The sequence below is a fragment of the Staurois parvus genome, unplaced genomic scaffold (genome assembly GCF_062004578.1).
Source record: "Staurois parvus isolate SC_StPar_1 unplaced genomic scaffold, SC_StPar_1.0 ptg001051l, whole genome shotgun sequence".
In the NCBI taxonomy this organism is placed as follows: Eukaryota; Metazoa; Chordata; class Amphibia; order Anura; family Ranidae; genus Staurois; species Staurois parvus.
Genome location: NW_028318847.1, coordinates 1,813,537 through 1,930,000, shown reverse-complemented (window position 1 = coordinate 1,930,000; position 116,464 = coordinate 1,813,537). Strand labels below are relative to the sequence as shown.

General features: G+C 44.3%; 2 protein-coding genes and 1 pseudogene across 3 annotated transcripts; 2 read left to right on the top strand and 1 right to left on the bottom strand.

Annotated features, from left to right (window-relative positions):
• Nucleotides 1-6,381: 6,381 nt before the first annotated feature.
• LOC149440819 (uncharacterized) lies at nucleotides 6,382-8,119 on the top strand (annotated as a pseudogene).
• A 110-nt stretch (nucleotides 8,120-8,229) lies between these two features.
• LOC149440818 (uncharacterized) lies at nucleotides 8,230-9,045 on the top strand. Its single transcript, XM_089658112.1, has 2 exons — nucleotides 8,230-8,308; nucleotides 8,462-9,045. The coding sequence occupies exons 1-2, from the start codon at nucleotides 8,230-8,232 to the stop codon at nucleotides 9,043-9,045; spliced, it is 663 nt and encodes a 220-aa protein (XP_089514238.1).
• A 34,058-nt stretch (nucleotides 9,046-43,103) lies between these two features.
• LOC149440817 (transmembrane protein 272-like) lies at nucleotides 43,104-106,779 on the bottom strand. 2 transcript variants are annotated; one of them, XM_089658036.1, is made up of 7 exons: nucleotides 106,706-106,779; nucleotides 93,009-93,059; nucleotides 91,255-91,302; nucleotides 51,793-51,852; nucleotides 51,513-51,689; nucleotides 49,299-49,453; nucleotides 43,104-44,310 (listed from the first exon to the last, which is right to left on the bottom strand). In XM_089658036.1, the coding sequence occupies exons 3-7, from the start codon at nucleotides 91,289-91,291 to the stop codon at nucleotides 44,266-44,268; spliced, it is 474 nt and encodes a 157-aa protein (XP_089514162.1). In that variant the 5' UTR covers nucleotides 91,292-91,302; nucleotides 93,009-93,059; nucleotides 106,706-106,779; the 3' UTR covers nucleotides 43,104-44,265. The 2 variants fall into 2 exon arrangements, with proteins under 2 accessions (XP_089514162.1, XP_089514163.1); XM_089658037.1 differs by lacking the exon at nucleotides 93,009-93,059 and having other exon boundaries at nucleotides 106,706-106,748.
• Between the last annotated feature and the right edge of the window lie 9,685 nt (nucleotides 106,780-116,464).

Genomic DNA, 116,464 nt, shown 5'->3' with positions numbered 1-116,464 from the left:
ATTACTAGGTTTTTCATGTCTGTGGCATGTGGGCTGTGGCTTAGTGGGTCTAGCTTCATCAGAGATTTCACTGAAAACAACTTGTGTCAAAATAATGACTTAAAGGATAGGAAGGACAGCAGTTTTTTGAAAGTGTTCATATTAACCAACCTTACCTGAAATGTTTATAGCTTTCCACTTATTCCATGCTTCACTGAAAACATTTGGCGTTTCTTCCATTTTCTGTGTGTCTGAAATACAAAAAAACCATGTAATAATACATCTTGTATAGTTTACAGAAAGAAATAAAAAAAAAAAAAAAAAAAGAGAGAAGGACTTTTGCTTGATTTAACTGAAGGAAAAAATTACAGTATTTTTTAGTAGTTGTAGTTTTCATTAAAAACACAATATTCTGTCAAAAATGTTTTAAAAAGGCCAAGTTCACCTTTTGGGACATGTTAATCTGGGTACACAATATAAAAAAAAAAATCTTAAGAAAAATTCTATACGACCAGAGGAATAATCAATTATCTGTTGTTCATGCCGATTCTGCCGAAAAAAAACAAGAAAAAAGGTGCAAGCTAGAAAATTATCGTTTGTGAACACTGTCAAATTTTCGCTCACTGTGTACAGTAATTGCATGGAAAATCGAATAGGAAAAAAATATGCCTTATTAGAAGCAAAGAACAGCCCAGAATAAGGTGGTAACGAACATGTAAATCTTACAAAAGAATACTGTTTGGGCTGAGCTGCATCATTCATTCATAATACAAGTACCATGAGCCACCGTGATTGACAGCAGTTCTGAATGAACTACAAGGGGGCTGATGAATGCTCTCATAGTACATTCAAAGCCCTGCAGTTTTCAACAGTAGAACCATATGAAGGTACAGTCAGAAAGCTGCAGGGCTTGTCTGCAGAAACCCGACATTGCACACTGATCATGGGTGCAATGTTTTCTGGGCTTCTGCAGGAAAAAGTAATAAATGCACATTTTTTTCCTGCAAAAATATGTGCATTTATTATTTTTTCTGCAATGGTGACCTTAACCTTTAAGGGACCACAGATGACAGCTTAAAATTGGCCAGCAACAGGACAACTATAAATAGCAAGGCTAAGCCCAAATTGAGGAGAGATAAAGATCACAGGCTAGGGCTTTACTACAAGAATTTGAATACTGTGGAGAATACAGCAGTGTGAAATTGGCCGGTAGGACAGTTTAATCAAGGATATTAGGTCAAAGTGCACCCGAAAACAGACACATGTTCTACTACTAGAATTCAGGTTTCAGAATGAACACAATTTGGGTATTGAAAATCTTGCATTGTTTTGCCAATGCTAGAATAACTAAGCCACACAGGACTGTTGAGTCGTACCCACTTATAGTGTAGCAGCATTCTACGAACTCAGCTTGAAGTTGAGATCTTTGTGAGATGCTTCTGGCCTATTTCTTAGCTGCTTTGCATTTTCATTGACTTTTCTGGAGAAGGGAAAAAAAAAAAAAAATAGTTCTGATGCAAGAAATTGTGTTTATAAACTGGTCATTTCCAAAAAAATATAATTCCAGTTAAACTGCCATATCATCTGAACTGGAAAGATGATATGATATCACAATTAGAATCAAACAAACAATGATGATTGAAACTGGGTTTGTTCAAACCTGGATTCACAGAATATCTTTGTCCAGAGAGATAGGACATTCCTTGCAGGCCTTCCTGCTGGGCCAACCAATCTGCTGGTAAAACGATACCAGAGTCCTTTGGACCCCTTATCATTTTTCTGCCTAGTCGTATCAGTAGTCCCCCAGCAAGCGAATGAATGGGCAGTAGAGAAGAATGTCCACCGAAAACAGACTACAGCTTGTTCAGCATAAGACACATTCAATTAGCCCATTCATTGGGGATGGGGATGGGGGAAGGGATATGTGTTCATCCTGCAGTTGTCAAAAGTGCACTTGTTAGCCATGGGATATCAATCAATTGTAAGCAGTCCAAAGAAATGCAGGGCTCCTTACTTGCTATAGGTTAAAGGATATGTTCACTTTTCCAGAAGCAAATGCACAGTTATTTGCTGAAAAATGTGCATTATTTTTTTCCTGTACAAGCCAGGAAAGCATTGCACCCGTGATCAATGGTGCAGTGTCAAGCTTCTGCAGGCAAGCCCTGCATCTTTCTGCCCATACCTTCATACAGGCTGTTTGATAAATGCGAGGATTGTAAATGAACTATGAGAGTGCTCATCAGTGCCTTTGCAGTTCATTCAGAACTACAAGTTGTCAACTGCTCTGGCTGACGATGCTTTTAGTTCATTCGGGATAGAGAAAGAAGGTTATGTGCCGCTCCAGCTGAACTATCAAACTTCCTTGCTGCAAGATTCAAATGAGGGTGCATGAACAGCCCGTCTGCGAGAGCATGCAAAGAACAAACAGCAGAATTTGTTGCACTCCTCAATTGCTTTATTGTAGTATCAAAGTTACAGCTTTGTTACAACTGTTACAATTACAGCCGTTGTAGCTTTGATACTACAATAAAGCAATCGAGGAGTGCAAGAAATTCCAGACTTTGTTCTTTGCACCTGCAGTTCATTAACCACTTCAATACCGGGCACTTTTACCCCCTTCCTGCCCAGGCCATTTTTCAGGTTTCAGCGCTTTCACACTTTGAATGACAATTGCACAGTCATACAACATTGTACCCAAACTAAAATTTTATCATTTTCTTCACAGAACTAGAGCTTTCTTTTGGTGGTATTTAATCACCACTGGGGTTTTTATTTTTTGCTAAATTAACAAAAAAAAACAAAAAAACTGAAAATTTTGAAAAAAAAAACCAAAACACGTTTTTCTTTGTTTCTGTTATAAAAGTTTGCAAATAAATAATTGTTCTTCATAAATTTAAGCCAAGATGTATTCTGCTACATGTCTTTGGTGACAATAACCCAAATTAGGATGTATTTTTTTAAGTTTGTAGGAAAGTTATAGAGTTCAAACTATGGGATATATCTGAATATTGATTAATCCTGAAGTACTAACAGGCAATCTAATTTGAGGTCCAAGAATGTCAGAACAGTACAGATATCCCCCAAATGACCCCTTTTTGCAAAGTAGACAGTCCGACGTACTTCATAAGAGGCATGGTGAGTTTTTTGAAGTTGTATTTTTTTGTCATAATTTTTCGGAAAATGAAAAAACATTATTTTCACTATTTTTTTTTTATTTTTTTTTTTTACATACTGTCACCAGTGCAGTACAGCATCATCATATAACTGGCATGGCGGTCATCAGGGACACTGACTGGTGATAGTATGAAGAAAAAAAAAAAAAGTATATTTATTTTTAATTTTTTTTTTTTTTTTTTTTTTAAGATTTGTTCTTCATATTTCACTATAACCAAGTAGTACAATGTTACCATAGTAACATTGTACTACTTTGGGGAAGTGATCAGTATTTTTTTTAACACAAATTGCTTATAGCAAAAAATTACTTTGCTATATTAAGCAAGCATTTACCTGAATGACATCGATTCATTCAGGGTTTTTTTTGTGCTTAGCTGTGATTTGGCCACGGCTAATCACATGACACAGTTGGGCTGTGATTGGCCCAGCTTGTGCATGTGATCGTTGTGACCATTCACAGCTAGACACACTAGTATACAATGGATGGCATGAATGAAGCCATCCATTGTATACAACTGTCATGTGACCTGCTGTGATTGGTCACAGCAGGTCACATGGTACCGGCAATGGGGCCGGTACTCAGATCTGTCATCGGCCATGTCCGAGGTACACGGCCGGTGACAGATCGTGCCGCTGCGCGGCTCTGCAGGCACGCAAACTGAGCATGCCCAAAAGGACGCCATATGGCGTCCACCCGGAAAGGTGAGGGTTCTTGCCAGCCGCCATAGGCCGGGCAGGAAGAGGTTAATTCAAAGGAAATTGGTCAAAAAAGAAGCGGCTATGTGAGCACAGCACAGCACAACTAAGCTCTTTTCAAAAAGTGAAAGGGGGTGCAGGGAGAAAATCTTCTACCCACTGTCACACGTTTGGCCAAATCTCCCTCAATAAAATATCCTGCTGTAGGTGAATGTTACACTGCTATATTATCTACAGTCTCCTAATTCCTAAAGAGACTTTGATAGAAATTGGCCAGTGGCGAGGCATCAGCACATAAATCGCCAGCCACTGCAAACTACTGGTCAGTATCTGCCAGTCAAACCTTTTTCTCCCTACGTCTTCCAGGACAGCCATCTGAGACCTTGGGCTCCTCCCTCCGGATCAGGAAACACACCATCCCCCATGCCTTTAAAAGGCGGGCCTCCGGGCCTCACATCCAGTTTTTTGGGTTTCCTGAGCCGGAAGGATGCACACCGTAGGAGCCAGGGTGATCCTCGCACCCTCAGGAAGGCTGGCCTGGAAGGGTGTGGTGCGGTCTGTACCTCCGTCCCCAGTGCCTTCCACGTGGTGGGGCTGGCATCTGGTGGTGTCCTTCAGGCCCAGGTGGGTAACCGGCGCTGCCGCATGTCACTGGGGCTTGCCCCGATTGTTGCCTCTCCTCTGACCCGGCATTCAGTTGAATGTGCAGGGGAGAGGCGGGACTTCCGGCTGGGCGCAGCCTTGCGTTCCAGGAACCGGAAGTAGCAGGGCGGATGCGCTCCACAGGCCGGAAGTCCACCAGTGACGTCAGCGCCGGGGACGCGGCTCCGATCTCCAAGGTGCAGGCACCACCAGGGGAATTCAAAGCCGATGGGCGTGCAGAGCGGCGGCGCTGTCTCCACGCCAGGGGGACAATGGAAGCAGGTCCTTCTCAGGCTGACCCCGGTACCAGCTCCTCCCAGGTAAGCTTGGGGAGGCTCCCCTTTATGCTATATTCCTGGGGAAGGGGGGGGGGGTTTAGGAGGTCCCTTAAGTCCCCAAGGTTGTGGGTGTTAGGGCACGCTGCAATTTTTTCCCCATCTCTGGGTGCAGTGGGGGTCCTGGGATATTGTTCCTCTCAGGTGCCTAGTTCTGGTTTTTTGTCATTTCTTCTTTAGACTAAAACACAGGACAGGCCCCAAAGAGGAGATGTGCAGTGTGTGCGGCCAAGTTAGGCGCAGGATATGAGAAGCCTTTATGCCGCAACTGCATTGATAGTCTTGTTCGAGACTAATCTTTTACAACATGCCATAAAGTTTTGTCCTCTATTAAGGAGGATATGTCAGCAACTTTTCAGGCGTTTCGGTCCCTTCTTGATCGGGTTCATTCACCTTTGGAGATTGGTTCGCAGTCTGCATTGGGGATAGTACCTTCCCGGCAGGTAGTTCCAGAAGAGGAGACAGAGGAAGATGTTCCTCGATCTCGGGCGTCCTCCCAGTTAGGTTCAGGGTCCGAGGATGAGGAAGCCCCCACCGCTTCAGGCTCTAAGTATAGATTGGCCCTAGAGGAGGTGGATGAGCTTTTGAAAGCAATTTATGAGACTCTGCAGATAGGAGGAGGAAGAAGTGACCTTGTCGAAGCATGATCTCATGTATCAGGGGCTTCATGCAAAGAAAGCCAGAGTTTTTCTGGCCCATAGTTCCTTGGTTGAGACTATCAGACAGGAGTGGGAAAGCCCGGAGAGGAGGCCCCTCTTTTCCGGTGCCCTAAAGAGGAGATTCCCCTTTGATGAGGATCCCTCGCAACCCTGGAATAAGGTTCCAAAGTTGGACGCCCCTTTGTCCAGGATTTCAAAAAGGACGGATCTGGCCTTTGAGGACATGCGTAGCCAGAAATTTGGAGTGCTGGTTAGCCCAACTACAAAATCACCTAGCGGCAGGAACCTCGAGGCAGCAGATCCTAAAGTCACTACCGTTGCTTCTGAAAGCAGCAGGGTTTTTGGCGGACGCCTCGGCAGAATCAGTCAAGCTCGCGGCCAGGTCCTCAGCCCTGGTTAACTCCGCTAGGCGAGCTTTGTGGTTAAAAACCTGGACAGGAGATTCAGCATCCAAGTTGCGTTTATGCGCATTGCCATTTTTGGGGGATAACCTTTTTGGCCCAGGCCTGGAGGAGGCTCTTGAGCGTACGGCAGATAGGAAAAAGGCCTTCCCAGAGAGTAGAAAAAAGGTCTTTCCTAGGAAAACCTGTCGGCCTAGAACCCAAGTGCTTCCGAATAGGGAGGTTCAGCCAAAAAAGCATTGGACAGGGCATAAAAACAGAGGCCTGGGAGGGATATTATTCAATCCTCCTCAGGGATCCTCCAAGCCCCAATGACTTGGACGGCCCGGTAGGGGGAAGGTTGGGGTCCTTCCTCCCTCAGTGGGCTTCTATATCCCCGAGCCCCTTCATTTGGAGCCTGATTCAGGGAGGTTACAGGATAGAGTTCGAGGACTGCCCTCCAAGCAGGTTCTTGGTTACCGATCTTCCCAGGGACCGCAGGAAGTCTCAGGCGTTATGCGGTCTTATAGGGGAATTGGTGGACCAGAGAGTTCTGGTTCAGGTGCCTCAGAACGAGCGGGGTTCAGGGTGTTACTCACACGTCTTTGTGGTGGGAAAGCCTTCAGGAAAATTCAGGTTAATCCTGAATCTACGCTCCCTAAATCAGGCCCTAAAATACAAACGCTTCAGAATGGAATCGATTTATTCGGTAAAGAATATCCTGTTCCGGGGGTGCTTCATGACCACAGTGGACTTGAGAGATGCCTACTTTCACATTCCCATCCATCAGAGAAGTCAGAAGTTCCTGAGGTTGGCCTTAAGGATAGGGTCGCAGACTTTCCATTGGCAGTTTCGGGCCTTGCCCTTCAGTCTAGCATCGGCCCAGGATCTTTACAAAGGTTTTAGCAGAAGCTCTGGTTCCCCTGAGGCTAAGATCAATCTTGGTGGTTCCTTACCTGGACGACTTGCTTTTGGTGGCCGGGTCTCGGCAACAGCTGCTCGAGCACCTGGGAGTTGCCCAGAATCTCCTGCAGGGTCTGGGCTGGCTTATCAACAGGGAAAAGTCGTCTCTGGTACCCGCACAGAGGGTGGTTTACCTAGGGTACGAGATTTCTTCTGTAGAGGAAAAAATTTTTCTGCCACGAGAAAAGATCGAGAAGATGAATCGGGTGTTGTTAGGGTTGCAGTGCAACCTGCCTGTTTCGGTGAGGGAAGTCGCAGGGGTAGTGGGTCTTATGACATCCTGCTTTCCGGCGGTTCCATGGGCGAGATTTCACCAGAGGCCGCTCCAGGCCTTCTTGTTAAAGAAATGGGACGGAAATGTCTCAGAGCTGGAGCGGCTGGTCCGGCTTCCGTCCAGAGTCAAGAGATCTGTGGTGGTGGCGAAAGGAGAGAAACTTGTCCAGGGGTCTGGATTGGCGGCCATTGGATCCACTCATTGTGACCACAGACGCCAGCAGTTTTGGTTGGGGAGCTCATCTGCAAGGGAGAACGGCCCAGGGGAGGTGGTCCCGGGAGGACTCCTTAAAGCCCTCAAACCAATGGGAGCTGTTGGCAGTTTGGAGAGCCTTGGAGGTTTTTCAGGCAGGCTTGAAAGGCCTTCATGTGCAGGTTCGTTCAGACAACATGGCAACAGTAGCCTATGTGAACAAACAGGGGGACAAGGATTCCTTCGCTGCAGAGGATCGCAGGCGATATTCTGACCTGGGCAGAACAGAATATGCGATCAATTTTGGCGGTACACTTGAAGGGTTCTCAAAATTCGCTTGCGGATTTCCTGAGCCGACGACCACTCTCCCACGATGATTGGTCACTCAACCAAGAGGTATTTCAGGAGTTGGTGTCCAGGTGGGGGAGACCGGAGGTGGATCTTTTTGCGTCACGGGAGAACAGGAGGGTCAACCAGTTCTTTTCCCTAAACTCGCGAGAGCAGAGCTTGGGGATAGACGCTCTGTCGACCGCTTGGGATTTCAAGCTGGCCTATGCGTTCCCTCCAATCAGGCTGATTCCGGCGGTCCTGCAAAAATTTTTAGGGGAAAGGTCGGATCTACTCTTGATCGCGCCTTTTTGGCCGAGAAGGCCATGGTTTTCCCTACTGAACAGGCTGGCTTCAGCTTGCCCGTATCCCTTGCCGGAAAGGGCAGATCTGATTGCGCAGGGTCCACTTTTGCATCCGCAAGTCAAGACGTTACGGTTGACGGCCTGCTTCTTGAGGAACAGATCCTCAGAGCCAGGGGGTTCTCTGATCAGGTAGTAAAGACTTTGGTGAGCTGTCGCAAGCCGGTAACCAGAGCCATTTATTCTAAGGTCTGGAAAAGATTTACCTCGTGGTGTTCGGACCGACCAGGGCCCCTGGATAGTCCGATGGTTTGGGATTTTTTTCAGGAGGGGGCAGATAGGGGACTCTCGATCAGCACCTTGAAAGTACAGGCTTCTGCTTTGAGTATTTTTTTGCAGTGCTCTTTGCAACAAAATCCCTTCGTAGTTGTCCGAGTTGGGATCTGTCTCTGGTCCTAAGGGCTTTGGTCCGAGAACCTTTTGAGCCTTTAGGAGTCAGCTTTCAAGTTTTTAACCTTAAAAATAGTTTTTTTGGTAGCAATCACATCGGCCCGTAGGGTGAGTGAGCTACAGGCGCTCTCTATTAGGGAGTCTTACTTGACCATTCTTAGGGACAGGGTTGTGCTTAGGACTGATCCGGGATTCCTTCCTAAAGTAGCCTCCTCTTTTCACAGGTCGCAGGATATTGTTCTGCCGACCTTTTATTCTTCCTCTGAAGGTAAAGAGGAAGAAAAGCTAGGTTTGCTGGATGTAAAGAGGAGTCTTATAATTTATTTAGACAGGTCCAGGGAATTTAGGAAGTCGGATTCCCTTTTTGTTTTGTTTTCAGGGCAGAGAAGGGGGTTGGCAGCATCTAAAGCCACGATAGGCAGGTGGATTAGGCTGGCAATTGGGGAATCTTACAAGGTCTTGGGGATTTTGCCTCCTTTTGTTAAGGCCCACTCAACTAGATCCTTGGCAGCGTCCTGGGCGGAGAGAGCCGGGGCTTCGCCGGAGGAAATCTGTAAGGCAGCCACTTGGTCGAGGTTTTCTACCTTCGTGAAGCACTATCGCTTGGATGTCCTGTCAGATAAGGAACAGGCGTTCGGACGCAAGGTCCTCCAGGCGGTGGACCCACCCTAAGGGGGTAAGTTCTCGTTTATCGTCTCAGATGGCTGTCCTGGAAAACTGCATTTAAACTATTGTTAGTTTGCATAATAGGCCTGGGTTTAGCAGCATGGACAGGGCATGTGGTAGAGTCTCTCTCATGTGACATTGCACTTATTTGGCCATTAAATTGAATTTTTTTTTTCTGCTTTTACATTTCATTTGCCTACATGCAGCAGCAGACCAATACGATTCATTTCATTTTGAAGAAAAAAACCAGAGTTAGACTTACCGGTAACTCCTTTTCTTTGAGTCTTCCAGGACAGCCGGTAATTCCCACCCTTCTAATGTACAACCGAGAGAGTTAAGGTTGACTGCATGAAAATGTATTTACCTATATTTGTGTCTTTCAGTGGCTTCCGCTAGTTCTCTTTTAATAACTGGATGTGAGGCCCGGAGGCCCGCCGTTTGAAGGCATGGGGGATGGTGTGTTTCCTGATCCGGAGGGAGGAGCCCAAGGTCTCAGATGGCTGTCCTGGAAGACTCGTAGAAAAGGAGTTACCGGTAAGTCTAACTCTGGTTTTTTCTTCAAAATGAAATGAATCATATTGGTCTGCTGCTGCATGTAGGCAAATGAAATGTAAAAGCAGAAAAAAAAATTCAATTTAAAGGCCAAATAAGTGCAATGTCACATGAGAAAGACTCTACCACATGCCCTGTCCATGCTGCTAAACCCAGGCCTATTATGCAAACTAACAATAGTTTAAATGCAGTTGCCCATAGCTTCCGTCCTATTGTTATCTCACATCCACAGTGCCAGATAGCTATCTCTGTGCTACTCTCTATGTGTAGTGGTCATCTTGCAGTATATTAATAATAGGTGAACCTGTTTATTGCAAGAGTTTATATACAGCTCGATAGTTTAGTTTGCCCTGTCCTTTCTGACCTGGGACTTTATGGCTAGTCTTAGCTAAAAGGTCATAGCTAGTGCCAGGTTAGGCATCTGATGACCCCTTCTGGTAGTTAGAGGCCTGGTTGCATGTCAGATTAGAAACTAAAGCACAGAGTAGATAGGCGGACTAGCAGTTCCAGTGCCACAACACGATTTCTGTGTATGAGAAGCTGCATTCCAGGCTGATTGGACAACGGCTGAAGGGTCTCCACATCACCACAGATATGGTCTTCAGGACTCCGATGCTGCATTGCAAGCATCCTCCGGGGTCCCTGACACTGAACCTTGCTGCAACATGCATCTGAAGGTATCTTTATTAATAATTATATATACGCACTCGTGTATATATGTGCATAAATTCCACCAGGACTCCTTTTGGGCCCTTTGCTGATAATATTCGTTTGTACATTGGATGCATCTTCTATTTTTCTTATCTAAAGCTTGTATTGTTTTCATACTGATTTGAATCCAATGTATATACTTCAGTACCCGCTCCCACTTCCGCCTAGGTGATTGGAAACGGAAGTTGTCCTCCTACCCTCCCTCCCTGAAGTCTTGTGGGACACGGGACAGGTCCCAGAAGACGACGGGGCCATTCAGGAAGCACAGCTCGCACATGCGCAGTGGGCACCCGGCTGTGAAGCTGCAGGCTGTCACAGACGGGTGCCCACACTGAAGATGCTGGCCTCCTGGAATAGCTGCGGGGGAGCAATGTGGGATCATGGGACAGGTGAATGGCTGTTTTTTAAAAGTCAGCAGCTACAGTTTTTGTAGCTGCTGACGTATTTTCTTACAAAGTGAATGGAACTCCACTTTAAGTGCAATATCCTGTTAGGGGAGTGCCATTTCTCATAGCCTAGCCAAAAGAGGGCTGCATGTAGCACCCTCCTAAGTTGCTAGAGTAGGTAAATTTGGGGGAGAGATCTATGGCCAGAATCAGCCTACAAAGTAGAAAAGGCCTGTGCAACAGCCCTCTTGATCCACTTAAATAGACTGAGTGAGCACATACCAACCAGAACACTAAAAGCCACAGAGCGAACAGTGTAGTGCAATACCACACGTTTGGGACCTAACAGACAGCTAGAATGCAGTGCAAGACAGCTAGGTGCACCTCCAATTTCTGTATCTTGGGTCAAGAACAGCTAGGTGCTATGCAATACAGCTTTTGGTCATTTTTCACGCTGTGCCATAATTCCCGTTGGTGCACAGCTCATTTTAAAAGGAGGCTACAGCAGCCACAGACTTTAGCAGGTCCTCAAACACTTGTAAATAGTTGGCAACATTTCTTCAGTTGAGTCATCCCATGTGCCTCTAATCCATTTGGAGTGTGGAAAATTCCTGTTTCCTGGCTGTGGGTGCTGCATGTGAAAAAATGGCTGAAACCCAGCAGCTCTTTTGAAGGTAGCACTACATGTGAGGTTCTCGTCCAAGATCGCCCCCCAACTTGCACAGCCGTTGTCCATTACAACAGGGAGCAAGTAAAGTGTTTTTGAGGACTGCTACTCTGGCGCAAAGAGGAATTATTAGAATACTGGTTGCCTACTTTAGCAAAGCTTAAGAACTGTATCTGCCCTTTTTACAAGATTGTAACGGCCATTACCTGCAGCAGCCAAGTGCAAAACAGGGAGCTGGAAGGCCAGAATGTATCTCTACTAGTCTGGGCCAAAGAGCAATTATTCCCAATGCTCAGAGGCCGTGTTTCTGCCAGCTTACACTGTCATCACCTATAGTAACCGTCCATAGACAAAGCTATTGTGGGACTAAAGTGCACTTGAGTGGGATAGAAGCCATGAATGTACTGTTACCAAGGGACTATGCCTGTTGAGTGTAGGCTGTGGTCAAAGCATGGGGGAAGGGCAGGCACTGGTAAGATCCACTCATGGAACTGAGACCCAGCAGTCTAGCACCTGTCACACATAAAGTAAAACTTACACACAGGCTTTTGTGAGCAGGTGTCTGATGTATATCAGGCAGCTGGAGGGCCACAGGAAGAACACAGCCAGGCTGAGTCTGTAAAGCAAGGACCGACTAGCAGAGGTTTGCGGGAGCTCACTCACGGCCAAGGCAGGAGGCCCACCGCTATCTATGGTATCCAAGAAATACCAGGCAAGCCGATAGCAACCAGTAGAGCTACCACACCAGAGCAGGACAAGCCAGCTGCAACTGTCCACCTAGTCGCCCCCACTCAGACGGAACTGTTGTCGGATGAGTCATCAGGTGAGCCAGTGGGAAGTGATAGTGGTGGGGCAATAGACTTTGTGTTCCCCAGGATAAATGCATATTTTGGGTTCCTGGAGGCACATGCAGATGATTGGGATTCGGCAAGCTCATTTGGTACTGAATGGAACTGGGGTGGAATGCCTTAGCCAAAGAGGAAACTGTTTGCAGGATCTCATGAACTATCCAGTGTTTCTGATCCAGCAGAATCTGAGGCTGTAGTGGAGCAGCTACTACAAAGTGCTAAAGGACTAAATTTGGACAGGGCCTACATTCAGCAAGTGTGCCAAAGCCCTGCAAAGGACCTCATCCTCCTAATGTCCGGACCTGCTTCCAGGATATCAAGGAGTGGAGGTAAAAATCAGGACAGTCACCTCACTACTACTTCACTACTTGACCCCCTCCTTTTTACTACTGTCACATGGGGTGCCCGCTTTGCTTGTGCTCTTACTGTAAGGAGATGATGCTGGAAATACCAAAAATGTTTGTGGACTTTGTGTTCTTCTGCTAAAAGGGTCAAACCCTCTTACGCAGGGAACCCCTGGAGAGGAGAGAGAATAGAATTCCAGGACATCATTCAGTCAGTCATAGTCCCTGCTAGGCTTATCTGGGGTTTCCAAGTCAGATCAGCCTGTACAGCAGAAAGGCCCATGCAGCAGTTCCCTGGATCCAAGGAGCCACTTAAAAAAGGGACTGACTGCGTACATACCAGCCATCACACCCAAATCCACAGAGGACAGTGTAGGGCAATACTGCACCTTTCTGGGACCTAGGGAACAGCTGGATTGCTGTGCAAGACAGCCAGGAACACCCCCAATATCTGTATCTTGGGTTGAGAGCAGCCAGGTGCTGCTTATACAGCTTTGACTTTTTGGATTTTTTTTTTATTTTACACACCGAGTCATCATTCCTGTTGATGGGCAGCCAGGGCTACTGTGTGGGAAGTGTTTTTGGATCAGGCTGCACTGTAATTGCGCCACACATCCATCCACCATACTTTCTATTGTAATACATGCATTGTTTTTATCTGTGAGGTTGAAGATCTGATAAGCTTAATACTTACCTCTGGATGATGGGTGTCCCATATGCATGGTTTTTAGATCCAGGATTTAGAGGTCACATGGTATTTCACCCTTTATATATTGGTGGATGGGTTGCTGCACCCTAATGAACAGATTTATGGATGTTTTTATATTTAATTTATGACACAATTTTTTTAATGTTTATTAAGTACTGTTAGATTAAATATTTATTACTTTTGTAAATACAGCAAACTCTACCTAATTGCAGGGCAGAACAGTGACTTAGTTGTTAGCATTCCTGCCTTACAGCACTGGATCTTCAGTACAAGTCCTGTCCAGGTCGCTATCTGCATGGAATTTGCATGGATGTTCTCTCTGTGCTTTCATGGACACTCTTGGTACTTCAGAATCCTCCCACACTTCAAAAAATGTGTGTGTATACACCGATCAGCCATAACACTATGATGAACCACCTAATTTTGGGTAAGTCAGCACTCTGGCCCCTTAAACAGCCCTGACCCAGCATGGATAACACTAGACCGCTGAAGGCATGCTGTGGTATCTGGAACCAAGCCATCAGTAGCAGATCCTTTAAAGTCCTCCAAGTTGTGAGGCGAGTTCTCTATGGATCTGACTTGTTTTTCAAGCACATCCCACAGATGCTTGGTGGATTGAGGTATGAAGAATATGAAGGCCAAGTCAAAACCTCAAACTCATGGTTTTGTCCCTCAAACCATTTTTGAATAATTTTTGCAATGCTGCTGGGCACATTATCCTCTTGAAATAGTTAATTGCCATCAGGGAATAAGATTTCTATGAAGGGGTGTACTTGGTCTGTAACAATGTTTAGGTAGGTGGAACATGCCAAGTAGTGTCCACATGAATGGCAGGACCAAGGTTTCCAGAAGAACATTGCCCAAATCATCACACTGCCTCTGTCTGCTTGCCTTCGTCCCATACTGGTGCCATCTTTTCTCCAGGTAAGTGAAAAACGTGCATCCTGCCATCCACATGATGTAAAAGATATTGTGATCCACCAGACCAGATTACCTTCTTCTATTGCTCCATGGTCCAGTGCTGATGCTCATGTGCCCATTGTAGGCACTTTTGGCTGTGCACAACCTGACTGGCCTGTTGCTATGCAACCTCGTATACATCAAACCCCAATTCTCATTTTTTTCTGCTTTCAACCCATCAGCTTTATGGGCAACAGGTTTACTTACTATTTAATATATCCCAGTGACTTTCAGATGTCATTGTAACAAAATAATCAATGTTATTCACTTTACCTGTCAGTGATCTTAATGTTATGATTAATTGGTGCTAATGTACAGTATGTGAAGTGCTGCCCAAATTCTCGGCACTATATAAACGCATCTAATAAATAAATATCTTCTCACACTGCCTTATATCAATAAACCTTCTGGTGATTTATTTTTATTTTATTACAGATACTTATATAGGCTGTCAATTTACACAGCGCTTTAAATATATATATTGTACATTCACACCAGTCCCTGACCCTCAAGGAGCATATAATCTAAGGTCCCTAATGCAGGCCATAGATGGGGAGAAAAACGGCCGATTTTTCGTCCGAAAATAAAACCGGCCGATTATCTTATCGTTAGTGGACGATTTTGTCGGCCATTTTTCGTGTATTTTGGACTTTCAGATTATCGGTGATGTTGGAAAATTTTCGAAAAACGCCCGACTTTATCCTCATTGATGGTCAAAAACGAACGATCGTTTTCCGAAAAAGGATCACAAAGGCCACAAAATGACATCATTTCCCGTTATAGGTTACTCATTAATCGGCCGATTTTCGTAATAATTGGTGGTCAGGTAAGTTTTTTAGACCGACCGATAGTTCGTTAATCGGCCGAAAATCTGCCGTTTTTCTCCCCATCTATGGCCTGCATAACTCACATTCATACATGCTAGAGTTAATTTAGACAGGAGGCAATTAACCTAGCAGCATGTCTTTGGAGTGTAGGAGAACATGCAAACTCCAGACAGGTGGTGCCTAGTGCTGCCAGGCAGAAGTCCTAACCATTTAGCCACTGTGCTGCCCTGTGAATAAATCCAGTTCTGTTCATCGACTTCCAAATCCACAATTCTGCAAACTCCCCAATTTAGGACTTAAACCCTTAAAAGGATTTTAACAAAAAAAAAAATGCTATTTTTTTTGCAGGTAAAAAAAATAAATGAAATAAAAATGTGCATTTACAATTTTTTTGTTGCAGGAGTCTGTCAGTGTAAGCTGTTTGCCAGTATATTACACGAGCAGGCAATTTTACACTGACAGGAAAGATCAATGAACTACCACAGTGCCATGGTAGTTCATTGAGAGCTACAAGTTGACAGCCACAAAGGCTGTTGATACTTGTAGTTCATTGATACACAGGGATTGGGGGAGAGGAGTCTGATGCTGAACATATTAGACTCTAAATATGGATGTAACACATTCAAAAAGAATCGTTTCAGCATAAACAACCAATCACAGCAAAAACATGCAAGCAAAAGAACATTTTAAACAAGCAATTAAGTCAATATGACAGCAGATTATCTTTAGATTACAATGATGCAGTTAAAGTAGAACTAAAGGCAACCCCCCATTTTGGATAGAGTAAGGGAGGGTTATAACCCGTCAGATTTTCTTTTCACCCTGTGTCCCATTGGGAAGATTTCCCTTCACTTCCTGTCCCATAGCCAGAACAGGTAGTGAAAGGAAATCCCCCCCCCCAAAAGTGAAGGAATCTCTGGGTGTCACCAGATATAGTGTCTCTATTGGAAGATTTCCTCTATTCCTGTTCTAGGGACAACCCAAAATTATGGATTTTCTTTCAATTTCCGTGATAACCGTAACAGGATAAATAGAGAGGGTGAATCTCTCTAATGGGGGCACAGAAAGCAATGAAAACTTGACAGGTTCTAAACCATCTCCACTTAAAAAAAAAAAAAAAAAAAAATATATATATATATATATATATATATATAAATAATCACAAAATTACTTTTTAAACTTTCACAGCACAACCAAAAGTACACTTTTATGGAAAGGTAAAAATGGGAGTTGTTTTGCATCTACCATAAGAATGACAATCACAATGCATTATATAAATGACCTGACAAACCTGATTTTAGAAGAATGGATGACCACAAATATGTGCGTGCTTTTCACAAGACACAAACTTTCCAGTGGAGGAAAGCAGCTAACACACAAAACTATATAGTGCCAAATTGTTGAAAGTGCTCATCCTGACATTTCTATGAGGGGATAGTGATCCTCTTCCATCCCAGTGCTCAGCTAATGCAACACATCAGAATAGATAAACACAGCGATTTAAGCACTGCATGTCAGATTTCCACATTCCAATACTCAACTTGATATTTAACAATTGAAACACTGCATATTGAGCACGGTCTTTTTTTTTTTTTTTCTAACCAACGATCAAAGATATAGGAATAAAAATTAACAAAGCTAGCAGCTATGTTTAGCTTCATTTTGATGCCCCTACCTTCCATCCTGTATAATGGACTTTAAGTTGGAGTAAAAATTGAGGGTGAAAAGTGCAAACCAGTTTCTGAATTATTTATGAAGTGTGGCAATTCTACAATGTGCTATGTACATTAGGGCATCTCCAACCTCTTCTTAGGCCTCTCCAATCATGAATAGTTCTCTGATCTCCTAAAAGCACAGGGAAATGAAGCCACTTAGTTTAATCCCAGATTAAAATCACCTGTGCTCCTGGGAGGAATTTCACATATTAGGCATCACTGATGAGATTTAAGAGCACATTCTTTAAATTAGTACTTTTTAAAATACGTGAACTAATTTGCAGCCACTTTAAATAAAAACACAATTTTCTCTTAAAATGATGCTTCTAAATACCTTAAATAGGAGTTTTATTCAGCAGTCACATGACCAATATACAACTGTCTTTTGATGTACATACTTAGTTGTGTGTGGGCGGAGCTTAAGGTGACCTAGTGGAGACGCTGTAGAACTGCAATCCCTAATGCCTGAGTCATGGGCAGAAGCTGCAGTCAATGTGACATCAACATTAAAGCAGAACGGAAGACTTAGAAGCTAGCAGTACACTAGCACAGAAAAAGTGGTTGTAAACCTCAGATATGAACAAACATATCCCTCTATTGCATGTACTCGTCTCACTTAAGAGAACTAAGTATAATTTCTGTCTGCTGCTTTTGTTCCTCTGCTATTTGCACGAAACACTTCTGACAAGTTTACCTGACTCCAGGAGAAAAAAAGGTGACAGGGGAGGGATCTCTAGCACACAGCTTGTGATTGACAACTTCAGCTCTATTCCTGTGTGTTGTGTGAAGGGGGTGTGTCACTTCCCTCTAATCAGCTCTCAGAGCTCTCCTTACTGAGCTCTGCAGTATTTCAGCTCTGCATCTGTTTTCTTAAAGCTTAGATGAGCTTTAAAATTCTGGACTTTGAACAGATGTAGAGAAAAGAAGACTTCAGGTAAACAGGTACAACTTATGTAGGAGGATTTGTTTAATCTCGTGTCACCGGAAGCTAGTCACTTCACTGGGTATATGTAAGGGTTTACAATCACTTTAACTTCTTGAAATCTGTGGCCATATGTCTTACACTGTTGACACTAAGCACTTCGGACACACTTCTGTTTAGAGAACACCACTTCTTAGCTGTGCAGCATTTCTGAGCAAATACCACAGAACATGTACTGCTCTTCACCAGCTCAGCAGTCCCATTATCTCACTCTCAGTGACAATGGGCACAATTCACTAAGCGGTATCTTACTGCATCCGAGTATGCGGTGGAATACCACACAGCATTTAAAAAAAAAACATTTGAATTCACTAAAAAACGCTACTAAAATACTGCATGAGTTATTTTATCAATGTGTTAATGTTTCAGCTGTCAGTGGGGTTCCCCACTGACAGCTGAATCTAAAAGAAAGAATTGGCGGAAATTAAAAATGGCTTGGGGTCCCCCCTCCATCCATACCAAGCCCTTTAGGTCTGGTATGGATTTTGAGGGGAACCCCACGCTAACATTTTTTAAAAAATAGTTTGGGCCCCCCCCTCCATCCAAACCAGACCCTTATCTGAGCATGCAGTCGGCAGGTCAGGAAAAAGGGGGGACGATGAGCGACCCCCCCCAAACCATACCAGGCCACATGCCCTCAACATGGGGGGGTGCTTTGGGGAAGAATTGCCCCTTGTCCCCATATTGTCCCCCAGATCCTGGGCCCCCTCCCATGTGAATGAGTATGGGGTACATAGTACCACTGGGCATTCACAAAAAAACTGTAGTGTGAAAAAAGACAGGAGACAGTCTTTGACAAGTCCTTTAAAAAAGAAAAAGGCTCTGCTCTCGAGGCTGGCTCCCGCCATCTGAATGCTCCGCTGGCTTGATAGTCCTTTAATATGTAAGGAACAGGGCCACCCGGTGACATCACATGTGTGACCCCACCCCCCATGTGACTTCATTGAACTGTCAAGCCAGTGGAGCAGGTTTCGGGTAGCGGCGGCGGTGTGTATCGTGGTAGACGTCGGATCTACTGCAGGGGACATTCTTTTATTTTCCTCCATTTATTAAAGGACTTGTCAAAGACTGTCTCCTGTCTTTTTTTCACACTATAGTTTTTTGCACCCCATACTGATTCACATGGGGGGGGGGCTGGTATCTGGGGGCCCCCTTGCTAAAGGGGGCTTACAGATTCCAATAATCCCCCTGCCTGCAGATCCCCACAACCACAGCCAAGGGTTGTGGGGAAGAGGCCCCCATGTTGAGGGCATGTGACCTGGTATGATTCAAGAGGGGGGCTGCTTGCTCATACTCCCCTTACCTGATTTGCTGGGTGGCATGCTCAGATAAGAGTCTGGTATGGATTTTGGGGGTATCCTACACCATTTTAAAAAAGATTTTGGCATGGGGATTCCCCTCAAAATCCAAGCCAGACTTGAAGGGCTTGGTATGGATGGAGGAGGGACCCCACATCATTTTAAAAAATGTTTTGTTAATTGCCGGCAATTTATTTTTTTTTTTTACATTCAGCTGTCAGTGGGGAATCCCGCTGACAGCTGATGACTCATAAATTGTTAAGGACTCAGCGGTCTCCATTCCTTAACAACCCATGACAATACTGACAGATACAGTCCTAACCACACGCCTCGACGGCTTCTGCCATCTGAAGATTTGTCAGAATTAATTCATATTGATAGCAAAGGAATAAAGTAGCAGAAAGAAATGGCACTTAGGGCTCGTTCACACTTGACTGTTTTACCAACGCTTGCCAAACGCCCCTATAGCATTTGGCAAGCGTTGGTCTGGAGTTTGTGGAGCGCGGTTTAGTGGCGGTTGCTAGGCATTTGCCGAGCGTTAAAAACGCTCCGCAAACGCCTATAATGAAGTTTAAATGGTGTTACCACTCCGCAAACGCCTCGCAACCGCGTCGCAAACGCCGGTCGGGCATTTGCGGAGCGGCACCATAGACTAGAATAGGAGGCTTCAATGCCTCCTGACTCGACCAAAGGTGTCCGTTTTTCCGCGACGCTAACACTCCCGTTAGAAAAGCACCATGTGCTGCAATGTGCAGAATTGTCAGAGGCGTTTGGGAAGAGGTAAAAACGCTTCCCAAACGCCTCTCTGCCGCCTGCACACAACGCTAGTGTGAACGTAGCCTTAGTGCTGTTACTTGAGACAAGTGCACACTATAGAGCAGGGGTCCTCAAACTATGGCCCGTGGGGCAGCCGGAAAAAGAAAAAAAAATTGTGGAAAAAAACGGTCCTCGGCCGCAAAGACCCAGAGAGCAGCAGCCTGGAAATGTGGAGGGCTGCACCACTGAGAATTATCTACTCATTTGAACTCCCTGGCCTCTTCCTGGCATTCACCCCCCCCCTTTTGAGGCACTGGAGAAACAGTGCTTGGCAGCCTGGAAGTCCCTGATTTCACCTGCTGCAGCCAGGGGAACAACAGGAGAGGAGAAGAGTACACCAGGCACCAGGTACAGTGTATTGCAGTGTCCAGTGTGTCAGTGTACAGTGCATTTGGTGTCCAGTGCATTGCAGTGTACAGTGCATTTGGTGTCCAATGCATTACAGTGTACAATGCATTTGGTGTCCACTGCGTTAGTGTACAGTGCATTTGGTGTCCAGTGCATTACAAAGTACAGTGCATTGCAGTGTCCAGTGCGTTACAGTGTACAGTGCATTGCGGCTTTGCGATATCCAGTGCATTACGGGTTACAGTGCATTGTGGTGTCCAGTGCATTACAGTGTACAGTGCATTGCAGTGTCCGTGTATTACAGTTTACAGTGCATTTGGTGTCCAGTGCGTTATGGAGTACAGTGTACAGTGCATTGCAGTGTCTGAGAGTTACAGAGTACAGTGCATTGCGGTGCCCAGTGCATTACAGTGTACAGTGCATGGCAGTGTCCAGTGCGTTACAGTGTCCAGTGCGTTACAATGTACAATGCATTTCGGTGTCAGTGCGTTACAATTTACAATGCATTGTGGTGTCCAGTGCATTAAAAGTACAGTGCACTTTGGTGTCCAGTGCGTTACAGTGTACAGTGCATTGCGGTGCAAAATGCGTTACAGAGTACAGAGCATTGCGGTGTCAAGTGCGTTACAGAGTACGGAGCATTTGGGTGTCCAGTGCGTTACAGTGTACAGTGCATTGCGATGTCCATGCATTACACTGTACAGTGCATTTGGTGTCCAGTGTGTTACAGAGTACAGTGCATTGCAGTGTCCGTGCATTGCAGTGTACAGTGCATTTGGTGTCTAGTGCGTTACAGAGTACAGTGCATTGCGGTGTCCAGTGCGTTACAGTGTACAGTGCATTCGGTGTCCAGTGCGTTACAATGTACAGTGCATTTGGTGTCTAGTGCATTACAGAGTACAGTGCATTGTGGTGTCCAGTGCTTTACAAAGTACAGTGCACTTTGGTGTCCAGTGTGTTACAGAGTACAGTGCATTGCGGTGTTCGTGCGTTACAGTATACAGTGCATTCGGTGTACAGTGCGTTACAGAGTACAGTGCATTGCGGTGTTCGTGCGTTACAGTATACAGTGCATTCGGTGTACAGTGCGTTACAGTGTACAGTGCATTTTAAATACTGTACTGACGCCAAGCCGCCCAATCACGGAGGTCCGGCGGCCATTACAACTCTGGGACTGGTTAGTAACATTGCCACCACAGGCTATTGTTTGCATTGTTTTATCTTCATGAGATCATCTTTTAACTACATGTGTGTACCTTTTGATACAATGTTATAACTCTAATAAATCAGTTTGATACTACACTATGAGATTCCCCCCATTCTTTGGCTCCACCATGAGCACTTATCCCCCAGGATCCAGGTTCTACTCTTATCAGAGGATGAGGTTTGCTATGTGACCAGACCTATCTGTTAGACCCTGGAGAGGGACCTCTGATAGACGTCACCCCCCATTACGAATAGAGGTGGACGACTTCTAGAACAGACCAGGTTCCATCTGATGGGAGTCCCTTAAGCCGGATTACATTGATTAATGCGCATTACATTAGCGCTTCTGGTGAGTTTGCAATCTCGCTATACTATCGCGCACCACTGGATGTTTATACTTTCCTAGCTAATCACCTACTCCCGGATTAATCACCCTCTGGCACCTTATCTAGTTCGAAGTGACTGTCCTATTCACTCATTGAGACTTTTACTGGGCTATTATGGTTTAATAATTTTATGATTTCTATACATGTTTGTTTATATGCGCTGCACTACAGTATATATATATATGTATACCTTTAGGACTTTAGGAATTCATACCACTCTTTAGGTGCGGATATCGTAGCCCTTCAGGAGACACATTTTCCCCGTTCTTTTACCTGACAATATGTCCACAAAGATTATCTTCTTTGTTATTTTGCTAATGCCACGGAGAAGAAATGAGGGGTAGCCCTTTGTTTGTCCCGCTGTTTGTCATTTACTGAATCTAAAATTATTAGGGATTGGGAGGGATGCTATTTTCTGGTGAAAGGTCACTTGGGCGGAAACTTGCTCACTTTTTTGGTATACTATGGTCCAAATATCAATCCGGTGGAGTTCTTTCATTCTTTATTGAGCTCTTTCGCCTCAGAGCTTGAGTGCGATGTTATTTTGGCTGGTGACTCTAACCTAGCATTAGATCAGCTACTGGATCGATCCCATACCGTCATGCTTAAAACCCCTTCTAGACAGAGCAGTAAGTTTGCTCAGCTCTTATATCGCTATGATCACGTCAATGCCTGGAGAGAAGCTAATCCAACTCCTCGAGACTACTTTCATTTTTCTAGGGCTCATAACTTTTATTCTCACATTGATCATATACTCCTCCATACGCGTTCACTTTCTAGATTGATTACAGTTAAAATTCTTTCTACACCTTGGTCCGACCATGACCCCGTTCTTTTAATGCTTTTGTCTTGGACACATGGGAGGACTGCTCCTCATTGGCGCCTTAATGAATCTCTTCTAGGTAACGCTTCTTATTGTCTTGATATCTCCACACGTCTGAAATTGTACTTTGAAATGAATAAGGCGGATGACACGACTCCGGCTATTATTTGGGCGGCCCATAAGGCCTCAGTCAGGGGTTTTCTTATTCAACTGTCTTTACAACTTAAAAAGGCTTGAAACAAATTGATTTTGACTAAATCTCAAGTGTATACTGATCTTGTTGACCAACATAAACAGACACCTGATCCTACTCTATTGGTTAAACTTGATCAGGCCCGATTGAAACTTAATTTGTGCCTTATTACTACGGCAGAGAAGCAGTTACGTTGGGTCAATCACAAATTTTTCACTTGGAGGGACAGACCAGGCACCTTATTAGCACGCAAGCTGTCTCCTAAACATTCTCATGTGGCTCTTCCTAAAATCAAACTGACTACCGGTGCTTTATCTCAAGATCCCAGTAAGATCCTCCAAGAGTTTAATTCCTTTTATACTGAACTTTACCGTTCACCTCGAGGGGACATCTCCTTATCTACCAACAATTTCCTGAGTTCTGTGACTCTTCCTTCTTTTCAGGAGGTCCATAGAGAATTAATGGAACTTGCAAGGAGATTCAGAACACCTTAAAAACCTTAGCTCCACATAAATCCCCAGGACCAGGCAGCCTTCCTCATGCTTATTATAATCAACCTGGGATTTCCTGACCTTCTGATTCCACATATGGCCCATTATTTTAAATATTTACGAGACGGGGGAGTGGTGCCTTCTGAAGAAAATAAAGCATTTATGTCCTGAACCTGAACAAGATTCACTTAGAAGGCAGGATAGTCTTCTTTGGCTCAAGGATAAAATCTTTGTACCCCAAGAAGTGAGGTCTCAAGTTTTCAGGGCTTTCCATGACCATCAACTGGCTGGACACTTTGGAGCCCATAAGACAATGGAACTAATCCAGCAATCCTTCTGGTGGCCCAACTTGAATCATGACTGTAGAGCCTATGTGAAGTTGTGCACAGTGACCCTGATTCACTATTGGGCGTGGGCGCATATTCATGGGCTTAAGCCCAATTTTCATGGGCGTCCGTCTATTTTTTACCCTGCAACCTAATTCACTATTGACCAGAGCCCATAAGCAGATTCCCAATCTAATTCACAAAAAGACACACGCCCGGAATCAGACTCACAAAGCAGACTTGCTAAGAAGCAAGTCTAACACCATGGAAAATCACTGCAGAGACATGTTCACTTAAAAATTTGCTTTGCCAAATATCAGGACTTCACTTTAAACAATATCTGCTATTTCAAAAAAAATTAAGAATGTGTTAAAAATCGTTTTTTTCAAGGAAATCAACACAGTAAAAATCTAGACGCCCGTGCAGTGTCTTTGGCAGATACAACTGAGCATGTGCAGAACACATTTTAGACTTCTGCCATGGGCGTTTGCTTTTTAGCCACTGACTAATAGTGAATCTTACTGTGGATTCCTCTGACAGCCGGCACTCGGTCGTGACTATTGTGTTTAATAAACAGCACTAAGCATATCTTCATGTAATCTAACTAGATTTCCTTAGTTCTAGTGATTCTATTTTTGTTTCTTATACTTTATAATTATTTCTGTAATGATTTTACTTATTTCAAAGGTCTAGATAATATTTATTTTGACAGCTGAATGTAAAAATAAAGGTCCGCAATAAAAAAAAAAAAAAAAAAAAAAAACAGCGTGGGTCCCCCCTCTCATCTGTACCAAGCCCTTCAGGTCTGGTATGGATATTAAGGGGGAACTCCACGCTGAAATTTAAAAAAAAAACAGCTTGGGTCCCCCTCAATATCCATACCAGACCCTTATCCGAGCATGCAGCCCGGCAGGTCAGAAAAGGGGGGGACGAGAGAGCGCCCCCCCCTCCTGAACCATACCAGGCCACATGCCCTCAACATGGGGGGGTGCTTTGGGGCAGGAGGGCTCCCCCCCCCAAAGCACCTTGTCCCCATGTTGATGAGGACAAGGGCCTCTTCCCCACAACCCTGGTCGGTGGTTGTGGGGGTCTGTGGGTGGGGGGCTTATCAGAATCTGGAAGCCCCCTTTAACAAGGGGGCCCCCAGATCCCGCCCCCCCCTACGTGAAGGAGTCTGCGGTACATGCTCCCGCAGACTCCTTCACAAAAAAATAAAGTGTGGTGTAAAAAAAACACAGTACAGGGTCTTTGACAAGTCCTTTATTAAAACAATGTCCCCCGAAGTAGATCCAACGTCAATCGCGGCGGCAGCAGGGACCCGAAAAAAAAAAAAAAGTTCCGCTCCTGTCCGAGGCTTCCAGCCTTGTGAAGAAAAGGCTAGTTGACATTTCTTATATAGGTATGGGGCGGGGCCAGCCGGGGACATCATCCGAGTGACCCGCCCCATGTCACATGCTTGCTGTTCCCGGCTGGCCCCGCCCCATACCTATATAAGAAATGTCAGCTAGGCTTTTCTTCACAAGGCTGGAAGCCTCGGACGGGAGTGGAACCTTTTTTTTTTTTTCGGGTCCCTGCCGCCGCGATTGACGTTGGATCTACTTCGGGGGACATTGTTTTAATAAAGGACTTGTCAAAGACCCTGTACTGTGTTTTTTTTACACCACACTTTTTTTTTTTGTGAAGGAGTCTGCGGGAGCATGTACCGCAGACTCCTTCACGTGGGGGGGGGCGGGATCTGGGGGCCCCCTTGTTAAAGGGGGCTTCCAGATTCTGATAAGCCCCCCGCCCGCAGACCCCCACAACCACCGGCCAGGGTTGTGGGGAAGAGGCCCTTGTCCTCATCAACATGGGGACAAGGTGCTTTGGGGGGGGAGCCCCCCTGCCCCAAAGCACCCCCCCATGTTGAGGGCATGTGGCCTGGTATGGTTCAGGAGGGGTGGCGCTCGCTCGTCCCCCCCCTTTTCTGACCTGCCGGGCTGCATGCTCGGATAAGGGTCTGGTATGGATATTGAGGGGGACCCACGCTGTTTTTTTTTAAATTTCAGCGTGGAGTTCCCCCTTAATATCCATACCAGATCCGAAGGGCTTGGTACAGATGGGAGGGGGGACCCCACGCTTTTTTTTTATTCTTTCTGCAATAAAGGGAATTATTTTACATTCAGCTGTCAGTGGGGAACCCCGCTGACAGCTGAAACATTAACACATGGCTGTCGCTCCTACAATCCCGCATGATATGTTATCAACTCATGCGGCGTTTTAGTAGTGAAAACCAATGCAGCGCTCATGTTTCAGCTGTCGGTGGAGTTCCCCACTGACAGTTGAATGTCAAAGTATTGCAGGGATTTATAAACAGTGGTTTAAATAACCGGCGTGGGGTCCTCCCTCCCATCCATACTAAGCCCTTCGGGTCTCGTATGGATGTTAAGGGGTAACTCCACGCTGAAATTAAATAAAAAACAGCATGGGGTACCCCCCAAAATCCATAACACATACTTATCCGAGCATGCAGCCCGGCAGGTCAGGAAAGGGGGGGGGTGAGCGAGCGCCCCCCCCCCCCCCTCCTGAACCATACCAGGCCACATGCCCATACCAAATTATTCAAACATTTGTAAACAGAACAATGAACTGAAATGGTTTGGCATTTGTACCCCAAATATGACGTTCCCTGAGGCACTGGTAAACCGAGGTACGCCTGTATTAGTATTGCAATCCTTTGTATTGGGATACATAAAACCAACATACATCTGAATTGGCAACATAGCACAACATTTGTGTCCATTGGAGATATCTGGTAGTTACACTGACCTTGCCCAGGGATTTAGGGTTGATTCACAGCACAGAAATACAGGCAGGATTAGCAATGTAGCTCCGTGGATTAGTGGTTAGCACTACTGCCTCACAACTCTAGGGTTGTCGGTTTGAATCCCAACCACGGCAAGGAAGTAGCATGATCTCCGTGTGTGGCTGTCTTCAAATAGATGTTCTGGCAACATCTTTGCTTTCTGTCTAAATGATCCCTAAAATGTGAATTAGAATGAGGCCTTGTCTGTTGAAACACCTTCAAAGCTGCACCTTATGTGAATGTCATACAATGGGATAAGGTAAGGGCCTGGAGCACTAATAGATTTGATAATGATGGTTTACACTCCACCCACTTTTGTGAAGGATTTGGCAAGCAAAGAGCTGACAGAGAGAGAGAAGAGCGAGCCAGTGAGACGAAGAAGAGTGAGCGAGATATACATACTGAAGAGTGATAAAGAGAGACATTCAGAAGAGTGAGCGAGAGAGAAAAGACTTGGTTGGTGAATCCACACATCAAACTTGTCACAAATCCTGGTGTGCATTTTTCCCCCAAATGCATAGCAGACCCTTATCCCAGCAGGCAGGTACCGCACGCCTTCAAAGATTTATTTCCTTTGTTGATTTTCCTGCTTCGTTCACACTATATGCAATTGAAAATTACTCTTTAAGTTGCCAATTTTACTGTGTTTTCTAGAGAATTACTAACTAGTTGTGTTTTCAATTGTGTGTAGCATTGCGATTTCTATTTGAGTCTAGATGTTAAATTGCTAATAAATGGCCACAATTCTCAAATACCTTTGAACTCTCGCTGCAACAAATGGCGTATGTTAATACACTCACATTCACATTCATTATATCCAATATCAGGTACGATGTCAATGCACAAATCGCACCTGAAATTGCACACCCTGGATGTGACTTGTCATGTGATTGGCATGGCCAGCAGCTTGCCCTTTGCATGGCAAATTGCACACAATGTTATGTTACTGGGGGCCAACACCACTGTCACATCTAATCCGATGCGGCAATTGCCCAACTTACAGTGAAGTTGCACGAGTTCACAATCCAATTGGATGTGAACAGAGCCTACAGTGGCCAATAGGGTGCGACTTGGTCTACGATTTGCAAGTCGCCTGTCATGCCAATTGCATGGCAATCCCAAACAATGTTACTGGGGGCCACCCGGTCACATTAAAGCAGATTTCTAAGTGGTGTTATTGACACCACAGTCACATCATGTGACTTGCATAGAAGTTGCATGATTTCAAAGTCGGGGTACATGGTGATTTCAAGTGCAATTTGCAAGACATCCGACACCGATCTCTCAGCAAATTGCATGAAAAGTAGTGTATTCATTACTCTATTATTACTTGCGGCTCCAACCAAGTTTGAACCACAACAATATGAACGCTACAATAGCGTGCACATTGAGTGGGTCTTGGCATGTGATTTGCACAACATGCAAGTTGTAAATCGTCTCCAAAGTCGCACCCTATTGTCTGCTATTAGAGCAGTGTTTCTCAACTCCAGTCCTCATGGACCCCCAACAGGTCATGTTTTCAGGATTTCCATTATTTTGCACAGGTGATTTGATCAGTTTCACTGCCTTAGTAATTACCACAGCTGTTTCATCTGAGGGAAATCCTGAAAACATGACCTGTTGGGGGTCCATGAGGACTGGAGTTGAGAAACACTGTATTAGAGCGACCATATGGGTGTGTTTCAAACACTGATTTCTTAAGTAGTACATGTTCTACTTTAGTGGCAATTTGCATAGAGATCTGTGTCAGATGTCTTTGAAAATTGCATTGAAATGGTCAACATTACTGTAAGTCGCATGATTTGTAAATCCGCTTTGCCCAGAGTGTAATGTTTGGTGATGTTTGATTTCTGGAGTGTTTCGCCAATTGATGGGAAATTCACCATACTAGTCAAATTGATTTGTCATTTTCAGTATTGCATACAAGATGTGGTCATGTGACTGTCTTAACTCATGCGAGAATCTGGAGGGAGCTGTGACCATAGTAGCAATAAAGGTTCCAATTGGGGTTCCCTTTCACATCCCTGCTCAATGTTCTGTTGTATGCTGCACACGTACATTTCACTGTATATATCTTTCTGATTTGTGGGGCCTGTATACCAAGGGTTAATGCAGGTAGGAAGCGAATTCATCAGGTGAAAACACTTTCACTGACCAAATTAAGGTCAGTGGTGGGTGTGGCTTCATTGGGTGTGAGGCCTTGTTTGGCACGCTCCAAATACAACCTAGCTTATATAAAGATGTGCAGTAGGGAGTGATTTGGCCTGTTACTAGGCCGTGTGGTTTGTGACTAAGTCCTTGCAAGGTGTGGTTTGGGGGAAGAAGAGATTTTGTGCTGAATTGCCCCAGACACCACTCAGGCTGTGTTTGGAAGTGGGCTGGAAATGTTTGCATATTTTTGGCCTTGTAAAGTGTTTGTGTGTTATTGCACAATGATTGTTTTTTCTCTTTGCATTGAAAGCCTCACACATGTCAATCGTTTTGTTTAAAATCTGCTCTTGTTTTAATTTTGCTTGCTTATTTAGACTCCAATGCATTTTTCTGACAAACCTGCTGACAAATGTATGTGTAGGGGGTTTGTAGAGGTGGGAGGGGATTTGTAGAGGTGGGAGGGTTTTTTTGCACATGCTTTGTTTTCTTTATATTTTGATGTGTAGACTTTTTTTGTGAATGGATCTTCATACTAAGTGATTGTGTAAGTAAATCTTATGTGCATGAAAATGTTACTTGATTCATCTTCCCCTTTGTTTCCTGCTATAACCTGTGCACACACAGTTCACTAGAAGTATCTTTAGATTGTAAGCTCTTATGAGCAGGAGTGTTTTATTTTCGCCACATCAATGCTATTCTTTTTGTGACTCACCAAGATATTGACTATACCTACTTGTTCCTGCTGACCAAATAAATGAAGATATATTTGATTATTAAATGTTGGACTGTTGTTTTTGTGTTTATTTTATGTTCAATATATGACCAACCTTAATAGTTACTTTGTATACTTACAAGCTACATTTGAGTAGATTATATAAGAGTGTGAATATGCAAGTGGGTGCAAACTGGCTTTTTCAAAAACAAAACAAAAAAAAAACCAGTTTGCACCACAATATTATGTACCAATGAATACGTCACATTCACTGTGCAGCCAGCTACAGGTGTTCTACAATTCGATTTACAGTTATAAAATAGTGCACACTGTGTTGATTTTTGGCCTTTGGAAACCAATATATATTAGCCAAGGTTAAACAAATCACTAAGTAACACACATTCACGAAAGCTATCATAGCCGCGCATAAAAATGCGCGATAGGGTACAAAATTGCGCAATCGCATACGAATAAGCGCCAAACAGGTGTACCCATGGCGCACGAGCGGCTGTCCTCCCAGAAATCCGTCATCACGTGCGCGCGCACCCGGAAGTGGTTGTGGGGAGTGTCAGTGGATGAGGAGTGGTTGGCGGTTTGCTGTGTCGTATATTTTGAGAACTCTAGTGGCATTTGGACATGGCGAGAGCACAGTTCTCAACTGAGGAGATGATCCTTATATGTAAAGTAAGTGTGGCCATTGCAAATATGTTAATAACATGTGAGGGACAGGTAATTGCAATTTTTTGGGTGGGGCCTAGCAGAATCTCACTTGGTGCACATGCTACTTATCTGTACATTAGCTCCTGGGTATTGATGGGTCAATTATATTAACCACTTGCCTACTGGGTACTCATACCCCCTTCCTGTCCTGGCCAATTTTCATCTTTCTGCACTGTTACCCTTTGAATGACAATTGTGCGGTCATGCCACATTGTACCCATCTTAAATTTAGATCATTTTTTTCACACAAATAGAGCTTTCTTTGGGTGGTATTGACTTGCTGCTGTGTGTTTTACTTTTTGCTCGATAAACAACAAAATAGCTCATAATGAATAAAAGTCTGTTTATATTATAACATTTGGTAAACCGGTAATTTAGCAACACTGATGTGCATTGATGAGGCAGCACTGGTGGGTGGCACTGCTGGCCACAGGTGGGCGGAACTGTTGGGTGGCACTGATCATCAGGGCACGGATCATCGGTGCTGACCCCTGCTCTGATAACTGCTGGTTCTCGGCAGTACTTTCCAAACATTCTGACAGCGTGAGGAAAGTGCAGCCAAGACCCGGCAAATGCATTTCCCAGTGATCAGCGTGTCATTGGACATTGCTGATCACATGGTAAAAAGCCGCTGTGATTGGCTTTTACCATATGACGTGATCAGCTGTGTCCTTAGGACACAGCAATCACGGAGAGTGCGTTCTGCCAGGATGTCATATGACGCCCTCCCAGAGCTGCCTGGATGCAGTGTAGCGTTATTCGGCTATCTGCGGTCGCCAAATAGGAAACCAGCTAGGCCTTCATGGCTAATCTTTGAATATCTGGACATGTATACTGCGTATAATGCATTACATTCTACAATGTGTTGGTGTACACGGTATTACAGTGTGCAATGCGTTGCTGGATTCTGCATGACAGTGGACAGTGCATCACAGTCTACAATGTGTGGGTGTACACGGTATCACAGTGTGCAATGCGTAGCTCTATCCTGCATGACAGTGTACAGTGCATTACAGTCCACAATGTGTGGGTGTACACGCTATCACAGTGTGCAATGCGTTGCTCTATCCTGCATGACAGTGTACAGTGCATCACAGTCTACAATGTGTGGGTGTACACGGTATCACAGTGTGCAATGCGTTGCTCTATCCTGCATGACAGTGTACAGTGCATTACAGTCTACAAGGTGTGGGTGTACACGGTATTACATTGTACAGTGTATTACAGTGTGCAATGCGTTGTACACTGCAGTGTGCACTAAAGCATTTTACACTCATGCACTGTACACACTAAGGCATTTGACATTTCTAGTGTGCAATGCGTTAGTGTGCAATGCCTTGGACAGTACAATGCATTTGCAGTATTGGTGTATGTTTATTAAGCACAGATAATTAATCTGATTTTAGTTATCAAGGAGAAGTCTTCTCTGTCCCCCTGTTTATGAGGTGGAGGACAATTGTTTTCCGAAGAAGAGAGGATATTTTTTTTCAAGGAGATCTGTATAGATTTCCAGAGATATGTGTAGATGGTTGAGGGGCTGCATGTGATCTCCGGAGATAATTGTGATTAACGATCACCTGAGTTAAACCAGTGAATGAAAAGTGTAAAAAAAACATGGATTGAAAATAATCTGCACTGACCACTGTGCTTTGTCAAGCCACATATTGGCACATTCTGGTGTCACATAGATGCGATGTGAAATTTGCAGTGTTTTCTGTGCAAGCGCTGCACCGCATCACAACCGCAACCCCTTCATGCCACCTGCTGCGGCTTTCTAGGTGAAGTTACCAACACACCAAAATTGGTACACAAAGCGTATTGCGATTTGCCAAATTGGATCGCATGCCTATTCACACCCATGTGCATACCCTGAAAAAGGGTCCTGCACATTTTTGGCCCGGATGCGGTGCAATTTGAGGTGTGCAAAATGTTTGTCTCTAATTGCAACGCACACAAATTGCATGTGATTTGCCCAGGAGTGCGGTGTTAGACCACAATGCATGTATGTGAAGCCAGAATAAAAGGATGTGGATTTTGTCTACTTTTACTTGCGCATGTTAACATTATGTAAGTGCGTTATTCTTCTGTTTAACATGCTATAGAAATGCAACATGCATTTGGATGTAGTGTTTTTGTATGTGCATTTTGGAAGTATTCTAAACACACATTGACCCTAGGGCTACACCATATCTTATGCAGGCCATAGATAGGTCGAAAATCGGCCGATTTTTCGGCGGAAAATAAAATCGGCCGATTTTCGGATCGTTAGTGGGCTATTTGTTCGGCCGTTTTTCGGTATTTTGGCAGATTTTTTTTTTCGGTAAAGTTGGGGAAAAAAACGGTCGAATTTGCCGATCGGCCAATTTTCGCGGCAATGATGGGCAAATCGGCCGATTTTTTACTGATAAAAAATCTGCACATGAGCAGTGACCTGCAAGAGGAAGACAAAAAGAAGAAAAAGAAGAAGAGGATGAAGAAGAAGAAGAAGAAGAGGATGATGAAGAAGAAGAAGAAGAAGAGGATGATGATGAAGAAGAAGAAGAGGATGATGAAGAAGAAGAAGAAGAGGAGGATGATGGTGAAGAAGAAGATGAGGATGATGAAGAAGAAGAGGATGATGATGATGAAAAAGAGGATGATGATGAAGAGGATGATGATGATGATGAAGATGATGATGAAGAAGAAGAGGATGATGATGAAGAAGAAGAAGAGGATGATGATGAAGAGGATGATGATGAAGAAGAAGAGGATGATGAAGAAGAGGATGATGATGAAGAAGAGAATGATGATGAAGAAGAAGAGGATGATGAAGAAGAGGATGATGATGATGAAGAAGAAGAAGAGGAAGAAGAAGGATGAAAAATGAGAGGAATTCCAGTATGGCAAAAAGTGTCCCTGCAGAGAGCTCCGCTATTTCTTTGACAGTTCTTTGACATTTACAGCGGTTGCAACATTGTATCTATTTGTTTCCGAATAAAAACATCTGTATCCTAAATGGATACAAATACATTGTTGCAACCGCTATAAATGTCAAAGAACTGTCAAAGAAATAGCGGAGCTCTCTGCAGGGACACTTTTTGCTGGCTGTAGACGGGATGAAAATCAGCCGATTTTTTTTTACCATTGCTGGTAACGTCGGCCGCTTGAACAACCGATTTTCATTTTTTAAAAGAAAAATCGGCCGTTTTTCTCCCCGTCTATGGCCTGCATAAGCATTAGTGTGCCTGGGGGAGGGGGGGACCTTTGGCCTTTCCAAACACAGTAGATGCTCCAAGAATGTTTCCTTGAACTCTTGAAATGGTTAAAAAGGAAAGACACTCTAGATAGCCTGCACTGAGAATTGACTGTCATGATGACGTGTCAATGATTATTTGCTCTCATTTTTCAGGAGTGGTACTGCTTGCGGTTGAAGCTGGTAGAAATCCACCTTCACATCCTCCACTCACCTTCACTTGTGGCCAGTGGATATTTTGTGGCCGCAGGCAAGAATTAGCATCGAGGACCTGCATAATGACCCTGGCATGCCTGAGGTGGTTTGGAAGCAGCACAGCAATTTGACCATCCCTTTCCTCTATGTTGGTTTTAGGGGTGCAGAATTGCTTCTCGTTCGTGAACGGACTGTCGCCGGATATCAGAGTCCCCATATTTTCAAGATATGTTTTAGCCATGTTGGCTTATTTTTATGTTATTTTCCAAGTGTGTCGCACCTAACCGCACAGTAGTGTGGTGCCATGCGTATTTGTGGCTGTGAATGGGGCTGTTTTTAATAGACTTGTGTAGGTGCAACAACGTTTTCATCATGGTACCTGCGCACATCTACATAGGGCATTGCATTTCTTTGCTGTGCTGGAAAATGTGTGTTCTTGCATGCGTTTCTGCACCACCAATGGTGTGAACAAGTCCTAAGGGCCGGTTCACACTATAGAAACAGTCTAGATGTGTTCCTGATGGGTTTTTTTCATGCCCTTTTGGCATGCATGTTTAGTGTGTTGCAGTACATTTTGGATGCGTTTTGGACATGTTTACATTGCATTTTTGTATCCCTTCCACTTATTTTTTTCTATTTTTTTTGTATTCAATGTAGTTAGGGACATGTGCGTTTTAGTACATTCAAGGAGGTTTCAATGTGTTCCAGTACAGTTCTGTGCAGAAACAATGCAGCGTGGTCAGCTTTGTTTACAGCACCTGCAATGCACTGAAAATGCAAGCGCATTTCATCATGTCATAGTTCACATGATGTGAACTATGACATTGACAACCACATAACCTTCTTTCTGTGCGTTTGTGATGCCGAAAAAGCAACTGAAACACATGTAGTGTGAACTGGCCCTAAAGGTTATTAGAGGTCAGGGAACGGGACTGACCAGGAATTGTGAATTCAATCAGACTAGTGGTGAGATACAATCAGCAATCGTATAATAATTTGAGATCTGAGCTGTAGTTGATAGAAAATGAGACACATTCACTTGATCAGTAAATAGATAGTTAAAGAGTGGGGCGGTGATCCATAGATTTGCATATGGGACAGGTGATGACGGGGTGGGGGAGGGGGTCAAGTTGTATAAGGAGACAGATTTAAAAGAGAAAAATGTTACAATGAAATATACACAACATGAAACTTGCACATTTCCTAACTGGCAGAAGAACAGTACATAGGTAACATTCATCCACTTTCTAGTCATTAGGCAAAATCATAATTGATCAATATTCCTGGCACTGACACAACCCAGAAAATTGATCTCCATTTTTTAGGATGTAGCCATGACTGGGATTAGAACCCATGACCCAAGTGCTGTAAGTTCTGAGCTCTAACCACTAAACCACTGTGGGAGACACAGTTTGAGCTATAATGTAGAATAGTTACATTGTTTAAAAATGATAGAGCGAGCTGGTCGCTGATATAGACTAGTAAAATGGTATTACACAAGATAAATATAACCACGAACAGTAGTGCATGAACTCGTGAAAGGTCATCCACCCCTGTGACAGTGTACTACACTATTGAGCACCTTTCTGGCTCCTGTGGCTGAGCTAATTCCTCCCCAGGACCATTTGGGCACCCACCCTGATGGATGGATGGAGCTGGATGGCTAACCCATAGCTGCCAGCATACCGCTGCACCCCCAGATGTGTGATGTGTATAACCCATGCACATTAATACTTTTGTTCTGGTGAGTGTAGACCAGTTCCAAGGGTGGTTTACCTTTCACGAGTTCATGCACTACTGTCCGTCACAGAGAGACCACACGTGCTATTCATAGGCACTCTCCGAGTTGGTACTCTCACACGAAGGACATTCCATTATTCAGGAATGATTCTATGAACTTATTTTAGCACCATTTACAATATTACATCATTGTTGCAATTCTTTGCACTTTTTGGTTTTTTCATGCGTTCATTATTGATCACATGCATTTATAGCGCTGCACTTGTCTTTAACATAGAATAGTTACGTGATTAAAGAGAATGAAGATATATAATTATATTGGGAAATTAGAAGTATATCAATTATTTGAGATATAAGTGTGAAAATGTTTAACATTTGAATACAGAATGTATGACATTCATTAGTAAATGCATTAGTTTCCTGATCATTTTGGAGACACAGCAAAAAAAAAGAAATAGAAGAAAATAGAAAATTCTAATACAGGTGTACTATTTATTACATTCTAAGGATTCTCTTTTGCCATCATAAAAACGCCAATATTAATAAAGCCCGCGCTTGTGCGCCATCTATGCGAACATATCCGGTATTGCACCTAAAAATGTGCCAGACGGGATACCACATTTAGTAATAGCAAAGTAGTCAGTAGACGCTCGTTAATGAGCTTGCTAGACGCTGGTCAGACGACTGATTGATTGACCGGAGTCTGCCTGAATGGTCAGACTCTGCTAGTAGACTCACATCTTAGTGAATCAGGGCCAGTGTGTCTGCGGAACAAGGCAGACAAAGTCAAGGCCATTCCTGATCATCCCTGGGAGATGGTCGCAATGGACTTCATTGTGGATTTGCCGCCCTCGGAGTGGTTTACTACCATTCTGGTAGTAGTGGATCGGCTATCCAAGATGCCCCACTTTTTACCAATGGTGTGTACTCCATCCGCACCAGAGACTGCACTAACCTTCAACAAAGAGATTGTCAGGTTACATGGTCTGCCCAGTAATATCATCTCAGACCGAGGGGTGCAGTTTACGTCCAGGTTCTGGAGAGTCCTCTGCAAGGCCCTGAAGGTGAAACTCTGCTTATCGCCTACCATCCCCAGAGTAACGGGCAAACGGAGCGAACAAACCAGACTTTGGAGCAATATTTACAGTGCTTCTCTGCTTTTTCTCAGGATGATTGGGCATCCCTGCTCCCATTGGCAGAATTTGCCTACAACAATTCAGTCCACTCTGCTACAAACCAGTTGCCATTTTGGGCCAATTATGGATTCCACTCTTCCTTCATACCTGACACCATTCCTGAAGCTTCGGTACCCTCAGTACAGGACAGACTCTCCATGCTACAGAACTGAAAAGTCCTCCGAGAGTCTATACTGAAATCCCAGGTTGATTATAAAAAACACTATGACAGGAAATGGAGAGGAAACCCTCCTCTGAAGATTGGAGACAAAGTTTGGCTATCAACTGCCAATCTAAAACTCCCGTGTCCGTCACATAAGTTGGGTCCAAGGTACATTGGCCCTTTCCGGATCAAATCAATCCAATGGTGTTTGAGCTGTTCCTTCTGGAATCATACAAGATCCACCCAGTTTTTCACGTCTCCCTACTTAAGCCAGCTGTTCCTGATCCTTTTCCAGGGAGAGTAGAACCACCTCCTCCGCCGATAACAGTTGGGAAGGAGACGGAATACGAGGTTGAAGCAATCATGGACTGCAGAAGGTGGGGAAGACAAATCCAGTACCTGGTCAGATGGAAGGGGTAGCCACCTGAAGAAAGTTCCTGGGAACCAAAAGGCAATGTACATGCCCCCAGGCTTCTCCAAGAATTTCATTCTAAGTATCCTGAAAAGATGGACCAGGTGGGCATCAGGAGGCTGCCCTTTAGGAGGGGTCACTGTCAGGGTCCTGTCCACGGCAGAAGTTCTGGAAGATTTGGCATTTCTGCCAGTACTCTGCATGGCCGCAGAAGCACACATCAGCCTCAAGTTTCAGCCTCAAGTTTCTGGATGATCTCTAGCTCCTTGTGCCGTTACTGTTTCCTGTGATTTTGACTTGTGATTTCCTGTTACCGACTGGGCTTGCTCCTGGACCTGTCTACTCTGCTTTACCCCTGATCTGACCTTGGCTTTGCTTCCAGATACTCTCTCGCTTGCTCCTCTGTGTATGACCTTGGCTATCCCATCTGACTACATCTGCTTTGATTCCAACCTGGTACCTGACCTTGGCTTGAACAGACTACCCAGTAAACATCTAAATCCTGGAAGGGCTTGCATACCACGCACAGGCGCCTCCTGTCTGCAGACCTATCTCCGTGCACCAGCTGTGCTTCTGAGTGGACCACCAACCAACACTTCTACAGGCGACCTGTGTAACTTTGGGCCTGACTCCCGCTGTCCCACTCTCAGGGGAGTCCGGAACTTAGCCACAAGGGAAGCCCTCTTTTTATTAGCCTCCATCACCAGGTACATGATACTGTCTTGGGACTATTTATTTCAGATGTTAGGTGCATTTGGGTTTGGCTCCTCCTTTTTTACTTTATTGCGGGCACTATATTGTAATCCCTCAGCCCAGTCTCTATTCATGGATACAAATCTGCTCCTCTGTCTATTGGGAGAGGTACTAGACAGGGTTGCCCCCTTTCCCCTTTACTTTTTTCATTAGCAATCGAACCACTTGCTATTGCTATTCGTTCTGAACCTGCTATCTCTGGTATCTACTATGGCAAATGAGATCATAAATGTGCCTTATTTGCTGATGATGTCCTTATGTATGTGTCTACTCCTTGAGTGGACCACCAACCAAACAAGAGGAGTAATCTAAGAATCCGTGGGATCCCAGAAACAGTTACAGATTTAATGCCAGCTGCCATTAAACTATTCAAATCACTATTACCTGACCAGGAATCTACTACCTTCCCATGTGATCGCCTACACAGGGCTCTACGCCCTAAACTGCCACCTTATAAACCACTGAGGGATCTGGTTCTTTGTATGAAGAACTTCCTAATTAAAGAAGATATACTTAGAGCGACCAGGAACACTCAAAACATCCTTAGATGGCACAAAGATTCAAATTTTCCCTGACATCTCGCCAGCAACATTAGAGAGATGCCATACAATGAAAGAAGTGTCACAATGCTTGCTCCAGCTAAGATTCATTATAGATGGGGATTTCAATTCAAACTCATTATCCCTCATAACAGTACCACATTTGTAGCCCAGACCACCAAATACTCCTCGTCCTACACCAATCTGGTTCACTCCAGCTTCTAGGTGTGATAGATGTCGAGTTCGCCATGAGGTTTGATGAAAAGACAATCACGATGTGTTGCCATCTTGATGCAGCTAACCTTGAAGAAGAATGTAAGGGGGGAAGAGATAGGCGAAAAAGGAGAGAATTTTTTTCTCCATCTCTTTCTCTGCCATATAGTAAATGCCATCTATCCCCTCGGACTAAGCTCATTTGATTAAAACCTTGATGGTTATTAACCTCTCTGACGGTATTCCTGAGTATAGCTCGGGGTTAAGTTTCAGTACCAGAAGCGGTAACCCCAAGCTACACTTGGGATTACGCTGCAGTGTTGCTCTGGGATCCCTCGAGCACTTACCTTGTCCTGCGGTCCCGTGATGTCCCCCCTGCAGCTTCCCCGGCCATGTCCTCCGGCCGATGCCGGCATCCATATTCCGGGTTCCGTTCCCTGCAAGCGTCGGGATGTACGGGGGACCGAACCGGCGGGAATTTAAAAAATTTAAAAATGTTACATTCACTCAATACACTAAAATCTGATAGTATTACATTACTGTATCAAACCATTTCACATACATTTTGTCCCTAGTGCTCTGTCCTGTGCCCTGCCTGCATTTTTACCATTCTTTCTGCCTGGAAACTGAGAAACGTCCATGGAGTCCAAAAAGCATCCCTTTAGGTCAAAAGTGGTTTTAGACCAGCTAGAGAACAGCGATATTAAATTAGAATCACTTGCAGAATTGAGTGATGATTTGTGGGGAAATTCGTTATCAGACACTGAAAACGATTTTGCAATTTTGTTCAGTGATGTGCGAACTTGGTGCTCCATTTCAAATTTCAGTGTTTTTGGTTTGATTACATTATTGAATTAAATTTATTATTATTATATTATTTTTTATGATTATTTATTATATTATAATTTATGATTTCGTGTTTCAAATTTTATCATACCCGGGATGTTTACTAGACTCTTGTTCAGACAGATTTCAGTGAGTTATTCCTAAGAATTACAGGCCTACAATAAAAAAACAACATATTTCCATTGAAAACAATGTACCGCTTTGAGCACAGAAATACTGACATAATCAGACCACTAGGGAGGTTAACATGTCCTTTTTCTGCAAATCTATGTTGTTTCATTTTACTGAGTATTGGATTCTACTTAAGGCATTGCACCAATATGTTTTATAACAATTTTTTTTCCCTGGCACTGCCCATCTATTCCATCGCAGTGCAACTCTATTCAAAGTCAGCATATTCTCTTTCTAGAGTCCTGCCAAATTTGAATTTGGGACTCAATAGTCCCACAAGTAATAGATTATCAGGTGTTGATGTGCTCCCTGATCCGTTATTATTTTTGTATACTGCTGGTTTTTCTTTGATTGGCAGCTGTTTCTTGCTAGCTATTTGTATAAAATGTGCAAGTTAATTTACATAATATTGAGAGTTCTGGATATTGGACATGACATAGGTTTCAAGATCACTATTTCATACACTATTTTTTCTAATCAACTTAAGAAAATATACGTTTATAATTCAAGATTTTTGGGTGTTATATCAATGAATAATATGAGAGGAATCCCAAGACTCTTACACTTGTACAACATAAATTTTTTGTCTTATAGTCTCTTAAATATCACATTATGGTGATTAAAATAATTTCACACAATGTACAAGGGTTTAATTCCCCTTCCAAACGTAGAAAAGCCTTTATGCAATATAAAAAAATTGGTGCTAAAATCATTATGATTCAGGAGACACATTTTCAAATTGATAAGCATCCAAAGTATTTCCATAAAACATTCTCTCATGCATTCTATACAACACGTTCTTCTAAAACTAGGTAGAGGTGTTTCTATTTTTATACACAATTCTCTGGTATTTGATGCCCAACAAGTGTATAGAGATCCTGAAAGCAGATTTTTAATTGGTAAAGACTCTATAGTGGGTAGGGATTTTACTATCACAAATGTTTATGCCCTAATGAAGCCAACACAGTATTGTTTAGGGACTTTTTGATAATTTAGAGGGCTGTCACTCTTTTCATATGTTGGTGGGCGGAGACTTTAATCTAGTGTCTCAGCCTTCCCTTGATAGAAGTAACCCAACCACCAATTTAAAAGCATTCCCTAAAACTCGTCTAAAACTCCTCAATAATAATCAATTAATTGACTCTTGGAGAGCCCATAACACTGGGGAGAAATAATTTTCCTTCTTTTCACACCCTCATCAAACTCAAGCTAGACTTGACTATATTTTTTGTACCCCAGTTATTTTGGCTAATTCTCTTTCAGCTGATATACACCTATGTGCTTGGTCAGACCATCATATGATCTTACTAGCTATTTCATATACTGGACTGCCCGATACTCCATACTCATGGCATCTGAATGATACATTACTTCTGACCTTACTATAAAAGTTGAAATCACTTCTGCTCTGGAGGAGCATTTTACTTTACATTCTACACCCAAATCATCTATCCCTATTGTATGGGCTGCTCATAAAGTAGTTCAACGTGGCTGGTTATTCAGTATTTCTTATTATAAACATTTTGCCACAATTTTAGCCCCTAAATTGTCATCTCTCTTGAATTTTATTTTCCAAGGAAATAATTTCCCAGAAGAAATGTTATTGGCAAACATGTCATTATTACCTAAAAAGGATCATCTTTACCCACAAAACTATAGGCCGCTTTAGGTGATAAATAATGTCCTAAAAATATTTAGCAGAATTCTGGCTGACAGATTAGCCTCCATTATTTCATCTATTATTTCCCCAGATCAGTCAGGATTCATTCCAAACAGGTTAATTACAGACAATATAATGCTGCTAATGTTATACAGGATGCAAATCTACAATCTAAGGAAGATGTTATGTTACATTTAGACATACACAAAGCTTTTGATATTGTGACGTGGCCCTATCTCAACATTCTATTCCATCGTTTTGGAATAGATGGAAAATACAAGCATGGTATTCAAGCATTATACCACTCACTCAAAACAAGAATTAAAATCCCAGGCCATAACTTGGAATTCTTTTCAGTTGGTAAAGGCATTCATCAGGGCTGTCCCCTTTCACCGCTAATTTTTGCTTTAGCGATGAAGCCCCTTGCTAAAGCGATCAATAAGCATCCTGACATTGTTGGATACTCTAATGGTTTTCAAGAATTTAAACTTTGTTTGTATGCAGATGATGTCCTACTATTTATCACTAAACCAACCTTCTTTCTACTCTTAATACATTTTCCTCCCTCTCAGGTTTACAAGTCATTCTTTCTAAATGTAATGCTTTACCAATTAACCCACCTAACACAGATAAACTACCATACATGCTAAAATAGGAACAGGAATGCGGGATCCAATACTCTTTAGAAGACTGGTCTAGTATGATACTGAACCTCCCGTAAATGTACTCATTCCCTCCCTGTTAGGGAAACAGCCATGAAAGTAATAACTCGATGGTATTATACTCCCTCTAGAATTCCCAATATGTTTGTAGATTCTTCAGAGAATTGTTTCAGAGGTTGTGCAATGGAGGGATCTTTCCTTTATATGTTTTGGAACTGTGAAATATTGAAACAAGTATGGCTTAAAATATCATCCTTTGCATCTCAAATTGCAGCTAGACTTATTAACCTTTCTCCTTCAATGTGTTTACTATTTGCCCCAATTCCTGGCCTGTCTTCCCTTACTGTACAATTAATTCATACTATCTGTGTGACCGCACAGTGGTCTATTGCCTTTAACTGGAAAAATCCTTCTGTTCCCCTTTCACACATCATGCATAGAATGGACTGTATTATGTTGACTGAAATAATTTTCCATATGATCTTTGAAACCATGCACATTTTTAAAGCAAAATGGGACCCATGGCTCTCCATAAAAAAATCTCTAAATACCTAGAACCTCAAATTGTTCATTACTTCACTTTAATAAAGTTCATTATGGCATAATCAGTAGTGTGATTTTGATGAGCTTAAGATCTAATAATGGCCATATACTGCAGGTAATGATAAATGATCAACCCAACATAGGTTTGAATGATCCTTTTCTTGAAATGTATTGTTTGACACAAGAAAAAAACAAAACATTTTTGTGGAATCTGATTGAATTTCCACTATGGCTGATCACTCATTTTTGATGGAAACACAGTTGTTTACTGTCCCAGCTTCTCAATGAGAGAAGCCAATTATATTTTAACAAAAATATGATTTTTCACCAAAACAAATTTTATTGTATGTACCTATACAACATAGTTGCATGTGTGAACAGGGTTAAAAATATCATGACTTGTATGTTGAAAAGTAACACTTGTTATGAATTTGCCCTTCCCTGCACATCATTCACACGTTTAGTATTTTGCCACTTGTTATGTTATGATATTTTTAACCTTGGTCACACATGCAACTATGTTGTATAGGTACAATATTGAGGACTGGTCCTATACAAGTTCATTTTTAAACTTTCTATTTATCATAGATTTGAATCAGCAGATTTTGTAGATTCCACCAGTGTTTACGCAGGTTCATTTCTAATCCACATCCTTTAGTAACCAGGTATATTTAGTAAATGCTGGACCTGCAAACTGCCCACCTACTCACATATTGTTACTGCTGCTGTAAATGCTGGAAAAACGTATTCACATATTCATGATATTTATTTCAGTTCAAAAGCAGTATTTTTTTTCCATGAGCTAGACTTTTTTAAAACATGAATCAAAATGTTAGAACTGTTCTTTCCTGTTCAAGGGCCTGTTCACACTATAGAAACGCAGTCCAGATGCGTTTCTGCATGTGCATTTTTGGTACGTTCTGGTGCATTTCAGTTCGTTTTTTATTCGTTTTTGATGCTTTCCAGTGTGTTTTTATGCATTCCAGTTCATTTTTCCCGCTCTCTTTTTCTTCAATTTAAATAGGGACATGTTCTTTCCAGTGCATTTTTAGTGCATTCCAGTGTGTTTTTTATGATTTTTACTGCGTTGCAGTACAGTTCTGTGCAGGAAAAATGCAGCCTGTTCTACTTTTTTTTCTTCAACCAGAATGCACTGGAACTGCAAGCACTGATGTGAACTATGACATTGACAACCATATGACCTACTTTCTGTGTGTTTTGGATGCGGAAAAAAAGCAACTGAAACGCATGTAGTGTGAACTGGCCCTAAGGGTTAGTTCACACTAGATACAGTTCAGTGCACTTTTTGTCTGCATCAAGAATGCATGCACAGTGTTTTCCATGTATTCCAATGGCCCTGGTTCACACTAGTGCAGTCAGTTCCAGTCAGTTTCCGCTGCAAAAAAAAAGTAAACATGCTGCATTTTTTCTGCACAGAACCATACTGAGACATAGCAAACTGCATCAAAACTGCACCAGAACTGCATGTGGTGTGAACTTGAAGCAAAAATATATCCGGGATGTATCAGGAGCAGGGGCGGACTACCATTTGGAAACTCGGGCACTGCCCGAGGGCCCGGGGTCAGTAGGGGGCCCCATGAGATGCCCCTGGTACCTTTTTCATAGGCTTTTTTTGAGTTTGGGCAAGGACACAGGGGCCCCATGATCCCCTATTGCCCAAGGGCCCCATGAGTTGTCAGTGCGCCCCTGATCAGGAGTGCATTTTTGTAGTGTGAACTGGCCCTAACACTTTATACAGTACTTAAAGCAATAGCCACCATGATGCATAATATCATCTCTCTATAATTCAAGAAACATAAATGTGTGTATACATGGGTTTTATTTTCATCCTATGAATCCACCAGTTCGGTTCACAAACAGTTGATTTGTCAGCGATTCTTCCTTTGAATTAACTTGGGCTGAGATGTTCTGCTTCAGGGCGATTTCTTGCTGACTGAAATATAAAAGCACAAGACAACTTAAAGCTATACTACCTAAACATCTGTACCCCATGAATCATACAGGAATCTTTCTTTGCTGTTAGAGTGATAATCTTTACTGTTAGAGAGATAAGGATGCAGAACTCCCTTTAACAGTTGGTGGTGTCAGATAAGATCAGAGTGTAGATAAATGAAAAAAATCTTTTTTTTAGTGCACGCAATGTACAAGGTTATGAAAAATAATATTCACACACTCACACTAGATGTATTGGTGTCTTTATTCAAACTTCAGCTATGTAACTATGTAAGAGGAAAGCCAAACAGACTTGAGGGTTAAATACATTTGCAAGAAAAAGTATGTGAACCCCTTGGGATTACGTGGAGTTTTGCATGAATTGGGCATAAAATGTGCTCTGAACGTCATCTAAGTCACAACAATAGAAGAACACAGTCTGCTGAACATAATACTACACAAACATTAGATGTTGCCATGGTTTAATTGCACATAACATGTAAACATTCACAGTGCAGGGAGGAAAAAGTATGTGAACCTTTGGACTTAATAACTGGTTGACCCTCCTTTGGCAGCAATAACCTCAACCAAATGTTTCCTATAGTTGCAGATCAGACCTGCACAACAATCTAGAGTAATTTTGGACCACTCCTCTTCACAAAACTGTTTCAGTGTAGCAATATTATTGGGATGTCTGGTGTCAATCGCTCTCTTAAGGTCATGCCACAGCATTTCAATCGGGTTGAGGTCAGGACTCTGACTGGGCCACTCCAGAAGTCGTATTCTGTGCTGTTGCAGCCATTGTTTTGTTGAATTACTTGTATGCTTTGGGTCATTGTCCTGTTGCATCACCCATCCTCTGCAGAGCTTCAGTTGGCGGACAGATGGTCGTACGTTTTCCTGCAAAATGTCTTGATAAACTCTGGATTTCATTTTCCCATCAATGACAACAATCCGTCCAGGCCCTGGGGCAGGAAAGCAGCCCCAAACCATGATGCTCCCTCCGCCATGTTTTACAGTGGGGATGAGGTTTTGATGTTGGTGTGCTGTGCCTTTTTTTCTCCACACATAGTGTTGTGTGTTCTTCCCAAACAACTCAATCTTGGTTTCATCTGTCCACAGTATATTTTGCCAGTAGTGCTGTGGAACATCCAGGTGCTCTTTTGCAAACTTCAAACGTGCTGCAATATTCTTTTTGGACAGCAATGGCATCCTCAGTGGTGTCCTCCCATGTACTCCATTCTTGTTTAATGTTTTCCTTATTGTAGATGTATCAACAAAAATGTTAGCATGTGCCAGAGATTTCTGTAGGTCTTTAGCTGACACTCTGGGATTCTTCTTTACCTCATGCAGCATTCTGCGCTGTGCTCTTGCAGTCATTTTTACAGGACGACCACGCCTACGGAGAGTAGCAACAGTGCTAAACTTTCTCCATTTGTAGACAGTCTGTCTTACCGTGGACACATGAACATCAAGGCTTTTGGAGATACTTTTGTAACCCTTTCCAGCTTCATGCGAGTCAACAATTCTTGATCGTAGGTCTTCTGAGAGCTCTTTTCTGCGAGGCATGGTTCACATCAAACAGTACTTCTTGAAACCAGTAAACCCAAAACAGGTGTGTGTTTTTTAAGGGCAGGACAGCTGTCAGCAACACATCCAATATCATCACACTGACTGGAGTCAAGGTTGGCTCACTCCTGGCTCCAATTAGCTCTGGGAGAAGTCATTAAGCTAGGGCCTCACATACTTTTTCCTCCCTGCACTGTGAATGTTTACATGTTATGTGCAATTAAACCATGGCAACATCTAATGTGTGTGTAGTATTATGTTCAGCAGACTGTGTTCTTCTATTGTTGTGACTTAGATGACGTTCAGAGCACATTTTATGCCCAATTCATGCAAAACTCCACGTAATCCCAAGGGGTTCACATACTTTTTCTTACGACTGTATATAAAGTAGAATCAAACTCAAAAACAAACATTTATTATACTGCAGCTTACTAATTCTTAGATTTGATGGCTGCATTAGTTTTCTTTTTTTAGACTTTCTTACTTTTTATTTTCACCTAGTAATCTAGCTGGTATTTTTTTTACATAACAAGCTGTCTTGAAGATATAGCAGTTAGGAGGTTGAAACAAAACCATATACAACTGACAGGGGTTCTTACAATGATCAGCATTGTTTTTCATCATGTGGGTTTTGTTGTATCGGGCTTGATTATGTACAATTTTATGACTGTTTAAATAACATTATACACTTTTATTAGACTGTGTGTACGTTATGATTTTTTCCAGTACCATTAAAGTACCTTACTTTTTTCCTTTCCTATTTATTGCTTGTATTTGGGATGTTGGTACCATTATACATATTTAACAGTTCAAGGTCTTTATGGTAATAAATGTATAAAAGCACATGGGACAGAACATGCAAAAGAAAGCTCACTCTTACAGGTATTGAGACATGCTTTGTCAGAATAATGCAAGCGACAAAAAGTGATCTCTTGACATTGTGTTAGTCATACTTCGCAATTGTCCTGGATTCTGTGGGACTGTCCTGGGATATCAACAAAATGCCAGTATCCCAGAGATCTGGACCATGTCATGCACTCCCACCGGGTGTAAATGTTTGGTCCAGGCAAAGGCAGAAGATGTATCAAATTTCCTCTTGTGCCATGCTGCAGAGGGCGCATCTGGTGTGGGAACATCTGCGGCCTCTGAATTGTCCAGCTGTCAAGGTGCAGAAGAGACTTCTCTGATCTGCCGTTACTTCATCCTTTTCCCTCCCTCCTAGTTTGCTTTTCTACCTTGTCCTGTGGGTGGAGAGGCTGGAGAGACTGTGCAGGGACTAAGCTCTGACAGTGGATCCCAACAGTAAGGAAAGGCTTGTGGCAATTTCTTGTGTAATTACTTGTGTTTACAAACAGTGCTGTACTTTCATGCTCCCATTCCTGCAGAACATCTCTCCTGTCACCCATCAGGAATGAGAGACAGGGAAGAGGGGTTACAGGAGTGATGTTTTGCAAGAATGGGAGAGGGGTGTCTGAAGTTATATTCTATAGGACTGGGAGAGGGGTGACATGAGAAATGTTCAGCAGGTCTGGGAAAGGGGGTGACAGGAGAAATGTTCTGCAGGGCTGGCACAGGGATGACAGGAGAGATGTTCTACAGTGATAGGAGGGGATGAAAGGAGTGATGTTCTGCAGGGCTGGGAGAATGAGGTGACAGGATAGATGTTCTGCCAGGCTGGGAAAGATATAACAAGAGTAATGTTCTGCAGTGATGGAAAAGGGTTGTCAAGAGAGACATTCTGCAAGGATGGGAAAGGGGTGACAGGAGTGATGTTCTGCAGGGTTGGGGTGGGGACAGGAGTGATGTTCTGCAGGGCTTGGAGAATGGGATGACAGGAGAGATGTTCTGCAGGGCTTGGAGAATGGGATGACAGGAGAGATGTTCTGCAGGGCTAACAGCAAGGTAAAAGGAGTGATGTTCTGCAGGAATGGGAATGCCTTGCTTCTAGCAATCGCCCTTAACCTCTCAGTGTGTGCAGGGGGAAACTGTACATGGGGGAAGGCTTTACACAGAGGGGATCAATGTGTTTGGGGTGGGGGCTTATGTGCAGGGGCTGAGGTGAGGGGGCAGGGTGGATGCAGGGTGTGAACAGAGGGGGAGCAGTGTGTAGACAGAGTCAGTGTGTACACTGGGATGGAGGGAGGAATGTGTGCAGGGAAAATGGGAACAGTGGGGTTTATTTACTAAAACTGGAGCAGCTCTGCATAGAAACCAATCAAAGTAAAGTAAAGTTTCAAGGTCTTTTACCTTCATGCATTCTATGCATGAAAGTAAAAAAAACTTTCTGTGTGCAGCAGTGCCCCCAGACCTCTCAATACTTACCCAAGCCCCATTGAGATCCAGCGATGGGCATGACAACCTCTGCTGTCCTGGGTCTCTGCCTCTTCATTGGCTGAGACAGCAAGCAGTAGCCATTGGCTGTCAATCACAGCCAGTCAGCCAATGAGGAGAGAGAGGAGGCGGGACCAAGCCACGTCTCCGTATGTGAATGGACACATGGGGCAGCGGGTACCCCCCACAGCAATAACAGAAAACAGGAGCCAGTAGAGCCTGCGGGTGACGTGAGAAGAGGAGGATCCATGCTGCTCTGTGCAAGACCACTGCACACAGCAGGTAAATATAACATGTTCGTTATTTAAAAATAAAATAAAAAAAAAAAGAACTTTAAAATCACTTTAAGGCTACTTTCACACTGATCCGCCACAAAAACACAGCAAAAGCGCATAGCCATTTTTACCACGCTTTCTGAGCGGTTTTAAACGACACGTGACTTAACTGCACCAAAAGTGCTTCTGAGAGGCATTTTTCAGCTGTTTTCCATTGATTTCAATAGGAAAAGGCGTTTTTGGGGCTTTTTTATAACTCACCTAACATGTCCCAAAGATGCTGTAAACAGAAGTTTTTACACCACACCGCAAGCGCAATGCCTCAGTATGAAGACATACATAAATATAAATTCACATACATAGGGAAGCATTTTTGTTGAGCTTTTCGGGTGCTTCTTTTTAACACAAAAGTGCTTCTTTTTAACACAAAAATGCTTCAAAAACTCCTCTGTGTGAAAGTAGCCTAAATGAACAAGCTGAGGTTAGAAGCTGATTGGTTTCTATGCAGAATTGAGCCTGAAAATCCAGCTTTTGTAAATAAGCCAAAGTGTGTACAGTTGGTAATTTTAATTTTCACTAAATCTCAGGTTTCTTTATTATTTCTGATCAGAATCTATTAAGCCACTGCCCATTATCCGTTTAATTTAACCAAGCCCACTATTTTGGCATTGCAGGTCGGAGTCTCTGTAAAGTGTGCCTTATTCTCAAGTTTTATAGTTGGGAGGTATGGTGTTAGTTAAGACAACACATTTAATAATGCTACTATGTCCGAATATATATGCATTTTTGTGTGGGTTGTTTATAAAATACTTACACTGAGACCTATGCAGCAAGTACACAGGCAGATCAGGAATACAACAAGACATATAAAGATGTATTCAAAGATCAAGATTCCAAATGCGAATTTATAAACTGTATTATCGCAGTCTCTAGGGTTGACCTGGTAGATTCTAAACACCCAGACACTTCCTAGAATGAGAAGAAGATATTAGATCCGTTCACACCTTGCTTTCATAAATGGAAACATTTGTACTGTACAATAGGATTCTCAGACCAAAACACAGCCAACAAAAAAACATAAAGGACCAATGCCATGATTGTAATACAGACAAAAGAATTAAAGTGTTACTATACCCAGGACCCTGCATTCACTATATCTGGTCCCCCACAGTACACAGAACATGGAAATGCAATTAGTTTAGTAAACATAAACTGCTAAATACCTTTTCTCATCAGCAGTTAGAGCAGTCTTGTGACTTCAGCTGAGCACTGGTTAAAGCTTGTATGAGGAGTTTTTTTCCTGCTTTAGGAGGAAGCAAAACCCCTGCCCTCTGTCTAGACAGTGCTGATTGGCCCTGTGCTGGTCACATACACTCCCCCACGGATAAAAAAAAACAACTTTCTAGCAATACACACTAAACTGAGCATGTGCAGAAGGGCTATGGGTTCAGTCTGTTTTATCAGCGTGGACGTTTGAACAATAGGAGGGGCAGAGAAGTCAGGATCAAACAGCCCTTTTACACAATGCGGAGGATTAACCCCTTAGGTTCCACAGCGAGTATAACAAGCATGCTTTACTACATATACAGACTGATTTTACTGTTGTGGGTTTAGTAACACTTTAAGATCTTCCAGTTCAAAAGGAAACAGACAGATCCGTCTCACTTGGGTACCGTGAATAAGTTTGAATAAAAACCCCCAGTACTATTCCTGAGCGTGTATGGGAACCAGCACTCTCTGGGCAACAAATCTCTGTACCACCTGGAACTGAGTTGTAGATCTCTGCTGTGAAAGAGGAAGATTTAAAGCAGAAAACATGTCAAGGAGGGGATATAAACTATGTCTTGTATGCTATGGATAATATATCTCTCAGCCATCCATTAGAAAACAAATCTCCGCTGTGATGTTACGTATGGACCTGGAGATCGACACTAGGGAAAGTGCCAGTTAATGAAGAAAGTTCAGCTGGCAACTTCTGTTCCAAGAAGTGGTCTCTCCCTCTCAGGCGGGAGAGGTAAGTATTTACTGTCTTCTCTACAGGCACATCCTTTCTCAGAAATTGGTGACAGGGTCACATTCAAACATAAGAGGATTCTAAATTTCAACTATAATAAATACTAAAAACTTTGTGTATAATAATACAAAAGACTATCCCACCATTCTGAGACTTTAGGATAGTTTGTTGCCCACTGTGGTTCCTCCTGCAGAATGCTACATCACTACAGGATGCAGTAGTGGTTTAGCAGCTGCTAGGAGATACCACAATTCCCAATGGGAACATGCTATGTGGTGAACCTCAAAATGTTGAAGATGCTTGTAATACTTCAGGTCAGCGAATATTTGAATTACTGCCCACTAGAATGCTGTAACAGCTTGAAAAACAGGGTAGCTGTGCTTGCATTTTGTTATCCTAGCAACGGGATTATAGTAAAGCAGAATTTCACTCTCTCAATCAACATTGACTTATTTTAATCCTTATGCTGCTAGCATTAGTAACTAAAAAGTGATTCCTTAGCAAGATAAAGCATGGAGACATGGATGGATGGGCAAGTTTGCTTTGAACATTTAAAATGAATTATGTAGCATTTTCAGTTTGCAGTGCTCAGATGCAGTGTAGTTCCACTTTAAAAACAAGGCATATACATTTCTATAATATGTGAAAATATGTATCAATTCCACTTTTTACTTGAAGTTGAACTGCAGCTGAAATTGTGAGAAATAGACACACAGCTAAAAACAAAATATGATTTTAGTGGAGTGGGAAAGGTTAGTCTGTGCCTTCCCGTTTTGGTGAAAACCTCCCTGGGACAGGAAGTGAAGAAAAGTCTCCCCAATGGGGTAACAAACAGAAAAACCTTTGAAGAATGTTTAGTTCTTCCCCGCTCTATCCAAGGCTAATAATCATAGCTGAAGTTAGGCTTTAAGGGGAAGTAGAAGTTATGTTAGTGTTCAAGGAATTTGGCACCTTCTGTACTTCTAGTTATGCTCCTCCATAGGATATAGCACAATATATATTTTATACACATACCTGCAATGAACCAGCACAGTGAAAAGAGACCCAGAATCCCCTCTATGGCATACGTTAACTTCTCAAAGATCAACTTCAATGGTATGAGTACAAATCCAACTAAATGAATTGAACCAGCCACTATAAGGAAGATGGGGATCTTGGGCTCAATGTTGCAATTATCGATGTTTAAGGCCCCTGTTGGTAGGAGAGAATACATTAATCACACACATTGTACTATAAAACTAGAACAATAATTGATTCTTTATGTACTTAGAAACAAATCGTATGTTGTAATTACCTATGACAATCATGGCTATGCTGAGTGCTGTCCAGATTACCACAGTGCATATCTGTGAACCTGAAATTGTATCAAATGGCATGTTAATTGTGGACAGTTATATCACAAAGCTATTAAAATGATGAAACAAAAAAATGACAGCATCACAATTGTCAACAGCAAAATCAGTAACAACACTGATAACTAATAGCAACCGTATTTAGCTTATTTAAATGTTTGTAGTTGTCTATGTTTTGCCAAAGAGAAATGGTGCACAGCCATACTCCTTCCTGCTTCCATGAGGCTCACATCCTTGCTTTTCTTGTTTGTCATCCCAGCATTCTGATCACTTAGAGAGAGGACCTGGAGCCCATTAAGCAGACACCGCTAAAAATATTGATTCAGTTGTCCTGCTTCTTCTCAGTGATGTATTTAGGTTTTGTGCTGCCCTAGGCAACACAAAAATCATCTGCCCCCACAGACACCAACCAACCCCCCCTTTCCCCCTCCCGTGGAGAGAGACTGACATCAACCAACAACGCCCCTGCCCCCGACCCAGGAGAGCCTTTCACTACTCCATCCCCCCCCCCCCCCATACACACACACTCATTTTCACAGCTCTGGACATCCTCGGGAACAAGAGTCAGGCTCTACATACACCATCAAGCAGCCCGCAGCTTCTCTTGGATCTCACCTGGTTCCCATGGCATGTGTCCCTTCTTTCATCCCTTCTTCTGGGGGAAGGTGCTGCCCCCCTGAGAAATGCCACCCTAGGCAAGTGTCTTGTTTGCCTTTTGGTACATACACCCCTGCTTCTTCTAGGTCATGGCTGTTTACCTGGTAGCCAGTGGGCTACATGCGGCCCACAGGACCTTGTGTTGCAGCCCAGGAGGAATAAGTAGCTGTGCCCTTGCACTGTGCAAGACTGAGGTGTCATACGAACAGTTCAGTCCTGCAGATAACATAAGGACTACATATGTCCCTGTGGAATCCTAGGTACTCAGCTGTCAGTGACAGCTGCTTGCTTTGCATCAGAATAAATAGAGGGAAGGACTGTAATGGTTCTGACTTCTTCCTCTGGTATTACATTAAAATGAATAATGAACATAATTTTTTACAAGGCTTTAAGTAGATAAATTCTCCTCTCTGATGTGTACTACTCACAGTAAACATTTAAAACAAGTGATAGACATTTCATACATTGGTGGACACTTTGTTAGCTAAAGTTCACCTTTCGTAACATATTACACCCTTATTTAAGGTGTAACATGTACTGTAACATGTTGCTAAAGAGCACCTGCCTGCACCCCCTGGCCCCCCATTACAGCAGGCAGGGGTTCCTCTTCCCACACCCACTGTTACAATTTACAAACAGAGTGGCTGCACAGGGCTATGCCTATACAGCTGCATCATTCATTCACCGACCTGATACCCAAATACCACCCTACCCGTGCCCTTCTCTCCTCACAGCACCTCCTACTCTCTAGCTCCCTGGTCTCCTTCTCTCATGCCCGATTGCAGAACTTCTCTAGGACTTCCCCCATCCTCTGGAACTCCCTACCCTAATCCATCAGACTGTCACCTACCCTCCTCACCTTCAGGCGCACCCTGAAAATCCACCTCTTCAGGGAAGCCTACCCCACCCTCACCTAACAACTGACCTCCTCCACTCCTCCCACCACTCCATCCCCTACAGCCATTTCCTCCTGTACCACTTTCACCTCCCTCCTAGATTGTAAGCTCAAAAGAGTAGGGCCCTCGAACCCCTCATATATTGTAATGTTACTGTCTTGTCTCTTGTTTTGTCCCCCTTGCTATTGTACAGCGCTGAGCAAAACCTTTGGCGCTATATAAATACTGTATAATAATAATAATAATAATCTCTGAATTAATAAACTACAAGTCCCATTCAACACTGCAGCAGACTGCTGGTAGTTGTCAATGAACTGCGAAGGCACTGGTGAGCACTTTCATAGTTCATTGACACTTCCAAGAGCTTTCAAACAGAAAGCCTGTACAGAGACTGAAAGCTGTAGGCGGCATTTTCAGGTGCCTGCCATTGCACTCACGATCTTCTGATCATAGGTACAATGGTTTGCAGGTCCTGAAAAAAATATTAAATGCACATTTTTTTCCTTGCGAAAATATGTGCATTTATTTATTTATTTTTATAAATGGTGAACTTAGCCTTTAACACCTTCCCACCCGGCCTATAGCAGATTGATGGCTGGGCAGGACACTTGCCATTGCGACTGGGAGTCATATGACGTCCTTTCAAAACAAGCCGCTCACGCAGCCGTGGGGCAGCAAAGCGGCACAATCTGTCCCCGGTTGTGTCCACGGGACACAGCCAATGACATATCACTACACCGCCTTGTTGCCAGTGTCATGTGATAGCTGTGACTAATCACACCAGATCCTGTCAGGCCATCCATTGTATACAATTATGTTGTTAGCTGTGACTGGTCAAGGTAGTCACATGATACAAACAAGGTCAGTCACAGCCCATCTGTATCATGTGATCAGCTTTGCCCAATCACAGCTAATCACAACAAAAGACTGAATTAATCAGTTTCATTCAGTAACAATCATTGCAAATATCAATGAAATACATTGGTATTAGCAATCATAATGTGGTAAACAAAAAAAATCCTGATCACTTGCCCAGGGTAGATCAATGTTACTATGGTAACATTGTATTGCTTTGGTCACAGTGTGCTGAAATAAAATAGTAAAAAAAAGAAAAAAATGTAATCAAAAACAAAAAAAATAATAGAAACAATTAAAAAGAAAAATACATATTCAATTAGTATTATTATTATTATTTTCACCAAAGAAATGTAGCAGAATACATTTTGACCAAACTTTATGAAGAAATGTAATTTATTTGCAAAATACGAAGAAAAGTGTGGGTTTTTTTTTTCAAAAGTTTCAGGTTTTTTTTTTGTTTTATTTAGCAAAAAATAAAAAAAACTCAGTGGTGATTAAATACCACTAAAAGAAAGCTCTATTTGCATGAAAAAATGATAAAAATGTCATATGGGTACAGTGTTGCCTGACCGTGTAATTGTCATTCAAAGTGCAACAGGCTGAAAGCTGAAAATTGGCCTGGGCAGGAAGGGGGTATAAGTGCCCAGTATTGAAGTGGTTAAACTACATGTTTTAGGATCTGTTGTGTGTAAAGGCAACAAGATGTTTGTAGAAACAGAGCTTAGAGGAAGTTGTCACATATATACATTACATATTATATAAGAGGAACCCTGGGGGGAGCCTAGACAGTACCCTGGTTGAGAAACGCTGATCTAACATAACAAGTGAAAGTCTGAAAATTATAGCAAACCATTTTAATACCCCTTTAAAACTTAAACACATAAATACAATAAATAAATTAAACATATATACTGAATATATAGTTTTAGCAACGCTCCCCCTTTGTTTGCCAACATGCAATCTTCATATCACCATCTCTGTTTTAATGTAGGGTAACAAAGAAACATAAACAGCATCACAATAGAGATAAAGTGTTTGTTTCAAGAATTGCCCAATATAGCAGACTCCTGCACAGGATATTTGTAATCTTTCATGATCATTTAACACAGGGCACATATATTTCACAAAGGTCTTAGTTATAACTGAGCGGATTCTTCTGCATTCAGCTTTGAATATTTCTGTCCATTGAATTTATTGTCACATTATCCATTCATACAAGTATCTTCATAGAAATATATATAAAGCTGCTTTCATATATTTATTTTTGTTAATGCATGTATATGCATGGTACTTCATTGATCAGATATGTTTTCCCTGTACATATTTTGTACCATATAAATGTTCAAACTCTCCCATCAATGTCTTCAACAGGTTACATTAGGAAGTTCTTTATAGGAGATCATACTAAGTTCTGCTCACATGGATTGCCAGCTAATGCCCAGATGAATGTTTACTTTACTGTACTGTACACTGTGCACATTATGTATTGACATGGTGATGTAATTTGTGGTCAGTTAGTTCAGTTACTAACAATAACAGTACGCATCCTTCTGTTAGTGTGAGGATAGAGGCTGTTCCTTAACCACTTGCCCTCCAGAGGATTTACCTCCCTTCCTGACCAGGCCATTTTTTGTGATACGCATGGCCGGACTGACCATTTGGAAACTCGGGCACTGCCTGAGGGCCTGGGGTCAGTAGGGGGTCCCATGAGATGCCCCTGGTACCTTTTTCATAGGCTTTTTTTGAGTTTGGGCAAGGACACAGAGGCGCAATGATCCCCTATTGCCCGGGGGCCCCATGAGTTGTCAGTCCGCCCCTGGTGGTACTGCGCTGCGGTACTTTAACTGACAATTGCACATCATGCAATGCTGCACCCAAATGAAGTTTATGTTCTTTTATCCCACAAATAGAACTGTCTTTCGGTGGTATTTGATTACCTCTGCGTTTTTATTTTTTGTGCTATAAAAAATAAAAGACCAACAATCTTGAAAAAAAAAAGTGGGTAAAGTGTTTATTAGAACTAATCCTTTGGAATTTCCTCCTGCAGCAGCTCTACACTGGTGGGAGGGCGAGCAGGAGATGCTAGCTTTCAGCTGCTCCAGGAGGACAATAAATGAGATCGTTGGAGGCAGGTATTTTAAAACTCTGAATTCCCAGCAAGTGGCTGGGTACTGGGATTTTTCTGCCCCCCCAACCTGATGTCCTAAGGTGGCCGCTTAAGCAGCTGTATGCTAGGTGCCAGCACCAGGCCCGATAGGGGGGTAGAAAATTCCAATCCCACCCACTTGCTGGGAATTCAGAGTTTTAAAATACCTGTCCATGAGAGGGAAGGGGGGGGGGAGTCACTGCTGGTGCTGGTGGGAGGAAGGGGGGGGGGGCTAGAGGTCCTGCTATGGGGTAAAGAGGGAGCAGAGGACCCACCTAGCAACCAATCACCTGCGGGTTAATATGAAAAGTTCATTTGGCCAGCTCCTCCTCTCACCCTGCGTCCAGAGCTGTGCTCACTTCTGCTTTCCGCTGAACACTGAGAATGACAGAAGCGGAGGAGGCTGGGGGAAGGGGGGAGATGGACCAGCAACTAAAAGGCGGGGATTGGCGTCGCAGAGACCTGATCGCGGTCTACCTGTCACCTGCCTGCAGTCAACAGGTACACCATGGATGACGGGTTGCCGACCTTCGCTCTATCTGGTCTCCCAGAGTACACAGAACATGGAAATGCAATTATTTTAGTAAATATAAACTGCTAAATACATTTTCTCATCAGCAGTCAGAGCAGTCTTGTGACTTCTATCAGTGTCCAGCCAAGTACTGGTTAAAGCTTATAGGAGGAGTTTTCATTTTGCTCTAGTAGGATACAGAGCCCCTGACCTCTGTCTGACCAGTGCTGATTGGCCCTGTGCTGATCATATGCACTCTCCCAAGAAAAAAAAACCTCTCTAGCAATACACACCAAAGTGAGCATGTGCAGAGTGTCTCCACACGATAGGTCTTATCAGGAGATAGGAGGGGGACATTGGAAGAAGGGGAGGATCAGAGAAGACAGGATCAAACAGTGGTTTTACACAATGCCGGGGATTAACCCCTTAGCTTCCATAGTGAGTATAACAAGCATGCTTTACTGCATATACAGACTGATTTTATTGTTGTGGGTTTAGTAACTCTTTAAACTGCACATTTGTGATTAGGGAGCTCTTTTAGACCACTTGGTATTGCCATCTACAACTGCAAAGCCAACCAACCTCATGTAACAAAGTATTAGTTTTCTTTTCTTAAGTTTTTTTACTCGGTGATCCGGTCAGTAACACACCTCCTGTATTAGAGTGTTGGATGGACTAGCACATTTAAATACACTAGCAAATTCAAGCCAAACTCCAGCTCACACTGTATAAGCAGTTACAGCAAGAATTTTTGGGGGGATAAAGATTTTATGTAAATAAATACTAATCACTATTAGGCTACTTTCACACTGATCCGCTGCAAAAACTCATAGGTGTCTTTACCACGCTTTTGCCGTGCTTTCTGAGCGTTTTTAATGGACATGTGACTTAAAAACTGCACCAAAAACGCTTCTCAGGGTCATTTTTGAGGCGCTTTTCAGGAGTTTTCCATTAATTTTAATGGGAAGAAGCGTTTTTGGGGCGTTTTTTTTTTTACTCACCAAACATGCCCCAAAGATGCTGCAAGCAGGAGTTTTTACACGGCACTGCAAGCGCAATGCCTCAGTGTGAAAACATACATAGATATACGGTCACATACATAGGGAAGTGTTTTTCTTGAGCTTTTCAAATGCTTTTTTAACACAAAAACGCTTCAAAAACTTCTCAGTGTGAAAGTAGCCTAAGCACCACTGTCAGTGTTAAATGGGTTGTCTCATTCCTGTAACTGCTACATCTGAAGGAGAGCTTGCTGTTTTGAAAAAAAAAAAAAAAACAACTTACTGGCCAAATGACCAAGTTAAAATAAAAGAAAGCCTAATAAAGAAAACAAATGCAGCCATCACATCTAAGAATCAGTAAACTGCTATATGAAAAATGTTTGCTTTTAGATTTAATGTCGTTCAGTCCTACAGATCTTGAGCAACTATCACATGTCTCTGACAGTTATGCTATCAGAGTCTTTCAATGTCTAATAGTACTTGTTTTGCAACAGTTGGAGGGTCAAAGTTTGCAGAACCCTAGACTAGGGACTCCACACACTATTCATCATAGTGTAAGCTCACATTATCTTGTCTCTTTGACCTGTTTGCTTTCTTGGTGAGTTTCCACATTGTTTTTATTCAACATAGGTATGCTTCCTCCTTCTACTGCTACCCAATTCCTGCAACTACTGCAAGGCTTCCTCTCTGTAGGACAACATGTGCTGCAATGACACACTTTAGCATTGAAACCAAGAATTATGGAGGAGCAAAACAAAAAACAAAAAAAAAAACTTTAGAGTCCATGCACACTGGCTTAAGAAAACAATGCTTCTACAGGGGTTTTGCATTTTGCCTGTAGTATAGGGTTGTCACCTCATCCCTTTAAAACCAAGCCCATATTAAAGCGGAGTTCCAGCTGTTTTTGTGCTTATTAAGTCAGAAGCTACATGAACTGTAGCTGCTGATTTTTAATAAACACACACTTACCTGTCCCAGGGTCCAGCAACGTTCTCACCCGCACCGTCCGTTCTCCCCTTCACTCCTCCAGGGCGCCAGCATCTCAACTGTGGGCACCAGACTGAGACAGGTTGCGGCTTCACAGCCTGGTGCCCACTGCGCAAATCGCGCTGCACCTCTTAACCACTTGCCTACCGGGCACTTATGCCCCCTTCCTTACCAGGCCAATTTTCAGCTTTCAGCGCTGTCGCAGTTTGAATGAAAATTGCGTGGTCATGCAAGGATGTACCCATATGAAATTTTTATCATTTTTTTTATAGAGCTTTCTTTTGGTGGTATTTAATCGCCTCTGAGTGTTTTACTTTTTGCACTATAAACAAAAAAATGCAAAAAATTTGAAAAAAAAAATTTCTTTATTTCTATTATAAAATTTTGCAAACTGGTAATTTTTCTCCTTCACTGATGTGCATTGATGAGGCAGCACTGATGGGCACTGTGTAGATGGCACTGATGGGCACTGGTAGATGGCACTGATGGGCACTGATAGGCAGCACTGATAGGCAGCACTGATGGGCACTGATAGGCAGCACTGATGGGGACTGATAGGCGGCACTGATAGGCAGCACTAATGAGGTGGCACAATTAGGAGGCACTGATAGGCGTCACTGACTGGCGTCACTGCTGGGCATTGACTGGCGTAACTGCTGGGCACTGACTGGCACAACTGCTGGGCACTAACTGGTGGCACTGACTGACAGCACTGCTGGGCTGCACTGATGGACACTGGTGGGTGGCACTGCTGGGCACAGGTGTGTGGCACAGGTGGGTGGCACTGCTGGGCACTGGTGGGTGGCATAGGTGGGTGGCACTGATGGGCACTGGTGGGTGGCATAGGTGGGTGGCACTGATGGGTGGCACTGCTGGGCACAGGTGGGCGGATCTGGTGGGTGGCACTGCTGGGCACCGATCATCAGGGCACTGATCATCAGTGCCCTGATGATCGGTGCCGATTCCTGCTCTGACAACTGCCGGTTCTCGGCAGTACTTTCCTCACAATCTGACAGCGTGAGGAAAGTGCAGCCGAGAACCGGCAATTTCATTTCCCTGTGATCAGCGTGTCATTGGACACGGCTGATCACGTGGTAAAAGGCCTCTGTGATTGGCCTTTTACCACATCACGTGATCAGCTGTGTCCATAGGACACAACGATCACAGAGATCGCCGGGGGCACACAGGAGAGCGTGTTCTGGGATATGATGCCCTCCCAGAACTGGCCGGCCGCAGTGCAGCCGTCATTCGGCTATCTGCGGTTGGCAACTAGTTAATTGGTCCAGCAGTCTCCTGGGACCTATGAAAGTTCCCAGGAGACTGCAGGAGGGGGCTGAAAGTCCAGCTCACTTTGCCACGGTGAACTGAGCCAGAAGTGGGAGCAGGTACCTGTCAAAAGGTGCCAAATATGGCAGTGGAGGGGGGGAGGCAAATAAGCAGAATTTCTGCTTTTGAGTGGAACTCCGCTTTAATGACACAGCTTCTGAGGCAATTTTAATTCAGATAAGACACTGAGTTTAATTACCACCTTATTCAGCCACAGAACCTGTATAATTAACATGTGTTTGGTTTTAAAGGGATGAGGTGGCAACCCTACTGAAGAAGCAGCTCCTATCTTATGTGAATAATAGAAAAAACCTTCTGCGCTGGTATAGGTATAGATATGACTATTGAATAAAGCTGCAAACACCTAGACCTAGACACCACTAGCACAAGGAAACAAAACAAATAAAATGGTGTTGCGCTAATATCAATAGTGCTAAGGACACAATAACTGGAAGAGTAGGGAGACACTACTGAAATCATTACGGTTATACGGTGAGGAAGGCCATATGCCTGTGATCGGTGTGATTCTATCATTATCATTAAGGGCCCTGGGAGTGTGAGGCCTGAAAGTTGTGTGTCCCTTTGGGGTCTTGGCATGGAGGTGAGTGACGTAATACGAGCGACAGAGGTCAGAGGGACAGGAAGAGCAGAGTGAAGAGACAGGACAGTCCCCACTTGCAGAATCTGCTCTAAAAGGGGACCCCGGATGGTGACATGCCTGAGACACGTATATGAAATTTGAAGTATTTAACCCAAGTTGCGATTGGAAGGTGTATGACCCTGTCCCTATCTTGGCAATTGATGACCGCTATCCGATACTACAGGATAAATCTTACATGCGTTTTTTTTACGCACTTCTGGTGAGTGCGCAATTTTTACCCCAGATTCACCGTGTGATACACAGAATCTTATCCCACGCACCTAATAGGATCTATTGGATCCCCACGTTTGACCTTATTTTGGGACTTTTCATCTCACTCAATTTCACCGCAGTGTGATTTGACATTTGCACTTTATTTATAATATGTTATGTATGCCATTTTTGCTATTATAGCGCTGCACCTTATATATGTTTTTTATATATATATTTATATGTTTAGAGATATATTTTAAGTTTAGTGGCAGAAAAAACCCTTCTGGTTTGGTTTTTTTGAGAGCAGCTTTCTGGCAGAAAAAAACGCTGAATGGTCCTAAGGTCCTGAATTCTCCTAAAAGCTCCTAAACACAAAAATGCTCTATATCAGTGTTTTTTTGTTTGTTTACCTGCTTTTTGCTAAGGGAATTAGAGTTCCTTCAAGCCCAGTGTGCTTGGACCCTTATTGGCTGTTTTCTAGCAAGGCCTGTTGGAACAAATTATGAGTGACTTATTCTGTGAATTGTTGGCCTGATTCCAGGTTCCCGTGTTCACCTATCTGCTCTTCCAATTAGGACTTTGCTTGTTTTTTTGGTACCTGATTTCCATCTGTCATTTTCCAGCCCTGACTCTGCTTGTGCTGAAATGGGTCTCAACTCTGATGGCCCTGACTTCAGGCTAAGGCTGGCCATACATTATACAATTTTCTTGAAAATTTTGCTTTCGATTTATCAAAAACTATATAATATGAGGTCAAACCTAAACAAAACTTTGAATTGTACCCAATTAGGCAGGCCCTTGCACTACATAGTTGAAGGTAAATCTAAAGGAAATTGGACAGAAATTGAACAGAAAATTGAAAGAAAATTGTATAGTGTATGGTCAGCCTTAGGCTAGGTTCAAACCTATGCAGTCTGCGTTTGATCCGTTTTCGCAGTGCGTTTTTGCCACCTTTTTTTTTTCTTTTTTCAGCTTGTTGCTGGAAGGAATAAAACGCATCAAAAACACATAAAAAACGCACTACATGCTTTTCTGCAGCGTCTCCATTGAAGTCTATAGAACCAAAAACACAACGTTTTGTGTTTAAAAAAGTCCTTGACCTCTTTCCAAAAAAATGCACCAGTTGTAAAAGAAGAGATGTGAGCCTGTCCCACAGGAAATTATGTTAAATGGACTTTAGTGCGTTTCTGGAAAACGCATAGTTGTGAACCTAGACTTAAAGTGGAGTTGCAGCCATTTAATTATATTTTTTCGAAAGGCACCCACGTGAGAGTGGCAGCTTAGGCAGTGCAAGTTGAGATCACCTGTACTTGTAATCCTTTGCTTTCTTTATAAAAAATACATTTATTTACTGCACCCTCATGTTATGAACGCTGTCATCTTAAGTGTGGGCACCTGAAGCTCGCTCAGACATTCTTCCGGGAAATTGTGCAGCTGGCTTCCTGTTTTCGCTCCTGTGCAGTGTGAAGAAGGAGCGATCTCGCACCTGCGCAGTGTGAAGAAATCCCTGCGATCGTGTCACTTCGAGTCTTATAATAACATGAGATTTTGGTATCAGCAGTTCCCTAGGACTGCTAGGATAGATGACTTCGATATCCCAGAAGCTCTAGGGAATGCCTGATGATGTAATCGCCTTGGCAGCCGGGACCGGCGTGGAAACAGAAAATAACAATAAAAGGAATTTAGGAAAAAAAATCTACATATATATATTGCCAAAATAGACTGTGAAGAAGGAGACCATTGTATTTCAAGGGAGAAAAAAAATGCTGGAACTCCGCTTTAAGCAGGCCATACATGGGTCACATTCCAAACAAATTTTCTTTAGAAAATGGGAACTTTCATGCATCTTGTAATCTGATGGTGCCACCATTGATTTCAAAATTCAACCAACTATGCCTTTAATTTCATGTCATGTTGCTACAGAAAAACATTTTCGTGGCCAAGAATTTTCTTTTCTTTCCAGTTCACAGCTCATGCTTATTTCTTTTTCAATTATATTTCTTGCACGATTCTCCCATCATTGATTAGAAATTTGTTTGTTTTTCAAAATATTTCCAACATGCCCGATCACTCAAATTCAATGGTCGCTCAAAAATTGTCCATTCTTGTGACCCACTAATGGTGCGAAATTCGAACGAAAATTCTTAGAAAAGATTTTCGAAAGAAAATTCTTTCGGAATTCAACCCACGTGGCCCACGTGGCTTTACTTGACATTCCTTCAGAACCTGACAAACTGGTATTTCACACCAGGACTTCAAAAAGGGCAATCACCACACACTGATGTCAGTGAAACTAAATACATTAATTGCCTGAATCCACAAAATGTTGTGTTTTACTCTAATGCAGGGCAAAATCGTAGAGGTCTCTCCATGCAAGTGTTTGGGTTCAGATTGAGAAGCGCTTTGGTGGTCTAGTGTAATAGATCTATTTCACCAAAATTGATGTGACTGTTTTTGTATTACTGTTGGAAAGCAGAGGCAAGTTCATTAGTAGGGCTGACTCCCATGACTAAGAGGGGTGAGCCAGGAAAGATCTTTGCAGAAGAGCAGTGTTATCTGAACTCTGATTTTTATCACTTCAGTTGTGTGTTTTCCCGTCAGCTTCTGGCAGTGAGGCAAACCCAAGAACTGGAACCTAGGTTGTCATGCAACACACTTTATGTATCAATTGCTGACTCTCAGATCAACACAGGCACTCCCTAAATTCCTTACCTTCGCATGAACCTACGCCTACCACTACTGACAGAGAAAAAAAATGTACAGTATAGCCATTTGTTGCCCAACAAACAATTTCATGTTCATTTTGTGTAGGTCAACACCAGTAAATTAAAAAAAAAAGTGTAATGAAGCGGGACACGTTTCAAGAAAAATCACTTTAGGCAGAACTAAGCTTTCTCAATCAGCATTAACTATTTTTAATCTGTATACAGGTATATTATATTTAATTTTTAAGCTTTTTTATATTTCTTCAGTTGCCTACTGGTTTCTGGCCTAGGCCAAAATGATGTCATACATCCCAGGAGTCTTAGGGGACATTTTTTGTTCTTTCATTTGGAGGAGGGGGATGGGCTTTCTTTCCTGTGTGCATGCCTAAGCTAAGGGAAGATAGATTCCAGAACGTAAATGCTACATGAATCAGCTGCCCATACTCGAGATGGCTACAGCTAGTAATATTAGGGGGTGTTTTCTCAACAAAATAAAGAGTGGAGACATGGTTGAATGGGTTTGCTTTGCATATTGAAAATTAATTAAATAGTGTTTTTAGTTTGTAGTGCTCTAATCTGATACAGTTTAGTTCCATTTTAAGGGCTCATTTAAACTTGCTACGACTTCAACACACATTAAAGCGCCTACTGCTTCAACATGCTTTTTTCATGTGTTTTTGATGCTTCAGTGATAGCTCAGTGATGCTTTAATGAAGCTTGGCAAATGCCCTGTGTGTGTGTTTTGATTTTCTATTTGTTCTACAGGGCCCCAGTAGAACTTTAACTCAGTAGTACCCCCAGCTAGCAGATCCCCAGCTTATTAGTACCATTGGTCAGCAGATCACCTCCTCAGTAGTACTCCCAACTCTGGTGATGCCCCACTCAGTAGTAACCCCCTAGCTCTGCTGATACCCCTTTCAGTAGTAACCCCCATCTCTGCTGATACCCCTTTCGGTAGTAACCCCCATCTCTGCTGCTCCCCCTTTCAGTAGTAACCCCTAGCTCTGCTGATCCCCCTTTCAGTAGTAACCCCTAGCTCTGCTGATCCCCCTTTCAGTAGTAACCCCCTGTTCTGCTGATCTCCATCTGAGTCGTACCCCTCAGCTCTGCTTATTCTCTGGTTTGCTGTTCCTACTTCCTCTCTGGTCCCCACTCACCTTCTGCTATATTGCTCCACGTTATGCAGCATGTATGACAGTCCTAGTTTTTTCTGCTCTGATCCCCCAGCTCTGCTGATCCTCTGCCTCTCTCTTTCTGGTCCCCGCTCATCTTCTGCTATAGCATTCCCATGTTGCACACCATGTTTTCCATCTGCTCCACTCTGGTCTGGACCCTGCTCACCTTCCTGTTGCTCCACACTCCACACCAGATGTGACATCTGCACCAGACACTCACAGAATTAATGAAATGAACCGAAAGTGACTGCTGATGATGTCTTTCTGAGATCCACTCTACAATCTCATGGAAAGCCTTCCCAGAAGAATGGTGGCTGTTATAGCCATAAATCGGGGGGAGGGCTTAGTGGCAACATGCCTATGATTTGGAATGGGATGTCTAAAAAGCTCTTCTAGGTATTATGGTCAGGTGTTCACAAACCTTTAACTATATAGTTTATGTGCTAGAAATATATATTACGTTGCTTCTAAAAGCAGAAAGAAAAAAGAGGCAGATACAGAGCAATCCACCAAAAGGGCCATATAACTGAGCCTCCAGGGAATAAAGACGGATTAATTAATGATACACAATATTAATAGACAATTAGAAAAAATCTTTATTAAGTTTAGCAAAATCTATACAAAAATACTATAAAAAAATAATAAACCATCGCATTGGGCTATGTTCAAACTAGCTTTGTCAGCAGGCTATAGACAAGCATTTAGGAAACGTTTTTAACGCTTCTCAAATGCCTTTGAAAATTCTGCACATAGCAGCACACAGTGCTGTTCACACGGAAGCGTTAGCGTCACGTCGCGTTGCGGCAAAACTGATGCCTCGTGTTGAGTCAGGAGGAGTTGAAACCTCCCATTTAAGTCTATGGTGCCGCTATGGTGTGGTTGCGACATGGTTGCGAGGTGGTTGCGGAGCGTTAATACAATTTAACTTCATTATAGGAGTTTGTGGTGCGGTTTTTACACTTGGCAAACGTCTGTCAACCGCTTCAAAACTGCACATAGGGAGTTTTGGGAGCGTTTGGGCAGTGTTTGAGGAGTGTTAAAAACGCTTCCCAAACGCCTAACGCCTGTCAAATGCTATAGGGGCGTTTGGCAAGAGTTAGAAATAAACTCAAGTGTGAACGAGCCCTCAGTACCAAAAGCAGAACCTGTTATCCAGTGAAAAGGGAGACAGAATACACAAACAGAATAGCCTTTTATATGTTATATAGAAATAATGCATTTATTTCCTATATATATAAATATAAAGTGCAGCGCTAAAATTGTGACATAAAATTAAAAAAAGGGGGGGGGGGAAACAAAGTAAATCAAAATAAGTCCCAATGTAAAAAAAGTCCCAATAAAGATGACTTCAGGTGGCCGTGCACACTGGTCAGAGGTGCATGCAATGTGGCAGAGATGGAGTTCAAGATGTAGTCAGGTAACAGAAGTAGATGCAATCCCTGGATCAGTGAAGATCCTCAGACCAAAGCAGCACACGTTCCACTAGACAGCAAGGAAGAAATCACAGCTCCACTTCTTCCCTTGATTTATATTTCCTATATATATTTTTCTATGATAGTACACATATTTTGAAATCAAAAATACAAACCGGCTCTATTAGCTTTAAATCTTGATGGAAAGGTTCACTTTCTGGTTTTTCAGTGCTTCCTGGGATATATCATACCTGAATACCTCCAAAACAAAGTGAAGCTGACAATGAATAAAAGCCTCTCAAAAGCTGCAGGTGCTGCAAGCGAACGTAGTCATAGACTTCAAAAGAAGCTTCGGAGATGCTTTTAAGCACTAGTAATCACTCCCTGACCACGTTATAGCCGAATGACAGCTAAAGTATGGTCAACCAGTTCTGGGAAGGTGTCATATGATGTTCTCCCAGAACTGACCCCTACACGCCGGCTGCGGCACGCACCCAGTGCTACCTGTGATCGTTGTGTCCTTCGGACACAGCTGATCGCATTTTACAGTAAAGGGTCAATCACAGCAGCTATTTACCACGTGATCAGCTGTGTCCAATCCCAGCTGATAACAATGTAAACACAGTTGCCAGTTATTGGCAGTACTTTCCTCACGCTGTCACAGCATGAGGAAAGTACTGCCAATAATCGGCAAGTGTGAAAGGAGACATCTGCATTGATAATCAGTGCCCTGATTATCAGTGCAGCCCCAACAGTGCCCATCAGTCCTGCCAGTCAGTTTCCCATCAGTGCTGCCAGTCAGTGGTCATCAGTGCTGCCAGTCAGTGCCTCCTATCAGTGCCCATCATTGCCACCTACCAGTGCCCATCAGTGATGTATATCAGTGCAGCCTCATCAGGGCCTCCTCATCAGTGCCCATCAGAGCAGCCTATCAGTGCCCATCAGTGCAGCCTCATTAGCGCACATCAAAGAGAAAAATTACCTGTTTGCAAAATTTTATAATGGAAAAACATTTATTTTTTTTCAAAATTTTTGAAATGTTTTCATTTGTTTAGCAAAAAACAGAACACCCAGTGGTAATTAAATACCACTAAAAGAAAGCTCTATTTGTTTGAAAAATTTTAAAAATTTCATATGGGTACAGTGTTGCATGACTGCGAAATTGTCATTCAAAGTGCAACAGCGCTGAAAGCTGAAAATTGGCCAGGGCCAGAAGGGGGTAAAATTGCCCAGTAGGCAAGTGGTTAAAGCGACATGGGGTATAATTTTTGAAGCAAAGCAAAATTAACATGTAAACAGGACTGTAAGTTAACCATTTTGTTTAGTGACAAAGACTTTGATTGGAATTCAAAGCGCTTTAAAAAAGCTTGTCCAAAGCCACATTTTGAAGCAAGTGCAAACTAGCTCTAAGTGATCTTTAGAGCGGGGTTGTGGAAATACATATAGGCAAGCAGAAAACAATTCCCTTATCATTTATTAACAGCAGAAACAGTTTCGTTTTTAGTTTCAGGCTAGAAAAGGCAATGGTTAGAACTTGACAGGCTTCTTATGATATGTGTTCATGCAGGGGAGAAATACAGTTAGGTCCATATATATTTGGGCACAGGCACAATTTTCATACTTTTGGATCTGTATGCCAGCAGAATGAATTAAAATGAAACAATCCAAATGAATTTGAAGGCAGACTTTCAGCTTTAATTCAAGGGGTTGAACATAAATATCAAGTACAAATTTTACCAACTGCAACCATTTTTATACACAGTTCCTCTATTTTCAGGGGCTCAAATGTAATTGGATAAATATATATAATCATAAATAAAATGCTCATTTTTAATATTTTGTTGAGAATCCTTTACTGGCAATGACTGCCTGAAGTCTGGAATTCATGGACATTACCAAAGACTGGGTTTCCTCCTTTCTGATGATTTGCCAGGCTCTAAGTGCAGCTGTTTAGGGTTGATTTTTGTTTGTGGGTCTTTCTGCCTTTAGTTTTGCCTTCAGCAAGTGAAATGCATGCTCAATTGGGTTGAGATTAGGTGACTGATTCGGCCATTGCAGAATATTCCACTTCTTTTCCTTCAAAAGCTCCTGGGTTGCTTTTACAGTGTGTTTTGGATCATTGTCCATTTATACTGTGAAGCTTCATCCAATCAACTTTGCTGCATTTGGCTGCATCTGGAGTGACAGTATATCTGTAAACACTGCAGAATTCATCCGGCTGCTTCTGTCTTCTGTCACATCATAAATAAACACCAATGACCCAGTGCCACTGGAAGCCATGCATGCCCATGCCATCACACAGCCTCCACCATGTTTTACAAATGACGTTGTGTGCTTTGGATCATGAGCTGTTCCAAGCCTTCTCCACACTTTTTTTTTCTTCCCATCATTCTCATACAGATTAATCTTAGTTTCATCCATCCAAAGCATGCATTTCCAGAACCGGTCTGGCTTTTTTAGATGTTTTTTGGCAAAGTCTAATCTGGCTTTTCTATTCTTCAGGCTTATGAATGGTTTTGCACCTTGTGGTGAACCCTCTGTATTTGCTCTCATGAAGTCTTCTCTTGATTGTAGACTTTGACAATGATACACCCACCTCCTGGAGAGTGTCCTTCACTTGTCTGGATGTTGTGAATGGATTTTTCTTTACCATAGAGAGGATCCTGCGATCATCCACCACTGTTGTTTTCCATGGACGCCCATGCCTTTTTATGTTGCTGAGCTCACCAGTGCGTTCTTATTTCCTCAGAATGTACCAAACTGTTGATTTGGCCACTCCTAATGTTGCTGCTATCTCTCTGATGGATTTGTTTAGTTTTTGAAGCCGTACAATGGCCTGTTTCAGTTGCATGGACAGCTCCTTTGAACGCATGATGTAGGTTCACAGTAATAGATTCCAAATGCAAATACCACACTAAGGCTTAATGCACACTGGGCATTTTAATAATGCTGGTAGCGTTAGCTGTGTAAAATCACGTTAAAAACGTGATTTTTTTTCAGCGTTTTTGGATTAGCATTGACTGGTGTTTTGCCGTGTTTTTTGCATTTGCATTTTCTTAGTTTGCCGCGTTTTACCGCATTTTTCAGCGTTCAAGCATTTTTACAGCTAAAAAATTCTTCTAGAAACCCACTAGTTCTGGGTGTTTTTTTCCAGTCAAAAAATGCTTATTACAGTCTGTGTGCATGGACACATAGTATAACATGCTGGGGAGTTTACTGGCTGTAGAAAAAAACGCCAAAAGCCAAAAACAGCAGATGTAAAAACATCTAGTGTGGATGAGGACTTAGAATCAACTCCAGACCTTTTACCTGCTTAATTGATGAAGAAATAATGGAGTAGCCCAAACCTGGCCATGAAACAGCTTTTGATTCAATTGTGCAATTACTTTTGGTGCCTTGAAAAACGGGGATGGCTACTCCTAAGAGCTGCAATTTATAAACCCTTTCTTCAATTTGGATGTACATGCCCTCAAATTAAACCAGAGAGTGTGCACTTTCAGACCATATCTATTATATAACTATAGCTTGAATATGTTTTGGTAACTACCTGAAAAAAAAACTAAAGTTATGCCTAAAATATATATAGACCTAACTGTACCTTCTCTATTTGTCCCGGTTACCAATGCCACAGAGACAAGAGAGTGATAAAAGTGCAGATAAATGTACAGTTATCACAGAGACAAGAAGTGAATGTATTTTTATCCCCTACTCTATCCAAAATGTCAAAAACAAAGTTTTTGGCTTTAGTTTATTCAGTGGTTTTGAATTCTGCTCCTATTCGGACTTTCATTAACTAGCACGCCATGATAATGACCTTCCCTGTTTCCTGAGTGTACATAGTAAGAATTTGTCATCAACCCTGAGCAACTGAAATGAAAGGGGCTATCTGAATAAGTGAAAGCTGATACTGCTGTTTGGAAAATGCCGGTCAGTGATTTTACCCGCTTCCTGTCCACCCTATAGCAGAAGTACTGTATACGTGTATATATGTGATTTTTTGCCCTACCCGTGCAGCCATTCGCAGCCTCGCCTGTCAGTCACCGGGTCCCGGCCGGTGATTACTCGCTGGCGCCCGGTGATTTACAAGCATCTCTGACGGGGGGGGGGGGGGATTGTTTGTAAACAATACAGTTCTTTGCCCTGTCCGCTCCTGCACTCTGCTTTGCATGTTCTTACAGTGTTCTTACAGTGAAGCACTAACACAGCACACTATGTAAAACGGCACACAGCACACAGTTTGGAGATAACTAGGCTGGAGGTAATCATGACCAGCAGTGTATTTACCATGAGGCAAACAAGGCATTTGCCTAGGGCGGCGATTTTCAGGTGGGCGGCGCCGCCCCTCCTGAAGAAAGAACTGGTGAGGCCCTGCCGAGGATCTGAGGAAGGAGCAGTGATGGCTACTCTATCACTTGCTGCCCTCTGGCTATCTCCGGATGTGTATATTGTGTGTGGAGCTGCTGTATCATCTTTCATGGTAAGGACAGAGAATTAAACATTTTCCACACAGAATGGATGAAGGTGAAGGCCCTGAGGTTGCTGAGGTGTGGCAGTGCGGTGTAGGAGCGAGGCTGAAGTAGTGTGTGGAGGGGACAGAGGCTCCTTTGTGTCGACGCTCTCTATATTGTTTGTACATTGGTGGAGGGCTTGGTCTAGGAAGCATGTGCAGGACATGTCAGCGCTGAGTTTCCTGTGAAGAGAGGGGGGAGCCAGTGTGAGCGTTTTCGGTGTCCTCATGGTCATCCATGGGTTGGGGGGGCATGCCAGTCCTGTCTGGTGATAGCAGTGCTCTCTCCTCACCCTCCTCTTGTGGTCAGCACTGTCCACACCACCCTGTAGTTATATAGAGGGAGCCCAGATCCACAACCTCAGCACTTTACATGTCAAGTCAAGAATAGACTCTCCTGCTGTCAAGCAGTAATCCACTCATGCCTTCTTTAATATTTGTTTACATGTGTTCTTACAGAGAATCCTCCTTTCATTACAGGCAAACATGCAATGTATCGTCTATTAATACCGATTGTATAGAACACTCCTCTATCATGGGCTCAGACAAAGAAACAGTGGAGAGTGAACACGCTATATCCTTTTTTAATGGATGCACTGTTGTTATCACTGGCATGTCATTAAGTTTTCTGCCAACTGGTTAATATTCAGGTTAAACCAAGGTTAGTGAATCATGGAGGTGGCGGCCGAGGGGGAAGTGGTATGGTTGCAGCGGTCAGTGATGGCAGAGGGTGGTGGCACCGGGGGGATGTGTCGGTGGTACTGTGTTGCCTAGGGCAGCACAAGAACTAAATACACCACTGATCATGACTAACTGTAAGTTGGCATACAAAGATAGGCAGAGTGCCTGTCTCTGTACACTGTGTAGCAGATGGCATTTTTCCTCCACTCCCCACCTGTCACTGGTTGTTACAGATGCTTTCAGGTACACATCTGACAGCCTCTTAACTACTAGTGATGCTGACACTGAGTGGAACCTAGTTCCTCATCTGGTAGTTGACAGTAGGCCAGCAGCAGGCTGTGTATTGGCTGTGGATCTGCCCACTGTCTGCTGTCAATCAAAAGAGGAACGGGCCTGATAGGGAACTAGTGTCTTCGAATCCCCATCAAGCTCTGCCCACTGTCTGTGTGACAACTCCAGCTGTAGAGAGGGGACTCAGCTGCACTGAAAACAAAGGGTGCCTCCACACATGGTGCTGGCCCCTGCTTCATGTGCCTGTTTCCAAAGCCACATTGCTAGTGAAATAAAATTATTTATGCAAGGGAAACATGCTGCAAATAGTTATTTAACATACTGTACTTGATTTTTCTGTGCTTTTGCATGTATATGTTTAAGTTGGTGACAGGGTCAATTTATGGGGACAGATGGACAGGATTTTGTACAGTGCTCTGGTGCCATGGGCAGTCAACATGTTTACAGGTTCCTTTAGTGAAATGCCAGGCAGTACATAATTACATAGGATGAGAAAAGACAAGTCCATCTAGTTCAACCAATAGAAAAAATAAATAAATAGAAAACCTCTATATACAGATTCCTAAACCCTTAGTTATCCACAACTGACCCTGAGGAATGCAAAAAAAGCCCCTATGAAGCCTGGTCCAATTTCCTCCAATGGGGGGGAAAAGATATTATTTTCTGATTCTCCAGAGGGCAATCAATTATTGATTGGATCAACAATACCTGGCATTATTATCTATAAATATTAATATTCAGTTATATTATGTGCAATTAGGAATTCATCCAGCTCTTTTTCAAAACAACCTACTTAGCTGGCCAGAACCAGTTCTTGAGGGAGTCTATTCCACATTTTCACAGCTCTTACTGTGAAGAAGTCTTTCTTTATGTTAAATCTCTTTTCTTCCATACGTAAAGAGTGATCCCTTGTCCTCTGTAATGACCTGAAAGTGAATAACTCAACACCAAGTTTACTTTGTATGGACCACATATGGATCACAAGGTGATCATGTTCCCCTAATTGCTTCTTCTCAAGAGAGAATACATTCAGTTCAGGTAATCTTTCCTCAAAGCCAAGTTTCTCCATGTCTCTTATCAGTTTGGTTGTCCTTTTCTGCACTTTCTCCAGTACTCTGATATCCTCTTTGCGAACTGTGCCCAAAACTGAACTGCCTATTCCAGGTGAGCTCCTACAAAAGATTTATACAGGGGAAAAGTGATGTCTTTCTCTTTGGAGTCTATGCATCTTTTAATACAATACAATACAATACAAGTTTTGCTTGCTTTAGATGTACCCTTCATCCAGTAGATGATTACTTCTGAGAAATTACTCATTCTTGCACCTGGCTTTGGCTCCTTTGCTGCTCTGTCAGGCGGAAGAACCTCCTCCCTGACATAAGCATTGTAGTATTGGCAGAAGGAGGTGTAGGATGCAGAGCGTGGACAGGTAAGCATGTAGACAGGTTAGAATTTAGCCTAGATTGGTGCTGCCCAGGATGGGAGGACCAGATCCTGGGCTTTTCAGGTCTGACTTACTGGTCCTGTGATGATATATAAGGACAGTAGTCCGGAGCCCAGAGAGCTCCTCCACTGATGTCACCATTGGGGTCCTAAGTGGTCACCGGGGTCGGAGTTTGTGTACATAGTCACCTGCCTTTAGGAGCCTTCTATCACGTACCTGGTAGCAGAACCTGATATTATGAGGAAGGATTCTCTTACACCTCTGACTCGGGGTCTCTGGGAGTGTAAAGTGGCATGAGTGCCTGTAAGTCTTGCTAGCAGCAGAGTAGGTGTCCACGCTAGGCAGGTGATGTCGTCAGAGGTTTTTAGTAAGACTGGCAGACTGGCAGGCAGCTGGGCAGCAGACTGAAGAAGACTTGTACTGGCGACAGCAGGCAGATGAGATGGTGGCTGGCTGGAGACTGTAGATTGGCAGGAACAGCAGAATGGTAGGCAGGCACCAGTGGCAGCAGGCAAGCAGCAGAGTCAGACGGGCCAGATCGTACACAGGCAAGACGGATCAGGTACAAGGCACATGCAGAAGCATGGTCTACGTACAAACCGGGTCTGGAAGCCGATCAGTGAAGAAGAAGCCAATGGAACAGACAGGAGCAGAGGTCAGAGGACCAGCCGAGGTCAGTACAGGCAGAGTTCAGGGGCAGAACAATCTGGATCAGTAACTGGAATCAGGAGGACAGGATCACAGGATACACAGGAGGCAGAAGACAAAGCAGCACTGATCCTGAGTACTAGCCCGTTTGGTGCCAACATCTATCACAAGTGCACGTATGTGCTTGCGCGTAAGAGTGCCAATGTGCTTGCGCATTTGCATGAGCATGTGCCCAAATTCTGCGAGCATGAGAGGGAACATGTATTAGCCTGTGCACAGAAGTCTGTCCAGAAGAGCCATCTTGTCTATTGGCATGCCCTTCCTGACACCTCCAGCCATATAGGAGGATGGCTAAAACTTGTAGTCCACCCTGCAGATGACAGCTGCTAGATCCTGCAAGAAATGGACACTGCCACAGGATTTTACCTTTGCAGGTATACCAGGGCAGCATACGAGCCTAGGATATGGTTTAAGGACTTAGGGAGGTAAGCGTTTCTGTGTACTCTGTAAATGTTGAAATCTTTCCAGTAAATCTTTCAAACTTTGCCTTCTGCCTGGTCTGAAGGAGTAACCGGAACCACACATTGTCTGCAGCTTGGGTCAGTGGGACTTATTGGGGTAGCAAGTGGTTATCAGGGATAACAGATGTTAACAGTCAGCCAAGCAGCCTGTCACAGTGTGTGCCTATGTAGGGTGGAATAACCTCTTCCAGTAAGGGAGATGTTATTGACACTCCTTTCGCCAGTGGCCCATCTCCCATAGCAACTGGAACAGACCATTGCCGCAGCGTTACGGAAGATCAAGAGCTAAGCGAATGTATGCATAGAGCCTGCACAGTGGGGTATTATTCCATCACTGGGTGTGAGGTAGTGGAGATACGCTAGGCAGGTGGGGTGGACATAGGTTCAGTGCATCTCTCCTAAATGCAACAGTGAAGGTGTATATTATTGTCAACAGAGTTTTACTAGAGTTTAACAATCTGTTCAAGCAAAGGTGCCCTATGTGCAGGAGAGTGACCCATATCAGGAGCCTAGAATACCCCAAAAGAATCCACCCCGTGCAAGGCCTCTCCTGTGACCCACCTTTGGCACCAAACAAAGAGGGGTGCATGGAGAGAGAGTCACCCGCCTGCCCTAGAAGCAATCCACTGAATACTAATGACTCCCAATGACACCTCCACCCTAACTTCACCAAGCGCTAGTGATCCAGGTCTCCCTCCACAGAGCATTAGCATCCCCCTTTCCTTACACAAAGTAGCAGTGCCTCCCTTTTCATACAGAGGGAATCGTTGTCCCTCTCCCACAGAACACCACTGCCCCCCTTTCCCTCCACAGAATACCAGTGACCCTCTTCTCCCCCCACAAACTAAGGGCTCCCCCCTCTATCCCCACAGAGTACTAATGTCCCCCCATTGAGCACCAATGCCTCCTCTTTCCCCACTGAGCACCATTGTCCTCTTAAACTGGTGCCATTTTCCCCCATACTCATCACAAACACTAGACTTTTTTCCATCCCACTGACCACCAACACAGATTTTTTTTTCCTTGCCTATTTTTTTTTCCTTGCCTGGTCACTGGTGCTAGACATTTTTCCTTCCCCTCACAATCAATGCCAGGATTTTTTCTCATCCACTGTTCACCAGCACTGGCCATATTTTCCACCTATTGACCACTGACACTAGTCCACTTTTCCACCTGCTGACCAGCAATATAAGGGGCACATACTGCTGACCACTGAACACTATACATTGTGTTGTATATAACAAAGTGCTTACTACTGTACATGAGTTACTCCTGGAAAACGTGTTTCTTGTCTCAACACTTGCTAGTTACTACGTAGTATTTTTTTAAATGACATTCTTCTTCAAGGTAGGCTGAAGCATTGTGTTAGCTCTCCATCTTGTTTTTAGATTTAAAATGATTCAAAGACTTACATAAAAATTATATATATATATATATATCAAACATGTTTATACTTACCTGCTGTGTGCAGTGGTTTTGCACAGAGCAGCTAGCATCCTCCTCTCATGGGTCCCCCCACTGGTGATCCTGGCCCCTCCCTCCTGTTGAGTGTCCCCACAGCAAACAGCTTGCTATGGGGGCACCCACTGCTCCATGTGTCCATTCACACGGATATGTGGCTCAGCCCTGCCCCTCCTCTCTTCTCATTGGCTTACTGGCTGTGATTGAAAGCAGTGGGAGCGAATGGCTCCAGCTTCTGTCTCAGACAATGAGGAGAGGGAATCCTGGGATAGACAAGACTTCAGTGCACATTGCTGGATCTAGAGGGGGCTTAGGTGAGTGTTGGGGGGGGGGGGGGGGCTGGGGGGGATGCTGCACAGAGAAGGTTTCTTACCTTCATGCATAGAATAGAATGCATAAAGGCAAAAAACCTTGAGGATTTACAACCACTTTAAAGATGATGTTTTAGGTTTATGCATGTCTGTGAATCTTTCACTTGCAGTTCAGTAGTAAGGAGCATTTTGTGGATACCAGAATTGTGGTATATGTGTACAGTTTGTACTATGAGTAGGCTTAGGCTATATTAATCTGTCTCTTTTTAGATCATGCCCAAAGTCCAGTGTAACTTATCCATACCTACTCTTTGCCATATTTTCTCCTTTTCAGGTTGTTCCTCTTGATGTCAGGAGATATGCAGTTAAACTGTAATAATTATGCTGTACTTCCTAAATACCTTATTCAGCTCAGATGACACAAAACGGATACTTTGGTGTTACACCAATTAGGCGTTGAAAGAGCTGAAAAATAGTAAGCTTTTTATCCGACAGGCATGCTGTATTTCCTCAGTCTATTATAATCTATATCAATATTTTTCATTTCAGCTTTACTTTTAGGTTAGCTGTAAGGTACCCCCACTTCTGCATGTTTTTCTGCACTGTATAATGCCAAATGTTTAAAGATTGTAGAATGATGGTTACCACATGTTTTGCTATAATGCTGGCTATTACTATAAATGCCACACCTTTGTTTCCTGACAGTTAGAGCATGCTTTGTTATTGCTTCACACAAAACATCATAGGCAGAATATATCAGGATTATAGATGAATTTTGGGTTTGAGTTGAACATAAGTTCCACCTGAAGCCCGCATGTTCAAAGTTAGTTGTACAAGCAAACATACTGGTCAAACTGGGCCAGTTCACTTGCCCATCTGAACCTTTGTCTGTTTGATACAGCCAGAAATCTCTTATTTAGTGGCAGAATCACTACCACAGTACCACCTCTAAATGACTCCATAAATGAGGAAGTGATCACATTCCCTTTAAGCTCCTTATGCAGCTAAGAGCTGGGGGAGGAGAAACAGCAACACACTGAACTTCCCACTGAATGGCTGTGTGTGTGGAGGGGGGGGGGGGGCAGAATAAGTCTGATTATTGGAGGGGAGCTTACAGAGTTCTCAGCACAGCTAGAGAACTGACCACACTGTGCTCTCATTTTTAGTGTAGTCAGTTTTTATTAGTAAGACTCCATGCACTTTGGGTGTTTTAATAATGCTGGTAACATTAGCTGTGTAAAGTCGCGTTAAAAACTTGAGTTTTTTTAGCGTTTTTGCATTAACGTTTAGCCGCATTTTTTTTCCGAGTTTATGGTTTTTAGCTTTTTTGACAAAAAAACATTTTTTTTGCTCAAAAACAGTAAAAAAATGCTGGTTTGCTGCTATTTACCAAGTTTTACAGCTAATAAACTCCTCTAGAAACCCATTAGTTCTGGGGGTTTTTTCCAGCCAAAAAACGCCCCTGCCAATAAACGCTGATTGCAGTCTATGTGTGCATGGACACATAGGATAACATACTGGGGAGTTTACTGGCTGTAGGAAACAAATGTCAAAAGCCAAAAACAGCAGCTGTAAAAACATCCAGTGTGCATGATGACTTTATCAGAGGGACTAGCAAGAACACCTGGAATTTCACACAATGGAAGCAATACAAAGAGAATAGAATATTTTTTCATACAAGTGCATGGTACAGCAGGCATAGATGAGTAAAATGAAATGTTGAGTTTACATGTTCTTTAAAATGAAACAAAATCCCTTACATTTCAAAAAAGTAAAATTGCTATCACATTAGTAACAGACTACAACTGTGTCTAGATGCTAAGTATCTATAGGGACAAAACAGAAATAAATATATCTTTCATTTTTTTCCTTACAAGTGTATTTGTGGAGCCCTATGACCCTAATTGATATATGTAGAGGGCATTAAAATGTTTCATTCAGCCAGCCTTCTATTGTTCTTTATTTTTTTCAAAAGCTACAATGTAAACTTTGATCTCCATTTTACAAAGGATTCTGAATCATATCCTTTTGACAATATGTACAAAAGATTTTATTTTACTCTTTACCCTTGACTAACCACATTTTTTGAAGTTTAGTGGAAAACACGCCATAACAAATAATTTAGTTTTACTACAGAAAATGCTTACAATATTTTTTAGGACTTCAGAAAGACCACCTTAAAATAACCCTGCATTATTATAGATATAATAATAAAAAAAACTAAGAAAGAATATGGGGGCCCTGCATATTTGACATCCAGATCAAACAATTTCTGCCCTCTGCCCTGTACAACAAAATTATTTTCAGTAATAATAATGAAATCAAATGAATAATAGGAAAGGAATAGTGATAAGCCAAAAAACTGTTGTTTTTCACTCCTGTAATTCTGGAAATGAGCGTCTAATGGTTTTCACATCATAGTAACAAGGCAGGATTCCTAACTGGGAGTCTTATGGCCAGCATTATGGGGGCCCAAATGGCCTAACAGGTATACCAATAAAATGAATGAACATTTTACAAAGCTGCACTGTTTTTTAACATCTCCTAGGCCCCATTGAATGCATAGGCTATTTTTTAGAGAAAATGAACTAGCCTTTAACAACCTGTGACATCACCTCAGCCAGGCAAGCCAGAAAAGAAGTGGGGGGACAAACGTACACCCCCCTCCTGAACCATACTAGGCTACATGCCCTCTATATGTGGAGTATGTATATTAAAGTGCTGCATAAATTGACGACACTATATAAGTACTTGTAGTAGGTAAAATAATACTTCCCTGGCAAAGCACATTGTCACCATGTTGATGTGTAAAAGAATCTCTTCCCCACATGCCTGTCCAGGTGGTTGTGGGGGGTCTTTCACAAATCCTTGGGGAGGCATAGCCCAGAAAGTGGGGGAAGAGTCCTTAAGTAGTCTGAGCCTGAGCAACAAGGGTAGTCTGCAAGCATGCTGGTGTAAGGAAGCATTCCAGAGTCCAACCAGGATTAGTCACCTGTTGAGGGGCCTTGTCCTCCTGGACAAAAGCCAGGAAAGGAGCCAGCAAGAGGAAAAGAGGGTCTCGGCTATGCTTAGCTGGGGACCTGAAAAAGTAGAGTTCTCAGGAATCCAGTGGTTCAGGGAGAGATCACGGGAGGAAAGCTGGAAAGGAAGTGGGAGAGTGCCCATGTTGTCCTGGAGGCTAAGTGAGTCTGAGTCTCCTCCACAAGTAGAGAGCCTGCTGGTGGATATCGGAAGGAGGCAACTGATGATCCTGTGGCTGAGTGAGTACAAAAAGCCAGCACTGAAAGAGTTCTAGTTCTGAGAAGAAGACAGTATCACAGGCAGAAAATAGATTATTTTGGGATAGTTGCATACTGAACTACACATACTGAAGTGTGCCAGTAAAGCCCAGCAGGGGTACTATACAGTTGGGTGTTGTACAGGTACAGCCGAAGGAGTACACATTCTTTTTTGTTGCTTTTTTTGTAAAGCAGTGGACAAGCACAGCCAGAAAGTTAGCAGTCCTCAACTTGTTCAAGTTCAACATTCTTCAATTTGGGGTATCCTGTGCTCCCTGTCCCTATCCAAGTTCATTGCTCCTAATAAAAAGGTCCAAAAACCAAACTCCTAGACTGATTAGTGAGCCTGTTTAGTAGTTCAAAAGCCACTGCATGCCTGACTGGGTGTGTTGTAAAGGGGGAAATAGGCCCAATTACCAGAGGGGGTTGCGCTACTCATACCAAACCTGAAGGGCCTGATATGAATCAGGAAGGAACACCTTGCCAATTTTTTTTTGTGTGTGTGTGTGGGGGGGGGGGGGGGACCATTATCACCTACTTCAGACCTTCATCTGGGAAAAGGGTCTGTTCTAGATGAATGGAATCCTTAGCCACTTTATTTACGGACAGAATGAAGTGGCTGAGAACTGTTATTTTGCCAGCAATTTAAATACACTTTTTGCTTTGTAAATATCAGTTCTGTTTTTGTAGGCCTTTTCACAGTCAGCGCATCTTCCATGCATGTTATTTAAAGGAATTCTGCATTTTTAGTGTTTCATTTTAAGCATTACCAAAAATCACTGCCCATCACCAAACTGAGTTTTTAAAAATGCTTGTTTGCTTTGGCACAAGTTCCCCAGAGTTTTGCCTAGTCCTTCCACCAATGCCATTTGTTTGACAATCCTTCACCAACATTTAGTCATGAACTTTAGTAATGTTTGCCGAACCTGCCTCCAACCAAACCCAGGTACATTGGGCTCATCACTATTCCTAGGATTCTACAGAACTCTAGTCAAAAAAGGCTGATGAAACGTATATAGTCATCTACAATTTGAGAAACAAATCCTTAATACGAGTACAAGAACTCCTGTGAAAAGTCCAAGATAAGTTATCAGGGAATTAAAGGAAATGTAAAGAGGGAATTAAATTTTAATTCTAAAGCTGAAATCTGGCATAGTTGAAAAATAACCCTTGCAGTTGCCCCTCTCTTCCGGACATATTACAAGTTAAATGCTTGTTTCGTCTAGGAGTAGAGGAAAAGGTACTTTGGAAGAGATGATATCAGAAACCTTACAACTGGCGTAACAGCGGAGGGAAGTGGCTTCGGGAGACCAGCCAGCTATATGGAGGAATAGGTAAGTATAACTGATTGTTCTTTTACCCTTAGACCAAATGAGCATTTAACCCTTTCAGTGTGGGTGGGGGTGGGGGGACACTGCAAGGGTAATTTGTATTGCTGCCCAACCACTGTACTCACCAGTCCTTTTCAGCATCTCAGATCAGTGTAAATTCTAAGCCCTCCAACAATGTTTAAAGCCACATAAAGAAAGTGCTAAAAAGGTGATCTAGTAGTCAGATACATATTATGTAATAAATGTTACTGCTCCTGCACACAATAACTCTATAACCCTAGCTTATTTCATATATTTTTTGTAGAACTACAAGCCTCAGCTTGTGTATCTGTTTTAGTCAAGAAGTGCTGGCTAGGAGTTGCAGCAGGAGTTCTGAGGGCAATACATTTACACTGCTAAGACAGCTGAACAAATGTTACTTTTTGCCCAGAGAAAGCAAGTGGCATATGTGAATAATGACAATCCTGAAGACTTCTCCTTTGCTTATGACAACAGGTCTTTTAGACTTGAGGCTTCACAGGGGGTCAAAGTCAGCATCAACACTAACCTCTTTAATCCTCAGCTATAAAGTAATAGGTCTTTCTTATATTCATATGAACAGAATTTTCCTAAGTTTAAATTGCATTACCAAAACCTCCCTATTGGGGCCCCCTTTCTTTGATCAGGCCCCATAGCAGCCGTGTCAGCAGCTATGGCTATAGTCCCACCACTGATATTGAAATAGGTGAATCACAATTGTTTATGAGAACAATATCCTAAAATATTTAAAATAACTTTAACTTTAAATAAATAGTTACTTAGTAAGGCTGAAAAAAAAACACCAGTCCATCCAGTTCAATCTGAATGTGTGTACACAGTTTGTATGGTTGAATAAAGACACTGGTCCATCCAGTTCAACCTGTGTGTGTGTGTGTATGTGCGTATGTTTGTGTGGTTATGTCAATACCATTTTCTAGATCTCTGTGCATGGTATGCACTAAGAAACACATCTAAAAGTTTTTTTAATTTATCTATTTATCACTCCCTGCTGACACCACCAACTGTTGAAGGGAGTTCCACATTATTATTATAATACAGGATTTATATAGTGCCAACAGTTTGCGCAGCACTTTACAATATAAAGGGAGACAGTACAGCTTCAAGAGGGTTAAAAATGGCCCTGCTCATAAGAGTTTACAATCTAATAGGGTGGGTCAAGTGTTAAAAAAAGTAATAAACGTGAGGGAAAAATTAAAAGTTCAGTTAGTTAGGTGAAGGCAGGATAGGCTTCTCTGAAGAAATGAGTTTTCAGGCATCGCCTAAAGGTAGAGAGAATAGGAGATAGTTGGATATATTGGGGTATAGAGTTCCAGAGAATGGGAGAAGCTCTGAAGAGCTTTGGAGATTAGCATGGGAGAAGGAGATAAGAGAGCAAGAGAGCATGAGGTCTTGGGAGGAGCGGAGAGGATGCTTTGTGTGATATTTTGAGACAAGATTGGTGATGTAGCTTGGGGCAGAGTTGTGAATGGTTTTATATATTGTTGTTAGTATTTTCAATTTATTTGGGTTGGCAATCGAAAGCCAGTAGAGGAATTGGCAAAGAGGGGTGGCAGACACTGAGTAAACGGTAAGGTAGATGAGTCTGGAAGCAGCATTCATGATAGATTGAAGGGGGGATAGCCTGTGTAGAGGGAGGCATAGGATAAGGGAGTTGCAATAGTCAAGGCAAGCGATAAGGGAATAAATAAGTAGCTTGGTGGTTTCATTAGTTAAAAAGGTGTATTTTAGAGATGTTAACGAGATGAAGTCTACAAGCTTTTGACAGTTATTGGATTTGGGGCTGAGAGGAAAAATCAGAGTCTAGGATTACACCTAATACCCTAGCATGAGGGTAGGGACTGATAGTTGTATTATTGATCTTGATCAAAAATTTAGGGAGGAGGGTACAGGCCTTACAGAACCCTTTATTGAATCACTTCTTGTCCAGCTTCATTGTGTGGCCACATGTCTTTCAAGACCTTAGGTTAAATAGTTTCTTCCCAATGCTAGAGGCACCATTCACCATTACCGCCCACGAGATTGCCACTCATCTCCATAGCAAGATTGACGCAATCCGCAAGGACATAGTCAACTTGCAGTCTACCTCCCCATCTAGCCTCCCCCCTTCCATCACCCTCTCATCTCTCCCCTCCTCTGACCTTGCAACGGCACTGCCCCCCACCACACCCAAGGCCCTGCCTACCGTAACCCCCCCATCACTGCACTCCTTCAGCCCTACTACCACTGAGGAAGTCACCAGAGTCTTCTCAGAAGCCCGCCTCACTACCTGCCCCCTGGACCCTATCCCCTCTCAACTCCTCCGGTCACCCCCCTCTTCCCTCATCCGCTCCCTTACCCACATCTTCAATCTCTCCCTCGCTACTGGCGTCTTCCCCTCCCCCCTAAAACATGCGCACATCACCCCCATACTCAAAAAGCCCTCCCTGGACTCCACTGACCTCAACAACCTCAGACCAATTTCCCTACTGCCACTCACGTCCAAGCTCCTTGAGCGCTTGGTCTACGATCGCCTAAGCGCCCACCTAACTGACAACAACCTCCTTGACCCACTACAGTCCGGCTTCCGTCCCCTACACTCCACCGAAACTGCCCTCCTCAAAATCACCAACGATCTACTAACCGCCAAAGCCAAAGGCGACTACTCTGTCCTCCTTCTCCTAGACCTCTCTGCGGCCTTTGACACAGTCGACCACCCCCTCCTCCTTAATAAACTACTCTCCCTTGGCATCAGAGACACCGCTCTCTCCTGGTTCTCCTCCTACCTATCCCAACGCTCCTTCAGCGTTTGCTACAACGGCGCCACCTCCTCTTCCCTCCCCCTCTCTGTTGGGGTCCCCCAGGGCTCTGTCCTTGGACCCCTTCTCTTCTCCATCTACACCTCCTCCCTTGGCAAACTCATACACTCCCACGGCTTCAACTACCACCTCTATGCTGATGATACTCAAATCTACCTATCCACCCCTCACCTCACCCCCACATTCTCCGCCCGCATCACTCACCTCCTAAACGACATCTCTGACTGGATGTCGCTCCATTTCCTCAAACTCAACCTCTCCAAAACCGAGCTTCTCGTCTTTCCCCCTTCCCGTGCCCCCCCCCCCATCCTTCCCATCACTACCAACAACACCACCATCAATCCCGCCCCGCAAGCCAAGGTCCTTGGCGTCATTCTGGACTCAAACCTTTCCTTTCAACCTCATATCAAATCTCTCACAAACTCATGCAGGCTCCACCTCCGGAACATCTCCAAGATACGCTCCTTCCTTACCCCAGACACCACTAAACTACTCGTTCACTCCCTGATTATCTCACGCCTTGACTACTGCAACTCCCTCCTCACCGGCCTACCCCAGTGCAAACTCACCCCGCTTCAGACCATCCTGAACTCAGCTGCCAGACTCATCCACCTCACCAGCCGCTCCACCTCTGCCACCCCCCTCTGCCTCTCCCTCCACTGGCTCCCCATTGCCCAACGCATTAAATTCAAACTGCTCACTCTGACCTATAAAGCCATTCACAACACTGCCCCTAACTACCTCACCGACCTGATTCCCAGATACCACCCTACCCGTACCCTTCGCTCTTCACAGGACCTCCTTCTATCTTGCTCCCTGGTCTCCTCCTCCCACGCACGACTGCAAGACTTCTCCAGGTCCTCCCCCATCCTCTGGAACTCACTACCCCAACCCATCAGACTGTCACCTTCCCTCCTCACCTTCAGGCGCTCCCTGAAAACCCACCTCTTCAGGGAAGCCTACCCCACCCTCACCTAACAGCCGCTGCCCTTCCCTCCTCCTTCCACTCCATCCCCCACAGCCATTTCCTCCTGTACCTCTACCCCCTCCCTCCTAGATTGTAAGCTCGAAAGAGTAGGGCCCTCTTACCCCTTGTGTGCTGTTTGATGTTACTGTACTGTTTCATGTATTGTCCCCCCTCTATTGTACAGCGCTGAGCAAACCCTTTGGCGCTATATAAACTCGATAAATAAATAAATAAATAAATTCAATGATTTGTATATTGTAACCCTATCCCTTCTTAAGCACCTTTTCTCCAGGGAGAATACATTTAATGTTTGTAGTCATTCCTCATAACTGAGGATCTCGAGCCCCCTTATTAGTTTCCCTTCTCTAGGCTCTTTCTAGTTCAAGTGTATCTTTCCTTAGGACTGGTGACCAAAAGTGGACCACATACTTAAAGAAGAAATCTGGGATAGGCAAAAAAAAAAAATCACCTGTTAGTACACCCCCCTACTCAAAACACTAAACCATTAATAACATTTTGTAAATCCTTACCATTTAAGAGAAAAGTCAAATTTTCCACCCCCTCCTCCTTAATAAACTACTCTCCCTTGGCATCGGAGATACTGCTCTCTCTTGGTTCTCATCCTACCTATCCCGACGCTCCTTCAGTGTCACCTACAATGGTGCCACCTCCCCCTCCCTCCCCCTCTCTGTTGGGGTCCCCCAAGGCTCTGTCCTTGGACCCCTTCTCTTCTCCATCTACACCTCCTCCCTGGGCAAACTCATACAATCTCACGGCTTCAACTATCACCTCTATGCTGACGACACCCAAATCTACCTCTCCACCCCTCACCTCACCCCCACTATCTCCGCCCGCATCACTCACCTCCTAAATGACATCTCAGACTGGATGTCGCTACATTTCCTCAAGCTCAACCTCTCCAAAACCGAGCTCCTCATCTTTCCCCCTGCCAACACCCCCCCCCCCCATCCTATCCATCATCACCAACAACTCCACTATCACTCCCGCCCCGCAAGCCAAAGTCCTTGGCGTCATTCTTGACGCGAACCTCTCCCTCCAACCGCATGTCAAATCACTCACAAACACATGCAGGCTCCATCTTCGCAACATTGCCAAGATACGCTCCTTCCTCACCCCAGACACCACCAAACTTCTAGTACACTCCCTCATCATCTCACGCCTCGACTACTGCAACTCCCTCCTCACTGGCCTACCCAAGTGCAGGCTCTCCCCGCTCCAGACCATCCTGAACTCAGCTGCCAGACTCATCCACCTCACCACCCGCTCCACCTCTGCCACCCCCCTCTGCCTCTCCCTCCACTGGCTCCCGATTGCCCAATGCATCAAATTTAAACTCCTAACCCTGACCTACAAAGCCGTTCACAACACTGCCCCTGACTACCTCACCAACCTGATCACCAAGTACCACCCTACCCGTACCCTTCGCTCCTCACAGGACCTCCTTCTATCCTGCTCCCTGGTCTCCTCCTCCCATGCACGACTGCAGGACTTCTCCAGGTCCTCCCCCATCCTCTGGAACTCACTGCCCCAATCCATCAGACTGTCGCCTTCCCTATTCACATTCAGGCGCTCCCTCAAAACCAATCTCTTCAGGAAAGCCTACCCCACCCTCACCCAACGGCCATCCTCCCTCATTCCTCCCACCACTTCATCCCCCTCAGCCACTTCCTACTGTACCACTACCCCCTCCCTCCTAGATTGTAAGCTCGTAAGAGTAGGGCCCTCTTACCCCTCGTACGTTTGTTGTTGTTGTACTGTGCCATGTATTGTCCCCCCCTATTGTACAGCGCTGAGCAAACCCTTTGGCGCTATATAAACTCGTAGTAATAATAATAATAATTTAATTTTCATGACCTCATCTCTGTAATTCAAAAGATAACAGCATATGCTGTGCCAAGGAGGTGATGTAACATCAGGGATTTCATCATATCCTGTTTTCTCTCTGCAGTAAAAGGAAAGTACAGTTCACATCAACCACAGGGAATTGTGGTGAATGTAGTCGGGTACATTAGGCCTGTACATTATGAATGTGTCTGAGAGTCTTGGTCCACAAACCACAGCAAGTGGGGCTGAATTACAACCCTGCTTCCTGGAGAAAGAACTACAGAAAGGATGTACCAAGACCAGTGCCTGGGATAGGCAAAGCAGTCACTGGTCTTACAAACAGGAAACCAAAACAGAACTAACAGTTTTATTTGAAAATGAATAAGCCAGTTCAGAGCAACTAATGAGTGAACTAGAAGATGGATGACATATTCAATGAAGGCAGGAAATCTGCAACAAGAGCATGTAAAGAAATTTTTGCCCAGAGTTCTGCTTTAAGATGTGGCTGAACCAGAATTTTTTTTAAAGTGATAGAATTATAGTTTTGTAATACCCTTTTTAATGCATGCTAATAGTCTGGAAGTATAATCAGCAAACACTAAGACTGAACAATTTATTTAGTATTTAGTTGTCTCTTTTAAAATGTAATGTGTATAGATAAAATTACCTATGCAACCGTTATAAGTCTGGTAAGAAAGTTTAAGACCCCTATGAAAATATTAAATGTCAAAGTAACTACTACTGAAATAGTGTGTGATAAACACGTCATAAAAAATATATGAAAAAATTAAAGGGTAGCTGCTGCTCAAAGAAAAAACACATACCACGCATACATTTAACTAAATGTGAATAAGAAATTTGCACGTACCCTTTACAATAATAGTACTAATCAATTGTGAAAATACATATAATGCCAATGCAAAACACAACCTATAAAGTGCAACAATTACATAAAGTACTATTACAGTCCAAGCCTCCTAATGATGTTCCAGATGTGACAAAACACGTAGGGCAAAGGCTCCGATTAGCATTGGCAGATCATTTCAGGTGCCAGGAGAGGCACCCTAATTTATGAGTGTGATCTTTTAAAGTGTTACTACACCCACAACAGTAAAATTAGTCTATATATGCAGTAAAGCATGCTTGTTGTACTCACTGTGGAACCTAAGGGGTTAATCCTCTGCATTGTGTAAAAAGGCTGTTTGATCCTTTCTTCTCTGCCCCTCCTCTTGTTAAAGTGACCACCTGATACAGACTGAACCCGTGGTCACATGTACGTGCTCAGTTTGGTGTGTATTGCTAGAGAGGTGTTTTTTTTTTCTTGGGAGGTACATGTGGTCAGCACAGGGCCAATCAGCACTACCCAGACAGAGGGACAAAGGGTCAGAGGTTTCACATCCTCCTACAGCAGAAAGAAAACTCCTCCTCCAAGCTTAAGCTTTGCTGAAGCCACAAGATGGCCAGGGGTGGACTGACAACTCATGGGGCCCCTGGGCAATAGGGGATCATGGAGCCCCTGTGTCCTTGCCCACGCTCAAAAAAAGCCTATAAAAAAGGTACCAGGGGCATTTCATAGGGCCCCCTACTGACCCTGGGCCCTCGGGCAGTGCCCGAGTGCTCAAATGGTCAGTCTGCCCCTGAAGAGGGCTCTAACTGCTGATGAGAAAAGGTATTTAGTAGTTTATATTTACTAAAATAATTTCTTTTCCATGTTGTGTGTACTGTGGGAGACCAAATATAGTGATTGCAGGGTCCTTGGTTTAGTATGACTTTAATATATCTTTGTTGCTTTAATAAGCGGTAATACACTATGAGGATTGTTTCTTTGGTTTCCTCTCCTTTGTGGGCAATATGAATCTCTGAGCATTGGTCCCTTGGATGATGGTGTAACACAGCAGGATAGTGATACAGTGCATATTGACCATCCTTGGTATAAGCTTAAGGAAATCAACAACTTCTGGCGAGCCTGGCCCCTGGTGAGGACACAAGTGGTCACATGGACAGGATGAAATTTGGAATGGAATTGCATGAAGTACCAAAGCACTTTAATCTAGGAAGAGTTGCGGCACAATTATTTACAGTTTTATCTGAAACACTGCACTTTAATATTGGACTGTAATAGCACTTTATGTAATTATTGCACTAGGTTGTGTTTTGCATTGGCATTATAAGCATTTTCGCAATTAATTAGGAACAATATTATTGTGAAGGATAAGTGCAACTTTCGTATTCATATTTTGTTCAAAAATATTTAATGTAAAACTCCACCCAAAAATAACAATAAACTTAACAACCCTTTCAACGATAAAAAAAAAACAGATTTTGTAGCCATATTGATTTTTAGCGCAGTGCTCTCTTTCATAGTCTGATAGCCAGCACCTTTCAACCCACTTCATTTAAGCGCAGACTTCATGGACCTGCCCTTGCCTGTGACTAGACAGTGAAACCAGTAACAGATTAGTGATTAGCTCACCTCTCTGTCACTCAGCCCTCTTCTCATATCAGCTTTCTGCTTGTCAACACATAAATTGAAAAAAATATGTTTAATGCTATATTAATAATTACAGAGCTGTATTAACTTGTGCCCCTTGTATCTGCCTGGAGTTCAGCTTTAAATGATCGAGGGTTGGAGAGGTTACTGTTGGCACCAACCCTGATATCCTAAAACGCTACTAAAATGCTGCAAAAAATGCTTTTACCAGCATTTTTTTATCCAACGTTTTTTCCAGCGTTTTTTGAGCTAGTGTGCATGGAGCTTTATTGTTTTAACTTTATGTGAAAATATTTTACCATGCCCTTAGGATAATCATATCAATAGATATTTTCAGTCCATGCTGATAGAAATCAAATTAATCCTGTAAATGATTTGAAAAATAGAAATATTTTCAGATTTATCCACTAAAAAATGTACAAGGTAGATTTGGTTCTCTTTTCCAAGGTGTGCCTATTATACAGAGTACATTGTTAAGTTACTGAAAGTGCTACCGGTGAAATTCTATATTTAACGCCACAAATGCTTTTCAAGAATAAAACACAATGTCTAGAATGCAGCCATCATGATGACAGAGACCCAAGTACCCTCAAGGGTGACCTTATCTTTTCAAAAACTCGCACTCAGAAAAGGCTCATACAAGTAGTGAAAATCAGATTGAAAGATACATTTACCGTTGGTGCAATATTACAGGTTACACCTATTTATTTATTTATTACAGGTACTTATATAGTGCCATCATTTTATGCAGTGCTTTCCAAAGATATATTGTACATTCACATCAGTCCCTAACCCTCATGGGATGTACAATCTAAGGTCCCTAACATACATTCATATATATGCATACTAGGGCCAATTTAGACAGGATCCAATTAACCTACCAGCATGTCTTTGGAGTGTGGAAAGAAACCAGAGTACCCGGAGGAAACCCACACAGGAAGAACATGCATACTTTAGGCAGGTGGTGCCATGGTTGGGATTTTTCCATTTATCCACTGTGTTGACTATATTTAGGATGTAACATGTAGCATGTTGCTACGAACCCTCCTCATCCCTAGAGTTCTCCTCCTTGGTTCCTTTTCCCTGCAGCTGCTATTGCATTTACAATCAGCACGGATATGTGGTGCTTCACCCACACAGCCGCATCATTCATTCACAGCGTTCTGTGAATGAACTACAGTCCAGTCTGCAACCATGGCAAGCGGCTTGAAGTTCTTAATGAGCCACAAGTGTACTGATCAGTGCCTTTGTAGTCTATTGACACTTTCTGAAGCTGACTGCCGTACAGCTGTACGAGAGGACAGTCTGCAGAAGAGTCTGCAGAAAGCCACGATTCACCGATCTTGGGTGAATGCTCTGCAGGCTTCTGAGAAAAAAAATTATAAATGCACAATTTTTTTACTTGCAAAAACATGTTCATTTATTTTTTAAACAAAAGGTGACCTTAGACTTTAATGTGTTTCTATTTATTTAATCAATAATGTGTTATTAACCACTTGCTGCCACTCCTCTGGACATTTACTGTGGCAGGGTGGCATGGACAGGCACAGTTCTGTATATATACACGTGACTGCCTACCTCCAGGTCTGCGGGTGCGAGCATGCGCACCCCCTGCCGACCGATGCGGTGATTGGACACAGCACGAGCGTGACAACAGATTTCAGCCAATGTTGCAGCCATTCAGATTGTTTGCTAATCCAACCATTATTATCCAGATCACACGATTCTGTTACATTGATATGCAGTAATTACACATGGAATATGGTGTTTTGACCCTCAGAGCAAATTTGAAGGATCAGGCAAAATTGCATGTGACAATGCTTGTAGGCCATTTGATGGACAGCTCCAATAAACATCCCATTTTATGAAAATCTGGTTTCATACATAACCCTGGTAATTTTTGTATAATAAATAATTTCCCTGGGAGCACCAGTGTTCCACACCAGAATCCAGTGACCAGCACATTATAGGCCACTGTCCCTTATAACCACTTTAAAAATTCTAGTTCCTGTAAGGTATAATATCGGGACCATTCCATAGTAGCTAGTGCAAAAATATAGTGCTGTGTCTTCAAAGGTATGAATTGACCCAAATTAGAAAATGGCAAACTATTGTGTTTGTCAGGTGGCTGGCTGGCACCCCCAGAGTGCCGGTGTCCTGTGTGAAACACCACCCCCCCCCCATATATGCCACTGCCCAAGGATGTGCTGAAATATTTTCTATTCATGAAAAACTATTAGCAGATCAATTGTTATGTTGGACTTACTTACCCCTGGAGGCTGTATTGGAGGATGAAGAATCCGACATACTGAGTGTTTCTGAAACAAAATATATATTTATGATAAAATAAAATAGCCATAACATGTTTAAAAATAAGAACTGTATGTTATGTTAAAAGTTTCAAGACATGAAAGAAAAAAAATGTTTAAAAAAGTGAATAAAAATTGTGGTTTTGTTTTTTACATATTGTTGCCAGTAAGTATCCCTGATCAACGCCATGCCAGTCATATGATGACGCTGTACTGCACTGGTGACAGTATGTAAAAAATACTGGAAAAAAAAAAAAACACAAATTGTATTTAATTTTCCAAAAAATTGTTGCAAACAATTGCAATTTAAAAAATTTGTGATGCCCCTTACTAAATACCTTTCTACTTTCCAAAAAGGGGTTATTTGGGGAGTATTTTTACTGTCCTGGCATTTTAAGGGCCTCAAGAAATGAGAGGCCACCAGTACATATGAATTGGTCGATTAAAAAAAAAAAAAAAAAAATTCTATATACACACACATATTTATATATACAGTATATACACACACACCGTAGTTTGTAGACTAACTTTCACACATACTAAATAATTTACACATGGATTTGGGTTATTTTTAACAGAAATGTAGAAAAATAAATTTTAGCCTTAATTTATGAAAGGTTATTTATTTTTTATATTTTAAAACCGGAACTAAGAAAAATTTTTTTTTTTTTGGACACAGTGCTGGAAAACCGAGAATTTGCCAGTTAAAGTAACATTGTGCTCAATAACACGCTGAATAATACTCCCTTTATGACTGGGGCATTTTTTAAGTGGTTTTTCACTTCTTGCATAGTGTTCTGGTGAAAATCTGGTGACATGTTTTTAGACTTCGTGCCTTGGCTCTTTTTAAGGCTCACTCCCTCTCCAAACATGCAGATAACACAGAGGGTTCACTATCTTTTACAATTTGTCTGTGACCATGGACGTAGCACCAGGGGTCGCAGGGGTTGCAGTTGTGACCCCGCCCATTCTCTGGGGGGGGACCGTGCGACCTCCTTGTCACTAGGATTTCAATCCACTGCAGGGGGAGACATGCAGCCGCATAGCAGGCAAGGGAAGACTGGGGACTCCAGCCAGCTGGCTAAGCAGGAGGGAGCACAGCTCGTTCTTCACTTCATTTTCCCATCCACCTAACTGGGCTTTCCTGCAGCTGACACTGAAGCGGTGTTGAGGACAGATGTATCTAGAGCAGTGTTTCTCAACTCCAGTCCTCATGGACCCCCAACAGGTCATGTTTTCAGGATTTCCCTCAGATGAAACAGCTGTGGTAATTACTAAGGCAGTGTAACTGATCAAATCACCTGTGCAAAATAATGGAAATCCTGAAAACATGACCTGTTGGGGGTCCATGAGGAGTGGAGTTGAGAAACACTGATCTAGAGGGAGGTGCATCGCTTCCCCTCCGGGATACTGTGACGGGATCGGTAAGTTTCTCCCTCCATTATCCTACTGTACTCAGCCTCACTCACATACAGCAGAGCTGCTCCTAACCACACTGCACACAGCTGTACACATAAAACCTCAAAAAAAGAAACATGGTAAATAAAACAAAAGCCTTCTTGTGGCCATACAATATGCTTTGATTGCTCTGCCACAAGCAATTGTCTCAAAGACATGTATAAATCTCTGCACAATCATTTAAAAAAAAAAAAACTTTTATTATATACAATTGTGGACAATTGAAAATAGAGAGCTAATACTTTGTCTAAGTTTACCTTAGAGAAGATCTTCACAAGAATAGTCAAAGACTGCTTAGCAACCAGCAACTGTTGAGACAATGAACACTTTGGTCAGAGATAGGTAGTGTACAATACAGTGCAGGGGTAGGCAACCTTAAAGAGGTGGAGGTCTACCTGACCAACAGTGTCGCCTCCTCACACCTGATTTAGACCTCTACCGTGTTGCAATTGCATGGCAATCATGACTCATTAACAATAAAGATTGCTGAGCTACATATATGCAAATCCCAAAGAGGACCGACATGCCTCGCTCCAGAGGGCACGCAACCACGGCTCCAGAGGGAACACCACCCCTGCTCCCGGAGGTCCTCCCAACACTCTGTCCCTCCCCAGTGCCTACCACGGCCCCTGAAGCCGCGGCCTTTCTTGCCGGCCGCGGAGAACCGCCCTGCTCCAGAGGGGATGCAACCCCCGCTCCAGAGGGGACGCCACCACCACCCCTGTCCCCGTCGGTATTCTCACCAGCTGCTCCAGAGGTCCAGCCATCGCCCAGGAAGAGTACTGGGCGCCCTGTCCCCTGCGGCCTACCGCTGGCATCAAAGCCACGTTACTGCCTGACGCCTGAACCAGGACGCCGCCGTCCGCGCCAGAGAAAGGAGAGCTACCACTACCGCCTCCCCTACCTATAGCCGCCACAGAGAGAAAGGAAGCAGCAACCAACCCCTCCGGCACCGAGAGGGTAAGCCACTGCTACCAGATCTGCTTCCCTGCTCCCCACCGTGTACCACACAACCGTGCCCAGGCCACCACACAGCCCCGAGCCCCATCCAAGTTACTGGCCCGCAGCACCCACATGCACTGGCCCACAACACCCACCGACGCCGGGCCCTACTGCGTCCACCAACGCCTAGCCCGCTCCACCTCCAGATGTCGGCCTACACCACCTCCTGATGCCTAGCCCTCAGCACCACCTGAGTCGGGCCTTCAGCACCCCCTGACGCCGGACCTTCAGTACCTCCTGACGCCGGGCCCTCAACACCTCCCGACGCAGAGCCTTCAGCACCTCCCGACGCAGAGCCTTCAGCACCTCCCGACGCAGAGCCTTCAGCACCTCCCGACGCAGAGCCTTCAGCACCTCCCGACGCAGAGCCTTCAGCACCTCCCGACGCAGAGCCTTCAGCACCTCCCGACGCAGAGCCTTCAGCATCCCCAGACACCGAGCCATCAGCATCCCCAGACACCGAGCCATCAGCATCCCCAGACGCCGTGCCCTACAACACCCCCAGACACTGCGCCCTACAGCTCGCCCAGTCGCCGAGCCACTGTACCCACCGTCACCGCGCCACAGCACCCACGGAAGCCGGCCTACAGCAGCCACAGGCTGCAACTAGCCAGCTGCTGACCGAGCTGCCCACCACCCTCACTCTCCTCCTACAGATGTACACAGATGAACTCCACCACGGCGTGACAGATTCTCCACATCATCACGCCCTGATGTGAAACCTTTCACCTCCCCCGATTTGACCAGTACTCCGCTCACCCCAACATGTCACCTGCACTCCTCCTCCTTGTATTCCTTTCCTGCTTTCCAAAAATCGCCTCCCTCTACCCCCCTACTCCCCCAAAACAGCTCTACATTGCTCCCTCACTTCTTCCTTCTCCCCACTACGGCTCTCACCATCTCCTCCTGATACTCCACTCTCCCATCGACCCACATGCCACCACTAACAGATCCACATGCTCCTGCACATCCTGTTCCCATGCCACCTTCCTCACCCTTCTCCTAACCGCTGGGGACATCTCCCTGAACTCTGGCCCCCCACCTCTCCACTCCCCCTCTAGGCACCCTCCTGCTCCTGCCAGCCGCCACAACCCCCTCAACCTTATACCCGTCCCCCTCCTCCCCACATCCACCCCTCCTCTCTCGGTTGCACTCCTAAACGCCCGTTCGGTTTGCAACAAGCGAACCGCCATCCATGACCTCTTTGTCTCCCACTCCCTCAACCTCCTAGCGGTCACCGAAATATGGATCCAAGCCACCGACTCCACCTCCCCTGCTGCACTCTCCTATGAAGGCCTCGTCTGGACCCACTCACCCAGACCGAGCGGTCGCAGAGGTTGTGGGGTCGGCATGCTTCTGTCACCGCTGAGCACCTTCCAGGTCCTCCCTAACCCCCATCCCTATTCTTCTCCTCCTTCGAGGCCCACTGCTCTTCTCTCCCACCCCTCTGCGGATTGCATTAATCTATCGCCCTCCTGGATCCATATCCCGCTTCCTGGACAACTTTGCCACCTGGCTTCCCTTCTTCCTCTCCTCTGAGCTACCGACCATCATCCTTGGGGACTTCAACATCCCCATCAACATCCACAGCCCAGCTACTTCCCAACTCCTCCCCCTAACCTCCTCTTTCGCGCTCACACAGTGCACACAGTCCTACACCCACTCCGATGGGAACACCCTGGACCTCGTTTTCTCCCACCTCTGTACCCTCCACAACTTCACTAACACCCCATTCCCTCTCTCTGACCACCACCTCCTCACGTTCTCCATCTCCCCCTCCTCTAACTCCCCGCCCCAAAGCATCAAACCATCACCAGCTGCAACCTCCGCAACGTGAACTCTCCACTCGGCAGCTGACCGTCTGTACTCAAAAAACCCTCCCTGGACCCCACTGACCTGAACAACCTTAGACCCATCTCCCTGCTGCCACTCACTTCCAAGCTCCTTGAGCGCTTAGTCTACAATCGCCTAAGCACCCACCTCACTGACAACAATCTCCTTGATCCACTACAGTCCAGCTTCCATCCCCTACACTCTACCGAAACCGCCCTACTCAAAATCACTAACGACCTGCTAACCGCCAAAGCTAATGGCCACTATTCAGTCCTCCTACTCCTCGACCTCTCTGCGGCCTTCGACACAGTCGACCACCCCCTCCTCCTTACTAAACTACACTCGCTTGGCATCAGGGACTCTGCTCTCTCCTGGTTCTCCTCTTACCCTTCCCAATGCTCCTTCAGCGTTACCTATAATGCCCTAAAATATAAACAAACAGTACGGCACTAAAGGTCACAAAATAAAAATGTGTATATATAGTCACACAAGCCACTCAATATTGTGTGGCCCGGGTGGTCATAAACATATGCACACACATAAAGATATCATCAGTGTGAAGTGAAGCACAGAAAAATAAGGATCTCATGCATTACAGTGACACAAAAATAACTTTGTGAGTAGTGTCCATGTGTATATAACAGATTCCATGCAGATGTGAACCTATAATGCCACCACCTCCCCCTCTCTGTTGGGGTCCCCCAAGACTCTGTCCATGGACCCCGTCTCTTCTCCATCTACACCTCCTCCCTTGGCAAACTGATACACTCCCATGGCTTCAACTATCACCTCTATGCCGATGGCACACAAATTTACCTCTCCACCCCCCACCTCACCCCCTCACTCTCCGCCCGCATCACCCACCTCCTAAGCGACATATCAGACTGGATGTCACTCCATTTCCTCAAGTTAAACCTGTCCAAAACCGAGCTCCTAGTTTTCCCCCCAGTCCGCGCCCCCCCTCCATCCTCTCCATCACGACTAACAATGCCACAATCAATCCCACCCCACACGTCAAAGTCCTAGGTGTCACCCTGGACTCAAACCTTTCCTTCCAACCTCATGTCCAATCACTATCAAATGCATGCAGGCTCCACTTCCGCAACATCTCCAAGATGCGTATGTTCCTCACCCCAGACAGCACCAAACAACTCGTACACCCCCTTATTATCTCATGCCTAGACTACTGCAACTCCCTTCTCACCGGACTACCCCGACAAATGCTATCCCCGCTCCAGTCTATCCTGAACTCAGCGGCTAGACTCATCCACCTTATCAACTGCTCCACTTCGGCCACCCCCCTCTGCCAATCCCTCCACTGGCTCCAGATTGCCTAACGCATTAAATTCAAATTACTAACACTGACATACAAAGCCATTCATAACGTTGCCCCAAACTACCTCACTGACCTGATACCCAAATACCATCCTACCCGTGCCCTTCGCTCCTCACAAGACCTCCTGCTCTCTAGCTCCCTGGTCTCCTCCTCCCACGCCCGACTGCAGGACTTCTCCAAGACTTCCCCCATCCTCTGGAACTCCCTACCCCAATCCTTCAGACTGTCACCTACCCTCCTCACCTTCAGGCGCACCCTGAAAACCCATCTCTTCATGGAAGCCTACCCCACCCTTACCTAACAGCTGTTCTCCTCCACTCCTCCTACCACTCCATCCCCCACAGCCACTTCCTCCTGTATCTCTACCCCTCCCTCCTAGATTGTAAGCTCGTAAGAGCAGGGCCCTCAAACCCCACGTGTATTGTATTGTTACTGCATTGTCTCATGTACTGTCCCCCCACTTTAATGTACAGCGCTGAGCAAACCCTTTGGCGCTATATAAACACTGTATTATAATAATAATAATTAAAATTTTTCCAACATGTCCACATCCCAGCATAAATACTGCCCCTATATTCTCCCTCTGAACACATTTCCATCTAGGTGTACATTCCTTATATTATGCAATATACCTCCCACACTAACATCAGCACCTTTTAAAAAATTATTATTAATTTCATTTATTCATCAGTTCATTTATTCATCGGTTATTTTATTCATTTTTCACGCATTTCTTATTCAATCATTTATCATAATTTTTATATAATATATTACATGTATTTTATGATTCATATTTCATATTTTATTTATATTTCATCCTCTATGCAGTGAAGGAAATAAGTATATGATCCCCTGCTGATTTTGAATGTTTGCCCACTCACAAAGAAATGATCAGTCTAAAAATCGAATGGTATGTGTATTGTAACACTGAGAGACAGAATAGCAACAAAAAATTCTAAAGAAATGCATGTCTAACAAATGATGCACTGATTTGCATGTTCATGAGGAAAATAAGTATTTGATCCCCTTCACAAAACATGACTTAGTACTTGGTGGCAAATCCCTTGTTGGCAATTACAGAGGTCAGACGTTTCCTAGTTGGCCACCAGGTTTGCACACATCTCAAGAGGGATTTTGGCCCACTCCTCTTGGCAGATCCTCTCCAAGTCATTAAGTTTTGGTGGCTGACATTTGGCAACTTAAACTTTCAGCTCCCTCCACAGATTGTCAATCGGATTAAGGTCTGGAGACTAGCTAGGCCACCCCAGGACCTTAATGTGCTTCTTTTTTTTGGAATTCTTTATTTATGTAAGATTTTCAACAAAGCAGCGGGAAACAAACAGAAGGTTCACCGTAATACAAACAAAACAAGAGGATGCAACATACAAACGTCACAGTACAAAAATCAGCCAAGGCCTGGTGCAAGGATATTAACAATTGAGAGTAAACAAACAGGTTGCAAGAAGCAGAGGATCAGCTCCATGGCCATGGCAGTACAACCACTGTAGTAGAATGTTACATCGATCAAGGAGGTATAGTGACAATAGACACAGTACGTAGTCACTGACCGTAACCACAAGGGCAATGTGCTTCTTCTTGAGCCACTCCTTTGTTGCCTTAGCCGTGTGTTTTGGGTCATTGTCATGTGAGTGGGAAAACATTCAAAATCAGCAGGGGATCAAATACTTATTTCCTTCACTATATATATATATATATATATATATATATATATATATAGTGGGAACTCGCTTCAAAGTGGTAGAGCTTTTAAACGCACACAGCTACTCGCTTTCTTTTCAGGGCCTTTTTAGCCCACTTTTATTTAAACGAAAGTTCAAAACAGAAGTTTCCCACACAGGGGTATCGATCAACCACAAAACAACGGTTCAGCCTCCTGGCTTATACTCAGCTTGCTGTCTGTCTCCTGCAGACTTCTTCCCAAAAATATGGCACTTGCACACTGCTGGCCTCTAGCACACAGCTAGTCTCTAGCAGCCCCTTGCTGCTTTTGGCTTCCACCTCTCCTAGGTGAAGCCCACCTGACTCCCAGGCAGTGACCTCCCGTCTTCCAAGTGGAGCCCTCCTGACTCCTATCTGCCGGGGTGGAGCCCTGAACCCTGGTCCTGACCCTACAAAAGAGCCGTGCACACCTGTGCAATCAGTGTAATGGCCATTCCCAAAACCTGGTCCCAGGATTGGAGATTTCATCCCTCCCAGATCTCTTTGAAATCTCCCGGCTCCAGATCCCAAAACAGACCTTACAAACAAAGGAGGAAAGTGAAAAGCCACTTTCCTCCGTATCAAACACTTACCCTGGAGCCCCTCAACCTGCCTTGTTGAGAATCCTGGGTGACAGATTGCCACACTGTCACATATTCCCCCCCCTTTGTTTTGATCCCATAGGGGGCAGAACACACAACTTATATCTTCTGGCACCTCTGTGCCAGCTCTCACTTACAGGGGTCCAATCTGGTCTGACCATACCTTTCCTAAAGGGGAACTCTACCCAATGACTCCTTTGGTGTCTCTCCCCAAGCCCCATTGTCACTCTGCTATGGGCTCTACTCAGACCTTCCCTATTCTTTTTCCGAGTGCATTTCCATAACCACTTTCTCTCCTGAGATCTTAGCGGGGTCCCCCTGGCTTTTCTATTGACCTTTCTGCCCCTTTGCTTCAGGTTCCAAGGTTTCCTAATACCTCTCTCAGTATTACTGTCCCAAGGCTGTAGGGGAACTATTTCTACTGTATTTGTACCAGGACCACCCCCCTGATTTCTTGTACCCCTAGCTATCAAACCTGCATGACTCATTACCACAGCATTCAGTTTACCATGAACGGTTATATTCCAGTCAATATTACACCTTTCAATACATTTTCCAGCATTAGTTAGGACAGTGTCTGCAGAGGGCACACACACCATAGGGCAGCCATCACCCACGGGAACCACACAAGGTGCCACTTCACCTGGTGTCATGCAATCTGCAGGTGGCTGTCCCACCATTTTAACTTTTTCTACACCACTTGGATCTGTATCCAAATCCTGTACAGATGAGCTCTCTTCTGATCCATTTTGCCAGTTTTCACATACCATTTGTCCCTGTATTTCAGGTGTCTTTTCAGACCTGCTACATAAACCTCTTTTTGGCCCAATGACCCTGATTCCTTCATGCACATCCGTTTGAGCCCTGGTCAGGAGCTCTGCTGTTCTCTGGTCCATGCTCGGCCCTTCCATCTCATGTGGTTTGTCCAATGGTGCAGTAAACACGCCCTTCACTGACAACTGACCAGTACCATCCTGGACCATAGCAGCAGAAATGCTTCCCACCTGGCTGTTAGGAGGTGAAACCTTTTTTGACTCATTTCCCATTTCTCCAAAACTTCTCAAATACATTGACAGGTAGTCCAGCAGCATACCCTGATACAACTTTTAACACCATCAAAAAATTCCAAAACAAACAACTTTCTTGTTTCCCTTTGATCTGTACAACCAGCCATTCGGTGCTCCACCTAGTGGTACTCCGCAGTACCAGACCATCTGACTGTGGAGGAGGCACCTCATTATACATTGTTTGTACATTCCAAAGTTCAAGCATCTCCTTTAATACTTTGGTTACAACCCAACCACTTGACTCTAAACCTAAGAGCTTCCTGACCATATTTAGGGCACTGGGAACGCTGAGAGACTCACCTGCTGAGACTTGAGAAGTTGAAATTTTTACAGGGACCTCCTCCAAGCTGGAGAGAACCACAACCTGGTGCTCCACCAGAGCGCTGCCATGTGCTGGGCTCACTCTCAACATCTCAGACTCAGCATCCACAAGCTGCCCCTGATCATTCCCAGTGACAACATCATTTTGACACTCCATGCCAACATCACTTTTGTGGGTCACAGACAAAGTCTCTGCTGTATACACGCCCTTATCCATAGGCTGTTCTATAGATCCTCCTGCTGGCACAGCAGAAACAGTGTCCACCTTGTTTTTTTGCATAAAAACCTCATCTATCAACGAGATTAGCCTTTTATTCCAACTATCCCAATCCATTGTATATGTGCTCAATTCGCCAGTGCTCCTCAGCACCGAACCATCTGCCCAAGGAGACACATAAGAATAGACAGGCTTAGTTGCAGATCCATTGCACAAATCACTCTGGATCACATCAGACTTGGGTAACACCTGTTTTCCAACTGCAGGTTGCAATACCTCACATCCACCACTTTGCTCTGGTGGTGCTTCCTGCATTACCCACACATTTGCATTTTTGCCAGGCTGCATTAACCCGCTGTTCACCTGAACACTTTCAGTAATATTAGGCTGCGGCAACACACTCCTATGACAAGGTGCAGTTCCACTCTGCTCCACCAGAGTGACATCGCAGTTGTCCAGGGTAACCTCCGACTCCAATACACGGAGACCCCTGGAGATGTCTAAGGACACCTGTGCTGTCTGACCACCAGTTGCTATGGGAAATGACCCGTCTTTAATTACAGCTTTTGCACTGCAAGAGCTTAGGGTTTTCCCAACAGCAGTACATTTCTCATCAACATTAGCATTTTTAGCTCTTGTGGGCTGTACTATCCCACTACCAACCTGTGACTGGCACACATTCGTGACATCACTTTCTTTTTGAGAACCATGCACAGGCTTTACTTTAACCCCTAACTCCCCACTGTACAAGGCACTGCACAGGGAAAAGTCACTCTCAAAAGCACATTCAGTGGCCCAACTAACTGGGGTTACTCCTACATCAGAATGGACAGTCTCATAACCAGTCCTTCTCAACATGACAGTCCCAGCCATGGTTTTATCACACACAGTCTTACCCACCACAGTAGTAGGTGTCACCATCTTCATTTGAGTGCGTGGTCTCATAAACGCATCCTCAACTGCACTTTCCTTGGCAACTTTTCCCTTGCCCCAAGGTGAAGTAACAGACGCCCTCATAGGCTCCATGGACTCTCTGGCACCCGCTGCAGGCCCAACAGGAACTTCCTCCCTGTTACCAGAGGTGGCCGCCAACATTTTCAAACAAGAATCTGGGCTTGATGTTGTAGACATTTGCCCAGTATCAGCGGTATTCCAGAGTCTGGGACAGGAAAAGATCCCATGCCCCCACTGACCACATTCCACGCAGGGTATATTTCTGCACTTCTCTTTATTGGGATACTGAGCCACATCTCCAATGCAGCTCCTCCCAGGCAATATTTTTTCTCCGGTCGCCATGGGAGATTGCACTCTCCAAGCAGAACTTCGCTGGCTAACACGCTGTATTGGCTCCTCTTGATGCCACTTGCCATGATCCTTGTACGACATAGCCCCCCGTACACAGACAGCCCGACTGGCCTCCTCTGTGTTGCTATGGGCCTTCACTCTTGGTCCTGGCCTCTGGTCAGCTCCTCTCCTTGCACATAGCATAGGCTTCTCTCTGCTGGACCAACTCTCAAGCCGTGACACATTCACATTTTTCACAACAGCTACTGGTTTAACTGCAGCAGCGTTGCCAGGGGCAACAACACCCCTCTCCCAGGTAAGGACATCCTGCAGCTCTCTCCTTGCACTGAAGGTTGGCTTGCTTTCCTCTTTAGGTTGGTTCAATGCAGCCAGGTGCCGCTTGCACCAGTCCACAGCAGACTCACCCACATCTAAATTTTCCTGGTTGGCTGGGGCATGCGGTATATAACCCCCTAGCCACAGAGCTCTCTCTGTCATTTCAGCAAACATTGCCTCCTTTTTCTGTTTTGACCGCCCCATCTTTGCAGTCATGCACACAGCAGTGTGTTACACAGTTCAGCAACACCATGGAACACTGTCTCTTTAAGGCAAAGTCCTTTTCTCTAGCAGGTTCTCCTCACCTGCACACACAGATCGTGCAGACATATGCACCAAACAGTTCATATAACTGATGAACTTACTTCATCGCAGGGATCTTCCGTTCTGCCCGCAGCATCCGCCACCATATGTGGGAACTCGCTTCAAAGTGGTAGAGCTTTTAAACGCACACAGCTACTCGCTTTCTTTTCAGGGCCTTTTTAGCCCACTTTTATTTAAACGAAAGTTCAAAACAGAAGTTTCCCACACAGGGGTATCGATCATCCACAAAACAACGGTTCAGCCTCCTGGCTTATACTCAGCTTGCTGTCTGTCTCCTGCAGACTTCTTCCCAAAAATATGGCACTTGCACACTGCTGGCCTCTAGCAGCCCCTTGCTGCTTTTGGCTTCCACCTCTCCTAGGTGAAGCCCACCTGACTCCCAGGCAGTGACCTCCCGTCTTCCAAGTGGAGCCCTCCTGACTCCTATCTGCCGGGGTGGAGCCCTGCTGACTCCTAGCTGCCAGAGTGGAGCCCTGAACCCTGGTCCTGACCCTACAAAAGAGCCGTGCACACCTGTGCAATCAGTGTAATGGCCATTCCCAAAACCTGGTCCCAGGATTGGAGATTTCATCCCTCCCAGATCTCTTTGAAATCTCCCGGCTCCAGATCCCAAAACAGACCTTACAAACAAAGGAGGAAAGTGAAAAGCCACTTTCCTCCATATCAAACACTTACCCTGGAGCCCCTCAACCTGCCTTGTTGAGAATCCTGGGTGACAGATCGCCACACTGTCACAATATATATATATATATATATATATATATATATATATATAAGAAAGGGACAGACATTTGGGTAGTTGGCCCTGAGGAAGAGGCTAGCCCTCGAAACGCGTCAGACTTTTGGATGTCCAGAATTCTCATCACAGACAGATATGCAGTGCAAATTGGACACAGCTAGTCCTTCATAATGTGCCTTTTATTTATTGACTATTGCAGGTAGGATACCTATTTTTTAACATTCGATAAACATACTTTTAAGGTAAATGCACTACGCCAGTGCGCCCACTGTTTGTTTTTCTATTCAGTATATTTGGACTCCCTGGTCCTTTGAGGGCAGCAAGGCGTGCATAACCCAAGAATTTCGTTATGTGGTCCCAATGACATTGAGTCCATCCCCAAGCGCAGGAGTATCTGGGTTTTCCACTTCTACACTACCAGATCAGCTATTGTTAGATTGCCCGCACACTATCACACTCATGCTATAGGTCACTGATCACCACCATTACTAGTATAGTATTTGTACGGATCAATATATTGATCGCGAACAGAACTATACTAGTGCACCTTTAGTATAGTGTCCCCAAAAACGCAGTGCTAGCAGGGTCAGCTCCATTCACTGCCAGCACTAGCGTTTAGCCCCTCCACTGTTTTTCATGGAAGATTTGTATCAATTGATTGTGGGCCAAAGCAATTTATATGCACAACAATATATCGCCGCCCACCAAATTTAACTCATGACAGACAATTTGCATGGAAACCTATTAAGGTTTCCGAATTTAAAACTTTTTGAGCCTAACCCTCAACATGGGCGTTACAAAAAATTAATTGCAGTCATATTGTTCCACAGACCCAGTTCATCATATGCCCATGTTCTCTGCTGTTACATATATGCTCAACAAGGACCAGCAACGTACTAGTACGTTGCTGACGTTGCTGGACTTTGAGTGGTTAAACCGGGATGATGCCTGCAGCTACAGGCTAATTAGCCGTTGGATCTCTTTTAAAGCTGTGGAAAGGGATGCATTCCCCACCTGCCACCTTCCATGGCTTTCCCATCTCACCAACATTTCCCGTTCCGCCAACTGACCATAGAGCTGATCGGGGACCTAAATGGCTCTAATCATCTCTGTAGTCTAAGGCAGGGGTGGGCAACTGTGGCCCTCCAGCTGTTGTAGAACTACACGTCCCATGAGGCATTACAAGCATGACTCCCAAAGGCAGAGGCATGATGGGACTTGTAGTTCACCAACAGCTGAAGGGCCACAGTTGCCCACCCGTGGTCTAAGGAATCAGAAGCAACAAGCGTTTCATCATTTTGGTTTTGCCAGATATAAACAGCGCCATTTTTAATTTGGGAGAGTATCTGATCACACCGATCTTTGTTTATATTACAAAAAATAAAAAACCCAGTGGTGATGAAATACCACCAAAAGACAGCTCTATTTGTGTGAAAAATAGGACCCTAAATTTCATTTGGGTACAGCACTGCATGACCACACAATTACCAGTTGAAATAGCACAGTGCCGATTAGCAAAAAATGGCCTGGTCAGGAAGGGGGGAAAACCTTCCAGGGCTGAAGTGGATAGTATGACTTAACTCAGTGAAACAAATAAAACAGTAAGCACTCATAAGTCTAGGAGACAAATAAGCATGTCATTATGCAGAGAAAGTCCTTTCACCAGTAGATCAAGCCAACCGGCCATGGCCACCACTGGGTAATTGGCCACTGCTGCTGTATGAAAAGACACTGATTCTGCTGGCTAGACTGGACACCTCCACACCGTTTACCATTTGGGACTCTTGCTGATCATGTCATGGATGCAATAGATGAACCAAATCCTCCCTTTCTCCAGTCTAACCGCTACCCTCCAGCTTAAATCACACACTGCGGGTGTTACCCCTTCGTCATCCTGGCTAACACCACTGATCACTAAATGATGTGTGCAGCATGCAAGAGCATTATAAAAACCAAATATGAATGAAACAAATTAGCAATAAGCATTTGCAAATTATTTGGAATTATTTATTTGCAATTTTATTTTAATGTATTTGCAAATAGCTGATAAAAAAAACTGTATGTAAATAAATGAAACAAATGAATAACACAAATAGTGACCCTGGGCACAAAAAGGTGGTAAATTCGTTTTTTTCCCAAAGCGTAAACAAGAGGTATGTGTGGTGTGAAAACAAAGAGAAAACATTTTTAACATGACGCTACTGTACCTGTGTGTACAGAATTGTATGTTGTCCACTTGTGAAATTGGCATCAGAATCTGTGCTGGTTCACAAAAACAAAAGCTGCCAGAACTATATTCTGATACAAAGAATAAGCAAAACAAAACATACATATAAAAATGCAGCGCTGAAAATGTGAATCTTGAAAATGTGAAAATGTGAATCAGCGCTAAAAATGTGAAAATGTGAATCTGAAAATGTGAATCAGCGCTGAAAATGTGAATCAGGGTCTTCATCTGGATACCAATGTGGACCTGCTGCTCTTTTGTTCAAGGGGGTGGATCCCCCCCCCCCGCTCTTTGTTGCAGCTGCCGCTGGAGATCCTGGTGGAGATGGGATACAGGCTCAGTTACCACCCTGGCTCCAGATGCTGACACTATCTGGAGGAGCCGCTGCTAGACAGGTAAGTGCTTGGAGGACTGGTGCTTCCCAACTCCTGTCGCGCTGCCCCCGTCACATTGCCCCCCTCCTGTCCCTCTGCCCCCCCCCTGTCGTGCTGCCCCCCTCCTGTCATACTGCAACCCCATCACTTTGTCCCTTCTGTCCTGAACGGGTGGATTTTAAACAGAAAGGAGTGGGAAAAGTTAGATGGGGCGCCCCCAATTTTATTTTTTCCTAGGGCAGTACAAAACCAAAATACACCATTGACTTCTATGCTACTGTATGTTCTCTAATTTATTTTTCTTCCTCTTTATAGCATTATACTTAAAGTACATACTGATTCTAATTCATCTGTCATCACACTTTAGTAACTTCATTTTACTAAATGCTTTCACTTTCATGTTTACTATTTTGCAAGACGTGCTAGAAGTCAAGGGTGCAAACAGAGATACTATGAACTATATGTCAATACCAGAATATATTGATGCTGTCCGTTTAGTGGATTGTTCCTCTCTCCTCTAAATCTGTATACAGTTATAGATGTCTGTGAATACTAATCGTTGTTACTACTTACTTTGTGTTATGAGCTATTTTCCTGCTTCATCAGTTGTTCACAACCACTTCCGTAGTTCTTTTACTATATATAGCCTTGGCCCATCCCAGTGACCTCCTTCTCACTGTAAAAACCTGAAACAAAAACTGGAAGTGAAGACAAATTGTTTCACATTTCACATGCACCCTTTCACACAATACAGGAAGGAGTAAAAAACAAAGAACAAAAATAATTATTTTCAGGATTAGCAAGGTATTCAGCTGTAACAAATGTATTTGTTCTAACAGTGTATATTTACTGTTTAAAGTTGAACTTTGGCTTTCTTCGTTCCTCCCCCCCTCTCTTAATGAATTTGGTGTTGTTCCATTTTAAACAAGATATACTACATTTTTTAGCTGTTCTGTAGCACTTTGTGGCCTAAGCCAGAATTTTATCTCCTGAGATCCTCTACAATTTACTGCATGGTGCTTGATTTTGTTCATGCGCAGATGTACTGCAGGTCTTTGGGATATGGCAAAGACCCGTTGCATGTCTGTGCACACACAGGGATTTTCCACACATGCTCACACAAGCTGCAAAGCCGCACAAGGTTTGCTACCAGAAATCGCCGCTTGTGCACATCCATGTGAGTGTAGCGCTAAAGAGACGCAAAGTTTTAGCCCCCCTGTTTCCTGTACAGCCAGGCAACACGCATTTTAGGCAAACACACAGTGTCAAGAATCCAGTCCGCTGGCTTGTTTTTTTGGGGGTTTTTTTTAGGGGAAAACAACATGGATAGGGTTAAGAGGTTATGGGATGTCCAACGTGACTAGTAGAACAAACATTGAGGGCAATTTCTTATTTTCTGTACAAAAAGAATGGATCGTGAATATTACTACAGCCAGAGTGGTATCAGTCCCTTAAAAGATCAGTTGCAAAGTGACTTCAAATATCAATATGACTTTAAGGAGTTCTCATAGTCCCAATAATTGGTGAGGAAATGCCATCCCACATGGCCTCTTAGCAAGTGTTCGAGAGCAAGGGATTAGGTTAGCTGTGACACTATCCCCATGAAAGCATGTTGGATATTTCATCTGGCAGCCTTCTCCCTTATAGGTCCTGAGTTTGTAGAGGTACTTACTTAGTCCCTTGTATAAAATTAGACTGCTTGTTCAGGCCTTTTAGCTTTTCTAGACATCCATGCAGAAAAGGATTCCTGCTGGATACGATTTGTAGTGCAGTTCCCTCTCTCTAAACTTCCTCTCCTTCCTTCCTTCCTCCTCCTCAGCTCCAGCCTAGAAGTAGAACATCCCTTTCCTGGGGTCCCCTTCCAGGCCTCATGATCCTCAACACTCCATCTTCTAGCCAGTCACCAGACTCCCGAGCTGGCTAGGCTCCCTCATATTTATGGGCCCATCTGCCACACTGCCAGGCTTCCTGCCTGGGATTGGTCAGACATCCATAAATATGCAGATTGTAGTCTCCACCCCTTCACCCACTAACTTCTAGAATCTTCAGGAAGACTCCAAAATGAGGGAGAGTGTCAGGAATCGCGGCGCCTCTCCCGGCGCATGCGCACTGGCAACAGCTCACGCCGGGACACAGGCACTAGGTCCTGGCGAGCCGCGGCTGACAGGACGCCGCGCATGCACAGTGGGAGCGCGTCCTGGCCGGCCAATGACAGTGCAGGGCGCACTATTTAAAGATGCCCTGCACTGTCAAAAATTGCCGCAAGGTCTATCTGTGATCCTGAAGTTTCTGTACCTGACTAGTGACCCTGATTGCCCTGACTACGCTGCTGCCTTCTCCTGTGATTTGACCCGGATTGCCCTGACTACTCTGCCTTCTCCTTTCCTGACCCCCGGCTTGTTTGACCATCCTGCGGACTGACTTATCCTGCTGACCCTGCGTGTGACCTGACTACTCTTCGCCTGCCGATTCAATACCTCGCTACCCCACGGAACCACGGTTCGTGACCATCCTGCTAGATCCGCCGTCCTCCTCACATCTGGCTCTCCCGGTACCTGCATACATCCCCGGAGGCTCCCGCTGCCACTGGTAGGCCTGCTCGGAGGTCGTGACCTGGCCCTGGTCTGTTACAAGTCCATCCCCACCATCAGGGGCCCTGGTGAAAGCACAGACCGGGGCTTAGACTCCACGCTCTGGGTAGGTCTGTCAAGTGGGCAGCCTGAGGCACCACCTGGCGGATCATAACAGTACCTTGCGGCCATGACAGAGCCAGGAAGAGGACCAGCGTCCCTAGAGGATATATGCCAGTACCTGGCAACGCTGACCCAGGCTGTCCAGAATTTCCACAGCCGCTGCACCCAACTTGAGGACCGCATGGAGTCTTTAGCCATCCTGACTCCCCCTGCTCAGAGTCCCCCAACTGCGAAATCACCCGCTACCCCGGCATCCGGAGCAGTTGCTGCGCCCCTAGCTCCCGAACCCTGCGTTCCCCTGCCGGAACGATTCCGTGGAGACCGAAGCCGCTTCCGAGCCTTCACCCTGTTTTTTGACTTGCAGCCCCGCACGTTCACCACCGAGACCGTCAAGGTGGGGTTTATTGTCTCTCTCCTTCAGGATGAGCCCCAGGATTGGGCTCACCGTCTGATGGAGAAGCACGACCCCCATCTTGATTCCGTGACTGAGTTTTTTCAGGCCATGGCCGTGTTATATGACGACCCTCAGTGGGCTGCTCCCGCAGAGGCTACCCTATACTCTCTACGGCAAGGCCGCCGGGCAGCCGAAGAATACGCGTCCGATTTTAGGCATTGGATGGGAGATACCAGATGGAACGATGCGGCAATATGTCACCAGTTCCGCATCGGGCTGTCTGAGTCACTCAAAGATGAGTTGGCACAAGTAGGCTGACCTGACTCCGTTGAGAAACTGATAGAGTTGGCCATTCAAATTGACTGCAGACTGAGGGAACGTCGGCTGGAAAGGAGCAGCCAGAGTCAAAGGGTGGCATGGATTCCACCGAGGGAAACAGCTCCAGCCCCAGGGAACCATACCCGAAGCACAGAACCAGGGGACACTTCGGAACCCATGCAACTGGGACTGGCCCGTTCCACTTTATCGGTCGAGGAACGTCAGAGGAGACGATCGCAGAACCTATGTCTGTACTGCGGGAAAGCTGGTCACCAGGTGCGCTCCTGTCCTGCAAAAATGAGGAAGTCCGCTTCCTTTTCTTTTCCCTTACCTGCAGAAGGGGTGATCAGTCTAGTTACCTGGCGATACCTGTGTCTTTACAGCTCCCCAGAGGAACCTTGTCGGTGACCGCAATTGTTGACTTGGGAGCATGTAGTTGTTTCATCGATCTTACTTTTGCTCACCAGCAAAAGATCCCTCTCCAGACCAAAGAAAGGGGGTTTAACATCTTCTTGGCAGACGGGTCTAGCATAAAATCAGGGGTGGTGGACCAGGAGACACCTCCTATTTTTACCACGATGGCAGACCATCACCAAGAGTTCCTCCGTCTGGATGCCATCGCATCCCTGCTTTTTCCAATCATTCTGGGGCTCCCTTGGCTGTGGGCCCATAACCCCCAGATTGATTGGGAGAAGGGAACAGTTCAATTTCGGTCACCATACTGTCTGAGTCACTGCCACGTCACAGGGTCTGTGGCTCCCCGGTTTCTTCTGTGCTTGGATGGTGATACCGATCTATCTCAGGTTATTCCTCCGGCCTACCATGACTTCTTAGACGTATTCAGTAAGCGAGGAGCGGACATTCTTCCCCCGCACCGTTCATACGACTGCCCCATAGACCTCCTACCCGGATCTGAAATCTCGTTCGGCCGTATCTTTCCTTTATCGGAACTGGAGTCGGGAGTACTGAGGGAGTATATTGACGAAAACCTTCGGAAAGGATTTATTCGCCCGTCCACATCCCCAGCCGGGGCCGGGTTGTTCTTTGTGGAAAAAAAGGACAAATCATTGCGGCCTTGCATAGACTACCGTGATCTGAATAAGATCACGGTAAAGAATCGCTATCTATTACCCCTAGTCCCCGAGCTCCTCCAGAGATTGAGGTCAGCGATGATTTTTACTAAATTAGACCGGCGGGGGGCATATAACCTTGTTCGTATCAGAGAGGGGGGTGAATGGAAAACGGCTTTTCATACAAGATACGGTAACTTTGAGTATTTGGTGATGCCGTTTGGGCTCTGTAACGCCCCGGCAACCTTCCAACATTTTATCAACGACGTTTTTCGTGACTTCCTCAATGTTTTCGTGGTTGTCTATTTGGATGACATCCTAATTTTCTCTCCCTCACTGGAGGTTCATCGAAGTCACGTGTTACGGGTGTTGGAACGGTTATGTCAACACGGACTATACGCCAAGGCAGAAAAATTCTGTTTCGAACAGCGCAAAATCACTTTCTTGGGACTGGTTCTCTCTCCTGCGGGGGTCACGATGGATCCCCAGAAAGTCACGGCGATCCTAGATTGGCCAATACCCGCCGATAAGAAGGGGGTACAGCATTTCATCGGGTTTTCAAACTTTTATAGAAAGTTTGTTAGGAACTTCTCTGGTCTGGTCTCCCCAATCACGCAACTGACTAAACAAGGGACCCGCTTCAACTGGACTCCCGAAGCTCAGACGGCGTTCAAAACGCTCAAGAAATTGTTCACCTCTGCTCCCATTCTCTGCCATCCGGATTCTTCTCTCCCATATGTTTTGGAAGTGGACGCCTCTGAAAACGCGGTAGGAGCGGTTCTGTCCAAAAGGAATGGTACCAAGGAGCTACTACATCCTGTGGCGTTCTTCTCCAGGAAGTTGACGCCGGCGGAACGAAATTACGATATTGGAGATCGGGAGCTCCTGACTATTAAGTCCGCTCTAGAAGAATGGAGGTATTTACTAGAAGGAGCCACACACCCAATCCTAATATTCACGGATCATAAGAACCTCGAGTATTTAAGAACGGCAAAACGACTGAGACCTCGCCAGGCGAGATGGGCTCTTTTTTTTTTTTGTATTTCATATAACGTACCGACCTGGTTCTAAGAATACAAAACCAGATGCTCTGTCCCGCATGTTCGAGGACCCCGACGATGCAGTGTTACCTGACACAATCTTACCTTCCAGAAGCTTCCTCGCTCTGCAAACGGAACTTCGCTCCAGACTTATCGATGCTTCCGTAGGACTGCCAGTCCCATCTGGGTCGCCTCTCCAGAACCGCGAGGGTCTGTTTTGGAAGGAAGATCGGATCGTGGTCCCAGATGGAGTTCAAACCTTGGTCCTGGGGCACTGCCACGACCATCCAATGGTGGGTCACTTCGGGGTTACGAAAACTCAGGAACTACTGCAGGGCGTGTTCTGGTGGCCAAACATGATTAAGGACTGCGAACGCTACGTCCAAACCTGCCCCACCTGACAAAGGAACAAGCACTCCAGGAGCAGGGCATGGGGATTGTTGCGTCCGTTGCCAATACCCAAACGAGCCTGGCAAATGATAGCCATGGATTTCGTGGTCGAACTCCCACCATCTCAAGGCTACTCTGCAATAATGGTGATCGTCGATCGCTTCTCGAAGATGGCTCATTTCGTGCCCCTGGAAAAGACACCGTCGGCACCGGAGACGGCACGGATCTTCATTAAAGAAGTAGTGAGGCTTCATGGGGTTCCCGAAGATATAGTGTCGGATCGGGGAGTCCAGTTCACATCAAGGTTCTGGAACGCCTTATGTAAAGCGCTGGGAATCAAGCTGTCACTTTCGTCCGCTTACCATACTCAGACCAACGGGCAAACGGAAAGGACCAACCAGACGCTAGAACAGTACCTAAGATGCTACACATCCTACCTTCAGGATGACTGGCTGACGCTGTTGCCTTCCGCGGAATTTGCCTCCAATAACTCGAATCACTCAGCCATGGGACATTCCCCGTTCTTCACCAATTACGGATATCACCCCACATTCCTCCCTGATCTGATGCCCGAAAATCCGGTACCTGCGTCTCAAGATGTCTTGATATTCTTCTCTGTCAATAACAATTCAGGGGGCCATCGCAAAAGCCCAAGAAGACAGTAAAAAGGCGTTCGACAGGAAAAGAAGAGGAGAGTTACTGCTCCAACCAGGGGATCAGGTTTGGCTGGCTACGACCAACTTGAAGATGCTGTGTCCTTCAAGGAAGCTAGGACCAAAGTACATTGGCCCGTTTCTGGTTAAACGGGTAATCAACGAGGTGGCCTACGAACTCGAGCTTCCGCGAACCTTCAAAATACACCCGGTGTTCCATGTGTCTCTCCCGAAACCATCCAGACCGGATCCCTTCCCGGACCGTGAATCCAGACCACCCGAGTCGGTCACCATAGGTGAACAGGAAGAATATGAAGTGGAAACTATCCTCAGTTGCCGAAAGAGGGGGGGGCCAGACGCAGTTCCTGATAAAATGGAAGGGTTATGGCCCTGAGGAGAACTCATGGGAACCCACCCAGAATATTCACGCACCCAGGCTCATCCGGGAATTCTTTTGTAGCCACCCGCGGTGGAGAGATCAGTGGGGCTCCCGGAGGGTGCCCATGGGGGGGGGCAATGTCAGGAATCGCGGCTCCTCTCCCGGCGACACAGGCACTAGGTCTCGGCGGGCGCGACAGCCCGGGGGTGCGTCCTGGCCGGCCAATGACAGTGCAGGGCGCACTATTTAAAGATGCCCTGCACTGTCATAAATTGCCGCAAGGTCTATCTGTGATCCTGAAGTTTCTGTACCTGACTAGTGACCCTGATTGCCCTGACTACGCTGCCTTCTTCTGTGATTTGACCCGGATTGCCCTGACTACTCTGCCTTCTCCTTTCCTGACCCCCGGCTTGTTTGACCATCCTGTGGACTGACTTATCCTGCTGACCCTACGTGTGACCTGACTACTCTTTGCCTGCTGATTCAGTACCTCGCTACCCCACGGAACCACGGTTCGTGACCATCCTGATAGGTCCGCTGTCCTCCTCACATCTGGCTCTCCCGGTACCTGCATACATCCCCGGAGGCTCCCGCTGCCACTGGTAGGCCTGCTCGGAGGTCGTGACCTGGCCCTGGTCTGTTACAAGTCCATCCCCACCATCAGGGGCCCTGGTGAAAGCACAGACCGGGGCTTAGACTCCACGCTCTGGGTAGGTCTGTCAAGTGGGCAGCCTGAGGCACCACCTGGCGGATCATAACAGAGAGGTGCCAGAGACCTGGCTTGTAGAACCCTCCAGCGTGACCTAAAGTAACCCGTGGAGACATGCTCACTTCACTACTGTGAGCCAAACTAAATGTAACTCCCTAGCATCTCTAGAGGGAGCTACATGTGGAAATGTGCTGTAAGTCTCTGCCAGGTCCAAAAAAACAGACAGAGACCTGAAACATCTGCCCACATGCAAGATATTGAAAGATGGTGGCTTTCAGAGCATATATCTGTGCGGCTGCAGGTGCTTTATGCAATCCATGAAGAATATTTATTTTTGATTTTATACCTGTTTGCTAAATGTCTATTCTTTTGCATGTAGCCCCCGCTAGTGGTTTTTAAAACTCTACAGTGCTGCAATGTCATGCAAGATGCATTACCTTTATGATGTTAGCTCAAACACACCAAGAACATTTAGTTTAGTTTTGCATAGATGTCACGTACCTGGTCTGAGGACAACTTGATGTGAGGGCTTCTCTTGTGGCTGAGCACCAAGCACCCCTCTCCTCAACAAAGGTAAAACAAGGAGTGCAAGGCTCAAAGAAGCATGGGTGCCTTTTAAGTAGCTTTGCTAGAGATTGCTTCCAGCGGAAGTACAGAAGATAGCTGTCAGCTTGTCTGTCAGGACTGATGGCAGAATCTCTGTTGCCCTTGAAGATGCAGCAGGACTAAGGCAGCGATCACAAGCAAGATGGCCTGATGAAGGGGCCCTGTGTGGCTTCCAAACATTGCCTTGTGTTTATCATGTGACCACAAAATAGAGCTTTGGACCCATTTTGATAAATAATTGGTGTGCTGGTGACATTTCTTCGCTTGGATTGTCTACAGTTTCCAGCCTGTGGTCACTACAGTACCGAGCAATACCGAATAGCCATCTGCAGGAATGCATGTGTTGGGAATATTGCTTCTGCACAAGCAAGATGGCACCCAAGATAGAATTGTGGGCAGGCTGGAAGGACCCAGGCTGGAGAAGCGTAGTCAGGATAGAAGCCAAGGTCATACACAGAGAGGCAAGCCAGGGAGAGGACTGGAGCGTGGTCAGGAATGGTTGCCAAGGTCATACACAGGAATCAGGTGGAGCCAGCAGAAGAGCAGTCAGGTAGCAGGCCAGAGTCATACACAGCAAGATAGGAGTGGTAGAGTCCTTTACAGCTAGTCGGGGTCAAAACCGGGAGTCAGACATCAGGAAGGTCCAGAGGCAATATGGGTGCATAACAGGAGGTTCAAGGAATTCAGGATATACAGGAGCAAGAAATACTGGTATTCAAAGATCATCCAGAAAACTCTAAGTGCAGCCACTGTCCCTATATAGGGCGTTTGGCGCTAGTTGTGGCAGCAAGTGTGTGAGAGTGTGAGCATGTGTGAATGTTCATGCTAGTGTGAATGTCCTGCTAGTGCAAATGTTCGTGCATATGCGTGCATTTCTGCGCAAACGAGCATGGCCATGTATAGTATTGGCAACTATGCCAGGTCTCTTTCCTCTGCACTTGAACATTTTTGTTCTGCTGTCTTTATCTCAGCAAACACTCACGTTTCTTCTGAATAGCTCCCTGACAATAGACTGAGGAAGCATTATAACCGCCGTTGGGTTACATTGGGGATTGCTACTTGCTGCTCTGTTATAGAGTATGGTTGAGGTTCTGGCTGTTCTCTGTTTGACGAACAAGCAAACTAAATGGCCTGCCAAAGCAAATCTCTAGTATCTGCAGAAAGTCCTAACTACCACCACTAAATGTGACCACTTTCTGCTCAAGACCATGCAACCCTTTCCCCCAGAAAACGTTCTTTAAGAAGGTGGAGAGCGTGACATCAGAACCCCACCACTCCACCTCCACCAATCAGAGAACACTTTACATTCATTCAGAAAATGCAGAACATTCTCTGAATGGTGCCGTGCCAAACTGCAAACCTCCTGTGTTAGGAATGCAGCAAGGAGCTGCTCAGCATGGGATTTGGAAGCATGTGCAGATTACCAGAGTACTGGTGTCTGCTTCAAAGATTTCCAGCTTCCAGGGGCATTCATCAGGCTACCCTCTTGAGGGCCGCTGGATTTGTTTGGGTCCCCCTAAGCTCTACACAGCCAGGCAACACACATTTTTCCATAATTGTACATTCAGAGTTAGTAAACAGTCTTTGAGCTAGTTTTCAGTTGTTTTTATTAAGGGGTTAATAACCTGGATGGGGTCTAGGGGTATATGGGATGCCTCAAGGACAAATTTCTTAGCAACAATACTGTACTAGAAAAAGTGGATCAAAATAGCAACTGTCTCTGTTAAGGAGCACTGAAGTTCCATTGGTGTACTTCCTCAGATCCTAGATGAATCTTTCTCTTCACCCTGCTGCACTGAGGGTGTCCCTGGGCAAGGGATTCCAAGATCTGCCAGTAGTCCCAGGTGAGAACTAGGTCTTGCACCTGACCACCCTTTCCCTTTATCTGGCCCAGGGGGTGTAGAAGTACTCACACTGTCCTGTTAGCTTGGTGGATTGAAGCTGCTTTCAGGCCTTTTGTTGGGCTGGCCCTTCCTGGCTGACAGGTTGTCTTCCCTAGGAGTTGGTGGGACAGTGGAGATCCTTCTGTTCAGCAACCAGCCAGTAGTTAGGCTCCCCTCCCTGGGGCCCCCTCCCAGGC

Bases quoted from the DNA above. Each gene is read 5' to 3' on its own strand.
- LOC149440818 (XM_089658112.1), top strand. From the start codon at position 8,230: ATGGTTTGGGATTTTTTTCAGGAGGGGGCAGATAGGGGACTCTCGATC. The intron at 8,309-8,461 runs GTATTTTTTTGC...TTTTTTTGGTAG, and splicing joins AGTACAGGCTTCTGCTTTGA to CAATCACATCGGCCCGTAGG.
- LOC149440817 (XM_089658036.1), bottom strand. From the start codon at position 91,291: ATGTCGGATTCTTCATCCTCCAATACAGCCTCCAGGG. The intron at 51,690-51,792 runs GTAATTACAACA...TCCTACCAACAG, and splicing joins CATAGCCATGATTGTCATAG to GGGCCTTAAACATCGATAAT. The intron at 49,454-51,512 runs GTATGTGTATAA...TTCTCATTCTAG, and splicing joins ACTGTGCTGGTTCATTGCAG to GAAGTGTCTGGGTGTTTAGA.